This window comes from Gopherus flavomarginatus, chromosome 13 (assembly GCF_025201925.1).
Source record: "Gopherus flavomarginatus isolate rGopFla2 chromosome 13, rGopFla2.mat.asm, whole genome shotgun sequence".
Lineage (NCBI taxonomy): Eukaryota > Metazoa > Chordata > Testudines > Testudinidae > Gopherus > Gopherus flavomarginatus.
Window position 1 is genome coordinate 22,814,617 of NC_066629.1, and position 139,028 is coordinate 22,953,644.

The 139,028-nt window shown below is 54.9% G+C and overlaps 5 protein-coding genes across 13 annotated transcripts; 4 read left to right on the top strand and 1 right to left on the bottom strand.

The window, feature by feature from the left end:
- Positions 1–2,989: 2,989 nt before the first annotated feature.
- Positions 2,990–12,461, top strand: THY1 (Thy-1 cell surface antigen). Its single transcript, XM_050922072.1, has 4 exons — positions 2,990–3,089; positions 7,701–7,781; positions 8,666–9,001; positions 10,262–12,461. Exons 2-4 carry the CDS (start codon positions 7,745–7,747, stop codon positions 10,372–10,374), a joined length of 486 nt encoding a protein of 161 aa, XP_050778029.1. The 5' UTR covers positions 2,990–3,089; positions 7,701–7,744; the 3' UTR covers positions 10,375–12,461.
- A 4,780-nt stretch (positions 12,462–17,241) lies between these two features.
- On the top strand, positions 17,242–87,258 carry USP2 (ubiquitin specific peptidase 2). 4 transcript variants are annotated; one of them, XM_050922056.1, is made up of 13 exons: positions 17,242–17,325; positions 28,434–29,215; positions 48,753–48,803; positions 64,284–64,407; positions 79,151–79,262; positions 79,359–79,469; positions 79,825–79,889; positions 80,157–80,260; positions 80,349–80,429; positions 80,813–80,891; positions 81,165–81,272; positions 82,317–82,437; positions 86,795–87,258. In XM_050922056.1, exons 2-13 carry the CDS (start codon positions 28,475–28,477, stop codon positions 86,880–86,882), a joined length of 1,785 nt encoding a protein of 594 aa, XP_050778013.1. In that variant the 5' UTR covers positions 17,242–17,325; positions 28,434–28,474; the 3' UTR covers positions 86,883–87,258. The 4 variants fall into 4 exon arrangements, with proteins under 4 accessions (XP_050778013.1, XP_050778014.1, XP_050778012.1 ...); XM_050922057.1 differs by lacking the exon at positions 17,242–17,325 and adding an exon at positions 22,603–22,677; XM_050922055.1 differs by lacking the exon at positions 17,242–17,325 and adding an exon at positions 23,724–23,804.
- Positions 87,259–92,738: 5,480 nt separating this feature from the next.
- Positions 92,739–103,110, top strand: MFRP (membrane frizzled-related protein). Its single transcript, XM_050922073.1, has 13 exons — positions 92,739–93,074; positions 94,146–94,260; positions 94,808–94,948; positions 95,396–95,533; positions 96,007–96,241; positions 98,044–98,174; positions 98,616–98,741; positions 99,390–99,466; positions 100,604–100,752; positions 101,377–101,507; positions 101,746–101,880; positions 102,208–102,335; positions 102,571–103,110. Exons 1-13 carry the CDS (start codon positions 92,928–92,930, stop codon positions 102,793–102,795), a joined length of 1,878 nt encoding a protein of 625 aa, XP_050778030.1. The 5' UTR covers positions 92,739–92,927; the 3' UTR covers positions 102,796–103,110.
- On the bottom strand, positions 100,051–132,428 carry RNF26 (ring finger protein 26). 6 transcript variants are annotated; one of them, XR_007769227.1, is made up of 6 exons: positions 132,312–132,428; positions 129,840–131,833; positions 108,020–108,127; positions 106,985–107,328; positions 101,709–101,910; positions 100,051–100,401 (listed from the first exon to the last, which is right to left on the bottom strand). XR_007769227.1 is itself a non-coding variant. In XM_050922065.1 (2 exons), the coding sequence occupies exon 2, from the start codon at positions 131,782–131,784 to the stop codon at positions 130,279–130,281; it is 1,506 nt and encodes a 501-aa protein (XP_050778022.1). In that variant the 5' UTR covers positions 131,785–131,833; positions 132,312–132,428; the 3' UTR covers positions 126,459–130,278. The 6 variants fall into 6 exon arrangements, 1 of the variants encoding a protein (XP_050778022.1); XR_007769225.1 differs by having other exon boundaries at positions 101,709–101,851; positions 106,985–107,365; XR_007769224.1 differs by having other exon boundaries at positions 106,985–107,365.
- Positions 108,137–113,993, top strand: C1QTNF5 (C1q and TNF related 5). The gene is made up of 3 exons (XM_050922067.1): positions 108,137–108,416; positions 111,790–112,019; positions 112,385–113,993. Exons 2-3 carry the CDS (start codon positions 111,797–111,799, stop codon positions 112,900–112,902), a joined length of 741 nt encoding a protein of 246 aa, XP_050778024.1. The 5' UTR covers positions 108,137–108,416; positions 111,790–111,796; the 3' UTR covers positions 112,903–113,993.
- Positions 132,429–139,028: the final 6,600 nt, after the last annotated feature.

Sequence of the window (139,028 nt, forward strand, 5' to 3'; positions counted from 1 at the left end):
TTATTAGATGGGGAAATAACTCACTAATAAGTACAGGCTATAGATTGCACTTGTAACCTGGTATTTCCAAACCCTTACACTGGCTTGCATTTGAATCTTTATCTGACACACTGCAAAATAAACTTCAGTTTGGTTTTACCATAGACCTGTCTGAGTGCCTTGTGCTGAGGAGCACGTTGGACTGAGGTGAAACCAGTGAAGTGGGGGGCACTGCTTCCCTGGAGGCGGTAGCTCACTGTATCTGTGGGCATCCAGAAGATAAGGGTCAGGCCACTGGAGTGTAACGAAGTGGTGCGTAAATTGGTAGCTTGCCTTGGGAGAGAATGGGGCGGGTGGAGCCCAGGGCACAGCGCCAATGGTTTCCCCGGGTGGGCACAGACAGTGCCCCTCTTCCTGTGAGCAGGTTTTCCTGATTCACCCAGACCCTTTGGGTAACCCTGAAAAGTGTCACCGGGTGTTGTACAGAACCGTGTCTCTGTGTGGTATGTGCTGTGTTTGCCTTCTGATGTGTGTCTTTCACACAGCGCTGGGCCCTCAGCAAAGCCTTGGGTCAGCCGCTTCACCCAGCAGGAAGAGCTCTGGTTCTCCTCCGAGGTTTGCATTTCAGACTCCTTTCCAGAGACAGAGTGTCCAACAACATCTTGTGTTCCCTTTCCTGTTTCACAGCTGCGCTGTCGCCAGCAAGCTTTATGGGCCCCCGCCCCACCTTTAGGACACCGGGCTGCCTTGTGAGAGTGCAGCTGTGGGTAAGATTCTGTAGCTCTAGCAAAAATCCTGCTGCCTAGCCAGCTAGCAAAACCTCAGTGCTTGGATGGCACCAGGGGACGGGCCTTTGCTAGAGCAGAATGCGACTTCGGTATCAACTTTCACAGCACAGACCTGTTCAGCTGCTTGTTCAGGAGACCCTCTGGGGGCAGGGCAGATCTTCAGGCATTTGCGCTACGTAAGAATACAGTTGTGGCCCAGGCATAAGGCCAAGGTGCAATAGTCCCAGCAGCATCTGAACTCCTGGGGTCTGTGAGCTTGTTGGCCTTCGCTTCAGCTTTGCCAAGAACTTCAAGCATTTCACTAGTTTATGCTCAAGCCCAGGGCTGGGCCAGAGTTGAACTCAGTGCAAAGGTGTTGGGATCGTCACGTTAGAGCATGCTCCATTCGTGCAAACTACCGCTTGCCTGTGTACACTAGAGGCTGCACCAGTGCTGCTGAAAGCGTGGCTGAGTCAATGATGGCTGTGACGGAGGCAAAGGTTCACCTTAACGTCCTCCTTGCATCCCCAGCTCTGGGGCCATCCAACTACTCACCCAGCCCCTGTCAAGTAGAGCAGTCTCAGGGCTACTCTATTTTATTCCAGTCGCCACTGGCTAATGTCACAGAAGCCCTGTGTCACTTAAACACTCCTCAATGCAGGAGGGAGGTGTCAGCTAGCCAGGTCCGCAGGGGGTACAGCTGCTTTTGCACTTTGTGCAAACAGCCCAGCAGGGAGTCTGGGCCCAGAGCTGTCTGGGAATGAAAACAGGCCTCTCTCAAGGGAAAAGAGCAGCCTGCCTGTGGGAGTGAAGTGAGATGACACCCCATGCTGTTGACATTTTTGTGCCAGGGAAGAGCAGCATTCCCATGGAAACTGGGGAAACGTCACCCCTAAGGGAACCAACCATTTGCAAAAATGGGGCCAAACCTGAAATGGGAGGTGGGGCTTCACAGAAGTCTGTGTGTGTGGTCGTGGGTGTGGGTGTGGGTGTGTGTCTGGGGGGATTATGGGGGGGATGTGGCAAAATTATAAGAGGTGCTAGCTGTTGACCTGCCCGATCTGGGTCTGCAGCAAAAGCAGCCGGGTGCTGCATGGCCTATGCCTTAGAGTTTGTCCCCTCATTGCCATCTGTCAAACATCAGCCCCTCGGCCTCTCTACCCCCAGCCTTCACCTGCACGGAGGGTCTGAGGCTCCCTGTGCACAGCAGAAATTGACAACTCAAGGCACAAGGCAGCAGTGCTCCAGTCACGAGGGTCACTTTGCCCTCCCTTTCATGGGATTTCCGTGGCCCAGGTGTGGGCGCCGGGATGAAGCAGTCCATCTATCCGTCAGCACGTGCCTGGGCCAGAGGGCATGGGGCCGTCAGCCTCATCTCCGCAGTTAGCCGCTGCTGGCCTAAAAATTGTGTCCCGTAGGGTGGGGCCAGCTTAGGAGGTGGTTTGTGCCCTGGTTCCCCTGCCCTGTTCGCTTCTGCTTCCAGGCCTAGGGCGCAGGGTCTTCAACCCGTCCAGCCGGGATGGGCTTGGGCCCTGATCCTGAGTGCCCCACCTCCCACCCCCTGATGCCAGGAGCAGGCTGCTCGCACAAGAGAGACTCTGGCAGCAGGGGCCCTTGTTGCACAGGGGGAGGGAATGCAGGGAGCGCCAGGGGGTGCCCCAAGACCAGGCGTGGCATGCTGCGGGGGGTGCTCTGCTGGTTGCCGGGAGGGCGGCAGGCGGCTCCGGTGGACCTCCCGCAGGCGTCCCTGTGGAGGGTCCGCTGGTCCCGCGGCTCTGGTAGAGCAGCCGCAGGCACGCCTGCGGGAGGTCCACCGGAGCTGTGGGACTGGCGAGTGGCAGAGTGCCCCCCACAGCGTGCCGCTGTGCTTGGGGCAGCAAAATGGCTAGAGCGGGCCCTGCCCGAGACCTCCCCCCTGGAGGGTAGCAGCGTGGGCTGCCATGTCCGTCAACACACACCCCAGCACACAGAGATCACCCCTCTTGGCATCTCGTCATGCCAGGGCCACTGGGCAGATGGGCTCAAAGGCTGAGAGCCCCCTGGGGGAAGGGCTCTTTCCTCTGCATCTGTCCCCCAGCCCAGGCTGTGTGCCTGCCAGGCGCTGACAACAGGCCTGGGGAAGCAGCCAGACTGCAGAGGGCAGGGCCGTCTCCACTGCAGGGGCTTGCAGGGGGTGGGGCTGGGCTGGCAGCCCCGCTCCTGATTCGCGGGGGCGCCGGCACCTCCCTTCCCCAAACTGCAGGCGCAGCGCAGCGCGCCCCAGAGCAGAGCCGCGCAGGAGGAGACGCAGCAGCAGCAGCAGCAGCAGTCGGCGGGCGGAGACGGAGCGCAGCGCCCGGGCAGGTGAGGATGCGGGGGACGCAGCCTGGGGTGTGAGCTGGGGGAACGAGGAGCCGGACAGGGGGCGAGACAGTGCAGCAGCCCAGAGGTGCTGGCGGCTGGGGGCGGTGATGGAGAGCCGGGGCATTGGGACGGGGGGCTGGATGCTCTGCAGAGGCACAGCCCTGTCCGTCTGATTGTCCTGCCCTCCAGCTTTTGTCTGCCCTGCCCTGCCCTGCCCAGCCTCATCCTCTCTCCAGCCAGCTGGGGATGGAGATGGAGGGTGGGGGTGTATGGCCCAGAGCACCGGGTTCCTTCTCCTTTTTCCCCAGTTGCCGCAGGGAGCAGAGAGACTGGAGCCGGGGCAGCCTCGGGGCGGGGTTAATCATTGCAGCGATGCTCGCCACAGCTCGGCGGCAGCAGCCCGGCGAGCTCAGGCAGTGCTGCAGGGACCCCACCTGCCTCTGCAACGCTGCTGATGCTGCCAGAGCCCCCACTCCTGCAGTGCAAAGCCCAGCCGCCCTGCAGCCCCGGCGCTGCGGAATGGTGCAGTGGCTCCGGGGTCGCTGGTAGAAGCGGGAGCCGCCAGTAGAATGAGGGAGAAAGAGGGTGACCCAGCGAGGTGGGGTTGGGGGCAACGGGCAGCTGTGAGACTGGGCTGCGGGGGCGGGAGAGGGTGGATGGTCTGGCTGCAGATCCGCGCTTGGGAGCAGATTCTGGGAGGGGCTCGTGATGAGACGGGGAAGCCCTTCCTCGCCCCTCTGCCCCATGCCTGCCCGCCCATCTCAGCCCACCCCTGCTGCCTTCTTCCTCCCCATCCCTTCTTTCCTCTGCACCTCCTCCCCTCTGGTGACTCATCGCTGCTCCCACACCTGATGAGACCAGAGCAGACTGGATCCCAGGAAACAGCCTCGGGGGACGCTGAAAACCCTGGAACAGAAATTAAAATAAACCAGGCCCTGTAAATCAGCAGCACACTTATCCGGGGGTGGAGGCAGGAACCCCCGGGGAGCGGGACAACCATGGAGGGGACCGGAGGACACATTGCATTCGACTTGCAAGACACTTTTGCCCTCAAGGTCTCGGGGGTTCTGCTCAGCCAAGCCCGTGGCCATCCCTATACCCGCCCCATGGCAGATCCTCCGGGGCCAGCCTGTTTGAAGGCTCTCTCCATTGGGGTTCAGTTCAGGCTGCCACAGGGGTGATGTGGGGGCAATATTTGGGTGAGCAGAGGCCAGTTGCTAGGCAGGAGGTTGTCTAATAAGGCCAGTCCCCATGGAGAGATTTCACTGACACTGGAAGTTGATGCTCCGCGCTACAGCCCATGGGCTGTGAGCACCCAGCCCAGCCTGTCTCCCTGGGGAGTATGGGGGGCTCAGGATGTGTCAGGTGGGTGTGGGCCTGGCTGGAGTCAGCAGTTTCTATTATCATGCCCATCAGGGTGGTGGCTGAGGTTAGAGCGGGGGCAGTAGTGGCTAGAACTCCTGGTTCTCTTCCTGGCTCTGGGAGGGAATGGCTAGTGGTTAGGAGGGCACTGGGAGCCAGAACTCCTGGGTTCTTTTCCTGGCCTGGCTGCTGACTGGCCATGTAACCTTGGTGGTTACATCCCCTCTCTGTGTACTGGGGCAGGTGATACCTGTGCCCTGCAGTAGAACATCTTGAGAACCACTGATGACAGATGGAGATGCCGTAGGAGCATCTGTGGTCACCACGTCCTTCGCCATGGAGTCCCTAGGGCTGGGATCATTGGAGTGGGGGGATGTTTTCAGGGGAAGCAGGGGGACCTTGCTGCACATTCTCAGGATATGGCTGTTGGAGGAAGGGATAAGGAGTATTTTTATATTTAAACAATTTTTTTCTGTTTTAAATGAGAAGGAGTGGGGAGAGTTGTCTAGTTTCCTGAATAGGGGAGGGTATCTGTGAATGGACACTCCCACACACACAAACACACGCACAGATCTTTAGCTTGGGCCTTACTCAAACCAAAATGGGAAGCAGGAAAGAGCAGCCTGCACCAGACTCTGGGGAGCTGGGGCAGGACTGCTCCATTCCTACCCCACCCTCACTCCTCTGCAAGCACACACAGCCACACCCTTTGTACCCCCATCCTTTTTCTGTCACTCCCTCCCCCACCGGCAAAGAGCCCTCTTCTCCCCACTTCTGCCACACACACATTTCTAGGGTTGCCGGCCCCCACGACAGCCCAGACAGGCTCCCTTCACATCCCCCACTCCTCTCAGCCTCTTGGTCTCTTTGCAGCTCTTCCTGTGACACTGCTGCAGTGGAAAGCAGAGGGCTGGTGGAAGGGGTGGGGAGGTGTCCCCACTTGCTCTGGCTCAGGGCCCCACAAACCCCTAATCCGCCCCTGTGCAGAGGAGTCTGGAACAGATGGGTGAGGCTAGAGGCTTGTCTTCACTGCAGCGCTGACGCCAACGTTATCCACAGCTTGAGTCCTGTCGCCATGCAAGAGAGAGGCTGCTTCTAATTAGAGTTTGGCCGACGCATCAGCTGCTCACGCGGCTGCTCTGTGCAGCAAAGTGGCGGCTCTCTCTGGAGCTAGGCTAAGCAGAGAGATCGCTGCATTGAAGACAGTAGCCTAAGAGAGGAGCAGGGACTGCAAGAGCCCAAATGTGGCAGTCCAGGGCCAATCTGTGCCCCCCTTTAGGCGCTGATCCACCCCCACCCCTAGGATTCATTTGCGCTTGGGGAGGGAGTGGGATTTGGTGCCTAGGATGGGTCAGGAGACTCGAAGCAGAGTCAATCGTGTGTGTAGGGGCAGCAGAAAGTCAAAGGTGTCAGAAGGACTAATGTCCTGGGGGCCAAAGGAGACTCAAGTGGTCCCTGCCCTTTGGAAGCTGTACTTAGCATGCAGCCCTTTTCTGCAAAGGCTGCACAGACGGGACCGTTCTCTCTGGGTGGAAGAAAATTATATAGTTACACACTCAGGGTCAATCAATCCTTCCAGTATTGCCTCGCTGCTGCTCAGGGGCATGCATAGAAATTTAACATCTCTTTTGGGGGGCACATTGCCCTTCCCTCCCCTTCCCCACTCCAGCTCCTGCAGGAACTTGCTCTTGACCCTGAAGCCACAGGGTGGAAGGAGCTCCCAGGGCGGGAGGAGCTCTGTGCCCCCAATGGTTATTTGTGGGGGGGGGGGGCGGTGCTCCTGATTGCCCTTCCCCCCTTGTGCATGCCCCTGCTGCTGCTCTTGCAAAAAAGTATCCTCCTGCTGATGGGGATCTAGACCTGTCCAGACTCAGTGTCCCCTCAGCAGCACCCTCCTGCTCGTGTAGGCGCAGAATGTCTCTAACTCTGCCCCCAGACTCTACAGTGCTGCCCCTCAAATCCTGCTGCCCTAGGCGACCGCCTCGGGTCGCCTAGTGGAAGCGCCAGACCTGCTCTCAAAGTTTTAGGCTCTGAGGATTGTGCAAGCCAAAACGGCAGCTCCCACCCATTGCACACGCTGTGAGGAAGCCAGAGGGAAAGCCTGCCAGACCCAGGGAATTTTTCATTCCCAGTTGCTGCAGCCCTGCTCCCTTCCTGTGTTCTACCACCAGCTCCTGGCCCCGCATAGCCAAAGTGGGTCCAAAAAGCACTGGAATTCCCACAGGTAGAAGCTCCCTGTCTGGCTGCCTTCCCATCTCCCTCCTCAGCTGTGTTCTTGGCCCCTTTCTCACACTGCATGGCTATGAGTCATCCGCACTCACTCCCACCAACCCAGCCTGCTGCAAGGGGCCAGGCCGTGTGCCTGAGCTTGGGGGTGTGGAGAAGAGTCATGTCAAAGAGAGGAACTAAGCAGGCTTGAGCTACTTGGTGCTCCAGCTCAGCCCCCCTCCCTTTTAATCTGGGGACCATGTGGGAACTCGCAGGTGTGGTTAATGTGCCCCCAAAACAGAGCGTGCTAGTGCAAGGGCCATGGGCCAGGCATGAGAGCACTGGAGCTGGGCGTGCTGGGGAGGTGGTGGTGCGCACACACATCTGCAGACGCATGTGTGTGACCTGCTTTAATGCGTGTCACGGGGCTCAGATGCCATGGTAATGAGCACCATGGGTGGTGTTTCCCAAGGAGCCTAAGGGACTTAGGAGCTGAAATTTGATAGGAGTTGGGCATCTCACTCCCCTCCCACTCTTCTGAAGAATCACAGCGCATGTTTCTCCTTGGTGGGTGCACAGATACCATGGTGATGGGCCCAGTATAAATGAGATCCGAATGTGAGAGAGTATCTGTAAACAAACGTCAGGAGCTGTGCATGCAGCTCACTGAGGGGATGCGTCTGCCTCTCTCTGCTCGTGTGTTCACTAGCACATTGTGTACAAGCACACGCCCCCATCTCCGTGCTCAGGTGAGGGTGTGATCGTGGAAGACCTGAGCCAAAGCCCACGGGAGTCTTTCCACTCGCTGCAGTGGTTTCAGCTCCAGTCCCAAGTACCACTTGCTGCGTGTGTCCGTGTTGACATGCCTTGTGTGTGCATGTGCACAGATACCTGTCTGTGTGTGCTCATGTGTGCCCAGATGCCTGTGTGTGTGTTTATGGGCACACCCAGGTGTGGTCACGCACCTGCCTGTGGGTGTGCATGTAGGGTCGAACAGATCCTGGTCGGGTCACTAACCAGCATGTTCTCCTTCTGCTCAAGCCCCCCTCGCCGTTCTCCACCGCTGACAGCCCCAGCACCGAAAGATGAATCCCACCATCAGCATCGCTGTCATCCTGACAGGTAGGGGCCCAATGGTGTGATTATGCTGCCATCTAGTGGCCATGCTCCATAAGTGGTGCTGGGCTGGAGAGACCAGGCGTAAGCTGTAAATAAATGCTTCTCTCCAGAGAAAGCAAGGCCCACCGCATCTTCCCCGCAGGGGCCGGGGGCAGGCCTGCACAAAACGAGGAGGAGGAGAGCTAGATTGATGCAGCTAGCTACATAGGGACCAACAAGCAGGTGTTGTCTATGCCAAGTTGCACACAATGGGTAGTATGATTTCATAACACATGGGCTGCCGTGCTGTGTTTCTGCTGCAGCACAGCTGGGCCCCATTGAATGAATGTGCTTTGGAGTAAGGGACCTAAAATGCAGCCTTCCTCATAACAAAGGGCTCTATGAGGGCACAGCAGACACTGGTCTTGACCTGCCCCCGGTATCATGAACAAATTCTCCCTGTTCTCATTTCCTCTGTGCTGGATTGGCAGGCGATTTGCAGGCTGGGGTGTGGGGAGGATGTGACTGGATAGGCTGTGGGTCCAGGGACATTGTGGGGTGGGGGGATGTTATCACCTCTCCTGCTTCACAGTGACCCCACAGTGGAATGCACTGGTTTTGTGGGGCGAGAGATCACTCGCTAGCAGCACGACCACAATGGGTAAAAGCCAACCTGCTGCTGCAGGCGAACGGAGAGTCTCTGCTAGCGCAGTTGGCTGAGCCCTCGTTTTGCAAGCAGGAAGTCTTGGCTTCTCTAGCCCTGTGCGCGTGTGGTTTGGCCAGGAACTGTGACATGTCTCCATAGCATGTGGATTCACTGCTGCATGCATTGGAGCAAGGGGCAGCGGCAGGGGTGCTCCTGCCTTCGCCACCCCCATCCCTCGCCTGACCCTGTTGACCTGTCCCAGTGCTGCAGGTTACCCATTGCCAGAGGATCAAGGAGCTGAGCGCCTGCTTGCTGGGTCAGACCCTGCGCGTGGACTGCCGCTATGAAAACAAGACCTCCAACTTCCTGACCTACGATTTCAGCATGGTCAAGGAAAACAGAAGGCGGGTGATCCAGAGCAACCTGAACGTCCCCGAGAACAGCCTCAAGGGACGATCCAACATCACCCTGTCAAAGGACATGGTGTGCCTGCAGCTGTTCGACTTCACCACTGCAGATGAGGGCAGCTACTTCTGCGAGCTGAAGATCACCGGTGACTACACCGGCAACCAGATAAGGAACATCACCGTCATCAAAGGTGGGCAGGGGAGGGGACCCTAGCACCCCTGGGCTTCTTGCTGACCTATCACTGTGTGCCCCCTCTGCCCTCCAGGGCTCTATTACTGATGGCCCAAGGGACAGACCCACCTGATGCCCTCTGACCATTTAAGCCCTGTGCCCAATGCTCCTCTGAGAAAAATACTTTCCAACCTACTGCAGCCAGGGCAGGGCCAGCAATGGAGTCACCCCTCTTCTCACCCATATCCTTGCCTGGAGCCAAACCCCTCTCACCTGCCAGTGCCCTGTGCCTTTTGCAGGCATCTGTCAGAGGCATCCACCCACCCAGCTTCCCAGTGGGCCCTGCAAATCTTAGGGCCAGCCCTGCGCTGGGGAATGGTCCAGATCGGAGCTTTGTGCTTTCCGGCTGCCTGTTTAAACCTAGCCCAGATCTGTGGAACTGTCTCGGGCTGCTCAGCGGCCCACACATGGGCTGAGTTTAAGGAGTCTCAGTGGACAGTTGCTAATGTCACCCAAAAGAACCCATCATAGTTGGTATCTGTTGGCTCCTTTGTTACCCTGGCTCAGCAGAAACCAAGGACTGAAGGGGGCCCGCTCTCCTTGCTGGGGACCCAGAACAGATCAGACCTAGGAGAGATCAGCACGGTAGCATAAGGGGAAGAACCCAACCTCTGCCCACCCTATGACTGTTCGGTAGGGAAGGGACCCCAGCCTCCAAGGCCGTCCATCTGGAATATAGTGTCTGTAGGCTTTCCACTGGGGAGAGGCCTTTTCCCACCCCAGAGTGCCACAAAGCACCTTGCATACCACCTCTCAGGGCTTGGGGTCAGGAAGGTACTTCCCTATGGGCAGGATCTTGCCGAGTTGTCCCCTTGGGATTTCTTCCGCCCGCTTTTGAAGCAGCCAGTGCTGGCCATTGTCAGAGAGAGGACACAGGAGTGGATGGAGCCCTGACTCGATCGTTATCGTTTGTATTGCAGTAGGACCTAGAGGCCCCAGTCGAGATCAGAGCCCCCCATTGTGCGAGGCGTGGGGAAGACAGAGTGGGAAGTGCTCCCTTGCCCCAAAGAACTCACCGTCTCACTAGACCAGACACAGAGTGGGAGGGAAAATAGAGGCACATGGAGAGGAAGTGACTTGCCCCAGGTCACGCAGCTGGTCCGTGGCAGAGCCGGAAAGAGAACCCAGGTGTGCCGGCTCCCAGCGCCCCATCATTCCTCTTTCCCCAGGGATCTCATTTTTGCCTCTTCTCTCTTTTCCCCTCCCCCTGCCCTGGCAGACAACTTGGAGAAATGTGCTGGCATCAGCCTCTTGATTCAGAACACCTCCTGGGTGCTGCTTCTGCTCCTGTCCCTGCCACTTCTGCAAGCTGTGGACTTCGTGTCCCTGTGAAAGGAAGGAGCGACCGAGCCACCCAGCCGAACCCCACCACCCAAACGTGGCCCTTTGCAAGAGAAGACGATGAACGATTTGAAACCAAGGAAATCTCTTTCTGTGTATATCTCTCTATATATGTGTATATCTGCTGAGCCCGCCCGCCCTCACCACGCTGCCACACATCACATCACACCACACGTCCGAAACACGCTGGGGGCTGGGGTGGGTGTATTAAGCAGTATTAAAGGATCCGACGCATGGCGGCATTCCCTCGCGCTCTGCTAGATGGTGCAGCTTCTTCCATAGCACGTTTTGTTTTTGTTTCTTTGTCCCGGTGGCAGGGGGATCTATAGCCTCGAGGAAGCAGCTTGTCTTGGCCCATTTTTTTGTCTTTCAAGGAGAGAAAGCCAGCAGGGCCCCTAGACCTGACTCAGGTAAAAGAGAGACAGTCAAAGAGTTAGGGGAGCCGCTGGGGAGTCCTGGCTACCACCCGAGCCTGGAGAACAGATGCTTGCTCAGCAACATAGGCTTGCCCAGTGTAAAGACTTGGCCCGACCTAAGCAATGTCAGGCAAATGGGAAGCTTTGGGACAGAGTCGGATACACTAGCTTTTCACCTCTGGGGAGCTGGGTTTGAATCCTGCCTGGTGAGATGAATTTGGTGGGCTCTCAGCCTGTTCTTAGCAGCCATCACTTCCGTATTGCACAAAGCCGTGACCATTGGTATGACTGCTTCGTCTGCACAGGAAAGGACCAGCATTGAAACAGATCCATCTTGGGGGTGTGAGCAACAGGGACACTCAAATATAGAGACAGCAAGGGGTGATGAATGTCTCAAGTTGGGGGTGCAGGGATAGACAGCGGGGGCCACAGCACTGAAATAGCAAGGGGTGCGGAAGGTTTTAGGACAGAGGTGCAGCTGCAGCCCTGCATAAGAACACTTGCCCATCACTCATCCATGCTCTGCTGGGCTTAAGCCCTCACCGTAAGATCAGAGGATGGCAGTTGATTGTTGTTTGTTTTTAATTAATCGTGAACTAAGGAACTGAGGCAGCAGCCCTTGAAACTAGTCAGTGCGCCGAGGCCTAGAGCTCCTTGGGCATTGGCTAATCCTGCTCAGCAGAGACTAGGGGTTAGCTGTGAAGGGAGACCCCTTGCTGAGCTGGCGCCAGCACTGCTCACTGCATGATCTCCAGGCAGTGGTCCCCTGGGCGGAGACACAGATAGCACTTGCATCTTCCTTTCACCCCAGTGTGCGAAGGGTTTGTGTGTGTGTGTGTGTAAGGAAACACTCGGGGGGGATGGGGGGACAGCTTGCTCCCAGAGAAGAAGCCACTGTCCTTGGGGAGAGAGGAGATATAGGGATGGGGGCCTAGCCAGCTCCCACCTCCCACTCCTCCGGTACCAGTCAAAGCTGCTCTGTGACATCCCCCATTAACACACAGGGCTGTCTCCCGCTGGCGATCAGGGGAGATTGCAGGAGCTGGGGCTTCCCCCAAGCCACAAGCTCTCATCCCTGCATGCCACCCTTTGGGTTTGACTTCAGGCACTAGCGAGACCAGCCCACCTGGCTCTGCTCCTTGTCTGGACCGTGGTTTCCTCCTTCAGCCCAGTCCCACTCCTGAGTCATGCTAGTGGGGAGAAGGCTGCAGCCTTCATCCCTTGCAGGTTAACAGACTGCGGTGCAGGCCTGTTCCTTAGCACAGCTTTGCCTCTCATTAGGAGCCTAAAGGGTTGGTTAGCCATAGGGGGAGCTAATGCATCCCAAACCACAAAATGACCCCAAGCTTAGAGAGCATCCCTAGCTCCAGCCAGGGTCTGGACAAAGCCTACCCCCCAGCAAGCGGGGGATCAAATGCCCCAGGACTTAGCAGGGAAGAAACTCCTGAGCCCACCTACCGAGCAGGGGCAGGCTAGATAGCGGAGGGCATTACATAGCTCTCTCCTGAGCAGCAAAGGCATCTCCCCCAGGTGTGGGCTAAAACAGGGGAGCAGAGGTCCCACTCAGCCCGCTGCCACGCAAGGGAGGCAATGGGAAACCAAGATCACGTGCATCGGAACTGAGCAGGGCAAGACGGTGGAGCTAGAAGGGTTAATAGTGACGAGGAGGGGGACAGGCCCCAGCTAACTGTAATATGCCCCCCTCTCCGATTGTGTGTGCTGCGCTGGGGCCCACTGCAGGGTCAAGAGCCCGAGTGGCTGGCTAAGGGGAGCTGCTTTTTTCTGTGATGCCCTACCCCCCCCCCCCCCGATGTACTGCTCAGGTATCTCTCCGTGTACATCTCCCACCAGCCAGCCCAGACCTGCCGGTGAATACAATGGGGGGAGGGTCAGACCCTGCCAACCCACAGGGACGTGTCCCAGTCTTGTTTCGTGAACATTTGTAGTGTTTCCACAGCTTGGTGTAGAGAAATGCTGTTCAAGGGGGGAAAACAAGAACAACAAAAGAGCCTCTGTCTGCACAATAAATCCCTCGGTTGTGTGTTGGATTCGCAGCTGTCTGCCTCTTTATTTCAGCACAGGATTCAAGGGCTTTGAATTTGCTTTCCTAAGGGGCAGCCAGAAGAGCTGGCTGGGGGCAGCCTGCCCTCTAGTGGAGACAAGCTGAACCGCTTAGCTGTGTGTCCTAGCATCTATACTACTGCAAGATAATCCCCTCTAGCACCAGCTGGCTCTGTAAGCAGCCCGGCTCCCAGGGCTAGCCCTGCCAGCCCAACATGCTCTGAGTAGCAGGGGGGACAAAGGGGAGAGGTGCCCATCCTGCCTGGAAAGCAAGGAAGAGGCAGCAGGAGACAGCTTCGCTCCCAGCACCGTTTCTTCTCAAGCCGGGAAGCTCCAGAATTCGACCCCTTCCAGCTCCTGCTGCCAGCCCCACCTGGGCCCTAGAGCCAGAGGGTTCGGGTTGGTAGAACCACACAGGAGGTCCCCCAGAGTGATCCCCACACACACACATGCTGCAGGGGCTGGCACTAGCCCCTGCCTACAGGGGGATCCAGAGCAGCACCCAAGGGCTGGGATCTCCTTCCGTCCTATCTCCCCTAGCCTATAGGGGCAGCACCCAACAACTGGCATCCAGCCTCCCCGGGGCTAGAGTGACCAGATGTCCCGATTTTATAGGGACAGTCTCGATATTTGGGTTTTTTTATTATATAGGCTCCTGTTACCCCCTATCCCGTCCCGATGTTCACACTTGCTGTCTGGTCACCCTACCCCCCGCACCTCCACACCTTTCCCCCATCCCTGTGGGAGGACCAGAGCTCCAGGGGTTGGGATCGCCCCCCAGCCTCCAGGAAGCAGCACCCATGACCCATGGAGGGAGACCCGAGGCTGGACTCTACCCCCAGGGGCTGCCTGTCCCGCCGCGGGCCCCCGGGCCCGGCCCCACGTGCGCGCTGAGCGGGCCCAGGGACGCCGCCCGGCGGCAGCAGCCTCCGCGCCCCGCGTCAGCTGCGCCCGGATTGTGACATCAGGCTCGGCCGGGCCCCCACGTGCTCCGTGGACGCGGCCGGCTCCGGCTCATCCCCCCCGAGAGCCCGGTGAGTGTGGGGGGCGCGTCCGGCCAGCCCCCCCGGGGCTCCGGGTGTGCCGGCCCCACCTGGGGGGAATCTGGGGGTTGCCCGGCCCCCCCGGGCAGTGCCAGCCCCACCTGGGGGAACCTAGGGGGTGCCAGCCCCCCCGGGCAGTGCCAGTCCCACCTGGGGGAACCTAGGGGTGCCTGCCCCCCCTCGGGCAGTGCCGACCCCACCTGGGGAGTCCTAGGGGGTGCCAGCCCCACCTGGGGGAACCTAGGGGGTGCCAGCCCCCCCGGGCAGTGCCAGTCCCACCTGGGGGAACCTAGGGGTGCCAGCCCCCCCGGGCAGTGCCAGCCCCACCTGGGGAGTCCTAGGGGGTGCCAGCCCCCCAGGAGGGAATATAGGGGGTGCCTGGCCCCCCTAGGCAGTGCTGGCCCCACTTGGGGGGACCTAGGGGATGCCAGCCCCCCTAGGCAGTGCTGGCCCCACTTGGGGGAACCTAGGGGGTGCCAGCCCCCCCGGGCAGTGCCAGTCCCACCTGGGGGAACCTAGGGGTGCCTGCCCCCCCTCGGGCAGTGCCGACCCCACCTGGGGAGTCCTAGGGGGTGCCAGCCCCACCTGGGGGAACCTAGGGGATGCCAGCCCCCCTAGGCAGTGCCGGCCCCACCTGGAGGGAATCTAGGGGGTGCCTGCCCCACCTGGGGAGACCTAGGGGGTGTCTGCCTCCCCCAGGCAGTGCAGGCCCCACCTGGGGGGATTTAGGGGATGCCAGCCCCACCTGGGGGAACCTAGGGAGTGCCTGGCCCCCCTGGGCAGTGCTGGCCCCACCTGGGGGGATCTAGGGAGTGCCTGGCCCCCCTGGGCATTGCTGGCCCCACCTGGGGGGATCTAGGGAGTGCCCGGCCCCCCTGGGCATTGCTGGCCCCACCTGGGGGGATCTAGAGGGCGCCCGGCCCCCCTGGGCATTGCTGGACCCACCTGAGGGGAACCTAGAGGGCGTCCGGCCTCCCTAGGCAGTGCCGGCCCCACCTGGGGGAACCTAGGGGGTTCCTGGCCCCCCTGGGCAGTGCCGGCCCCACCTGGGGGTGGGATCTAGAGGCAATATGACCCCTGGGCAGAAGAAGGCTCTGTGTCTGTAGGAGTTCCCTGCCCCCCAGGAATGCCCACTACTTCCCACCAGTGTTCTGGCTGTGTGAATGACCGCCCCCGAAAACCACCTGGGCAGGCCTAGCACCTTGTGGGTGGGCCTATCACCTAACTGGGCTCTGTACAAGTGGAGGGGGTGGGTCTTGGGCCTAGCTGAGAATTTTCCCCCACTCACCCCGTGCCAGAGTCATCTCCGTGGTAGGAGTGTGTCCCATACCTGCCCCTCCTCCCACAGGCTTGGGTGGGAGTTGGGAGAATGTGCCAAGGCTGCCCCCACCCCAAAAAAAAAAAACCAATAAGGCAGTGCCTCTCTGGGCTGTGAGCATGTACCTGGTTTGCTTCATTCCTCCCGACCCGAGATCAGCACCACCTGTGATCTGTGTATGCCTGAGCCATGCCTGCATCCCCCCTGTGTGTGTGCACTTGTGCCTCGCCTTGTGTGTGTGCATGTGAGCACTTGTACTATGCCAGCATGCCCTGTGTGTGTGTGTACCATGCAAATGCTCCCTGTGGCCCCAGGAAGAGTGTTACTTTGAGGGCTGGGCCCAAATCCTCCAGCTTCCTACACCAGGCTGTGGGGGAGTGGGGCCATCCTGCTGGCTGCCGCAGGATTGCCAAGCTGGCTGGGTCCAGAGAGAGGAGGCTCTCTGAACACACTCGGAGGAGGAATACATTTTCTGTGCTCAGGGTGGAACTGCTTTGAAAATGGCCTCAACGGTAACCCGAAGATAGGGGAGATGGGGTCCGTCTCGAGGAGTGAGGCCTTCACGTACCCACCTCGCTCCAGGATTTCACAATGAAGGCTCTGGCTCTGCCACTGGCTGCTGCTGGAGGCTGGCTTAGGCTGGGATGAAGCGCTAGGTGTAGTAGCATCAAATAGATCCCTGGCATCATCCCCTTGACCTCCCTGAGATTACACCGGGGATAGAACTGGCCCAGGAGTTTTCCCACAGCCATGCCTGGGCTGTAACATACAGATGAGCAGGGAAGGGAGGGAATTGGTGGCTTAACTGCATCCTGTCTAGTTACTCACAAGAGGTGGGAACTGAGTCATTGCCTTCCAATGCTCTGGAGTAGACTCAGCTGGACCCACTTCACGCATGGAACTGACTTAGGGTGGAGTTACACCTGGGTGAATGTAATCCTGGATCTTTCTGCAGGGCACCTCCCCAGCTCTGTGTCTGTGGAGCCCCTGCATCCCTCACCCTGAAGAGCCCTCCAAGGGCAGAAGGGGTGAAAATGGCCTACCTTGCAAAAGGCTTCCTTGGCCCCATCTCCATCCCCACAGTGGGCTGTCCTGCCACTGCCAAGCAGAGCAAGTTGAGAGGGGCGGAGACAGCTCCCATCACTAATGGCCAGGGAGTGGAGCTCTCATAGCTGGTCAGAGAATCCTGGAGCCACCTGTAGGTGCCATGGAGACCCCCTGCCCCTTGAAGTCAGCATAGGACTGTGCAATGTCCAGGCTTCTCCTAACCGTCTCCACCAGGCATGTGCTCTGTGTCGGTTCCTGTACTACACTCAGCACCGTGGTATGAGAGTACCTGCCAGGCGTGCAGTAGGGACCGTAGCTGAGATCTATCCTGCCTGTGTCCTCTCCTCGCTCCGCAGGGAGAGAAATCCACTGCTTTCCTTGGGAGGATGCTGCTTCTCCTCCCGCCAGGTGCGGGCTGGGCTTTAGGGCAGCAAGCAGCATCTCTGGGGTGCCTCAGAGCCTTGTGGGCAGCTGCCTGACATTCCCTCTTCTCTCCAGGAATCCTCTCCCCACTCCCTTGGCTCCAGCCTCTCTCTCCCCATATAACAGCCCAGCCCCCTCTTCCCTTCTCCAAGGACCCCCTTCTGTGGTTCCCTCTCACACCTGACTCCCTCTTCCCTTCCCCCACTCCAGAACCCCTTTTCCCTTGAGACCCCTTACCACCATCTCTCTTCATCTCCCAAACCTCCCTTTTTCCTACCCTCAAAGCCTCTACTTCTCCTATTGCCCCAGAATGCCACCCTTTCCCCCTCCCTGTAGCACCCCTCTTCTGGCCGGGCCCTGCCACCACGACACATGAGAACCCCTCTGGCTGCGCTCTGCAGGCTTTGCCTTTAAGCCTCCCCGATACTGGAATGTGAGAGGAGGGCTCCAGCTCCCTGTGAGGTCAGATAAGACACTATATTTATCTTGCCGGTAACCTGAGCCGAGAATTTCTGCAGTGGATTACACAGCGCCAGCTCTTAGGCTCTGCCCCTCCGGCCATTTCACCCCCACCCCACCCCCCATGCCCACCGGAGAAGCCTGGCTCCCAGACAGCCTGGACAGCTGCTAACAGGTTAGTCGCCGCTGTTTATTTTCAATCCCTTTTTTCTTCTTTGCTTCTGTCGTAGGGCAAGTACCTCGCGGACACTGAGGTGACCCCATCCGAGCAGCCAAGGTGTCACCCCATGACATGCTGCTACCCTTCAGCCTTGCTGCCCTACACGCAGGTGCGTATGGAGCCGCTGGGAAAGCCGAGGACGGGCTTACAGGGTCCCGAAGGGAGGGTAAAATACAAGCTGAGAAACTTCAGGGAGGACTTAGCAAAGTGGTTCCGTTGTATGGAAGGTAAGACCTGGGGCTGGGATCAGTCTTTCTGGCCATGTTCTATTCACATCGCCAGTTTGGTCATTTTCCTGTAACTGCGCAAGCTGCAACTAAAGGCTTGATCTTTGTCATTCAACCAAGCATCCGGCCGGTGGTGATAATACCAAGCTCTTCCCCCGTAGATTTCGAAGCACGTGGTGGGCGAATAATTGACCCTGCTCATGTTCTTGTTTGCTCCCATCAGCTGTCCAGAGAGCTCTTCGCCAGCAGGCTTTTCTCTTCCGTCATTTCACCACTTTTAACCGAGGCCGCGCCAGGGGCTTCATCACTTGGATTTTACCGGGTTGCTGAGTGCTAGGGTGATGTTGCGGGGCAGGCAGGTCGTCAGCAGCTCAGATCCAGCTCAGGTCACCAGAGTTAGCACCAACTGCCAGCTGTTAGGTGGCACATGTGAAGCAAGTTGGTGGGTCTCTGCCTCATTCTCAGTGGGCAAGTCTCTGTGCTGACAGCCACCATTGCAATGGATGTTCATTAGCATCTACAACAGAGGAAGGGTGGTCAGTGGTTAGGGTTCTAGCCTAGCACTTGGGAGACCCAGATTCAGTTCCCTGCTCCGCCAATAGACTTCCTGGGTCACTCTGGACAAGTCACTTACTCAGCAGTGTTGCCTCATGGGTAGGGTAGTGCACTGGACTGGGACTCATCAGACCTGGGTCTAATCCCAGCTCTGCTGCTGGGTGACCTTGGGTAAATCACTTCACCTGCTGGTGCCTCAGTTTGCCTGTCAGTTAAATGGGGATAATGATACTGACTGCCTTTGTAAAGCACTTTGAGAGCTACAGTTGACGAGCTGGGCATTGTTGTTATCTGTACATTGGGGATAACAGCACTTCCCCCCCCACTAGGGATGTGGTGAGGATAAATGCAGTGAGGATTGTGAGTTGCTTAGACACTGCAGTGAGTGATAGGGGCCAGAGAGACAGGACAGAGCTTAGTGTTGTCAGATGCTACCACGTCGGGGTCACCAGTGTTGTCAGATGCTCCCAGTGTGGTGCTCTGCTCTGTTCAGTGTTGATATCAATCGGCTGCGTGCATGTGTTCCCTATGTGTGCTGTCCCAGCTCTGCACAGATCGCTGACACAGCAGATTCCGAAAACCCCCAGTGACCATAGACTCTAGTAAGGTACAAAGGCACTTTGGCCAGGTTTATTGTCAAACGAAGCACAATGGTAGTTCTCTCTAGACTTTACTCTACAGGACATACTACGAATATGTGCCCCTTGGCAATGGACTCAGCTCAGTCAGTGGCAGGACTTTCCACTGCCCCCTAGGAGTGACCAAGACACCGCCCAAGGGATGCATTCTTATACACAGGTGCAAATAAGTTACACATCACTCCTGAAGTATTGAGGTGCAACTCTTCTACGTAGCAAGGTACAACCCCTCTACGCAGTAAGGTGCCGCCTTCGAACAAAACAACTCTATCCATCATATTACCCTTTTGGCCCTGGCATTGGGATGGCTCAGCCTGTTCCTTGTTATCTGTGTGGAGTGTACAAGTATGCAAATGTTCTGATTTCTGATGTCCAGTACCTTTTAGGTATGTCTCTTTTTGCTGTATCAGCCCTTTCCTCGCCAGCTTCTCTGAGCAGGGCCTGGCTCACGGCTTCACTTTGCTTTGTGTTAGCAAAGTCTTGACCATTACTTTAGTTCAGGTCTTAGGCCTCATACCAGGCCTCTGATACCAAGATTTATATCTCAGGGAGTCTCTTACTACACATGGAACTGAGCTGGGCTCTTGAACCTATTTCTAGGGCAGGCCGGAGGGGCATAGGTAGGAAGCCTGCCGCATTGCTACCCACCTCATCCCCTGTTCTGTGTCTATCCAGAGTCCAGGGCTGTCACTTGCCCCACTACCAAAATCCCTGGCAGCCTCTTGGTGTCACTGCCATTCCCCCTGAAGCCCTGCGGGCAGAGGGCTGGGCTTGGGCTGTGGGCAGGGAGCACGGGAGGGTTTAAGTGTGTTCTCTTATCTGTTGACAAACTGCATCCCCTTGGTGACTCTCTCGCTGATCTTGGGAGGAGATTTCTGGGGCCACCCTTAGAATGGACAGATCAAACCAGTTGGAGAAATTGCTGGCATAACATGCCCCTGGCTCGGTCTAGGGGGCTCCCTGCTCCTTCCTGATTCCCTCCAGGCACTAAACAACTCACCTCAAAAGGAAAGCTGTCCTGCAGCGAGCTACTGATGCTCCTCAGCCTGCCTGGGGCCCCTCAGTCTCCAAGGCTTGTGCAGACATTTGGCCCAGGCGGTGCCCCTCTGGGGGCCTGCCCTGCGGCTCCTCTGGGATGAGCTACTGTGGATAATTGTTTTCCCTCTGGCTGCTGCATTCCAATGCTGCAGGTTTGCAAAGACTGCAGGGTCACCTCTGTGTCAGACCCAGCCGGCGGGATTTACTCCTGCCCTTGAATGCAGCTCTAAGGAGACGCCAGCATGTGGGTTCCCCATTCCTCTGCCCCAGAAAGTTGTCTCCAGGCCCCTAAAGAACAGGGGCTGGAGTCAAAGGACTCCCAGGGGGGGATCAGTCCACAGTCTGGGTGAAGGAACAGCCTGGGGCTGACCTGAGCTCTCCTGGACAGGGCTTAGGAAGGCTCCCTTGTGCTCTGATGTAATGACAATAGTATGAAGGGGCTTCGGCCACGGGACACAGGCAGACCCTGTGGTTCTCTCTGGCTCTCTCGCTCCCAGTCTGACTGACCCGGCCTCAGCTGGCTGGTGTCCAGACAGGGTCTCCCTGGCCTGGACAAAGTCCTCATGGAAGGGACTGTTCTCTGCATTGTGCATGATACCTAGAGAAGCTCTCCCGCTGCAGGGCAGGAGTTGCACAGCCCCCTCTCCCCCCGTCCCACGTGTCCTTGCCCCATGTGGAGACAATGGACGGTAAGGGGGAGAAGGGGGCAGTCTGAGGCGATGGAAGGAGGCAGTAGCTGCCTGTACTGAGTGGAGCTCTGCCCTGGCTCCCTAGTCTCTCCTCGCTTTAACATAGACCTGAGAGGGAGCAGGGTAGTGGAAGTGGTACATGTGCAGCCAGGACTCCTGGGTTCTTTGTCCCAGCCCTGCCACTGACTCACCCCATGAGCTTAGCCCAGACACTTCATCTTTCTGTGCCTTCCCTTCTTCAGCTGCGCAATGGGGCTAATGATGGGGTGTCTCTGCCTCGCAGGGGCGGTGCAAGGCTGAGTCACCGGTGTCTGCTGAGGACGATAGGTGCCGTGCGTGCGTGCAAAGGCAGCGCTGCCACTGGAGAGAGAGACAATCGGGCAGACAGTTTCTCGCACTTGGGTTCTCCTCTCCCAGCTCTCATGGTGTTCTCGGCTTGTCTCTTGCAGCCCTGGGCACCAGGATGGTGTGATGTGGCCCTGTGAATCCCACAGGGAAGGCAGTTCTTGTAGAGAGGGCAGTCCTAGATGGTAAGCAGCTGGGGGACCCTCCTGGAGTAGGGTGGGTAGAACAGGTCCTATGGAGCAGGACTTTTTTTTCCTGCACACAAAAAACTTTCCCATGAGGCGTAACCTTGGGGAGCTGGCCCCTCTGATCTTCTATGATCTTCTGGCACATTTGGCAAGCCTTGAGGTGTTAGCCTATGTCTTTGGAGAATAACCCATCCTGGCCCCCGCTAAATCCATCTCCGCACAGCCCCATACTCTCCCAGCCCCTACCCCCTTTCATTTCAAAGGCATACTGTGTTCTTTCTAAAAGCAGTTTCGCTGTTGTAGATCAGCTGCTGTGCTCTGCCTCAGATGTGGCTACTTTTTAAGGGCGAGGGAAGTGACCTCGGCATGCCAAAGGGATAAATCCTGCCCCTCGTTTATCCCTATGCACTTCCATTGGCTTGGGCAGAGGGGCACTGAGGTGGGAGCTTGGCATGGCCTCTGGCATGAAGGGTGCTTTCAAAGATGCGGAAATGGATGTCAGAGACATGGGCACAGCAGGGAAGAGCGAATGATGCAGGCAGTCACTGGAAGCTTAGGCCAGGGCCAGACTGATCTGTGCCAGCACCTGTAGCTGTGGTGCACTGAGGAGTCTGTTCCGGATTCAGCACTGCAGAATCTGAGACGGCTCCACGCTGGGCTCCCATGGCATGGCCAGGGAGCAGGGGGGTCTGTGCTAGGTTCTCACGGCATTTAGATGGTACCAAAGCCTTGTACCCTGTGTTGGTGGCCCTCTGTCAGGTGCAGGTGGTGTCTTTGTAGTCATGCTGTGTTCCTCGAAGCAAAATCTCTGTTATGCAGATGAAGGCTTCAGCTGGGAAGCCCAGCCCATCTGGCCTCCTGCTCATGGTGAAAAGGGCTGAGCTCTGGCAGGGAAGAGCCAGACGTCTCACTGGAGTATTTGCCTGCGGGGGGATTATTCACCTCGAAGCCTCCTTGCCCAGCAGGTTTGTGCACTTGGGCTTGCTGTTGCCCGTAAATTGTTTCCTGCTTACTCTGGGGTGACTACTGTGTGGAAAAAGCAGGACATCAAGAGAGCTGGCAGCCTTGCCAGAGGGCCAGTGCAGCTGGATGGGGCTTCACAGCTGACCAAAGGTTCTGGGTTAGAGCAGCTTGATCCCCCAGAGAATATACTATGGAGATGAGAATCTCAGGTAAATTCCTGGATCGGAGGTGAAGTGTTTCCACACATGGGGCTAGTTCTGGACTCGATCTGGAGCGGTTCCGTGTACCAGACTGGCCTGCCGCAGGTCTGCATGGAGGGGCTGACTATGAGGTGCTCCAGGTCTGTAAGGGTCTGTGTTCTGTGGTTGCGTGGGCTGAGGCTGGGAAACTCATCTCACTGGTGACTGGCAGCTCCCTGGGGCATTGCTGAGCCTGGGACCAGCCAAGCGCCAGAACAAGGTTAACCCAGCAGGTGAAATGGCTCATCTCCCTGTGGATCTGTAACTTTCCCTCCGGCTGACTCCAATTTCACCCCCGGCCCCGGCTCAGTTTCACTCGGCTGCCAGTGGAAAATCCGGAGTGCATATTATCAGCGGCGGCGGGGCTGAAGGGTGCAGCTCTGTTCGGCCGAGCCCCTGCCTTGGTGGGGGTGCAGTGGGGTAGGGTGAGTGTGCACTTGGAAATGGGATCTCCAGGGCTGAATCTCTCGCGGCCTGGGATGCAGGGTTAGGGACTTACTAGTGCTGATTCCTAGGCCGGGACCCAAATGCTGCAGAAGGGGTGAACCAGACACCCCAGAATCTAGAGCTGAATTTTGAAGCTTGAGACCCTCTCAGTGCCCAACAGGATGGCCCAGCCCCTTGGGACCAGGCCAGGTGAGAGAGACGGTGCTCTCCTGCACCGCTGGGTATAGGGACACGCAGTCATAAGGGCTGAGCTCGTTCAGGATGCCTTAAATGGAGCGTGGCTTCCCGAGGTCTCTCCACAGCACCTGCTTGGGGGATGACCTAGCCAGCTGAGCAGGCTTGGGAGGGACAGAGGCATCTGCTGGGCGGGGTTGGGGGTTTCGGTGCAGAAGGTTGGGTGAGTTTCTCCCTCACAAGTGGTTTGGCTAGAGAGACAAGGAGGTCTTTCATGTCGCTGTGTGTGGGAGGCAGTGGGGCCTGGTGGTTAGAGCAGAGGGCACAGAGCTGGGACTCCTGAGTACTGTTTCTGGTTCTGAGTGGGGGAGTGCTGTCTAGTGATGAGAGCGTGGAGTTGGGCTTCTGGACTCGTGGGTTCTACCCCTGCCTCTGAAAGGGAGTGTGCTGTAGTGGTTAGAGTCTTCTAAGCTCTAGTCTCTGCTTTGTCAGTGACTTGCTACGTGTCCCCAGGCCGGTGACCTCACTTCCCTGGGCCTCATTGGCTGCCTGCGCAAGGGGCGTGAGAGCAGCTTACTCCTTTCCTGGGCACAAGGGAGCGCCGCAAACGAATGACTCTGCAAAGTGCTTTGAGATCCCCGAGACAAGGTGCTGCACAAGCTTGGGGCTTACGAGGGTGTGGGCCACATCCCCCAGGCCGTGCCCTGTGGCCGAGCAGAAGGCAGCATGTCTGTGCTTGTCATCCTCCGCAAGCACGCCAGGTTGGAGCACATCCAGGTGTGTGGAGAGCTCGCCTTGAAAGGGCTTTGAATCAGGGTGGTTTCCCTGGTGACCAGAGACTCTCAGCCATGTGAGCCGCTGTCCTGCAAGTGAAGGAAAACAAGCAAAGAGAGGAGACGTCCCGGAGTTCCCTCTGCCCCCCAGTCACCAGGTAAATCCCTGGAGCTGGTTGGGGATCAGACAGAGCCCCATCTGGTGTAACGTCCTCCCCGGCCCTGTGCCAGCTGCTTTCTGACCCAATGGATCCATGCCAGAAGCAAAGTTTCCTCCCGGTTAGGGCCCGTTTTCGAGGCAACCTCAGCTTGTCTAGGGAGTGAAGCTGATCGGCTGAGCTAGGCAGGACTTTTACCCAAGTCATGAATGGTGTTTGTTGTGGGTGTCCCCTCTGGAGGTGCTTGAGTGCCACTGGTGGGCTTGTGAGGGGGTGTCTTGGGCTGGCCATACTCCAGCCCCGTCCTCGCCGGTAGTTGTAAGTTCTTTGGCTTCTAGGACTGGCTGTTCATGTCCTGCTGGGATCTGTTTATATCTCTGGGTAGCTGTTGGAGTGAACGTGGGCAAGCCCAGAGGGTGCCCTGGAGAGGGAGCCCCTGACGTGTGGCATTCACAGCCTGTTCCCATCTGACCATGGTGTATAGTGTGCTTTTGGGCACTGGAACTCAGGACTCCTGGGTTCTTTTCCCAACTCTGCCACTGACTTATTGGGTGGCCGTGGGCAAGCTGCTTCCCTGCATTTCGCCATGCATAGAATGGGACTAGTGTCTGTGCAGTGCTCGGGGAGCCATGGGAGGAGGGGGACCCAGTCCGTGTCCTTCCATGGGACCTTGCGCTGTCTAGGCCCAGTTCCCCTGGGCTAGCCCTGGGACGGCGTCTGCGCCAGGCATGCAGGCCCAGTGGAGGGCTGCTCAGGGCTGATCCGAGCTCCTCTTTGCTCTCTGCTGGCTTCTGGATGGAGCACCATGCTGGGGCCAGAGATGAACCTCGCTGGCCAGACCCTTGGGACAGGGCAGCCCTGGCTGGTGGTTGATGCCCCCTGGAGGTGCAGCCCCCCGCCATCCCCAGGAGGCCTGCACACTGAGCTTCCCATGGTGCTAATGCACAGTCCTAACTAGACCCTTGGCTCCCATGGTGGCAAAAACTTCCCGCACCTGAGAGCTGCCTAGTCCATGGAGCTGCTGCAGCAGCTGGGGCTTGGCCATCACCGCCTAGTTCTGAGCTCTCCAGCTGTCCCCCTAGCTCAGCACGCCTGTCCTACTGCTCTCCTGCAGGCCTCCAACCAGCTCAGCTGCATGTCACAGCTGCTGGAGAGTGGAGCTGGCAGCTGCTGAATAGCCCCGGGACTCTGCCTCTGGAATACCAATGCCCCGGGCAGGCCTGGCGGTGGTGGTGGGGTCTGAGCTGATGAAATCATCCTCCATACAAACCCGCTCAGGCTGGGCATCCCATTGGCTCACTCAGGCTGGTGCTGGGAGGCAGGGGGACTGGCTCCAGGTGCTGGCTCCAGCCTGGAGTTTGGACCTGGTGCTGAATTATTGATGGGAGCAGCTAGCTCTCAGCGGGGTCAGATGCAGCGGAGCAGAGAGCCTGGGCTGAGCAGCTCCAGTCCTCAAGTCCTCGCGCTGGGGAACGGGCTCGTCCTCCAGCCCCGAGCCTCCTGCACTTTCTTCTTCCTCCCTGCTCTTTTCTCTCTCCCTTATTCCTTTCCATTCATGCAGATCCCAGCCACAGCTGTCCTGCCCCTCCATGGGATGGGGAAGAGAGCGCACCCTTCCCTGCGGTCGCATTTCCCCTACACACACACTCTAGCTGTGAAAGCAGTGGGCACAGATGCCATGGAGAGGGAGGTGTCACGGAGTCCCCGGGCGATGCTCTGGAACTGCTCCCCACCAAGCCAGGCAGGACTTTGGGGAGCCTCCTCTCCCTTGGAGCAGACTTGTTCAGGGCAAGAAGCTCACACGGCTTCACCTCCTGGGTCTCTCCTTGGAGCATTCAGCATCCTCTGTCCCTCCGTGTGCTTCCCACAGCGAGCCTGCCTCAGTGGGGTCCTGGGGAAGCCACAGGGTCCTGCACCCCCACTTCGCAGTCAGACATGACTCTCAGCCAGCCAGTAAAACAGAGGTTTATTCGATGACAGGAACAGGGTCTAAAACAGAGCTTTAAATACAGCGAACCGGACCCCTCGGTCTGGTCCATTCTGGGGAGCAGTGAGCCAGACCCCATGTCTGCACTTCACTCCTTGACCCCAGCCAGCTCCAGACTAACAACCCCCTCCAGCCCCTCCTCTCTGCTCCGTTCCTTTCCCCAGCCATGAGGTCACCTGAGCTCTTTGTCTCCAACACCTTCAGCTGGCACCTTTGCAGAGGATGGGCCCAGGCCATCAGTTGCTAGGAGACAGAGTGTCAGGCATTTAGGTGCACTAGCCCTTTGCTCTGCCAGATACTTAAGAACTGCCTAGGGGACACTGAGACACCAACACAGTATTCAGAGAAAACATTAAGAACGTTCCTAGTTCATCACAGGAGGGTGGGCGGCATGGATTATGAGCTGCCCCTCCTCTCTGTGCCAGGCTGGCCGTAATAACTCAGGGCGGGTATATGACACCCTTTCATCTTCCCAGGGCTCCGGGAGCCTTGACGTAGGAGCCTTTGCACAGGGAGGAGCTCGCGGCCCGCCGCCCATCCATCAGATGACCGAGTCCCTGCCCTTCTGCGTGCCTCAGTTTCCCTATCTGTGGGAGGGTGAAACATTAGCAGTGTGCCTGATGCCCCAAACCTCCCTCAACTTTGGGAGAGATTCAGATCCAAGCATTGTGAGTTAGAAACATCTCTGAATAATCCCAGCTCGGTAAAGCAAGGCACTATTATTACTGTTACCCAGAAAACTTGGAGTTGTAGGGCTCAGAGGAGGTGCTGGGAAAATCTCTCCCAGCTCCCTAAACTTTCTAGGGAGAAGAGCACAGCGTGACCTCTCCTCCCTTGATCTCTGCTCACCGGAGGCCTCTGGGCAGAAGCAGACTTCTCTGTCTTGTGCAGTGCAGGGCGCTGGCTGCTGTGAACAAGCCTGCAGAGAATCCAGGGCTCTTGCTTTCCGTTTAGGCTCCTACTTTCTGCTGCCATCTGCCCCTGCTGCCCGCTCTGTCCCTGCCGCTCGCTCGCATCTCCGCAGCACCCCCTGTGGCAAGCGGTCACTGGCTTTCTGTCTAATTGAGAAGACAGAGCATCGCCAACATGTGTGAGATCCTTGCCCCCCTCCTCCCCCGTGTGGGTGATGGGGGGCAGGGTGAGTGCTCTGGGCTTGGGGTGGGGGTGCAGCCAAGCATCCCAGGAATTTCCTCACCATCTCTCCAGATATAGTGGGGTCTCGGTGACAGATTCTGGGGGGAACCTCAGAGCTAGGGATGGGCTGGGAATGAGGGGGGTTCATGACCCATTCAGTCCTTGCTTTCTCTGCTGAGTCCGCCCATGAAGGCTCAGTTAGCAGCATTTTTGGTGGTGCTCTATGTCCCCTGGGAGCTGGACTGGGACCTGACAAACTCATTTCCCATGTGGCCGCCGAATGGCTGTCAGCCGGGACCAGCTCTCAGTGACTACCCCGCCAGGCTGGATTTGAACCTGGTTGGGATCAGTGAATGTAGTGAGCTCTAAGCCTCCGGGATTACCAAGTCAAGTGTTGTGACTGTACTGGAGAGGGGAATGGGGGTGGTTGGACCATCCTGGGATAATGATAACAAGAGAAGCCATAAATCTGTCAGCCACTCTCATGCTCCAAGGCTTAAGTGGACTGTTGAATGGGGTCAGGAAGGAATTCCATACACCCAGTGACACGCAGACAGGTGTGTGCATGCACACATGTGCTCACTGACCTGCTGCAGCATTGCATAAAGGACGTGGGGCATTATTAAGTCACCTAGCTCATCATCCTCTGAATGAGCGACCCTGCCCTACACACTTGGTCTCCGTTGGCCTCAGCGCAAAGTGGGTCTAAAATACAGCCCCATAGAAAGGTGGTTCCTTCCTGGCTGTGGGGTCAGTGGGTTTCATGTTTGTGGGGATCGCGTGGCTCAATCTGCTCCACTTGCCCTCTGTGCTGAGTGCCTGCCCTGAACAGGAACTAGATCTGGGGAGCCTATGCCACACTAGCAGTGGGAACGAAGGAAGGAGGCTGGGTTTGGGTTGGATTGGTTGGGGTTCTCTTGGATCCCATCCCTCTATTGGCCCCTCTCTGCTGTCTGCCCCACACAAGTACATCCCCTTCCCATCCCACCCACCATAACCCCCTCTAGAACCCAGCTGTGCCACATCTGAGCCTACCCCATGCTCCTGCCCCTCCCAGCCATCAGGATACGTAGTGCCTGATGGACTTGGCTTCAAGCAGCCAGGTCCCACTGCCATGGAGTGCGCCCGCACTGCTGTGCGTGGGATTTGGCCATATCTGGCACAGGGCTCCATCCAGCTGTGGAGCCCTGCCCTCGCACATCCCAGCCCCTCCAGTGCCCGGCTTGGGGAGTTCTCTCCTGGGCAGTTGGAGAGGGATGTTTGTCTCTCCCCTCTGGAGATTCTTAGTCTCCCACAGCTACATTGGCCAAGTCATCTCCATGTTCCCATGGCAGAGGTCTCCTGCCCCACATGCTGGCTCGTAAAGGGGTCTCCAGCCTTTTCTCAATACAGGGGGGAGAGATCCAGCCCGCCAGCTTCCAAGCCTGGGGCAGGCTGTGTGCAGCGTATTGGAGTAGGTGCCCACTGGGGCAGGAACTCAAGGTGCTCACTGTGCTCTTGCTTTGCAGTCAATGCCACCGGCGGTGCCCCCGGAGCCCCAGTCTCCAGGATGTCCCAGCTCTCTTCCCCGCTGAAGCGCTATGGAGACACGTCCCGCTACCCCGCCGCCTCCTACAGTAAATCCCCCACCAGCTACGGCTCCTACTCCTCCTACGGCTCTAGCTTCGCCACCTCTTACCCAGACAAGGAGAGGATCAGCTTCAAGCCGAGCCCCCCCAGCAGCTACTTGGCCTCCGGCCAGCTGCGGACCTCGGGCGCCTCCCCGAGCAGTAGCTACGATGCGGGCCGGCTGGCGCTGCGCCCAGAGTCCAGCATCCGGCTGAGCCCGGGCTATGGCCACACACTAGCCAGGCCTCTGGGCATTGGGGGCCTGAGCGGGGGAGCGTGCTACCCCTTCACCGGTACGTCCATCAGCCCCACCAGCTACATGGCGACACCGTCCACGCTCAGCCGCAAGAAGTCCAGCAGCCACTCGGACCTGGCACAGGAGTTCGCCAGGCTGCACGCCTCCGAACCCTACCGCCTGGACTTACCCCCCCACACCCCACTCCTTGCCCGCAACCGCCAGGAGCTCTGCGCCCTGCAGAGCCTGTATCAGGCCGCCAGCCACTCCGAGTACGTCAAGGAGTACCTGGAGTCCTGCAGCAGGAAGGGCAGCCGCACCCCCGGCTGCCCCCGCAGTCCCACCCAAGAAGCGATCACCCCTATGTTCCGGCCCAGCAGCCGCTGCCCCAGCCAGCCGTGGGAGAGGAGTGAGAGCCGGACAGACTCCCCAGCGAGGGACCCCTCGGTAGGTGCTGCTGGCTCGGCGCGGGCGATCTCCTGTGTTTGGGGAGGGCGAGTAACCTCATGGGGCCGCTGATGGGGAGCAAGGACAGGGAGGAGAGTGGCTGCCCGTGGGGCACAGGTGGAAGAGCAGGTGAGGTGTTGGAAGGAAACCCAAGAATAGAGCAACTTGAATCAAATCCACCCCCGATCCAAGCGTCACAGCTGTTGTCCCCTCTCCCAAATCCTGAGCCCCACAGACACTGGGGAGAAGCCACACCTGGAGCCAAATGCTGTGCACACCCCACTCCCAGCTCAGCCCATAGCTATGGAGGTGGCAACTCGGGGTGATGCAGCCCCATCGTCATGCAGCAGAGTGGGCGTGAGCCAGGCTGGACTCGCTGATGGGGCTCAGGTGGGTGGTCTGGCTTGGTGGATAGAACACTGGGGCTCTGCCGCTGGCCTGCTGGGCTATCTTGGGCAAGTCACTCTAACCTCCCCGTGCCTTGGGAAGAATGATCCCGACCCCTGTGGTAAAGTGCATTGAGATCTGCGGATGAACATGCCAGAGCAGAGCTAGGTGATGTTACCAAACGGTGCAAGGACATTGCAAAAATCCCCCCCCCCCCGTGTGTGGTGAGGTCAGCAGCTCTGTCGAGTTCCCATCACTGAAACCACCTCACTGCTGGCACTGCCCGGCCCCCTTACTGGCAGTCGGGGCAGTGAGGCTAAGGACTGAGTGGGCAGTGCATAGAGACTGGGCTCCCCTGTCTATGCAGGGCAGGGTGGGGAATCCCTGATCCCAAGCTGCACCTCCCAGATTCACATTCCCTCGGGAGAGGGGTGGGCTGGATTTGTGGTACCTTTGGGCTTTAAACCACTTGATGCCCCTTTGTGTGTCTGGTCCCCTCCAGTAGTAAAGGGAATAGGCAGGATTGATTCATCCCAGTGAGGACTTGGGCTGGGGTCGGCTCACAGCATCTTTGGCTCACCCAAAGTAAGGAGGGGTTTGCACTGGGGGTTGGGGTGAAAACCGAGGCAGGGGGAAGGTGCCTTGGCAGCAATGCCCCCACCCCCTTCAATCCTTTGATCTGGTTCTCATCACCCAGGGGAAGGACTCAGCCTATGTCTGTGGGGTGGGACCTGAGGTCTGTGGGCTCTGTCCCAGGGCACAGAGCCTGCTCGGGGAAGCTGTGATCTGTGATAGGGCACCTGCTTCCTGCCTGAAACCTGTGTGCACGTCACACACGGCCCAGACCCTGGCCAGGATGGCTAGTTTCTGGCAGCCCATGGTGCCTTAGGGTCTGTTAACGGAATGGAGAGAATCCATCGGATCCTCCACTAAGCCCCAGATTCCCCGTGCCCTTCTGAGTGCTTGCGTTAGGCAGGTTTACATGCATGCATGTACACATGAATACGCACACACTCATGAACATACATGAATGCACATGCATGCACATGCTCACACCGACACACAAGGTCACGCAAGCAAGAGCACAAAACTGCGCATGCAAACATACATGCTCACACGTACATAAGCTTCTGCTGTCATGTGCACATACCCACACACACACTCCATGCCTGTCGCTCATGCTTAGCTTCACTTTCCCTTCCCGTGCACAGATCCCTGGGAAGAGGCAGGGCAGAGAGGGGACACTGGGTTCTTGCTGTGACTTATTCCCGAGACAGAGATTTCTAGGTGTGCCCTGAGCTGCTTCTCAGCTGCCTGTTGACATGCTGCGTGCATGCGTGCGTGTGTGTGTGTGCCAAAGCTGACATTAAACAATTATTATACTTGTTATGTAAGCTCTGGGGATTGGAGCCTGGGAGAGAACGCGAGATATACACAACAACCTAATTAGGGACAATCCAAGCCTCTCCCTCTGGCCTAGGCTGTGCAGGGCCGAGTTCTCCCAGGAGTCCTGTTCCAGGGACCCAGCGTAGCCAGACATCCTCGCCCTGTGGCTGCTCTGTGACAGCTGAGGGGTCAAACCCATCCCCTCCCGCTGCTGCCGGTGGAGGCATCAACTCCCCTGACGCTGCATCCTCGTGCCATCACAGCCACCCCTCAATGATCCCACCGGTAGCGGGTCTGTGCTGCCAGTTTCTGGGTGCATGGGATGCCTACACTGCCAGCTCTGGAGCGGTGGTCCCAGCAGGGTGGGAAGAGGGCAGGTCAGGCGGGAAGAGCATTGGCAAATCTGTGCATGGGATGCCAAGGGCTGGCGTGGCAGGGGATGCTGCCAGGCAGGACGGTATGTGAGACATTTGCACCACCCCTGCACCCGCCACCTCTGCCTCCTCCTCTCCCCCCCAGCACGATCCATTCTTTGCTGTCACGAATCACCCACATCAGCCCTGCTGGTGAAAGGTGCTCCGGTGACATAACCCGGACTGGGCAGCCCTTGCAGCTGGAGACGCCCATCTGGGGCGGCTGGTTCGGTGTGTGCCAGTTACTGTATCATATATAATGAGGACACGGTCCTGTTCCCAGAACCCAACCGCACCCCTCCCAGCTGAGCGATGTTGGAGCTCCCTGTGCCCTGCTTATCCCAGGGGCCTTGGGGCTGGGCACTTGGGCTGGACAACAGGTTCCCATGCAGGGCTGATGAGAGGGAGAACGGGTGGACAGGTGTATTGGGGCCCCAAGCTCTGAGGGGTCCCAGAACATCTGTAACACCCCTGTAAATTAAGTGTAATAGGACGCAAACACGATGTACCGGAGACCCAAAATTTCTCTCCATGGGCCTGTTCCCATGTGACCGTCACGGGGAACATCCAGTCCCTTTCCTCTCGTCTGGATACCCTGAGCTGTATGGGACAATGGATCTGTTCAGTGGCACCATTAGGCAAGGGGCTTTTTAACCAGGGAGGGTGCAGCAGCCTTCTGTGGCTTTTCTCTGGCTGCTGCTTTCTGGTGAACTGTGAAGTGGGCAGTGGAGCATTTCATACCCTGGGTACAGATCAGAGACATCGTGTCCCCAAAGCCCCAGCCCAGAGCTGAGCCTCCCACGCCCACAGCCCTTCGTGTGAGCGCATCTGACCAGGCTGGTAATTTTCCACTTGGATTTCATTCCAAGAGCTCGTCTCAGCCCCTTGGTCACTTTTTCTATCCCTCTCCGCCCTTCCTCCCCGACCAACCAGGAAGGAATTGGCTGCTGCATGGCCAAGGCAGGAGTCAGGCAAGCACAGGGCCCCACCAACCGACTGTGGGGCTGCAGAGCCAAGGGGGTCAGGTTTCAGAGTCGTGGGGGGTGAGTCTGCAGTCGGGTGGCTCAGTGCCTGCCTGGGATGTTCAGAGCCCTCCTGCTGCTGGGACGTCTGCTCGTTCCCCCACCCAAAGGCCCCGTCTTACACCAAGGGATGGGGCAGCCGTAGGTGTCAGATCATGGCTGAGTACGAGAGTGTCTGGGCTCTGGGGCTGATCCATGGGGGACAGGACTGGGGAAGCTGCCTGAAAATGCCCAGCTGTAGCCAGGAATTGTCTCCTCTGAGAGGCCTCCAGCTGCCCCCCAGTACATCCCTGGTCAGGCAGGCCATTGCCCTGCACAGATGCAAACCCAGGTCCGTACTGTCCTGTCCCCATGCTGGAGGCTTGGAAGTGGACGAGAGCAGTCAGGGGTCTGGGGGGACTCACCTTTTCTTGCTGGGCAGTCTACCCCTGAGCGGGAAGAGGAGGATTTTCAGGCTGTTGGTTTCTTTCATCCAGGCATTGCACCACGGGCACTGGCTGAGGCGCACGCATGAGCAACCACATGTGCAGCCCTGCCCCCCACACCGACACTAGCTCACATGCCAGTGCTCAGGGCTGCAGCTCGCCAGGGCCAGTCTCCCCTGCCGTGTGACCACAGGCACCGTGCTCAGCTGGGGTTGGCCCTTCCCCTGCCTCGGGCTGAGGCTAAGCTGCCTGCCCTGCTCTGTGCAGGTCCCTGGCATGCACAGAGAAAGGAGAGACCTCACCCCAGCTCCTTGCTTCTCCTTCCAGGCTGACCCCGTCTCGCCATGTGCAGGAGCCTGGCTCGGGGAGTGGAGTTGGGGCAGGTTCTCTCCAGCCCCCGCTGGCAGGTCCGTGCCATGCAGAACCTTACATAACAGGCTTAACCCCTCCTTAATCCGCCTGTCTCTGTCTGAGACTTTCCCACCGCTACTTTCTCTCTCGTTTCAGCTCTCGCCCTCTCTCTTGCTGCCCTTCAACCAGAGGGGACAGCTTCTCCCGCTTCCCTGGCACCACAGGGGCAAACCCTGGCAGGGCCAGCTTGGCCCTTCTCCTCCCCAGGAAATCACACAAAGCCCCCTCCCTGCGCATGACTCTGGGACCAGCATGTCAGAGCCCTGCTCCCTGCGTTAAATATGCCATGGTGCAGCTTGGTGAGAGAACCACAGGTTTGCCCTGTGATTCTTGAACAAAATCCTACACGCCCTCCCTCCATGCACCACCCCAGAGACAGCTGCACTCAGCAGTAAGTGAGGGATCCTTGCGTTTATCACCTGTGAGGCCCTTGGGAGCATAAAAGCCGATTATTTATCCTCTCCTGTACCATCTCCCCCACCCCCCTGTAGCTAGGAGCAGTTCAGAACTCCTGGCTCAGCCGTGGGGCAGGACTTGACCAGCTCTGGGAGGAGCCACTGGCCAATTTGCAGGGAAGACAAATCCTGACGCCAGGCTCTAGTCTCCTCCCTGCAGGCTCTAACATGTGGCCGCACACGGTGCGTCTGTCAGGGGGTGGGGAAGCGCGGCTTCTGCTAGGACTGGATGCTTTGCGGAGCACTTGAGTCTGGGTCTACCAGCTCCATGTAATCGCTGACACTGGTGCGTGGGGGCTTCAGTGCTGCCAAGGCAGGGTGGGTTTGTTCTAGACGTGCTCTGAACAGGTGTCAGTGACAAGACAAGGTAGCAGAGAGTCGGGAGCAGGGTCTGTCTGATCTGTCACCGCGTGCACCCAGCTCTCCCTCTCCCTCTCCCCTGGCAGCTCTGTAGCTCCCATTACACTCATGGCTGGTGGGGGGAGGAGTATTTGGTGTCATTTCCCCCTCGCCGCCACCACCACCATTCCAAACACAGCTCACGCACAGCAGCACTAGAGTGTCGACCCGACTGCAGCCACCCGCTCGGATGGCTAGAACAGAGGGGCAGGGGAGTCTGAACTCCTGGTTCAGTAGGCTGTGCTCGGTACCCGGTCTCTGGCAATGCCAGTACCTCTGCTTCCCCAGCAAAAATGCACAGGCTGCGTAGGGCTTTGGGTTCTCCTCCTAGTAAAGACGAGATTTGACTCCAAACCACAGATTACATGTGGCACTGACGTACCCGTCTCTATGGACCCTACCATCCCGATCTCATTAGCCATCAGGCCTCACGCCTGCCACCACCATCCATGCAGTGTGTGACACAGTCTGGCAGTCGTGGGGGCCTCTCCCCTCCCTGTGGGGGGATCATTTACTGGGGTGGGGGGTCAGAGGCCTGACTGGGTCCCCCGCAGGCCCCCTATCAGGTGTCTTCTGCAGGCAGTGTGATTCCCCATTCGTTGCATTCTGCAGGTAGGCCGTTCCCACCTCCTCCCTGGGGCCTGGAATGGGGTTACATTCTCTGCAGACAGCTCAGCTTTTTCATAGACACAGCATGGTGGGCAGGAGAAGTCTGTCTTCAGGCTTCTTCCTGTGCCCTAGGCCGCCCACAGATGCCTGTCACAATCCACCCTGATCCAGGGACTCCCGCCATACCCCAAGCTTGGCATTCCTCCCCTCTGCCACCCTGATCCTGAGCACTCTTTCTTTTCTCCCCCTCTGTGATCCCAATCGGCTTTTCCCAGGCAGTGCCTTAGTGTTTACTGTGTTATAACAAAACACGTAGTATGTTCTTAACAGTGACCTTAGCCCGGACCCCGGCCCACCTCCGGCGATGTGTCAGAGCCTCTCCTAACACAGCAGGGTTTCGGTCAGAACTGTATGAGCAATGGATTTTTCTGTTCGCTGGCGGGAAATCATTTCAAGTTGAATCGAAAATGAAATTTTCCGTGAATCAAAAAACATTTTTTTTGATGTTGGGCTTTATTTCCCCCCCACCCCGGCACCATTTTTAATATACTTAAAGAAAGGAAGGTTGTTTTGAATCGAAAGGTCAAAAGACTCTGGCTTTTTTGGAAATTTTTTTTCAATTTTTTTTTCTTTCATAGCAGCAACGTCCCGAAATCAACACAAAGTTGTGGACTGTTTAGGTCGACCCAAATCTGCATTTTTCACCCAAAAAACTTTTAATCAAAAGTTGTACCCGGCTTTAGGTTTGGGGGCATAGGCGTGATGGCAGTGGTGATGGTACTAATAGGGGTGGGGGGGATCAGGAGGTGCAGTGTCAGGGCAGCTGTCCTGGCCAGAGGTTATGGTGCTCATTGGCAGTTTAATGTTCTCTGCTGTTTTCCGGTCTTATTTTTTTTTTCCCGAGCCAAGAAGCAAAATCATAAAAAATAATTAAACCACAAACACAAAGCTCCGGAAGCAGCTTGTGGGGAAGGGTGGGAGAGGCTGCTGATCCAGGTCTCCGATCGGTTCTGCTCCATTAACCAGGAGGCGTGGGTCACGCTGGTTACTTGCGGTCACTTTGGAGGTGTTGTGTCTTTGAAGCTGTGCTCCCTTGGCTACCCAGTCCCCAAACCGTTTCCCCCTCAACCTCAGCCTGGGTCATTTAGGATGTTGGGTGATGGAAAGCAAAGATCACAGTTACTGGAGCAAGAATCTGGGAGTTCAGTTCCCAGTGATGGAAGGGGAGTAGTGTCTAATGGCAAGAGCAGGAGGAATGGGAGTCAGGGCTCCCAGATCTTGTTCTTGTTTCTGGAAAGGAACGTTGTCTAGTGGTAAAGAAGTCTGGACTCCAGAGTTCTAGTCTTGTTCTCTGCCCTTGACCATGTGATTGCAGTGCTCTGTGCCTCAGTTTACTTTGCCACTGGGGACAGCAGTCTGACCCCAGCTGTGAAGCTTCTTGAACAAATGTCCTTTCAGTGCCGAAAGGGCAAGGCAGTCAGTGAGCTCACCCAGAGGGGGTGGGTTGGCAGGGCACCCTTTGCTTCCCAGCTGTGTTGGTAGAGCTCCCGGACTTGTGCGGCCCCATTAACTGCCCAGAACGTGAGGTGAACTGAGTATCTGGTGGCTGCAGCCACCCATAAAATTGCCGCCAGCCACTCACGCTTCTGTCCCAACCAGCTCCTGGGACTGGCCTGCAGCCAGTGCCTGAACCCATTGGCCTTTTACTGCCAGCTGGCTCTTGGCATCCTCTGCTGGGAAGGTCACTGCTTGAGAGCTGCACCAAGCCTTGGGACAGTGGGGACGATGGTTTCAGGATGGTCCCCGCCCCGCTTTGTCTTCTGCAACAGCTCCTGGAGCTGTGGGTTCTGCTCCCCTCTGTGATCTCACAGAGCCCTGCTGCGTTCTGTCAATAACCCGGCTTCTAGGCAGCCTGTTGTTAGCTGACTCGCAGGGGCCTCTCTCCAGATTCCACCACAGCTGTGTGGTTATGGCCCTAGCTCATGTTACCCCACTGGCAGCAAGGGACATGGCAAGCCTTCATGTACCCTGTGGTGGGGATGGGCAGCATGAAACCGTAGGGTCCAGGGATGCAGCGGTTGCTCTGCTTGGCACAGGTTGTCCCTTGCAGTGAGTAACAACTTTCATCCACGACTGACCAGGGGCCAAACTGAAACCAGTGCCCTGGAGGGGAAAAATCCCGTGTCCCATGGCCCACCCGCCCAAGCCAGCCAGTCCTCCTCACCTGTAACCAGATTGGACTCGATGCCCGCTAGAGGGGAAAGAGCACATGCCCTGTTCCCTAGCTGCTGAGCCAGGTTTGTGGTGTCTCTTTACTGACTTGTTCTTTGCATTGCTGGGATGGGAGATGAGTCCATTCGGTCCTGGCTCTGGAGGAGAACCAGCCCCAAACTCTGGGGAAGGGGTTGGGTTTTGCCCCCTGGTTCTGGCCTTGGACTGTCCCTGCAGCTGATGGCTCATTGCAGAGCTGCCGGCAGAGTAGGAAGCTGCCTGGGAACGTGAGTTTGCACAGTGTGATTTGGGGCCAGGAGGGTAAAGGGTTCACCCCCAGGTGCTCCATCCCATAATGACCCCTGACATGCTGTAGGACCTGCTGAGCTGGAGCAGCCTGGCCCCTGGGCACCACCTGCCCAGAATGGTTCCCAGAGCTCCGTTGGGTGACTCTGGCCCGACTTGGGGTCAGTGCTGTCTGGGCCTGCGTAACACAACCGAGGCTAGAGCATCTAGAGCAAGAGACCTGAGCTGGCCAGAGGGGAGGGAGGGCTTGGTGCTACTTGGGAGAGCAGAGAAAACACTTGAGTGGCTGAGAACCAACTGGCTGACCTTCTAAGCATGGCCTAGAGGGCAAAGCTGGGGCACATGTGCCCCCTGCTTTCTGAGGCTGCTTGGAGAGTATCTGCTGTCCCTTCCTCACACACACATCCTGATGCCGTCATGGGGACATCACCAGGGAGTTTGAGGGTGAACCAGCTGCCTGGGGAGTGAATGGAGCTCCCTGCACGGGCCATCTCAGGGGGTCTGGGATTCATCCCCTGCTCTGTGCTCACCTGAGCAGGTGACAGGCTGCTCCGCCATGCAGCACCCCCAGCCATGCAGCACCCCCACCCCTCTCTTCAGATCTCACCCCTGGCTCATTGGCTGCACGATCGCTGTCCTCTGGCTTTGTGCTGTCTCCCGTTTTCCATGTCTAGTGCGCGATCTGCCAGTCTGTATTAGTGTGGGTCTGCTCCAGCTTCTCTGTCGCGCTGCATGGAGAGTCCTGCTAGGATGGACCCTCTGTGACAGGAATCCTTAGGAGCCTGGCTTCACGTTGCATGGTTGGGTTTGACCTGGTCTTTGCAGTTACTTGGTGTGCGTCTGTTTATACAGTGTGTGATTACGTGTGTGTAGAGTATACACTTTTGTTTGTGTGTGTCTTCCTGTGTAATCAGTTTGTGTGTATATAGTGTGTGTGTCTATATACTGTGCGTGTGAATGTGTGTACCCTGCATGTGTACATGTGAGGGTGTGTGTGTGTACACAGTATATTTAAGCTTGGAAGGATTAGATTTTTGTTGGTAAACACTGATTTCTCCACACACGCACAAACCGATGAAAATACATTTCAATCTATAGTATTTGAAATGGACAGATTTTTTGAAACCTAGCATCAACTGTCATACAATACTTATTGTTCCCATTCCCAAAACGTCCCGCAACTTTGACAGTGGAAACAGTTTTAAAAGTTTTAAAAGAAACTGACAGTACCACTGAAATGATGTAAAAAGAATTGAATTCTGCCAGGCCTACATCCGGGGGGGCAGAGTGCAGGCCATTGTGTGTGTGTGTGTGTGTGTGTACAGTGTAGGCTGTGAGTTGGGAGTGAGGGTAGGCATCTGCGTCCATGTTGCGTATGTGCCTGTGTACAGTATACTCTTGGTGTGTGTATATATATACACACGGTGTTAAATGAAATGACTGTCACACTTTGATGAGAAAATCTAAGTCCCCTGCAGATGAATGCGGCAAGGCACTGCCTTGGGTATTTTTAAAGCTGCCAGAAATAGTGTCCTCCTCTCACCCTCCAACCTATAGTTAGCTCCCCCAGAATGTGTCTGCAGAAGCCTCAATCTGGGGATGGAGGAGGCTACCTTGGTTGTGGAGCAATTAGCATTAAAATAACAACCACCCAGAGCCTCTCCTGTCCCCAACTCCCGGAGTGGGGTGATCGGAGCGGGGTGGCTTCTTTGCTTCACCTAATGTGGTTATTAGGAGAATGACCTGCGTGCTGGACCTGAGCCGCTCATGTGAACCGTGCTGCTTGGAGTGTTAGCTGGAGGCTTGGAAGCCAGTTTGTGTTGGGCAGAAGCTGTCAGTCTGTTTTTCCAAATACCCAGGAGGAAAACATGCTGCGGCTAATAATGGAAATTTACCCAGAGCAGACGGTAAAGACACCTGACACGTGGCGCTTTTGTGTCGATGCAGCCCCTTGTGCTCTCTATCAGTCCACCAGCCTGGCAGTCAGTCAGTTAACAGACTGACACAGAACTGTATTTCTGTGATTTGAGAGAGCTGTGTTGCCTGAACGTGCCCCCAGAGTCAGGACACCTGGGTTCTTTGCCCAGCTCTGCTGCTGCCTTCGCTGCAGAAACTCAGGCAAGTCACTGCACCACTCTGTGCCTCAGTTTCCCCAGATTTGAAATGGGGCGAATAATATTTACCTGCCTCACAGTCAGCTCTCATGGGATACCATCGTGATAGGTTCCTTATAGCAGATCAGATGAGAGCTTGCACCTCTTGTCTTTGCTTAGCCAGAGCTCTCATCAGGACCAGCAGGAGTTTTGCTTGAGTAACGGTTTCAGGATTGTGCCCAGTGTTGCCCAAGTGCTAAGTGTAGCAAATCAGTGGCCAGTTGGAAGAGCACAGTAGCAGCCAAGATGGAACCCAATTCCTCCCGCTAGCCCAGGCCCATCTTTCTGAGCCAAAGGAGAATCTCCATTCACTATAAGCAGTATCAGTCCTATGGCACACTGCTGTGCAGTTCTGATTTAATCCAGCAGAGGACAGCAGTACAGGGACATGCTGGAGGCAATATTACAGTTTTATTTCTGAATCACAGGTTCAGTGACCATTCAAAAGGGAATCAATAGCATGAGTCTTCAGGTTGAGGTTTGTTTCCTACTAGTGTGGGAAAAAAGAAATTAAAGTAGAAAATAATTTAAAAAAAAAATGTTGAGGCCAAAAATGTACTGAAAAATAGCAATTCAGTTCAATCCAATGATGAGCCTCTGTTGACACAACCAGCTGTCCGAGTGTTGCCAAGCCGTAAAGCAGAATACAGTTCCTCTCGGGTCTCCAGTAGAGGGTAGTATGATCCCCCAGGAGCAGAACTACACACCTTGTGAGCTTGTCTCCACACACAAGTTAATGCTGGTTTCACTTAAACTAGTTTGAAAATGAATACAGACCTCTGTGTGGACACTCATATCCATTCTGTCACTTTAACTTGCTCCTTGTAAGACTCCTCTACATGGAAAAGTTGCACCAAACTATCCTGAATCAGCATTTCAACCTGTCTTGTTAAACCAGTGCAAAAAGCTGGGTGTTCAATAGAGGAGGGACTTCTTTGGGGTTAACTTCAGCCCGTTCCTAACGGATGTAAGTTAAACTGCACTAAGCCTTGTTTAAATCCTAATAAGATCCACATGGCCCTTGGCACCACTTTAACTGAATGGTTTAAAGTCACACTTTAACATATATTGGTGCCACTTTCCCATGTCAGCAAACTCTGTATTTACTAAGGCTGGCGAAATTGACCTTACTCAGGAGTTAGTCTATTTAATTGTCAGAGTTGCCATCGTTTAAACCAGCGGTTCTCAACCAGGGGTGCCTGTACCCCTAAAGGTTCTCAGAGGTCTTCCAGTGGGTACATCAACTCATCTAGATATTTGCCTAGTTTTACAGCAGGCTACAGGAAAAGCTCTAGAAGAGTCAGTACAAACTAAGATTTCATACAGACAATAACTTGTTTATGCTGCTTTATATACTATATGTTAAAATGTAAGTACAGTATTTATATTCCAGTTGGTTTATTTTGTAATTACATAGTAAAAATGAAAACGTACACAGTTTTCCAGTACTAGTGTGCTGTGACACTTTTATATTTTCGTATCTAATTTTGTAAGCAAGTACTTTTCAAGTGAGGTGTAACTTGGGGGTACACAAGACAAATCAGGCTCCTGAAAGGGGTCCAGTAGTGTGGAAAGATTGGCAGCCACTGGTTTAAATCAGTTCATTGTGTCTTTATATGAAGGTAGCTCCTAGGCAGGGGAGGCTCTAGGTATTTTGCCGCCCCAAGCACGGCAGGCAGGCTGCCTTCGGCAGCTTGCCTGCGGGAGGTCCCCGGTCCCGCAGATTCGGTGGCAGCCTGCAGCAGGTCCACCGAAGCCGAGGGACCAGCAGACCCCCCACAGGCATGCCACCGAAGGCAACCTGCCTGCTGCCCTCGCGGTGACCGGCAGAGCGCCCGCCGTGGCTTGCCGCTGCAGGCACGCGCTTTGCGTGCTGGTGCCTGGAGCCGCCCCTGCTCCTAGGAGCGCCAGTTGTGGCCCCTTGTCCTCGGCGCTGTACAAGCAGGGAACGAAAAGCTAGTCCCTTGCCTGGAGAGCTTCTGATCAAAGGCTAAAACAGGCGAGAGGAGCTGGAGACAGACAGACAAGGAGCCACTATTGGTCAGCATGCAGGGCAGGGGTTTCTCAGCCTGCCGGCAGCCTAAAGTCCCGTTTTTTGCAGCCTGTCTCAGTTTCACAGCCCATCCCCGCTGGCGGGACAGGGCTGCAGCCCGGCATGCGTGGGCCCCAATCCCCCCAGCCAGGGTTGCTATGACGCTGTGCGTTGCCCTGCAGAGCCGCCCCACGCGTGCCCCCCTCGGCTACCCCTTCCCGTCCTGTGGCGGCGTGGGCCGCCGGAGCGAGCGCTATGCGCCTCCCCCGTCTTGATGTCAGAGCCCTCCAGGTGCCGTCAGCAGCTCGGTTTGCACGGAGCGGCAGGAGCCAGGCGGGGCCGGGCCGGAGAGCCAGGCAGGCAGCGGAGTTTGCAAGCGGCCGGCAGCAGGAGAGGAGAGCGCAGCGCAAGGGGCTGGGGTCGCAGCGCAGGTTCCTGGCCGTGCTGATCCGTGCCCAAGCCGGGCGGGCAGGGAGCGCCCCTGGCTGCAGCACAAACTTCCCACGCCCAGGACACCGGGGGAATCTCCCCGAAGCTGCAGCCCCCCACCCCTGCCCAATGCCCGGGCTCTGACTCTGGGAGCCGGGCAGTATGCGGAATTCCTACACCGTCACCATGCCCGAGGAGCCCCCCGCTTTCCCCGGCTTGCACAAGGAGCTGCGCCCCGGCAGGACCTCCATGCCGGGATCCCTGGTGGTCTCCACCTTCGTGGGGCTCCTTCTCAACAAGACCAAGGTAGAGAGAACTGTCCTGTGTTGCCCTGTTTTGGGGGGTGGGGGTGGCCTGCGTCCCACCCGGGCACTGCCCTGCACCTTAGCTTTGGCAGGGGGTGGGGGAGGCTCCCCAGCTCCTGGCAATGCCCCTGCTTGGCATGGTGTTAAATGCTGTTGAGGCCAGGGTACCCCCTCCTGCACTCATCCCCAGGTGGGGCGCTGGCAGTGCTGGGTCTGCCACCCAGAGCCTAGGCTCTGTTGGCTGCTTTTGCCAGGTCTGTTGTGCGGGTGAGAGGCAGGGTGGACTAGTAGTGAGATCAGCAAGCGTCTGCCAGAACTTCTTCCCGGCTCTGCCTCAGACTTGCTGTGCTCTGTCCCCCAGCCTGGGAGGAGAACCACTGTGCACCTGCAGCGGATCCCAAACGGCTCAGACTTTCCTCTAATGCGAATGCGCCTGTAACTGCCCTTGCCCTCCCCAGACCTGCCCCTGCTCAGGACTGACCCGGAGCGGGGTGCTGTCAGGGGGATGAGGATCTATTGCGCTGGGACATCAGTCCCGCTGTGGGTTTGTGACGGCTGCAGGCTAGCTAGTCAGTGGATCAGAAAAGGATTTTGTCAGTTTCCTCTGGCTTTTGTTGGGAGAGGAAGTATGTCTAATGGCTAGTGCGAGGAGGAACTGGGAGTCAGGACTCCTGGGTTCTGTCCCTGACTCTGGGATGGGAGCGGGGTCTAGTGGCCAGGGCAGCAAGGGAATGGGAGTCCAGACCCCTTGGTTCTTTTCCCAGCTCTGACTCACTGTGTGATCTTGACTAAGTCTCTTCCCCCTTCCCTGTGCCTCAGTGTCCCTTTTCGTATAAGCAGAATCCTGGGCCATATTGGCCCCAGGTGAAGTGTAAACAGGGCTGAGGTTGGCCTGTTTGTGTGAGGAGTCCCACTGGGCGCCCCGGGGGCCCCTACGGGCAAGAGCCGCAGCACCCGAGGCTCAGGGCAGGTTCATTCCTTTGTTAGGTGGGATGAATGGAGAGAGCAAAGGGGGTGTGAGGCTGCAGGAGTTTATGTAAGAGTCTCCAGCCCTCATGTGGCTCCATCTCTGTGACTCCCTGTGTGCTGCTGGTGCCGCTGCACCTCATGTTCTGCTCCAGCAGGGAGCTCGAGGGGCTAAAGAGACCAGGGTTGGGGGTGTGGGGAGCGTCGCGTCCCACAGCCAAGAGAGGGGAGCCAGTCCTGCCTGATCTCTCCAGTCCAGCGAACCCTGCGCGGGGACATCTTGTGTTCTGCCTGTGCTCCTCAGTTCAATTTCACCCATCCGGGCTGTGCCCATGTCCTAAATAAAGGCCAGGGCTGGGGAAGGGGATTAACCAGCATCAAATCATGGGGGAGGAGCACATGCTGTACAATAGCTCCCCAGCATTATCAGGCCTCTGCCCAAGGGGAACAGCTGATCTCCTTCCAGCAAGGTGCCCTCTCACAGCACACGGACATTAGCTGCTCCAGATCCAGCTGTGGTCTGTCTCCCAGTATAGAGTGGGCAGGAGCGTGGGCTGTGGGAGGAGTTCTCAGCTACTCCGCTCCTGGCCTTTCCCCAGCAGGAGGCACTCTGGGGAGGGAGGCCAGAGCGCTGGCTGTGGGAGAGGTTGCCGTCTACTCCTGTCCCAGTGCGAGTGCCGCTCGCCTTGGGCGAGCTCCCTGCCCGTGGCCGGGGAGCAGCACTCGCCTCCCAGGGCACTCTTGGTTTCCTAAGAGTCTGCACTAGAGGAGCAAGCTCCAGCCTGTGCAGCTGGGGAAGATCGTGGGGAGGCTCGGCGTATGTCAGGGCCCCAAAGGAGAGTTTGAGAACAGGAAGAGAACCAGCCGCATGCTACCCCAACCAGAGCTGCAGCCTGCTGCCCTTGCCCTGTCCTTCCAGTCTTCTCTGCTGGTCATTCCCTCCTTGTCCTCTGCATCTCGCCCTCCTCTGCTACCCACATCCCGCCTCACCAGCCCCTGTGCTGAGGGGCAGAGCCAGGGGAGAGGAAGCTGGCCAAAGCCAGCCCACATGATTTTGGGGAGACAAATTCCTGGGCAGCCCCCGGGGATGGTCTATAGTAGGAGCCAGGAAGGGCTTTATGGGGAATGTACCTTAATGGGGGGTAAGTGGGGCCTCAGGGGACTGTGGAGAGAGGCCCAACTAGGCAGGGGGCCCTTCCAGCAACTCACCCCCTCTAGCTGATAAATCAGCTCCGTCTGTGCTCCCCCCTGGCTGTCACTCCCTAAGAACCTCCCCAGTCCCTGCTGCTCCACCTACGGGCTTATATGGACCTGGTGGCTGTAGGATGGGAGATCCCCCATCCCTACCACTTGCATCAGTCCCTTTTGATAAGGGCACAGACTCAGCTGAATTCCTGCAGCGTTACAATGACCGGAGGCAGCCGGCATGCATGCCTCGCTGCCTTTGCTCATCCCCCTCACCTCTTCGCTGCCTCTCCCACTCCTCTCCCCTGTATGATAATCCAGGAGGCCACTTGTCAGTTTTTCCATAACCATCTGCCAGATCAGTCACTGCTTTCTGGGCTCTGCACAAGGTGCCCAGCTCTCACTGAGTCAGGGCACTGCTGAGGGGAAGCTCGCAGGGTTCGGAGGCTTCCTGTGCTGAGTAGCCAGGAGGCGGTGTACGGAAGTCAGGCCATGTCCTGGCCTGTCTCCTGCAGCTGATTCAGGTGCGAGTTAGATCGGCTCTGCCTATTTATCAGCATTTGGTTCTGAAGTACCAAGATGCGCCTGTTGATGCTTCCCTGCACGGTAGCCCCACAGCAGGCCTCTTGCAGGGCCATCGGAGGATCCTGCCCTGGGGCTTGTCCCCCTTTATCATGCTACCCAGGGGGCTGTTGACTCAACTTTGGCTCACTCACAGAGTGGGAGGGAGGGGTGAGCCCAGGCCTGGGGATTCCTCCCTTCCTCAGCTGTAGCCGTTTCTTCACTAGACAGCCCATCCCTGAGGCCTAATTACAAGGGGCTCCTTGGCTTTGCTGGGAGCTCCGGGGCCAGAGCAGGAGTCGTCCTAAAAGAGAGATGGTTAAAATGTCCAGAGAGGGTCGGAGCCAGGGTGAGGAGTGTCAGGGACCGGCAGGGCACTGCTGTGGGAAGGCTTACATCACTGCCTGCTAAGGAATCCCCTTAGCTGGCAGTGACAGGGCGCTGCTGTGGGGCAGCCAGGCCCAGCTCCCAGAGCCCTGCTGTTCTTGGGTCAGATTAGGGTCCACCGTCACCTGCCCAGTCGCCCTGGTTGTAAGCAGGGCAGGGACTGGGCATGGATGACCTGGCCCCGTTCCCCATGGGGACTCAGCCTGTGACGCCCACGCTGTCACTAAGCAGCATGTGTAATTGTAGCTGGGTTATTTTGGGCTGTTGCTGGGGCCTCCCACACACACACCAGCCGCTGCTATTTTGGAGCTGCTAGCACAGCGCCCTCCCCTTCCCCTTCCTCTTGCTGCTTCGGGGGGAGCGGTAACGTCACTGACATTAAGCCTCACATGGGGTGGAGGGTGAGAGTCTCTTTCTTAACCCCCTGAGCACTGCATGCTGCTGGCGTCTGGAGACCTACAGAGCCACAGCCCAGCCTTCCGACATCTCACACCCCTGGGCTCCCAGCACTCCTCCTCCTGCCCACAGAGGCAGGCTGGGCTAGTGGTGAGAGCACAGGGATGGGCATCCGGGCTCCTGATTCTAGCCTCTGCCCCAGGATGGACTGGTATCTAAGCACTTAGAGCGTAGTGCAGGAAATCAGGACTCCTGGGTTCTTTCCCCAGTTCTGCCACTGACTCTGTGGTCTTGGCCAAGTCTATTCCCCCCCATGTGTCTGTGTCATCTGTTCCATCCCATAGTTCTCTTCTCCCATGGGTTTGTGCTCCTGGTCCCAGCACTGCCCATTTCTCTGCCTGTCCCTGCTCTCTTTTTTCTGGTAACATGGCTAGGATGCATGTCAGTTTTAACTTGCCCAGTTGCTGGAGTCTGTCACTTGTCTCTGCGCTTTGCCTGAGATGCCTCCCGGCTCCAGCTGTCCTAGGCTGGCGTTGACAGGGTATTGTTGAAAGGGAGCTCTTGCCACTGGAGACCTACCACTTGGTGCAAGCTCACATTGCCTTTTCCTAGATGATAGAGTCAGGGCACTGCTGTGAGGCACATCACAGCGCTGTCACTCTGGCTGGCAGTGTCAGGGCACTGCTGTGAGGAAGCTCACAGGACTGTTGCTCTGGGCGGCAGGGAGATTGGCAGAGTCGGCTGCCATGCTGAACCAGGCTGGCCTGCAGTTCAGTGAGTGTACTTTAGCTAGACAGATGGAGTTTCAAAGGTCTGGTTGCCTGATGCTCTCCCAGATGGAGCGTTTCATGCTTAGTGGGGCTCTTCCAGCTGCCTGAACTGGGCACCCAGGTCAGGCTGGGTGGGTGAAACTAGTGACAGAAAGCTGCTTTCACATCCTAGTTCAATATTACAGGCAATGGGCATCCTCCCCAACCCCTGCCCAGGGTTCTCTGGGCATGGCTGCCCTCTGTCAGTGCCGGCTGCACTGCTTCTGGGCCGCACGATGAGTTTGTCTCCTATGCACTGTATGGTGTCAATCCCAGTGGGGTTATGGCTCAGCAACAGATTCCCAGGAGTCCTGGCTTCCCGTCCCCTGATCCGGCTACATTGCAGGGGCTCAGCAGGCTGGGACCCCAAACAACCCTCCCCCTGACGGCTGTTACTTTCCGCTCTCAGGTTGGAACAGGGGGCATGCTTCCCATTGGGTCTCATAGAGTGACAGAGCTGTTAACCAGTAAGAAAGGTGATGGCACAGGCTGGTTGCTATTTAAGTTCCTCCCTTTGGGCTTCTCTCAGTCCCACTGTACTTACTGGTCCTTCAGCAACAGCCTAGCAGGAGCAAGGAATCCCATTTAAACTCTCTCGCTCACTGCTGCAGTGTGGACACACCCAGACTGGGGGACCCACTCCCCACCGCAGCTGGGCACACCGAGCTGTGGGGGTTCCCTCCCGCCACAGCGCGGACACATCCCCAGGGACCTGCTCAAGGTCACACCAGGAGTCTGAGGCAGAGCTGGGAACCTGTGTTTCTAACCACTGGGCCACCCTTCCTTACTAGTGAGGGGATCTCTTTGGGCAGCAGTGTGTTGCAGCCACCCCCATCCTGGTCTCCAAGGATCTGCCCAATTGGAAATCCAGGGGCAGAGATCAGCTGTGTGGGGATTGCCTTCGCCTCTGGCATACAGAACTCTGCTCCCGGGAGCTCTTGGTGCTAAGGGGTGGGAGGAGACAGGCGAGAGACGAAAGACGGCAGAAGAAAGGCTGCCCAGGACTTTGAGCCCAGGGCCAGGCTTTGTGTCTGAAGGAATCTCTGGACTGTGCCCTTGCAGCAAGAGTTTGAGGAATCCTGAATTAATGAGCTCCAGGGAGAAAGCCCGAATTCCCCCGCCCCTCGCCAGCCTGCCCCCACCCCAGCCAAGTCAGCACCAGGCTGAGGGCAGGGCAGGATGGGCTCTGCAGGGCAGCACTGTTCCTCTCACAGGCCCCCTCCCCTCCCAGTTCCCAAGGGCTGGAGGAAGGACAAGGCTCTGAGTGCTCAGGAGAAGCTGCAGCTGAGCTCAGCTTGGCTGTGCTGCTCTGAGCAGCTGAGTCGGATCCCATTTAATCTGAGCCCTCAAGCCCAGAGTGGAGGTGGGGGAATGGTTCCAGTTCTGACCCATCTCTGCCAGCATAGCCGCAGCAGTCTACATGTGCATAGGGGTGAACAGTGGCACGGGCAGTGCTTTTAAGGGGAGGGCAGATACTCTACCTTCCATGGCTTACACCTCTCACCCCACTGCAGGCTGGAGTGTTTCTCCTGGGGTCACTGCTTGGCCATTGTGGCAGTCAGCATCCTCAGCTCTTCATGTAACAACCCCTCGCCCCTACTGTTAGCTGGGAATGAACGTAGGTCCAAAGACACAGGCCTCTGCCACTCAAGTTGAAGGAGTAACTCCACTTGCAGCTAGCAGTAGTAGGCTGTTACCCTGTATGTTCACCAACCACTAGAGGGGGACACTGCTCACTCAGCCAGGCTCCTATACCCTCATGGTCCCCCAGGGTGTTCTGGCACTTGGATCCCTAATGACCACTGGGAGGAAGGGCTCAGGTCCTACCTTGAGGGTGCCAGGAATGCTCCCCAGTCTCAGGAGGAGGTGGTCTTTGAAGTATTGTTTTAAATGGGAGGTGTACCCTGAACAAAGAACAAGTAGTCCAGATTCCTGGGTCTCCTTCCCAGTTCTGCCTGGCCATATGGCCTTGGCCAGGTGTCTGCTGCGCCTCATGCCTGTTTCCCCATCTGTAACATGGACATAGTAACACTGGCCTGTGCCCTGGAGAGGCTATGGAGATGCAGGAGTCAATGAGCATCTGTAGAAAGCTGCCTGTTGGCTGACTCCTAGCCTGGATCGTTACATGGATGCTCAGGCAGGCAGAGGGGGTTACAGAGGGGCAAGAGGGCATGGCCCCCCAGCTCTCCGGTCACTGCTCCCCACTGTGTCTGCCCCAGGCTTTAGACTGACTGCCTGAGAGCCGCCCAAGCCCTGCCATTGATCTGCCCCTGATGCTCTTTCTTTGCAGAACTCCAAGACGGTGCAGGGTCTGACCGGCCTCCGTAACCTTGGAAACACGGTGAGTCCCTTTCCCGCAGCATCTGTCTGCTGGGTTCCCTCCCAGGGCAGGGGTCCCCTCATGCCATGCCCCATCCCCACACGCTTGCTTGAGTCACCGTGGAGACATGGCCCCTGATGCGACTGCTGCACAGCTAGGGAGCCCTGACCGCTGGATTGGTTTGTCAGGCTCCTGTACCCAGTCACCGGCCCTTTCCCCCCCTCACACACCCCAAGCCACTGCCGCCCTTCCCCAACATGCATTACCCAAGGACCTGGTGCCCAGCCCCACCCACCACCCTGACTCATACACCTGATCCCCAGAGGGCCTTCTCAGTTCCTGCTCAGGAAAGACTGTGCTAATGCTAGGAACTCCCTTCCTGGCTCTGCCAGCGGTCCCCCACCCCGCCCCACCCACCGCACAGCTCTTCTGTAACCACTTCCGGCAGCAGCATTGCCAAGCAGCTCCCCCAGTGCTGGGCCAGCCCCTCACTTCCGCACCACACACCCATCGAAAGAGGAACCCCAAGCGACAGCAGGATGTCCCCCACCCACGAGCTGACAGCCTGGGGATCCCCAGTAGCCACCTCCAGGGGCTGAGAGCCCAGGGATCCCTACCACCCACCGCAATGGACTGGCAGCCCCAGGAGGCCGTGCACCCACCCCAAGGGACTGAGCACCCCAGTGCCTGCTTTCAGCGCTTTCCCTTCTCCTCGCTGGGGAGGCGTTAACCCCAGGGGAAAGGGCCTGTTTGGAAACTTCCTTCCCCTGTGGCTCATCAGCATGTGCCAGGAGCTGCATCGTTAATTTGGGCTGGGGCCGCCAATAACGGCACCCCATGCTGCTTGCCCAGCTGTGGCACTGGGTGTGGCTGGCTCTCAGCCCCATTTAATTGGCTTCAGAGATGGTGATGGGGCCCCACCTGTGTTAAAGGGCCCTGCCCCATTCCCCAGCCTCAGCAGTTGGTCATATTTTTCTTACAGAGAGCAAGCTCCCTGTAAGTTCTCCAGCTGTATAAGCAGCACTCACCCTGGGCAGATGGGCACCCTCACTTCCCACTTCCCACCCCTGAGTTGGGCCAGAGGTCTGTCACTTGCCTCTCTGATGCGCTGCAGTACCAGGGCAGCAGGGCCCTCTGCTGAGACTGCCAACAGGTGTAGGAAGGTGTTGGCAGGTGGACACCCTCCATTCACATGAAACTCCCCACAACAATCCCAGACCACCCAGCCGCTATCATATGAGGCAGTGGGGACAGAAAGCTGCTCCCAGTGTGGATTGGAGCCAGCCCTGGAGTGGTGCTGAGATGCCATGTACATAGAAACCACAGAAATGTAGAACTGGAAGGGATCATGAGAGGTCATCCTGTCCATTCCCCTGTGCTGAGGCAGAACTAAGTATTATCCCTACCAGGTGTATGTAACCTGCTCTTCAAAACCTCCAATGACAGATTCCAGAACCTCCCTAGGTAATTTGTTCCAGTGCTTAACTGCCCTGTCAGAAAACTTTTCCTAATGTCTAACCTAAATCTCTCTTCCTGCAATTTAAGCCCATTGCTTCTTGTCCTGTCCTTAGTGGGTAAGGAGAACAGGTTTTTTATGTACTTATCTCTCCCCTCAGTCTTCTTTTCTCCAGACTAAACAAACTCAGTTTTTTTTCCAGTCGTTCCTGTTAGGTCAACTTTTCTAGACTTTTTAATCATTTTTGTTCTTCTCCCCTGGACTTTCTCCAATTTTGTCTGCATCTTTCCTGAACTGTGGTACCTAGAACTGGACATAGTACTGCAGCTGAGACCTTAACGGTGCTGAGTAGAGTAGAAGAATTATTTCCCTGTGGCTTGCTTACAAACTCTCCTACTAATACATCTCAGAATCGTGTTTGCTTATTTTTGCAACAGTGTTACAACGTTCACTCATTATCTAGTTTGTGATCCACAATAATCCCTACATCCTTTTCTGCAGTACTCCTTTCCAGGCAGTCATTTGTATTGGTGCAATTGATTATACCAGGGTAGGCAACCTATGGCACATGTGCCGAAGGCAGCACACGAGCTGATTTTCAGTGGCCACCAGTCCAGAGGGCTCTGCATTTTAATTTAATTTTAAATGAAGCTTCTTAAACATTTAAAAAACCTTATTTACTTTACCAACAATAGTTTAGTGATATATTATAGACTTACAGAAAGAGATGTTCTAAAAACATTAAAATGTATTACTGGCACGTGAAACCTTTAATTAGAGTGAATAAATGAAGACTCAGCACAGCACTACTGAAAGATTGCCAACACCCGGATTGTGGCTTCCTCAATGTAATACTTTGCATTTGTCTTTACTGAATTTCATCCTATTTATTTCAGACCATTTCTCCAGATCGTTTTGAATTTAAATCCTGTCCTCCCAAGGGCTTGCAACCCCTCCCACCATAGTATCAACTGCAGACTAAGTGTACTTTCTATGCCATTTTCCAAATCATCTATGGAAATATTGTTTAGAACTGGACTCCACACTGATCCCTGCAGGGCCCTGCTCAGTATGCCCTTCTAGCTTGACTGTGACCCACTAAAAACTGGTCTCTGAGTATTGTTTACCAGCTGTTGTGCACCCACCTTATAGCAGGTTCATCTGGGCTATAGTTCCTTAGTTTGTTTAGGAGAAGCTCATCTGAGACAGTATCAAAAGCCTTACTGAAGTCAAGACTTATCACACCTGTTTCCCCACATCCACAATGTTAAAGAAGGACAGTAAAATGTGTCAAGAACAAGCCAACATGTTAACCATTACCTTCTCTTCTAGATAGGTACAAATTGATTCTTTAATTCTTTGCTCCATTATCTTTATAAGTAATGCCGAATTTAAAGATGAGTGGTGTGATGGGTTGGGTCACAGAAACACCCCTGGGAGCTGCCACCCGATGTGCAAAGACTACCCCTGCTCCTGTTTTCCCTGCCAGCTCAGGACTCCAGCACCCTGTCTTGCTGAGCCAGACACTCCCGTCTGCTCCAGCAGAGACAGATGGTTTGAATTACTTGCCCCAAAGCTGCAGGTTTACCTGAAAACAGCTCACAGAAGTGTGCTCGTCTTTCACACTCAGATGCCCAAATTTCAATGGCGTCTAAACCCAAATAAATCCATTTTACCTTGTATAAATGTTATACAGGGTAAACTCAAATTGTTTGCCCTCTATAACACTCAGAGATGCACAGTTGTTTGCTCCCCCAGGTATTAATACATACTGAGTTAATAGGTAAAAAGTGATTTTATTAAATACAGAAAGTAGGATTTAAGTGGTTCCAAGTAGTAACACACAGAACAAAGTAAGTTAAGCAAAATAAAATAAAATGTGCAAATGTCTATCTAATCAAACTAAACACAGATATGATCCTCACCAGTTCCAGAATGCTCCCTTTTACAGGCTAATCTCCTTTCAGCCTGGATCCAGCACTCACTCCTACTCCCTGTAGTTACTGTCCTTTGTTCCAGTTTCCTTCAAGGATCCTGGGGAGGCGCGAGGGGTGGAGAGGCTCCTCCTTTAGCCAGCTGAAGACACAGCAGAGGGGTCTCCCAAGGTTTAAATAGACCCCCCCATCACCCTGTGTAGAATCCAGGCACAAAAAATGGAGATTTGGAATCACATGGGCAAGTCACATGCCCATGCATGACTCAGGTCTTGCAAGTAGCAGCCATTACCCACATGCTACCTTGAACATCTTCAGGTAGAGTTCTTATGTGGCTTGGAGTCCTCCGAGCTCTTTTGTCTGTTAAGTGCTTCCTGATTGAGCATTTAACTTGCACATTCCTTTCCCAAGAAGTGACCAAATGTTCTAATTAAGGCCACTTAAAAGTCAAGCAATTAAACAGCCAATGTTCATAACTTTGAACACACAAATGGTACTTGCATACAACTAGGATGAACATAACCAGTAGATCATAACCTTTACATAGATGTGTTACGTGGCATATGTAGCAAAACCCTATTCCAGTTGTATCATACATCCTTTTGGGGGGTGCTCATAAATGTCTTATGGGGTACACTGTCACAAGTGGTCTATAATTCCCTGAGTTGTCCTTCCCCCCCACTTTTTAGATAGGTACTATATTTGTTTTCTTCCAGTCTTCTGGGATCTCTCCTGTCCTCCATGAGATCTCAAAGATAATTGCTAATGGCTCAGAGATCCCTTCAGCCAGTCCCTTAAGTATTCTAGGATGTATTCTACCTGGGGAAAAAAGAAAAAAAAAACCACAAACTTGTCTAAGGCCTTGGCTACACTCATACTTTACAGTGCTGCAACTGGGGTGTGAAAAAACACCCCCCTGAGCGCTGCAAGATACAGCGCTGTAAAGCGTCAATGTAATCAGGGCAGCAGTGCTGGGAGCGCGGCTCCCAGCGCTGCACGCTACACCTGTAAGGGATGTGGTTTATGTGCAGCGCTGGGAGAGCTCTCTCTCAGCGCTGCCACTCTGACTACACTCACACTTCAAAGCGCTGCCGCGGCAGCGCTCCCGCAGCGCTGCCGGGGCAGCACTTTGAAATTCCAAATGTAGCCATACCCTTAGGCCTTGGCTACACTCACACTTTACAGCGCTGCAACTGGGGTGTGAAAAAACACCCCCCTGGGCGCTGCAAGATACAGCGCTGTAAAGCGTCAGTGTAATCAGGGCAGCAGCGCTGGGAGCGCGGCTCCCAGCGCTGCACGCTACACCCGTAAGGGATGTGGTTTACATGCAGCGCTGGAGAGCTCTCTCCCAGCGCTGCTGCTCTGACTACACACTCACTTCAAAGCGCTGCCGCGGCAGCGCTCCCGCAGCGCTGCCGGGGCAGCGCTTTGAAATTCCAGATGTAGCCATACCCTTAGAGTATGGCTACACTTGCTTGGAAGTGTGAGTGTGGTCAGAGTGCCAGCACTGGGGGAGAGCTCTCCCAGCGCTGCACATAAACCACATCCTCTACGGGTGTAGCTTGCAGCGCTGGGAGCCGCGCTCCCAGCGCTGCGGCCCTGATTACACTGACGCTTTACAGCGCTGTATCTTGCAGCGCTCAGGGGGGTGTTTTTTCACACCCCTGAGCATGAAAGTTGCAGCGCTGTAAAGTGCCAGTGTAGCCAAAGCCTAAGGATATCCCTACACTTACAGTTGTACAGCGCCGGGAATTACAGCTGTCTTCGTACAGCTGTGTAGGGAAAGCGCTGCAATGTGGCCACACTGACAGCTACCAGCGCTGCAGTGTGGCCACATTTGCAGCACTGTTGGGAATGGTGCATTGTGGGCAGCTATCCCACAGAGCACCTTGTCCCATTTTGGCGCTGTGGGTTGTGGGAGTGGGACGGAAGGGTGCGGGTCATTCCGCTTCCTGTCCCAACACCCCGTGGTGCATCGCTTCACATCCCAGCAGTTTGGCGCCATTGTGAGTCTGCAGCACGATTTCTGTTAGAAATGGAGCCCGAGCTGCTGAGGACTTTGCTGATGAATGTCGCCAGCACATCACATTTGGCAGTTGAGCTATTCTTTCAGCTCCAAAGTGACAGTGAGGAGTCCAACGATGATATCGATTCGCCTGACGCGCGTGACAATAAATTGCTTGTGGCAGTAACGGACATGTTCAGCACCATGGAACGCCACCTTTGGGCTCGGGAAACAAGCACTGAGTGGTGGGATCACATGGTCCTGCAAGTCTGGGATGACGAGCAGTGGCTGCGGAACTTTTGGATGAGAAAAGCCACTTTCATGGGACTGTGTGTTGAGCTCACCCCTACCCTGCGGTGCAAGGACACGAGATTGAGAGCTGCCCTGTCAGTGGAGAAGCGGGTGGCTATTGCAATCTGGAAGATGGCAACTCCAGACAGCTACCGATCGGTCGTGAACCAGTTTGGAGTGGGAAAGTGGACCATTGGAATAGTGTTGATGCAAGTTTGCAGGGCCATTAATCGCATCCTTCTAAGAAGAACCGCCACTCTGGGGAACGTGCAGGACATTCTGGATAGCTTTGCACAAATGGGTTTCCCTAACTGTGGAGGGACGATAGATGGGACGCATATTCCTATTCTGGCACCACCCCACCTGGCATCCGAGTACATTAATCAGAAGGAGTATTTCTCTGTGGTTCTCCACGCACTTCTGGATCACCGTGGGCGTTTCATTGATACTAACACAGGCTGGCCTGGAAAGGTGCATGATGGACGCATCTTTCGGAACACTGGCCTGTTCAGGAAGCTGCAGGCAGGGACTTTTTTCCCAGACCGCAAGATCACAGTAGGGGACGTCGAAATGCCCATTGTGATCCTTGGAGACCCCGCTTACCCCTTAATGCCATGGCTCATGAAACCGTATACAGGGAAACTTGACAGGAGCAAGGACCGGTTCAACTACAGGCTGAGCCAGTGCAGAATGACTGTGGAGTGTGCTTTTGGCCGTTTAAAAGGGCGCTGGAGATGTCTTTACGGGAAGCTAGACTTGAGGGAAAGCAGCGTCCCTGTGGTTATATCCGTGTGCTGTACCCTCCATATTTGTGAAGGGAAGGGTGAAACATTCGGTGAGGAATGGACCTCCGAGGTTCAACACCTGGAGGCTGAATTTGCACAGCCAGAGAGCAGGGCTACTAGAGAGGCCCAGCACAGGGCTATAAGGATTAGGAATGCCTTAAGGGAGCAATTTGAGGTTGAAAGCCAACAGTAATGTTTGGTTCCTTGCATGGGAGTGAAGTGCAGTGGTTACAATGATTTGCAGTGCCTGTTTTTCCCCTTGGGGTACAGTATGTTTCACTTTCTGCAATAACTGTTTTAAAAGCCAAGAAATCATTTATTCAAAATACAGTACATAAAAGGGCAGGGGGGGTAGGGTGCTGAACTGTACAGCCAGAGATTTGAGTATGTCCTGCCTGGAGTGCTGTGCAATGCCTGCTGCACTTCAGGATTAATATGCTGCATGGTGACAGGAGTTGAGTGCATAGGGTAAGGGTCGTAGTTCTCAGGGCTGGTAGGTGAATGTACAGGTGTTGGGGGCAGCTGGTGGTGGTAAGAACCAGCATGCTGGAGAAGGGGGGTTTGAGCAAACTGGGGCACAAGGGAGAGAGCTTTGGGATGGGGGGGGTGGGGGTTGGCACAGTAGTGATCTGCCTGCATGGCTATGAGTGACTGCATACAGTCCGTTTGGCATGCCAGGAGGCTTATCAGCTGCTTTGTGCTTTTCTTGGTAGCCAATTCCTTTCTCCTGCTTTGTGTTTCCCTCCACTGATGCATTTTCTCTCTCCCATCCTGCAGCCTCTTATTCTTTCTGGCATACTGATTCATAACTGCTTTCACCAAATCTTCTTTGCTTTTTCTTGGTTTCCTCCTCAAGTTCTGTAGTCTTTCAGCAGGTTGTGATAGGGCCGGAGGATTCAAGGACACTTAAAAAAACAGAAATAGAAACATTTATTACAGAGGCTGCATTGTTGATAATCACAGTGAAGGAGTGGCTCTCCCTATAAACTTGCACAAGTGCATTACCCATGCTCTGGCTGAAACTTTTGAAGAGATTACAGAGGCCGATTACCGCGACGTGATAGACCAAATCAATGGGCTGTTCCACATCTAGGCATGCATGCAGGCAGCCATCACCCCAACCCTCCTCTCCCAAAACAGTTCCATCCTAAAAATAAAATCGGCTTACTGGGAACCGGCTCCTCTGCTGCTTCTTCACCAAGAAGTTCCAGCTGCTGTGACTGGCTAGCCTCCTCCTGGCTTGAGAAGAGCTCCTGGCTGCATGCCTCCTAGGACTCCGGGGTGTCCCCCTCCACCCCAGTAGCCTCACTCTCGGCTTCCTCTACACTCCCCCCTCCCCCGAAATGGCCATCATGGTCCTCGGATTGGCAGTGGGGTCACCCCCAAGTATCACATCCAGCTCTTTGTTAAGACAGCAGGTCATAGGGGTAGCACCTGAGCTGCTGTTTCCCTCACGGGCGTTGCAGTAGGCACTCCACAGCTCCTTTACTTTAACCCTGCACTGCACCGTGTCCTGTTCATGGCCCCTTTCCAGCATGGACTTTGATATCTGGCCATAGGTATCATAATTTTTACAGCTGGAGCACAGCTGTGACTGCACAGATTCTTCACCCCAAACATTGATGAAGTCCTGCAGCTTGCAAGTGTTCCATGGTGGGGCTCGTTTGGGGCTTGGAGGCATGGTCAGTGATTGATTGATTGCACTCCACACCTGGCTGAGCAAACAGGAAAGGCATTTTTAAAATTCCGGGGGCATTTAAAGGGCTGGTCACCTGAGCCCAGGGCAGTGGAGTGCAAAACAATGAGCAGAGTGGCTGAAAAGGTATGCTGGGATACCTCCTACTACCCTGGAGGCCAATAACAGCACTTTTGCTGACCACACTTGATGAGCAGTGGTGGAATCATTACACCCCAAGCAGACCAGGTGTACAGCCAGCACTGCAGCCAGGGCGTTGCAGTGCTGGCTGTGCTTTGCCAATGTGGACACAGAGTAAGTTGCAGTGCTGTAACCCCATCACCAGCGCTGCAACTCTCAAGTGTAGCCAAGCCTTAAGTAATTCTTAACTAGTCCATACCCTATTTTAGCTTCAGACCCTATTCCATGTACACTGATGTTCACTAAGTTAGGCGGCCAATCTAACCATTTTGATTAGAACTGGAACAAAAAGGGCATTTAACACTTCAGCCACTGCTTTTTTTTTTTTTAAAAACACTGTTACTGCCTTCCCTCCTCACTGAGTAATAGGCCTGCCCTTTCCTTGGTTTTCCTCGTGCTTGTACTGCAGTGGGTTTCAACTGAGGACCCCTAAAAAAATTTGAATGGAAGTGCAGATCACTTTGGATCTCAGTCTAAAACCACTGTTGTAATGTTTTGTTACCTTCTAGGCCCCTAACTAATTAACTCATTTTATGCCTTTGTTTTCTAATTTTGTCTCTACAGGCTTGTGTTTTTTATATTCAGCCTTCATAGTGTGACCTTGTTTGCACTTTCTGTATGATGCTTTGAGTTTCTGGTCATAAAAGATCTCTTGTTTAAGCCAGGGCAGGCTCTTGCCCTACTTCCTATCTTCCCTACACCTGGGGATAGTTTGCATGTGTGCCCTTAATAATGTCTCTTAAAAAACTGCCAACTCTGCTAAACTTCCCCCTTAGACTTGCTTCCCATGGGATCTTACCTACCAATTCTCTGGGTTTGCTAAAATCTGCCTTCCTGGAGTCAATTGTCATTATTCTGCTGTTTTCCCTTTCTACTGTTCCTTAGAACAGGTGTGGTTAAACTACAGCCTGTGGGCCAGATCCAGCCCCTCAGGGTTTTGGATCTACCGCACAGGATTGCCATGTTGTATAGACAAAACTACACAGGTTCTTTTCAGGGGGCAAGACAAAGATGCCACATTTATTATGATAATTTGATTTGTGATCAACTAATATTTTAATCCTTATACACACCCATCAGATGTTCTGCAGCTGCTGCATAGTTACCAGTCCTGGATATAGCTTGAGTTCATGGCTTGATTTTGCAGCTTGGGTTCATAGCATGTGGTGGCCAACTGGCCAGGAAAGCTGGGCACAAGGACAATCTGGGTCTCTGTTGGGCATGCACCGATGCTCTTCCATGTTGGCAGAAGAATGTTACCCTTCAAAGTCTTCAATCTCACCCATCCTTTTTGTAGGCTTTAGTTTGAATCCAGAGTCCATAGGTCTTGCTGTGTCAGGCTGCCTCTGGGTTTGGTGATTCATCACCTGTCAATTACAGGTGTGACTTTCAGCCTCAGACCTGGCTTTGATCTCTCTTCTATTGTACCTTTTCTTTCAGGGTGGACTTTTCTTGCTTGGTTAGGGCTCTTGTCTGCATCTTCACCTGGTGGTGTTTGACTTCTATTTCATCAGGACAGACTGGGGCTGGATATTGATTCTGTCATATATACATAACTCAGTCACATCTGAACTAAACTAATAAGATTACAGCAGGATTTGCAAAAAGGAAGGTTGGAGGAAGCTTTTACAAAATGGAGTGAGCATTTTAAAGTGGGGTTTGGATTACAATATGGTGAATGGAAGTTACAATATAGACAAATGTAGTGGATGGCAAACAGTGAACAGAAGTTATTAAAAACAAACAATTTCATTCATTAGTTTTACATTTTCCCCCTTCAATCTAGGGGTATTGAATGGGTCACACCTTTATGTAATTGTTTTAAGGCAGACCCAGCATAAGTTACTAATGGGACAATGATGGGATGAAATATTTAGAACTGCTGACCAGGTGGGCTGCTCCACCAATACTCTGCCCCTTGATTTATGATTACAGTAGTTGTCATTGTAGGGCACAGGTGATCTGTTGCAAACATACCAAACAATAACCAGGTGAATATAACTAAAACTATTACAATTGACTAAAAGCCAGATATAGCCTACACACAAATGCAAACAATTATAGTTATAATTGGGAATACAAGAAAACCCATCCCTATTAGTTATTGGGTACATTGACAAATAAAGAAGCCTCAAGTTTGGTCAGGACCTTCTTAAGCACGCACAACAAATAAGATTTTGTAGGATGACCACAGTTGTTATGCAAGGTTAAGCTGATTTGTACTTAACATTTAGTTGCTAAAATGTTGCAGAATTCCCTGTTTAACAGTTAAGAAGTTTTTGGGGACCTGAAAGATGGACCCTACAATTATGTGCCAAGGTCTTACAGGTTATGCCCCACCCCCAAGAACTACCCTTTAGGGCTTGGGAAAGTAGAACCAGGGAGTGTAGAGGAAAGTGTGGAATTAATACAAGCAAATGTAACAATACAAATGTTTTAACAAAGTTAACAAAATGACTTGTAGAGAACCTAACAAAAAATAAACCTGATGCACTGGGGACCAAAGTTTTTTTGGACACAAGTGGTGATTGGTAAGTTGGATGGACATGGGGGAAGTAGAGAGAAGCAAAGAGATTGCCCTTTCTAGTGTAGTATTGCTCTTTTTCTGGACCCAATGCTAGCACATGACACCACTAGAGACAGACACAGAACATGCAACAGACTTCGTTGTGACATTACAACCATGGCATTTCTGATGTTCTGGTTTAGAGCCTGAAAGATAAAAGCTTAGAAACAAATTAGCACAGGGCTCCCACATGTCTGAGCAGGGTCTGTCTCTGCCACAGTGTGTTCGGTACTTGGGGCTGCACAAATGCTAAGTAGTGCATTTCTTTGTTAGTTTAATTTTTCTTCATTTTAAAATCGCCAGCCACTTTGCCATGGCCTGGAGGTCTGAGGTAGAAGCAGGCACTGTTGCAATGGCATTTTGGCCCTGGGAGGAGTAATCTACCCAAATATCCCCCTTGCCAATCTCTGGAGAGGTCCCAAAAGTCTGCCCTTTCTGGAGTCTTAAATGTTTATTCTTCTGAAGTTACTGCTGCTGTAAGATTTGAGTGCTGTTTTAACTGTGTACCCAACCTTAATGGCATCTAACTGAGTTTGGTACTACGTACATTTTTCTCCCTGGGGGCAGAGGCTTGTAAATCTTGGTGCAGTTTTTCCCCCTTTTAGCCAATTGAAGGAATACTTTATTACACGTTTTCCACAGAAGCCAAACTACGCTGCTTCCTTTTTCATTGGAGTTGAGGGTTTATTACCAAGTAACTAGTTGATTTGTTGGCTTGGGTTTTTTAAAAGATCTTTAGACAGTGGTTTTTTAAACATTTTGCCCACCACCTCCCCACACACACCAGTTGTGAGCAACCAACTAACCACAACAAAACCAAGTTGTTAAATATCAAACACTATAACCCCTAATTCCTAAAAGGAATTTTCTTTCAGAAGTTGTATTTTACCTTTTTAACTCCTGGAAGAGCAAAACCCTCTCTGGGCCAGAAGGAGACACACTAAGCCTCCCTCTGTATCACTTGGCCTATTACCACTGAGGGTTCATACACCAATTATAAAAATCCTTCCCAGGATCAGAGCAACAAACACTAAGTTCTCCTCGTTAGCTCTGTCTTGCTACAGCTGAGGTGTATGCACCTAGGATTTTTCAGTTTGGATTGAGGATCTAAGTCCTCCTCCTGTTGCCCCTTACTACAACTGGGAGTATACCCACCTCCAATTATTTCCCCCCTGCAGTCCAGGGTGGAGAGAGGAATGCTCAACCTCTTCTTTTTCTCAGCCCTGCTATGACCAAGGGTGTCTATACCTTTTAATCATAAAGGTCTCAATGCATAGTATTTTACTATTTGAATGAGATTTAAACCTAAACTCCTATTTGCTTCAGAATTTGTGGTTAATTAACTGAAAGTTGACAATTTTTCCTGTAGTGCCAGGCTTATTAAAGCTGGCAGTGTGCACACCAATTTCCATAACTGGATTCTATGCTTGCTCCCCTTTGCATTCTTGACCAATAATGTTGTGCAGACAAGGCTACACAGGATCTTTTTAGGGGCAAGACAAAGATGCAACATTAGAACGACTTATTTTAAAACCTAAATACACCCCCACACATCCATCAGATGTTCTGCAGCTGCTGCATAGTTACTAGTCCTGGATATAGCTTGAGTTTGTGGCTTGATTTTGCCGTTTGGATTCATAGCTTGTGGCAGCTAAGTGGCCTGGAAGGCTGGGCACAAGGACAAGCTGGGTCTCTGTTGGGCCTGCACGGATGCCCTTCCATGTTGGCAGAAGAATGTTACCCTCCAAAGTCTTCCATCTCACCCATCCTTTTTTGTAGGCTTTAGTTTGAATCCAGTGTCTATAGGTCTTGCTGTGTCAGGCTGCCTCTGGGATTGGTGATTGATTATCCGTTAATTGCAGGGGTGACTTGCAGCCTCAGACCTGGCTTTCATCTCTCTTCCATTGTACCTTTTCTTTTAGGGTGGACTCTTCTTACTTTGTTAGGGCTTTTGTCTGCATCTTCACCTGGTGGTGTTTGACCTCTATTTCATCAGGACAGGCTGGGGCTGGAGGTTGATTCCATCATCTATACATACCTCAGTCACACAGCTAAACTAAGGCCTTGGCTACACTCACACTTTACAGTGCTGCAACTGGGGTGTGAAAAAACACCCCCCTGAGCGCTGCAAGATACAGTGCTGTAAAGCATCAGTGTAATCAGGGCAGCAGCACTGGGAGAGCGGCTCCCAGTGCTGCACGCTACATCCTTAAGGGATGTGGTTTACATGCAGCGCTGGGAGAGCTCTCTCCCAGCGCTGCCGCTCTGGCTACACCTCACACTTCAAAGCGCTGCCGCGGCAGCGCTCCTGCAGCAGCGCTTTGAAATTCCAAATGTAGCCATACCCTAGTAAGATTACAGCAGGAAATACAGAAATGAAGGTTGGAGGAAGCTTTCACAAAACAGAGTGAGCGTTTTAAATTGGGGTTTGAACTACAATATGGTGAACAGAAGTTTCAATATAGACAAATTTAGTAAATGGCAAACAGTGAACAGAAGTGATATTGATAAAGTTAACAATTAAGAACAATTTCATTCATCAGTTCTACAGCCACCCTGTGCCGCTCCTAGAAGCAGTCCACACCACATCCCTGCAGCCCCTGGGGAAGCAGGGACAGAGAGCACTGTGTGCTGCCCTTGCCTGTGGGTACCTCCCCAGAAGCTCCCATTGGCCAGGAACAGGAAACCTCAGCAATGGGAGCTTTGGAAAACATACCCACAGTCAAAGGCAGCACACAGTCTTCTAATTCTCTTCCCATTTCCCCCCCAGGGACATGGTGCCAGCTGCTTCCTGGAGCAGCACAGGGTCAGGGAGCTTGCCTTAGCCTCACTGAGTGCTGCTGCCACCCCAGAGCCCAAAACCCTCCTGCATCCCACACCTCAACCCCTTGAGCCCCCTGCCTGCACCCCAACCCCCTACTGCACACCCCCTTCACCCCAGCTCCCTGCCCTGAGAGCATCTCCTGCTGGCCAGTGTCCCTCCTGGACCCTAGTGCCCATTTCCCTTGGGGTGCTGCTCACAGCAGTGCCCCCACTCTCTGGATCTCCCTTCCGAGGGGAACCCCAATACCCACCTTGCCTCCATGTCTACTGCCAGTCATCAGCTAGCCCCCTCTCATCAGGGACAAACTGCAGTCTGTGATGGCCACTCATCATTGGCAAGGAGATTGGACCTGCAGCCGCAGTTCCTCCCTAGGCCTTTCTGTTAGGCCTCATCCTGGTAGGTTACCAAGCCTGAGCTCCCCAGCTCAGCCTGCCCCTTCACCGGCTCTGCTTTGTCCAAGGTATCCTTTGCTCCTTCAGGCAGCTAAGTCCACCTCTCTCCAAAGCTAGAGAGGGACTGACTGTTGTCAAGCCCTGCAGCTCTTTTATAGGGCACAGCCTGGCCCTGATTGGCTGCCTCTCAGCCTTTTCTTATTGATTCTCAGCCCTCCCCAGTGGCTGGCTTTTAACCCCTTCTAAACGGGAGCAGGGTGACTGCCCCACTACAAGCATCATCCTATGGTGGAAGAAGTTGAAGCCGAAGCCTTCCTGATGACACTATGATTGTGCAGCCATGTGTTCACCTCCAGGACATGTCTATCTCTGCCTGAGTCCCTACCCTTGACTGGAAGGATTGATGAGAACACCACCTGCACCCCCAACTCCTTCACCCTCACTGCCAGAGCCCTGTGATCACTGCTGATCTGCTTGCGGTCATGGCTTCTCTTCCTCCACCACCTTTGGGGGAGATTCCTCAACCCTCCTTACCAGGGCATCATACTGGTTTTTTATCTCTATGGACTGTGGGTTGGGAGCAGGGATGGAACACTGCCAGAACTAGCCAACAGCCAACTTCCCCACAATTCAGGAGCTGTTTCCTCCTCCTTCAGTGGTGCTATTGCAGTCCTCTGCAGCTGGATTGCTTCCTCTGCCTGCCGGGGTCTCTATGTGCATGTTTTCAGTGAATTCTTCCTGTTTCACCAATGCTCCTCAGCCTAGCCACCTCCTCCAGTAGCTCTCCCACCTGCTTCCTGAGAGATTTTACCAAGGGACAGCTCTCATGCAGGATGGTCCCCCGTGGCTTTCTATGACTGGGAAATGCAGGCCACAGTCTTTTCAAATCCACACCAGGACCTAGGTAGAAGCGTCCTGGGTCTGAGTCTCTGTCTGGACGCAGGTGACGGGGAGGAGCCAGGGGCAGTGTTGGTATAAGCTACGCGGCATTCCCAGACCATGCTGATTTTATTCTTTCTCTCTCCAACAAACTCCCCCCAAACTCCCCGGTTTGCATGGCACAGACAACCTGGGGGCTGCAGACAGGTCTGGCAGAGTTACAACCCCCCTCTTTGAGGCGGGATCCCCAGTTGTTTCTGTTCTAATGGGCATTCTCCCCCATCTGTAGAAGCCTGAGAGCCCCTACTCTAGAGACACAGATCAGATCAGATGATCCTTCTCTCCAGTGCCCTCCAGTGATGTGGCTGAAACACCAGGTTGAGGTGGGCTTTCCCAGCACCCCGGCACCGGTGCCCCTTTCCCAGGGATCTCCCCCACAGTTGGAATTGTCCTGTCTCCTGTTGCCATGGTCTCTCTTCTGCCTCCCCCACAGTGTTTCATGAACTCGATCCTGCAGTGTCTGAGCAACACAAAGGAGCTCCGGGACTACTGCTTGCAGAACCAGTACGTGCGGGACCTCAACAGCAACAGCCGTATGCACACCGCACTGATGGCAGGTAAGGAGAGCCAGGTGCCTGCAGCCAGGACTGGGAGATCCCAGGGCTCCACCTGGCCCGTCCCTTTGGCAGATTGTGGGTTGAGCCAGGACCTACAGCTTGGCCTTTCAGTGCAGCTCCCCGTCAGCGAGTGACCCTGTCTAAACGGGGTCCCAGCCTCTTGGCCCTCCGGCTTCGTGTCAAGAAGATTTTCCTGCAAAACTCTCCCTAGGATGCGAGAGTCAGTTGACTCTTTTCTTCTCACGTCTCCTGCCAGTCCCTGCCCTCCGTGACCCCTTTGCCACACCATCACTAGTCTACCTTCCCAGACCCATTTGGAGACACTAAGGGGTAAACACATCAACTAGAAAAAATTGGTTGCTACCACGTTAGTCACATATCTGGTGGTCATCAGCAGGATGTTCGTAGATGCTGGAAGTGGTATTGATGTTTAAAGGTTCCTAGGCATCCAATGTGGAAAAATCACAGAAACAGCCATAACGCGAAGAAACTGGCTAATTTTGTTCAAAATTGTCAGAAAACTTCTATGCGCTCAAATAACGCTGTTTTGGAACGTTTGGGACATATTTAGTCCCAGATGATATATTTTACACATTTCCCTGTTCTTGTTTGCCTGAGGTTAAAGCAAAAGGCTGTAGTCACGTGACAGTATGCGTTCGTACCAAGTAATACATCAAAATATTTGTCATTTTTTGTAGAATGAACTGACTGGGGAAACCTTTTTCTGTATGTTAGTTTTATAAATTACACAGATAACAACACCTCTAATCCCTCAATATAAAACACACATTTCTGATGGTGTCTGCTTAACTGGAGACATACATCTAAAGCACACAGGTACAACTATAGTTATCTTCTTACTATCTCTGAATACAATGACAATCCATGTGAATACCTTATAGAATCGTAATGACTCTTAGCAGAAGGGCTGTGGAATGTCTTGTCTGACTATATTGTGTGAATAACAAAATGTATTCACGTGCTTTCAATGTAACCTGTACCTCTAACGAATGGCTAATGCAGCACCCCTTTGAGCTATATTTACTCACATAGTCTCAATAGTAGGCAGATAGTTGAAACATTTCTGCTCCCTGCAGTCTCTGCCCTGTTAGATAATCTGCTGCTACACTCGTCCCTGTCACAGCTGCATGCATGGGAGCACAGGAAATCTCTGCGGTGATCACATCTTCTCATTCCACAGGCGCTCTCACAGCTACACTATGCAAAGGGAAAGGTGGCTTGTGGAGCAGGCAGCAGCACCACCATGGTAGGGATGAGCTGTCCCGTGCTGTCTGTCACCCATCCAGAGGTAACGGGGACACTTGAAGATACTGAACTTGTTTCATGATTCCATGGGAGCTGATAATTTGCAAGTTTCAGGTGCTGCCTGAAGGAGGCTACTGTTGGTGGCAGTTTCTCACTTGTTTTGTTCCTCTTAGCAAACAACCCCTTGCCCACATTACCAAGGGCTGCTTGCTTGTACTACAGCACAGTGAAGATACCAGTGAGACACCAGCTCCCGCCTCTGAAAAAATTAAATGACGTATATCTCAACTGAATGGTCTGAGTGCCTGGCTAGGAATTAGTGGGGGGTGGGGGTGTCTCCCTCCCTTTTCTGTGGAAGGTAGGCCACTTTCAGTAACCATTATGTGAGAATGTGGCCCTGTGGCTCCCGGGGTAGTCCTGTGGTGTAGCTCCTTGTCTCCAACTGGGTGAGTAGCTCGTTCAAACCCCCCCTTTCTGTTTGTTGGGAGGGGATGGCTCCTTGATCTTTTGCCTCATAAGCATTTCACTTTAATTATATATTAACCGGAGTAAAAGAAAGTTTTAAGTCCCTCTGTGGTACAGGGGTTAGGGTGCTCACTTGCATTGTGGGTGACCCTGGTTCAAAGCTGTTCTGTGAGATGGAATGGCAACTTAATCTCTTACCGCTCAAGCGTCCCACTTTAACTATATATTAACCGGAGCAAGGTAAGCTTTCAAGTCCCTCTATGGTGTGGGGGTTAGGGTGCTCGCTTGGATTGTGGGTGACCCTGGTTCAACTCCCTCCTCTGTGGGACAGGAGGACCTCTGGTGAGTGAGAAATGACCTGTCCTAGCTGAGCAAGAGGCCTGTCACAGGGCCTCTTGCTCTTTTAATTAAAGGGGCTTTTGCTGCTGAGCAGTAAAACCCCCTCTCTCTCTTGTCCACCATGATCAGGATACACGCCCAGGTTGTGGCAGACCCCAGGGCACTCCCCTGCTCTTTTGAGGGGTGTGAACTGGGGGCTGCCACCTCCTGGGGAGAGTCACTGGTGAGCGATCCCTGTCTGAATCCCCTCTCCGTCCCAAGAAGACAATGGCCTCTTGAGAAAGAGAGGGGATTCAGACAAGGATGGCCCACCGTAAAGGACGGTCGCCTAGGAGGCAGGAAATCCCTGTGCAAACCCCTGCTGAACAGGCAGCTGGGGGATTTGAACTAGGATCTCCTACAACCCGGGCGAGTATCCTAACCACTGGACTAGAGAGCGAGAGTTGCTGGGGGGCTGGCCCAGAGCACATTTAACTAAAGTGGAACAGCTTCAAGAGGCAAGAAGGAGGCAGACAACCCCCTCACTATCACAGCAAGATCAGCGGACGCACACTAGGCGAGATTCAAACCCCCATTTCCAGCACTCCAGGTACATAGCGTGACCATCAGCCTACAGAGGGTACTGGGAGAGTGGGAGGCCCAAATACCATTTAATTAAAGTGAAACAGCTTTGAAAGGCAAGAAAGCAGGCAACGCCAATGCTACCCCTGGAAGGAGAACACACACAGAGAAATTTGAACTCAACTCTCCCAGGCCCAGGCATTCAGTCTAAGCACCAGGCTACAGAGGGAGCTGTAGCCCAGCTTCTCGAGCAACCCTTTAATTAAAGTGGAGCAGCTTCCACAGGCAAGAGGGTAGCTGCCCCCGGCAGTATGCGAAAAAGCAGAGAACGCACACCAGGCCTGCCTTAGAGACTGATCTCAAGACCTTTTTAAGCATCAGCAACGGGATTTGAACCCACAGCACCCACTTTCTACATATATGGCCCAACCATTGGGCTAGGGAAGGAATGAGTGATAGGGCCTTCCCCCAACAATAGTTAATTCATGTAGAACACCTTCTACAGGCAAAAAACTCATCTACCCCAGCACTACAGGTGATCTTTTTTCAGATGCCCTTGCAACGGGATGATTTGAACCCACAGCGGCCGCAAACCAGCCCTGTAGCCTATGCCCTGGACTATGCAGGAAGGTGCTGCTTTGTTTCACCCAAATAATATTTCATTAAAGTTGAACAGCATCACAGGCAAGAGGAAAGGCTCACAAGACCCCCATCGCTAGAGCTGTGGAATCACAGAGCATAGACAGGCTGTAGAAGAGCCCTCTTCAAACTCCCCCAACCAACCAACCTACCTTCCAGCAGCCCGAAAGGGGATTTGAAAGAGCCATCCTTATAGTCCCTCTGTGAGGCCTAATCATGGGAACAAAGAGGGAGCCACAGCCTTTAACTGGGACCAAGAACCTGGCATTAAAGTGTAACAGCCTTAGCTGAGGGCATGCCCGTCGCTGTAGCCCAGGACCCACTGATTAGGGCACTCACCCGGGAGGTAGCTGAGCGCTTTGCAAATCCCTTGCGCTCATCAGGCAGAGGGGAGAGTTAAGAACGTGAACGGGCAGATTGCATCAGACCAGTGGCCCAGCTCGCCCACCGTCCTGTCTTCCCACAGCAGCCGACGCCGTCCACTTCAAAGGCAATGAACCGAAGAGGCCAATTATCAAGCGATCCGGCCCGTCGGCCCCTCCCAGCAGCTGGCAGGCAGCAGGCTAAGGACGCCCCGAGCGCGGGGCCGCATCCCTGACCGTCTCGGCTAACGGCCGTGGATGGACCCATTCACCCCGCACTTTCTCGTTCTTTTTTCGAACCCACTTCCGGTTTGGGACGGCCCCACATCAATTGGCGACGAGTTCCACACGCTGACTGTGCGTTGTGGGACGAAGTACAGGCGAGACTCGTCTTACGCCGGGGTTACGGTCCGCTGTCAGCAGCGCGTAAAGCAACAATCGCGTAGAGTCAAAATTACATTGAGCGTAATGGCAGGCGGAATCCCCCACACTACAACTACAGTATTTCAGTTGTTCTTGGTCTCTCTTTTTTTTTTTTTTTTTTTTTTTTTTTTTGGTTTTTGCCGACCGTGCAAAGCTGTAGTCGTGCATGTTTAATTATCGTAAGATGAGCCTTGCCTATCCTGCCTTTGGTTTGGGTTAAACCCGCTGCCTACTAATTCCAGCGGGTGACCCCTGGTTCTTGCGTTGCGTGAAGGGGTGAATAACACATCCTGAGTCACGTTCTACACCCATGTCATGATTGTCTAGACCACTATCAGATCCAGCCTTAACTGTCTCTTTTCCCAGCTGAACCTGAGGCAGCCCCCGACCCCCATCCCAGGCGAGGCCCCTAACCACTAGGTTAAAAGTGACAGGAGAGGCCTCTGCCTCCTTGGCTGTCTTCCGGGGCGTGGGGCGGGTCCCTAACCAGCTCACACTAAACAGGTTAGGCACCTGCGTCACCTGAGGGACTCTGGGCCGTGGCCAGCAAGCAGAGGTTGGGAGGGGAAGACGCTGGGACAATTTCCTACTCCCTGCCTGATGAGCAGAGAGTTGAAGAGGGCTCTGCAGTCTCTCAAGCGTGAGTCCCGATCCTGAAGGATAGGACAGCCTGAGGAGGCTTGCTCGTAGTAGTGTGTTGAGGCTGTGCCACTTTCATTCAGCAGTAACTGGCCAGAGCTCTAGCCCAAATCCATCTGTAGTCCAGTGGCTTGGGTACTTACCCAGCATGTGGATGATGCAGGTTCAACTCTTTCCTCAGTTTGCTGAAAAAGGACTGGAACAGCCATCTCCTTTCTCCAAGGTGAACATGCTGCTGCTGGGCTAAGAGGGGTTCTCATTAGGGCCTGGTGGCTGTGTCTGAATTTTTTTCTGCTACAGTTGGTCCACTTTCATTACATATTCATTCGGTCGCAACCTTGACTAACAGCCCTGGGTGGTGTAGTGGTTGAGGGATTGTGGCTGGTGTGTGGGAGGCTGGGGTTCAAATCTCCTTTATGCTGCCTGAGACAGGATTCAAACCTTGATCTCTTATCTGGCAAGTGAAGGGCCTAAGTGCTGGGCTAGGCACTATTCTGCCTTCAGGGCTCCCTTGCTGTTGTCTGTTGAAGCTGCTGCTGTTTCATTACATACTCATTGGGCCCAAGTGCAAATAAGCAGCCCTGTGTGGTCTAGTGGTTGGGGGCTGTAGCTGGCCTGTGGGAGGGTGGGGTTCCACTCCTCTTTATGCTACTCAAGACGGGATTCAAAGCTTGATCTCTTACCTGGCAGGTCAATGCTCTAAGTGCTGGTCTAGGAGGTAGTCCAATGGGCTGGCTCCCCCAGTGTTCCATATTGAAGGTGGGCCAATGTCATTAGGTAATTAAACAGTCACTGGGCCACTACTGCACTGTGAGTCCTTCTGTGGCCTGGTGGTTTGGCTGACCTTCTTTGGAAAGTGGCAGGTGCCAATTCAAATTGCCCTTACGTTGGCTGAGATGGGATCTCAACCCAATGGCCTAAGTGCCGTGGTGTTGTGGGGTCTCCCTCAGTCCTTTCTGTTGCAGGTAGGCCACATTCAGTAAATATGACATGAGAATTGGGCCAGGAGCGACATATGTTTCCCACTATAGTCCAGCGTTTTGGAGACATACCCCCCCCCACCCCCAGTAAAGCAGTGCAGGTTCAAATCCCTGCCCTGAAATGGGATGGGTGCCTCAATCTCTTACCGCTCAAGCATTCCACTTTAACTATATATTAACCGGAGCAAGCGAAGCTCTCAAGTCCCTCTGTGGTGCACGGGTTAGGGTGCTTGCTTGGATTGTGGGTGACCCTGGTTCAACTCCCTGCTGTGTGGGACAGGAGGGCCTCTGGTGGGTGAGAGAAGACCCATCCTAGCTGAGCAAGAGGCCTGTCACAGGGCCTCTTGCTCTTTTAATTAAAGGGGCTTTGCTGCTGAGCAGTAAAACCCCCTCTCTCTCTTGTCCACCATGATCAGGATACACGCCCAGGTTGTGGCAGACCCCAGGGCACTCCCCTGCTCTTTTGAGGGGTGTGAACTGGGGGCCGCCACCTCCTGGGGAGAGTCACTGGTGAGCGATCCCTGTCCGAATCCCCTCTCCGTCCCAAGAAGACAATGGCCTCTTGAGAAAGAGAGGGAGTTCGGACAAGGATGGCCCACCCTAAAGGACGGTCGCCTAGGAGGCAGGAAATCCCTGTGCAAACCCCTGCTGAACAGCAGCTGGGGGATTTGAACCAGGATCTCCTACAACCCAGGCGAGTATCCTAACCACTGGACTAGAGAGTGAGGGTTGCTGTCAGGCTGGCCCAGAGCACATTTAACTAAAGTGGAACACCTTCAACAGGCAAGAAGGAGGCAAGTAACCCTCTCCTTATTACAGAAAGGTCAGGGGACATACCCCAGCTCAGATTCAAACCCACAGTCCCAGTAACTGAGGCACATAACATGACCACCAGCTTACAGAGGATAAGTGTGGGTGAGGAAGGCCCAAATACCATTTAATTAAAGTGAAACAGCTTTGAAAGGAAAGAAGGCAGGCAGCCCTCACGCTACCCCAGCAAGACAAGCACACACGCACCAGGAGAGATTTGAACTCACATTTACCCCCTCTCCAGTCATGCAGTCTAACCATCAGACTACAGAAGGAACTGTAGTCAGTTGAGGCCCAAATACCATTTAATGAAAGTGGAACAGCTTCCGCTGGCAAGAAGGAAGCAGCCCCCATATTGCAGACCCAAAGACATACTAGGCCAGTGTTAAACACTCACCTCAAGGCCTTTCTCTGCATCAGCAGGCCTGGGGAATTGAACCCACAGCACCTACAACCCATACCCAGGGCCCAACTGCTGGACCACAGCAGGAATGATGCCCCCTGCTTTGCCGAAACAATAGTTCATTAACGTGGAACACCTATGGGCAAAAAAACCCAACAGTCTTTACCACCACAGAATCAGATGCAAGCCAGAACCACTGGGATAGCTTTCAAAGGTCTTTGTAACATACCAAGACAGGACTTGAACCCACAGCGCTTATAAAGCAAACCCACAGCCTAACTGCTGGACTGCAGAGGAAGGCACTGAAATGCTTCACCCAAATAATATTTCATTAAAGTTGAACAGCATCACAGGCAAGACAAAAGGCTCACAAGACCCCCATCGCTAGAGCTGTGGAATCACAGAGCATAGACAGGCTGTAGAAGACCCTTCTTCGAACCCCCCCCAACCAACCAACCAACCTTCCAGGCAGACCGAAAGGGGATTTGAACGAGCCATCCTTATAGTCCCTCTGTGAGGCCTAATCATGGGAACAGAGAGGGAGCCACAACCTTTAACTGGGGCCAGGAACCTGGCATTAAAGTGTAACAGCCTTAGCTGAGGGCATGCCTGTCGCTGTAGCCCAGGACCCACTGATTAGGGCACTCACCCGGGCAGTAGGTGAGCCCTTTGCAAATCCCTTGCACTCATCAGGCAGAGGAGAGAGTTAAGAACGTGAACGGGCAGATTGCATCAGACCAGTGGCCCAGCTAGCCCGCCGTCCGGTCTTCCCACAGCCAGCCACTTCAAAGGCAATGAACCAAAGAGGCCAATTATCAAGCAGTCCGGCCCATCGGCCCCTCCCAGCAGCTGGCAGGCAGCAGGCTGAGGACGCCCCGAGCGCGGGGCCGCATCCCTGACCCTGTCGTCTAACGGCCACGGATGGACCCATTCACCCCGCACTTTCTCATTCTTTTTTCGAACCCACTTCCGGTTTGGGCCAGCCCCACATCAATTGGCGACGAGTTCCGCACGCTGACTGTGCGTTGCAGGGCAAAGTACAGTACAGACGAGTCTCATCTTACGCTGGGGTTACGTTCTGCTGTCAGCGGCGCGTAAAGCGACAAGCGCGTAGAGTCAAAATTACATTGAGTGTAATGGCAGGCGGAATCCCCCGCACTACAGCTACAGTATTTCAATTGCTATTAGTCTCTTTTTTTTATTTTTTTTTGGTTTTTGCCGACCGCGCGAAGCTGAATTTGCGCATGTTAAATGCACGTAAGATGAGACTCGCCTATACTGCCTTTGGTTTGGGTTAAACCCGTTGCCTACTAATTCCAGCGGGTGACCCCTGGTTCTTGCGTTGCATGAAGGGGTGAACAACATGGCCTGAGTCATGTTCTACACCCAAGACATGAGTGGCTGGACCTCTGTCGGAGCCGGCCTTAACTGTCTCTTCATTGTCCCAGTCTCTTTTCCCAGCTGAACCTGAAGCAGCCCCCAACCCCCGTCCCAGGCGAGGCCCCTAACCACTAGGTTAAAAGTGACACGAGAGGCCTCTCCCTTGTTCCCCCTGGGCTGTCTTGCGGGGCATTGGGCGGGTCCCTAACCAGCTCACACTAAGCGGGTTAGGCACTTGTGTTACCTGGGGGACTCCGGGCCGTGGCCGGCAAGCAGGGGTTGGGAGGGGAAGACGCTGGGACAATTTCCTTCTCCCCACCTGATGAGCGGAGAGTTGAAGAGGGCTCTGCAGTCTCTCAAGCGTGAGCCCCGATCCTGAAGGATAGGACAGCCTGAGGAGGCTTGCTTGTAGTAGTGTGTTGAGGCTGTGCCACTTTCATTCAGCAGTAACTGGCCAGAGCCCTAGCCCAAATCCATCTGTAGTCCAGTGGCTTGTGTACTTCCCCAGCCTGCGGATGATGAGGGTTCAACTCTTTTCTTAGCTTGCTGTGAAGGGACTGGAACTGCCATCTCCTCTCTCTGAGATGAACATGCAGCTGTTGGGCTAAGAGGGCTTCTCATTGAGGTGTGGTGGTAGCAACCAGTTTTTCTGCTTCAGTTGTTCCACTTTCATTACATATTCATTGGGCGACAGGCTTGGCCAGCAGCCCAGTGTGGTCTAGTGGCTTGGGCTGGTGGCTGGCCTGTGGGAGGTTGGGGTTCAAATCCCCTTTATGCTGCCTGAGACGGGATTTGAATCTTGAGCTCCCTTACATGGCAAGTAAATGCTCTAAGTGCTGGGCTGAGAGATATGCCAATGGGCTGGCTCCCTCAGTGTTGCCTATTGAAGGTGGGCCAGTGTCGTGACATAATTAAACAGTCACTGGGCCACTGCAACACTGCAAATCCCTCTGTGGTCTGAGGGTTTGGCTGGCTTTGTCTCAAAAGCAGCAGGCGCTGGTTCAAATCCCCTTTATGCTGGCTGAGATGGGATTTGAAGGGTGATTGCATACCTCTCAACCCAATGGCCTAACTGCCTGGCTAGGAGGCAGTTGGCTGTGGGGTCTCCCGCGGTCCTTTCTGTTGAAAGTAGGACACATTCAGTAAATTTGACATGAGAATTGGGCGAGCAGTTATACCTGATTCCCATTATAGGCCAGTGGTTTGGGTACTTGCTCCAGCAGTAAAGCAGTGTGGGTTCAAATCCCTACCCTGAAATGGGGTGGGCCCCTCAACCTCTTACCGCTCAAGCGTTCCACTTTAACTATATATTAACCGGAGCAACAGAAGCCCCCTGTGGTGTGGGGGTTAGGGTGGTTGCTTGGATTGTGGGTGACCCTGGTTCAACTCCCTGCTGTGTGGGACAGGTGGGCCTCTGGTGGGCAAGAGGAGACCCCTCCTAGCTGAGCAAGAGGCCCTGTGACAGGCCTCTTGCTCTTTTAATTAAAGGGGCTTTTGCTGCTGAACAGTAAACCCCCCCTCCCTCTCTCTCCCCCCCTCCCCCATCAGGATACAAGATCTCCTACAACCCAGGCAAGTATCCTAACCACTGGACTAGAGAGTGAGGGTTGCTGTCAGGCTGGCCCAGAGCACATTTAACTAAAGTGGAACAGCTTCAACAGGCAAGAAGGAGGTAGATAACCCCTTCTTTACTACAGAAAGGTTAAGGAACATGCCCCAGACCAGATTCAAACCCACAATCCCAACACCACAGGCACATAGCATGACCATCAGCCTACAGGAGATAAGCGGGGGTGAGAAAGGCCCAAATACCATTTAATTAAAGTGAAACAGCTTTGAAAGGAAAGAAGGTAGTCAGCCCTTACGCTACCCCAGCAAGACAAGCACACATGCACCAGGAGAGATTTGAACTCACATTTACACCCACTCCACTCATGCAGTCTAACCACCAGCGTACAGAGGGAACTGTAGCTAGTTGAGGCCCAAATACCATTTAATGAAAGTGGAACAGCTTCCACCAGCAAGAAGGAAGCAGCCCCCATATTGCAGGATCCAAAGCCCAGGGACCACCCACCAGGCCTGCATTTGCCATTCGTCCAAATCTCTTCTTAGCACGGGCACGGGGGATTTGGAGCAGGGTCCCCCACAGCCCAATGAGGATCCTAACCTTTGCACTAAATGCTACACAGAAGGCCTGTGCCACCTTCTCCTTCTGATCATGTTTGTTTTGTGGGGTCTTAGGCAAGTACATATCAATCTCACACAAAATGGTTCATGCACCTAAGTCACCTTACTCCAAGAGGGGTTCCTGGCTACAGTCCGCAAGTGGATCTAGGTCTCAAACTGCTTAAAAGGGTCAGGGCTTAGCACCACCACTCTTCTCACCATCTCCCAGTGGCTAGCTTAGGCAGTTCTGTACCTGTCATTATTGTTTTTATGTATCCCATTCTTTGGTAGCTGTCTCTGCCCCTTCCTCCAAGACAGAGCCCAAGCACCTAACTCAGGCACTGGGAATCCCATTGTTGTTTGAATGATTTTCTAGGCATCTAGAAGCCAAGGCAATGGTGAGATTGACACATCAACACCCCTTTGTGGGTCTGGTCCACAGTGCTAGGATAGAGGGGAGCTGAGACAGGGTATACTTGGCCCGTATTACAGGCAGACAGCACAGTGACTGTAAGGGAGCTGAGAACAGGCATGCCATAGACATGTAGTTCTGAGACCAGTGGAGAAGAGGGATTGCTGACAGTGGGCATGCTCTGGAATTCATACAACAGACATCACTAAGACCGACGGAGGTGAAAATGGACATGCTTTGTGAATGCCACAAGCCCTGAGATCTGGATAAGCAATTCAGTATAGACACTGTGAGACCAGGTGCCAGCTTATGCCAAGGTCCCTAGGTCTCACCTGAACACTGACAAATACCTGTGTGTTAATATTGTTAAAACAGGCATTAGAAGTGTAAGAATGCATTTAGATTTTATAAAATGTTTGTAAATTGCTGCATGCATTAATCTCATTTATAATATCTGTACCCTATAGTACAAGGTAATATTTACGTGTTTGCATTGTAATCCTCGGTAGTTTTAAATCACCAAAGAGGTGAAAGACATCAGGTAGTGTGAAATGCTGGTGTGCAGAAGGTGCTATGTCCTGCCCAATGGAGAAGGCCCATCAACCGCAGATGAACTACTTTGGAACCTTAAAGGGGACAAAAGATCTCTTTGATTTCTCTTCTCTCTCCAGCTCAGCTGCTGTCGTCAGCCAGCTCCTTTTCCCATCCACTGACAGCATGAATGTTTGTCAACATAAGACACGTGTCCGTTCCCAGCTCCAAAGCCTCTCTCTGCATGGGAATGAATCTCTTCTTTGGGCCAACACCAGTTTTGAAATTACTCTCTTCTTGGGGTAGATGAATTCTATCTCTTGGACACACAGATGCACTGTCTGAGTTCAAGCTCCACATTAGCACTCTGTTTACTCCAAGTGTTTGCTTTGCTCAAGCAACGTGCAAGAACGTGCATGAATCTGCTTCCTCGTGATCTGCCCCGAGGTCTGGCATTGCAGGATGGTTGCCCGTCACTGCTCGTGCAATGTTGTGAAAGCCACCAGCAAGGTATACTTCACGGCCAGGCGACTAACTCTATTCACACTTCATGCTCCAGTCACTGAGGAGAAAGTTTGCAATGTTAGATTTATTCTTTGAATTCGATATCATCTCCAAGTGTTGCTTTGGGAATGGTGTTAACACAGTGGGGTTCCAAACTCCTTGCCTTTGGTCATTTCCCCAGTGGACTCTCTCACCAGATTTGACTGATTTTTCATTTTCACAACTGTCAGCAACAACAGCAGTGTATTGGCATTTTAGTGCAAGGATAATGTTTAGCAGCTGATCAGACAGCTCCCCAAAAGTTTTGCACTTGGCAAGATCAGTGCATACCATCTTCAGAAGCATCATGAGGTCAACCATAGCTAAAGTGACTCATCAGATGCTGGTAGCTCACCCACTGACAGATTTTTCTCCAGCTCTTGCGGTTGCTCTTTTTTGTGGGTTTCTTAGAGAACCATCCAAATTGAAGAGGGGAAATGGGACAGGTCCCAGTCATCAAACTCTGGATAGTAACATCTCTGAACTGGGCAATAACTGTCAGCTTGCTGAATATCTGATGGTCAGTAGTTATTACTTGTGCTGTCTGCTTCTTTTGACCAGTTGTTTTGTTGAGATTACCAAATGATTTGAGATTGTGACTTTTTATGGGATCGAAGATATCTCCCTCGCCCCTTTGCAGTCTCCTGGTTACAAACTGCTTCATTTCTTGGGTGCCATTCTCTGTGATCATACAAACTTTCTGCAATTTCAGGTGGAGCCACAGTAGACATTGGAATGTTCACAAGTGGCTGCCTATGATCTGGGCTTGTTCCAGGTTCAGTGCATAAAGGTTTTGTCATACTTTCGGTCACAAGTTTTATAATATCTTGGACAGCAGTTTCATCCCTAGCCATGCCCTTTGTGGTTGCTTCTTTGTAGAGATTCATTGCTGAAGGCTGCATTCCACACATCTGCCTTGTCATAGATGTTACAGCTGCCTTAAAAGGTGCGGAGAACAAGGTGGGTGAAATAATATCTTTGATTGAACAGAGCTTTCTCAGTGTTCGGAAGCTTGTCTCTTTTACCATGGTCCAATAAAAGATATTACCTCATCTGCCTTGTCTCTCAGATATTCTGGGAAAAACACAGCACTGCAAATAACTTGAAGGTCAGCACTTTATCTTTTGTGCAAAGATGCTGATGCTTCCCACAGTCCTTGCTGAGTGATTGCTCCGTGGCCATGTCATGTGGCAGTCTGGTATTCTGCACCCTATCAGCTGGTGCGAGACATATATCTGGTTTCTGCTACATTTACGTAACCCCATCTAGCAGAGTTCATATGACCACACTGGAAATCAAATGGAATAATCTCTGACAAAATCTCAAGATACAAGGATTTGTTATCATCTCTCTTTGCTGCTATGTAATCCCTCAGGAGTTGGGAGAAATCCATTACGTAGTTTTCCCATAGCAGAAATTTATCTCAATAGTTTTTTCCCTTTGGTAACGTAAGTGTCCTTGCGCTGGGGGAATTATTGGGTTCTCTTTATGAAGTCTGCCAGAGCATTCTGTGCTTCCATGCTTTTTTCTCTGTGTGCTTTGTCCACATCTTCAAATGCTTCGGTGCAAGGTCAAGCTTTCTCCAAGATGCGTCCCTTCTCATTTTCTGGGAGAACGACTGTTCATGGAACTGCTGAGTGCCATCCACTTCAAGCAATTCATTGCTTCATTCGTAAGGTTGTGGATTCTGAAGCCAGGGTTATGTGCTTTCACTCTTACAGCATGGCTGATGGCTGAAGCACCGTAGATGTTGGCTTCCATAAGAATGTCTTCAAACCCACTTTGCTGTATCACACTGCCTGTGTCACCCAGGAAATACACTGTACGATGCACGCCTCTCATCTCAAAGGGGTCACTGTCAAATTCAGTTTGATTCTTCCATTTAATCAACTGTGCTTTGCAGTAGATTGCTTCATCATACATGACATAAGTTCGTCTTGGCCCAGAGAGTGGAACATATCCTGAAAATATTTCATTATTGTGTACGGTGTATTAACATCAGTTGCTGGTGCAGAAATCATTGCGCAGCAGCCAATATTTATAAAATATAAAAGAGCTGACAGAAAGTCTTCTCCAATCAGTCCATTCTACAAATAATGACAGATGTTTTGATGTATTACATGGTACAAAAAAGCTCATCCTGTCGTGCGACTACAGACTTTTGCTTTAACCCAAGGCAGACAAGTACAGGAACATGCATAAAGTATATCACCAGGGGCTAAATATTCCCCAAACTTTCCCCAAGACCACTATTTTGAGTGCTGAGTTCGTAGGCAATTGCATTTAGAAGCTTTCTGCCAATTTTGGTAAAAAATAGACTGTGTTTCTCTGAGTTGTGGCCTTTTTGGTGATTTTATGATTTTTTCAGGTTGGATGCCCGTTAACATTTCAACATGACGTGATATAGAATAACTGCACCACTCCCACCAGCTACAAACACCCTGCTGATGACCACCACATGCATGCCTAACCTGTGTCAACGAAATGTTTCTAGCTGATGGGCCACCCTAACTCATTCATAAATCTGACTGGCTGACGATATCTCCTCCAGGGTTTGCCAGGTCTGCCGCCAATACCCGAGGTGTAGGTGTAGGTTCACAGGCAGACCAGACCAGGCTTCCTGCTGCTCCTCTGTTCAGCAGGTCTGGTCATGTATATGGGCTGGGAGCAGATTGGCGGAGTAAGAAGCTGCACAGTGCCCACTCGGAGAAGAGCCGCCTGTAGTCGGGGCTACAGTTCTGAACACATCCCGAGGGGTCTGGGGGATTGGGCCGGAGCGAGCGGCGAGCCTCGGGTAACCCTCGTTCACGCTGTCTCTCGGCAGAGTTCGCAAAGCTGATCCAGCTGCTCTGGACCTCGTCCCCCAACGAAGTGGTGAGCCCCTCAGAATTCAAGACCCAGATCCAGAGATACGCACCCCGCTTTGTCGGCTACAAGTAAGGCTCTGCCGCGGCCTCAGCTAGATGGGTTGGGGTAGGGACGGCTTGTGTTGCCCAGGGAGCGGTTTCTCACCCTTCCCTTGTCTACTCCAGCCAGCAGGACGCTCAGGAATTCCTGCGCTTCCTGCTTGATGGACTCCACAGCGAGGTGAACCGGGTGCTAGTGCGGCCCAGATCCAGCCTGGACAACCTGGACCACCTGCCGTAAGTAGGCAGCGGCACAGAGTGGTGCCTCTTGCATGGTTTCCTATGGAGCTGCCCCTGCAGAGCAGCATCCATCCATCATCACCAGGGGCCGACATTCCCTGCCGGCTGGCTCAAGCCCAGCCTGGAACCCTGGAAGGGTTCCCAGAGGTGTTTTTCACCAGCTAAACCCCACCCCAGGGCACCTGCATCAGTCCTGGACCAGCGACCGTAAAGGGGGCAGAGCATGCTCCCTGCAGCTCCCTCCTAATCAGCACGCTTCCGCCTGCAGACTGCAAAGCAGCTCAGGGCTTGGCGGGACACTGGCCCCAGCGGGCGTCTCTCATGTGCTCTGTCTCTTCTTTGTTTCCTGCAGCGATGATGAAAAAGGAAGGCAGATGTGGCGGAAATACCAAGAGAGGGAGGATAGCCGGATTGGGGGTGAGTGCCTGGATCCGGGGACGGGAGGACATGGGGGCAGGAGTGGATGGAAGGGTAGCAAGGCCCGGGGACTGAAATGGAGGCAGGTGGAGGAATTGCAGTGTCTGTGGAGGGGAGGGCAGGCAGCCAGCTCAGAGAGCGGGTCCAGGAGAACCCATACATCCAGCACACAAATGGATAGATCGGTAGAAGACACTGTTGGGCGAGGGCTGGGCCATGCAGCACCTTGGGCGTCTCTCACCCCCTCTCGTCCCCACCCCTCCCCAGATCTCTTCGTCGGGCAGCTGAAGAGCTCCCTGACCTGCAGCGAGTGCGGCTACTGCTCCACGGCCTTCGACCCCTTCTGGGATCTGTCCCTGCCCATCGCCAAGGTAACACCCATGCCCCCGCCTGCTGCTCAGCTTCCCCCCGCCCCGCCCGCCCGGGCGTGCACTAACCCCTGCTCTTTGCTCTCCGCAGAAGAGCTACAGCGAGGTGACCCTGTTGGACTGCATGCGGCTCTTCACCAAGGAGGACGTGCTGGATGGAGACGAGAAGCCGGTGAGGGAGGGCTGGGTAGGCAGTCGGTGGGAGAAAGGGATGGAGGGAGGGACAGACAGGCAGACTGCTGTTTAGGGACCAAGTACAGAGATCGTCACCCTATGGCTCTGGGCCATTTGCCCACATCACAGTTTTGCAGTAGCAGTTGGTCCTGCATCCCAACCCCATGGGAACGAGGCCGCCTGCCCTCAAGGTGGGCACCCATCTTGGCTCCGGGACAGGCTTGGACCTGCTTGAGCTGGGCCCCATTTCCACTAGAGGGTGGGCCTATTTGCTGAAGTTCCCCTGCGGGTGGCATCCTCGGGCCCGGCCCAGGGCTCCTGTGTTCAGCCCCCTGGTGACACTATCAGGATCCCCCTCTAACCCTGGTTTGTCTCCCCCAGACATGCTGCCGCTGCAAAACCAGGACGAGGTGCACAAAGAAGTTCAGCATCCAGAGGTTCCCAAAGATCCTGGTGCTTCGTATCCATCAGGCTCCCCGGAGCTCCCTGCAGCAGAGATCCCAGCACCTGGGCAGCATGTGGTGGGGGGGGATCTTTGGGCAAAGGGATATGGGTGGGAGTAACCCCCCCACCCCCAGGCACTAGCAGATCCAGCTTCTGCTGAGTGGGACATCCAGAAGGAGCCCGGGACCCATCCCCAAGAGGGCAAAGGGCTCGGTGCTCCTCTCCTCCCACTCTTCCCTCCCATCCATCCGTCTTGGCCCTGCTCTCTTTCCTTGACTCCGCCCTCCAGATCTGAAGCGCTTCTCCGAGGCCAGGATACGAACCAGCAAGCTCACCACCCTCATCAGCTTCCAGCTGAAGGACCTGGACCTGCGGGAGTTTGCCGCACAGAGCTGCAGTGAGTGCCCTGGGGCAAGGCGGGGGCTGGGTGCGCTGGCACAGGGAGACAACGTGCCCGTAGCTGACGGCGCAGAGCTGGGGCAACATCCCTCACGCCATCCCACTGGGGAGGGGTGGGGCGTGTCACAGGGCACCCCTGTCGCTAACCAGTGTGCCACACTGCCTGGCCTGTTCCTTGATCTGACACACAACCGGCCGTGACCCTTCCCCCCTGCACGGATTTATTCTTCACTTACTAAGGTCAAGCCTGCCAGCAAACCAGATTTCCCCACAGCCACCTCTCCTCCGCCCTCTGAGCTTCCCCCCTGTTTCCTCTCCCTCCCACTTAGATCCTCCCACTTACCCAGACAATTGCTTCATCAGCCAAGCTCAGTAATCCCCAACAGACTTCAGCCTGCATCCATCCCCGTGCTGCAGCCACCTTGAATCGGGCTCTGGCACAGGGAACTTGGTGGCTGATCAGCCACCCCAAGAGAGCTGCCCCCACTAGCTGGCTGTCCTTGGTTGCCAGTGCACTTATCCCACAGACAGGGCGTGGGTACGTTCTGTCTGCCCAGGACTGTGTCCTGCCCCAGCAGAGGCTGCATGGCATGCTCTGTGCCTTGCTGCATCCCTCTACCCCACACCCGCGAAGGAACCAGGCAGTGATGGATGAATTCCCCAGCCCCCGAGGGACTGGTCCGTATCATTAGCCTTGTATTTCAGGTGGGGAAACTGGGGCACGAGGCGAGGCAGTGACACACACAAAGCCACGCACTAAGCCAGTGGCAGAGCTAAGAATGGAACTGCGGAGTCCTGGCTCCCCCAATCACCGGGTCACTCAAGACTGCACTCCTTCCCCAAGCTGAGAATAGAACCCCAGAGTCCTGGCTCCCTCCCAGTCTCCTGCTCAGTCCTTGGGGTCTTGCTCTTTCTACCTTGCTAGTGGAAGCCCAAGGGCCCAGTACCTGCCCGGCAGGGGATTCCAGCAGCAGGGGTCCAGACAGGTGCGCTGGACCCTGCCCTCGCTAACTGCTGGGTTTGCTCTGCCCTACCCCTGCAGACCATGCCATTTACAACCTGTACGCCGTCTCAAATCACTCCGGGACCACCATCGGGGGGCACTACACAGCCTACTGCAAGAGCCCCGTGTCTGGCGAGTGGCACACTTTCAACGACTCCCGGTAAGGCTTGCACTTGGCATCCCAGGCACCCATCCCACTTCCCATGTAGCATGCGGTCTGTACGGGCATGAGAGGAGGTGGATGGGTACTGTGGGCTGATGTGGGGGGCAGCTCTGTGCATTGAGGTGACTGGGGACTGCACAGTCAATGGGTTTTCTGGGGGGAGTTCTGTAGATGGAGGGTGACGGGGGGCTGCACAGGCTCTGAGTATTGTGGGAGGAGATCTGTGGATTGAGGTGACTGGGGACTGTATGGGCTAGGGGGGTTGTGAGGGTATCTCTATAGATGTGGGATGACCGGGGCTGCACAGGCTCTGGGTGTTGTGAGGGTATCTCTGTAGATGGGGTGTGACTGGGGACTTCACAGGCTGTGGATGTTGTGTGGGTAGCTCTGTGGATGTGGGGTGACTGGGGACTTCACGGGCTGTGGATGTTGTGTGGGTAGCTCTGTGGATGTGGGGTGACTGGGGGCTGCACAAGCTCTGAGTGTTGTGGGGGAGAGCTGTAGATGTGGGGTGACTGGGGCTGCACAGGCTTGGAGAGTTGTGGGGGTAGCTATGTGGATGCAAGGTGACTGGGGGCTGCATAGGCTAGGAAAGTTGTGGGGGTAGCTCTGTAGATGTGGGGTGACTGGGGGCTGCACAGGCTCTGGGTGTTGTGGGGGGAGAGCTGTAGATGTGGGGTGACTGGCGGCTGCACAGGCTAGGGAAGTTGTGGGGGTAACTCTGTAGATGTGGGGTGACTGAGGGCTGCACAGGCTAGGAGAGTTGTGGGGGTAGCTATGTGGATGTGGGGTGACTGGGGGATACACAGGCTCTGGGTGTTGTGGGGGTAGCTCTGTAGATGTGGGGTGACTGGGGGCTGCACAGGCTAGGAGAGTTGTGGGGGTAGCTATGTGGATGTGGAGTGATGGGGTTGCACAGGCTAGGAGAGTTGTGGGGGTAGCTATGTGGATGTGGGGTGACTGGGGGCTACACAGGCTCTGGGTGTTGTGGGGGTAGCTCTGTAGATGTGGGGTGACTGGGGGCTGCACAGGCTAGGAGAGTTGTGGGGGTAGCTATGTGGATGTGGGGTGACTGGGGGATACACAGGCTCTGGGTGTTGTGGGGGTAGCTCTGTAGATGTGGGGTGACTGGGGGCTGCACAGGCTAGGAGAGTTGTGGGGGTAGCTATGTGGATGTGGAGTGATGGGGTTGCACAGGCTAGGAGAGTTCTGGGGGTAGCTCTGTGGATGTGGGGTGACTGGGGGCTACACAGGCTCTGGGTGTTGTGGGGGTAGCTCTGTAGATGTGGGGTGACTGGGGGCTGCACAGGCTAGGAGAGTTGTGGGGGTAGCTATGTGGATGTGGGGTGATGGGGCTGCACAGGCTAGGAGAGTTCTGGGTGTAGCTCTATGGATGTGGGGTGACTGGGGGCTGCATGGGCAATGAATGCTGTGGAGGGAGAGCTGTAGATTTGGGTGTCACGGATTCGGTCACAGGGACCCCCGTGGGACTGCCACCTGATGTGCTGAGACTACCTCTGACCCCGTTCTCCCAGTGTTCAGCCTTTCTGGGCAATTTGCAGCTTGTGCAGTTCTAGCTTCTTCGGATCTTCACTCTTATTTGTTTTGCTTCCTATTCTGTCTCTTTTTCCCTTACCCGAAATAAGCGAACAGAAAATAACAAACCGGTTACCACTTTGCCTGTTCTCCAGCCAGTACACTGAATCCTCACTTAAAATCACTACCAGCATTTCAAAGCAATCAACTGTGCACAGATCCTGCTCGACTACACCTCTGGGACAGGTTGGGTCACAGAAATCCCCTTGGGAGCTGCCACCTGATGTGCTGAGACTACCTCGGAGTCTGTTTTCCCTGCCAGCTTAGGACTTCAGTGCACTGTCTTGAGCCAGACATGCATGCCTGCTGCAAACACAGACCCAGGGCTGAACCACATCCCCCAAAAGCTGCAGACAACTGAAAACATCTTAAGGAGTGCTCCTGTCTCTAGCACCCAGATACCCAGTTCCCAATGGGATCCAAACCCCAGATAAATCCGTTTTATTCTGTATAAAGCTTATACAGGGTAAACTCATACTTTGTCCACCCTCTATAACACTGAGAGAGAGATATGCACAGCTGTTTGCTTCCCCAGGAATTAGTGGCTTACTCTGGGTTAATTAATAAACAAAAGTGATTTTATTAAGTATAACAAGGAGGATTTAAGTGGTTCCAAGTAATAACAGACAATAAAGTAAGTTACCAAGCAAAATAAAGCAAAACACGCAAGTCTAACCTAATACAGTAAGAAACTGATTACAGATGAAACGTCACTCCCAGAGATGTTCCAGTTAGCTTCTTTCACAGACTAGACCAGGGGTCGACAACCTTTCGGAAGTGCTGTGCCGAGTCTTCATTTATTCACTCTAATTTAAGGTTTCACGTGCCAGTAATACATTTTAACATTTTTAGAAGGTCTCTTTCTATAAGTCTATAATATATAACTAAACTATTGTTGTATGTAAAGTAAATAAGGTTTTAAAAATGTTTAAGAAGCTTCATTTAAAATGCAGAGCCCCCCGGACTGGTGGCCAGGCCCCGGGCAGTGTGAGTGCCACTGAAAATCAGCTCACGTGCCATCTTCAGAACACGTGCCATAGGTTGCCTACCCCTGGACTAGACTCTTTCCTAGTCTGGGCCCAATCCTTTCCCCTAACTAGGGCATTTCTCATGATTGCAGCCCCTTTGTTGTGGTTCCATCCCCTTATATAGCTTTGGCACAAGGTGGGAATCTTCTGTCTCTCTGGGTCCCCACCCCTCCTTCTAAATGGAAAAGCACCAGGTTTAAGATAGATTCCAGTACCAGGTGACATGGTCACATGTCCTGTGAGACCCCCAAGCCTTCATTCTCCCCGGTCTGACTCACAGGAAGCCTTGCAAGTAAACACAGCCATCTACAGTCAATTGTCCTAGTTCAGGGGTTCTCAGACTTCCATACTGGTGACTCCTTTCACACAGCAAGCCTCTGAGTGCGAGCCCCCTTATACGTTAAAAACACTTTTTTATATATTTAACACCATTATAAATGCTGGAGGCAAAATGGGGTTTGGGGTGGAGGCTGACAGCTTGTGACCCCCCATGTAATAACCTTGCAACCCCCCGAGGGGTCCCGACCCCCAGTTTAAGATCCCCTGTCCTAGCTGATGGGAGCCATCAAGATTCTAACCCACCATTAATGGCCCACACTTTGCGTAACTACAGTAGGACTTCTGAGTTATATTTTATAATCCTAGTTTCAGATACAAGAATGATACATTCGTACAAATAGGATGAACACACTCAGTAGATTATAAGCTTTGTAATGATACCTTACAAGAGATCTTTTGCATGGAGCATATTCCAGTTACATTATATTCACACTCATCAGCACATTTTCATAAAATCATATGGAGTGCAACGTCACAGTGGTGTAACGGGGGGGCCGCATCAGCAATAGTTGTTGGGGGAGATCTGTAGCTGTGGGGTGACTGGGGGCTGCATGGGCAATGGGTATTGTGGGGGTAGCTCTGTGGATGTGGGCTGACGGGGGGGCTGCATGGACAAAGTGTTGTCAGGGGAGATCTGTAGATGTGGGGTGACGGGGGGGCTGATTGGTCTGTAGGTGTTGTGGGGGGAGATCTGTGGATGTGGGCTGACGGGACTACACAGGCTCTGGGTGTTGTAGGGAGAGATCTGTAGATGTGGGGTGACTGGGGGCTGCACAGACTAGGGAAGTTGTGGGGGGAGATCTGTAGATGTGGGGTGACGGGGGGCTGCACAGACTAGGGAAGTTGTGGGGGGAGATCTGTGGATGTGGGGTGACGAGGGGCTGCAAGGACTCTGGGTGTTGGGGGGAGATCTGTGGATGTGGGGTGACGGGGGGCTGCACAGGCTCTGGGTGTTGTGGGGGGAGATCTGTGGATGTGGGGTGACGGGCTGCATGGGCAATGGGTGTTGGGGGAGATCTGTGGATATGGGGTGACGGGGGGGCTGCATGGGCAATGGGTGTTGTGGGGGGAGATCTGTGGATGTGGGGTGACTGGGGGCTGCACAGGCTCTGGGTGTTGTGAGGGGAGATCTGTGGATGTGGGGTGACAGGACTGCACAGGCTCTGGGTGTTAGGGGAGATCTGTGGATTGAGGTGACGGGGGGCTGCACAGGCTCTGGGTGTTGGGGGGAGATCTTTAGATGTGGGGTGGCTGGGGGCTGCAAAGGCTCTGGGTGTTGTGGGGGGAGATCTGTGGATGTGGGGTGTTAGGGGAGCTCCTCCTCTACACCCGCCCGGCTCCTGTGTCCACACTTCCCTTCCCATGCTGTGACCGTCACTCTCTCCCTGCAGCGTCACCCCGATGTCCTCAAGCCACGTGCACAGCAGCGACGCCTACCTGCTCTTCTACGAGCTGGCCAACCCGTCTTCCCGCATGTAGCTCCTGCCCCCCCGCTCGGCCCCCCAGGAGCCTGGCATGGCCACGCCGAGACGGGGAGACCCAGGACAGCCACGACTATGGCAGGGATTTCTATTAATCAGTTCGTTCTTTAAAAAACACAAGACGCAAGAGGAACCACCCCTAAAATGGGGCCGGCACCCTGGCCAGGGGATAGATTTCTCCTGCCCAGGAGCACATTGCGGCTGAGGCTGAAGACAAGTGGAGCCCGAGGCCAATCGGCAGCGCAGACAGCGGCGAGGATATTGGCACAGAGGGTCCTGGACAGCTCGGACGATTCCTGTTAGGGGCAGGGGTTGGATTCTTAGCTTGTTTTGTTCTTTTCTTTGGTGTGTAATAAATGCCATGGGGCACAGGAGCCTGCCTGTCCCGTTAACTCCAAGCAGCCACCCCCTCCCCACCCTGGGGCAGAGATGAGTGGGGTTTGGGGACCCAGGAGTGCCTACGTCTCGTCCTGGTGCAATCACACCATTTGGAGCCTGCTGCTTGGGAACCCTGCCTGGAATTGCACTATGGAAACACCGCGCCTGCTCTCTGGCCCGGCCCCACCCTGCTCCCTGCAGCCAGGGGCTGCTCCTCTGAACCAGACTAATAGCCACCGCCCTTCTCCAAGAGCCTGTGGCAGCTTGGCTGGCGGCTCTGCCCATGGAGCAGTCGTGGAAGTAAATGATTGATTTGAAACTCCCTGGCCAGGCTATGACCGGGTTTGCACGGATGACGCCCGGCGGTACACACAGATCCCAGGACAGGTCCCAGAGTGACTGTTCGATCGCTCAGCGCTTTGGGGGACAGTCTTGAGTTCATCTGTAATTGACTTTTCTCAGTCCGCAGTGACCACAGGGGCCTTCCTTGCTAGGAGCATGGGGGATGGGAGAGAGATTCGCTTTGGGTGGTTTACTGGCCAGCTGTACAACCGTGCCTTAAAACCTTTTGGGAGCAGTGAGCTGAACTAATGTTCCCATAACCCTCTGTGGCATGCCCAGCCTCTGTCATAGGGGGCCTGCAGCTTTCTGGGAACCAGCTTTTGTGGGGGGGATCTTTGAGCACCAGAGGATGGTGAGCAGCAGCCTCTCCCTCCCACAGAGGCATGAAGCCAGCCTCACTGGCCTTGCCAGGGAATCTCCATGGCCTTTTCAGTCTTCTCTCTAATTTATTCTTTTCCTCCTCTTCCCCTCAGCCACAGTCAGAGCATCTGGCTGCAAGGGGGGAAAACCCCACCAGACCCCATGGCCAAGCAGCCCCCAGGCACGCTCGGAGATACCCCAACCAGTACGTTGAATGGGGCCACTTGCCTGTTCTTGACAGCACCGTTGGGGTGTCCTGGCCACTTTGCCAAGGCCCCTGCTCCCCTCACCCCCACTTTGCACCCTGCCCCCAGAACAGCTCTAAGAGGACTGACACTAAGATTGAAAGGGACATTTTCCCACTGCTCATCCAGCGCCCCTTTCGACATGGCTGGGGCTGAGCGCCGCTGCTGCAGGGGAAGGGTCAGGATCTCCAGCTCTGGGAGCAGCCCAGCCTGCAGCTGGAGGGAGGCTGAGCAGAGCAGTATTGCTGTTTTACTTAGCGCTTGTTTACTGTGTAAGCAAGATGAGGGGGGAGCAGAAGACTAAAGTACAAGGGACACTTGTACAGGAATAAATTTGATCTTGATCACCACCCCGGGGCTTTGCCTTGCTATGCGCCCCCCAACTAACGCTGCAGGACAGGCTGCATTCATCCCACACCAAGGCTGCAGCTCCAGCGCATAAGCTGAGGAAAACTGCTGCAGGGCCAGGTTAGCCCAGCCAGCTAGGGGATTCCTGCTGCCACTGGCTACTCAGTGTTGGCACGGGGCTACATAGAGCCATGCTCTGTGCAGAGGCACAGCTTGGCCGCCCAGAGGGCTTGTGAAATTCCCCTTGTCCCCCAGAGCAGGGTCTACACCAAGCTGGGACCAATGTTTAAGCTGGGACCAATGCAGGCAGCGCATTTCTCCTGCAGCACCCCTGGAGCCTGCTTGGGCAGCATGAAACAGAATGGGAGCTAGGACACCCCTAGCCACTGCAAAAGGGACCCAGGGCTGGCTCGAGAAGCAGAGAGCCAGGCCCATGGCAAAGCCCTTCACTGTGAGCCCCCCTCCTCCTTGCCATCCGTTAACACGCCCTAGGCTTGGGACTCTCCCCCTTCAGCTCAGCTCTCCCCAAAGCTCCTAACAATGAGCCTTTTCTCCACTGCTTAGTAACTGAGAAACAGCTTCAGCTTGAGGGGCTGCAGGAATGTGACTGGCTGGGCCCTGGCACCAGGGAAATGCTGCGCCCAGCCCAGCCAACCGTAAACCCAGCCAGGGGAATTAGCTCACCCCACACCCAGCTCCAGCCCCCCTCCGTGCAGGCCTGTGTGACACTGGTGGCATCAGTAATGCCCTTCGTTCAGGGGCTGTGGTAGCTTTATAGAGAGTAACTGCCACCACAGCAAGCAGGTATAGGAGACAGGCCAGATGCCTGGACACAGAGCTCCCCTCACCCCTGGAGGGAGCAAAAGAATGTGCACCAGCAGCTTCCGACCCTGCAGCTGCTGTGAGGCTGGAGAACCAGGCTCCTCCCCCATGCCCAACATTCATCCCTAACAAACCCACTGAAGTGCAGTCCTGAAACCCCCGGCACAGTGACAGCCCTGCTGCCTCCAGGCCACAGGTGGGGTCGTTGCTAGGGACCTCATGGGTGCTCCACACTGAGCCTCTAAGAGGACCTCTGTCCAGGGGAGCAAATGAGCAGCTTAAGGGCCAGGATCAGGTCTTGGACCTGGGGCTCTCTCCCATGGTCTTGGGTCTCTCCCATCTCCATACTCAGGCACTCTGTCATAGGATGCCCTTGACCCTGCAGCTGGGTTCCAGGCAGCACCCATCACTGACAAGCATAAAAAGAGGCAGACTTAAATTCCCACCCACTAATGCCACTGCAACCGAGGAGGGCTAGGACCTGGAACTGGTGGGTTCTGCTTCTGGCTAGGACACCAACTGGCTGCATTACCTTGGGCAAAGCAGGGGCACAGATGCCCCAGTGATGGCTGCTAGGAAAATCACGTTCAAAAGCATGCAAGTGACTTAGGAGCAGATGTCCTGTTTTCAAAAGTGCCTTTGGAGGCACTAGTTTCCTAGGAGAGTGCTACTCCTAACTGCATCATCGTGGGGGGTGGGGAACCAACAAGAAAAATCTTGGTTTTTACAGGGGCTAACACGTTCTTGTATGCCTCAGTTTACCCTCTGCAATGCAGGGATAAAAGCACTGACCTACTGACAGCTCCATCTGTGCTCCACCCCCACTTTGGAACAGTCTCTAGGTGGAACCCCTTTGAGGTACAGACCCCCAAGGGGTCTCACTTATCCTGCAGAGCATAGGCCTTGCAGCCTCATCCCCTCCTTCAACTGACTGTCTGGTGCACCAGCACTCCTGTTCCACAGCAAGAGCACTGTTCATCCAGTCCAATTGAGAGATGCTCCTGGATTGACTTTGAGACCCCTCACTCTGCCTTTGCAATGACTCAAGTATCATCGTCAAAACAGTAGGTTTGTTAGTCATCTGGAACACAGCACAGAAAGTCCTTAGGTTAGCGCAGTCTCCAAGGTCCTTCAGGTTAGCCTAGAGCCCAGCCAAGCTGCAGTGAACCCCCTTTTTCAAGCACTGTCATCTCCTTCCTCAGATCCCTGGTGAGCACCCAGATGCCTTCCAACAGACTTTATTCCCCCTCCTTCACACCTTCCCACTCCTCGGTTCTTGAGCTCGGGGATTCTGCTCAGCTTCCCTGCAGAGAGGTGGGGAAATCATCTCCCTCTGGGGCATTGGTTGCAAGGTGTCCATGTCCTGGTGACAGGGTTTGCCACTGTCCTCTCAGATTCTCCATCGATAGGGGGTCAGCCTCTGCCAGTCCTTTAAGGACCCATTCAGGTTCTGACAGACATAAGCATGGTTGATGCCTAGCTCTTAACCTGCCCTGAGACACAGTCTCCCCCAACCCCAGTAATCATGCAAAATAAAGAGGAAACTGAGGCACACCTTGGCTAAATAAAATGACAGAAAATTCCATAGACACTGCTCTGTACATCTCAAGGATGGCAGAGGCTTCATAAAGCAATGTAAGCCAGGGGCTCAGAGATGCTCCTAAGGAAGGTACTACATAAGCCTACCTTACTGTCACATTCTGGGGTGCAGTCCAGACCAGTGAGGGATTGGGTCACCACTTGCCCTGTAACCCCGAGTGCCTCACAACTTTGCTGCTGTAGCTCCCAACAAGACTCCTAGTCACACCACAAGTGTCCTTTCATAGCTGCAGCCTGGTCCAGCCACACTGGCTTTCAGCAGCCTTGGTTACTACTCTCAGGGTGACCTCACTGCACTCCCAGTCCCAGCTTCTACCACTGCACTGCCCAGCCCTCTCCTGGCCAGTTAAGATCTTCACATTTATTGCCCCTATAAGAAGTCAACATTCAGTTTGTTGCTTTAATTGGCATTAAAGCCACAGCTGGGTTTACACACAGCACTGGATTGTTTTTGATTAAAAACCAAACAAAAAAGGTAGGATTACATGAATTCGAGTGCAAGAGGTCAAATTAGCTACAAGCAAAGAAGAGTGAACACACATCTGAAAGTCTAAGAGTCTAGCAAATTTTGGTTCAAAGCTTGTTTTGAGATGGTCTCACCCCCAGCCTTCCAGCAAGATGGAGACTGTCCCTCTCCTGTGTCAGGCTCCCTACCAGAGGCCCAAAGGTGCAGGTGCCTTGGTCTTAGGCAAAAGAGATGGCTTGGGGTTCTGTCCTTTTCTAGTCCAGGGAACCTTAGGAGTGGGTCCTGCTGAAGGTTACCCTCCAAGCAAAGTTTATGCAAGCTGTAAGGAAGGCAATATGGAGTCTGGTGGGAAAGAGGCTTCATGCTCCTTACAGTTCAGCCAACAAGGAGGGAAAAAATTGTTCTGTTTCCTGCCATCTCCTCCCCCTACTGTTTTGAGGACCCTGCTTCCTTCAATTTGCACACAAGTAAACATTCCCTTCTTCAGGACAGACCACTAACACCTTTGCCTAGGCAGGGCTGTCACATTTTGAACATGTCCCATTGTACAGGGGGATTTTGTAACTTTACAGTAAGTTATTAAAAGCAGCAAAGAATCCTGTGGCACCTTATAGACTAACAGACTTTTGGAGCATGAGCTTTTGTGGGTGAATACCCACTTTGTCAGATGCATTCACCCACAAAAGCTCATGCTCCAAAACGTCTGTTAGTCTATAAGGTGCCACAGGATTCTTTGCTGCTTTTACAGATCCAGACTAACATGGCTACCCTTTGATAATTAAGTTATTAGTTTTCAAAGGATCCCTCACAGGACCTATTTTGTGCAGTGGCATATAGGGTATGAAAAGGGGTGCATTCTACCACCACCACGTAGCCACTTCTGGAGTGGAACATGACTGCTATTTACCAACCCTCAGCACCACTACACAGTGCAGGGGAAGCAAGGCAGGTCATCTCACCCACTTGATGGGGGACCCCTCTGTGGATCCCAGATCTGGCTGCATGAGCCACTAGGGTCCTCAACTCCTGGGGAGCACCAATCCAACTGCATCATCTGAACAGTGCTGTCCCTTTAAGACTCCTGTTTGCCATGCCAGGGGACTTGACCTCAGCATCCTCAGCTGAGTTGGATTAAGGGGGAAGAGAGGTTGGTGCTTGGGCTGGTTTTTTAATGCTTTTAAAATTCTCACTCCCAAGCTGCTTTCCCAGCTCCCTCCCCCTGGAGCCCTGTACAGCCATTCCTTGGCTTCCAAAGTTTGGTACCAGCCAAAGCAACCAGCCTGGCCATTTACATTCCCCGCAGCAGGCAGACTGAGCTCACCCAGAGCTGAGTTTCCTTGGTTAGACTCCCAGCCCTCTGCCCAGTGCCCCAGGAGAGCCGTGTGGATGTTTCTGGTGAAGGATCAAACCCCGTCACAGCCCTTGGAAGCAGCTTTGGACTGTAGCAGTGATTAGGAGCCGACATGCCGATGGCAGAGGGGCCATGGGAGGGGGCCAGGGCCCACCAGATCCTGAGGGCAGGGAATGCACCGGGGGAGCAATTCTAGCCAGATCCTGCCAGGAATCATCCCCAGCGATGAAGGACTTCATTGAAATCACACTGTGCCCTGACAGGCTGGAGCAGAGTAAGGTACGGGCGGTGGCAGGTGCCGCTGGGGAGGGAGCTACATGGGGTCTGGCAGTTAACCCACCTGGCCCAGAGCTCCTGCTGCTGGTGCCACATCCTGCCCCTGGGGCCAGACAATCACCTTCCAAGCCTGGACCCCTCAGTGCCATGTGCTTCCCCAGCTCACCCTCAATACCAGGCACCCTCAGTCCCCTCCCCCAGTGCCTAGAACTGACCCCCCATCATGGGATTTACCTCACCATTGAGGCACCTACTTGGGGTCTCACTCCTTTCAGGTCTGATGCTCCCCCCTCTGACAGCTGCTCATGCTGCATTCCACCTGCTCTCCAGGGCTCCTGCTGCTTCCTCTGTGACTCAGCCCCTTGGCCAGGTCACTGTCCTGTCCTCCCTACCTGGATCCACTGTCCCAGTGCCCTTCTAGACAGTCCTTCTGCACCAAAGCCAGGCCCTATCCCACTTTCCCAACAGCAGGGAAGGGAGCCAGGCCTGCCCACTACCCCAGGCTCCAGCCCTGGAGCTCTACACCCAGCAGCCACTGTCTGCTTGCTCCCAGTCCCCAGCACTATTGCACTGGACTCCTTCCTAGGCACTCCTCAGCCTTGATTTACTGCCCACACTCCCCTCCCCCGGAGCAACTGCATCACCAGCAGCCCCTTCTGCTCTCAGCTTCTTCCCTTTAGACTCCCCCACCTGAAGATCATCTTCCACTCAGCTTTACTGAGCCCTGGCTCTGCTCCTGGGGCAGCCTATAGGTTAATTGACTTAATTTAACCTGCTTTGCCTTGTGTGGGGTGGAAACCCCCCACATCCCCCTCCCACCATACCTCCTGTGTCAGATCCCCAGCACTGACCCCTCCTGTCACCTGTGCCTGTTCCCAGCACTGGCCCCCTTGCACACACCCCAGCAGGGTACTGACTCCCATTAATGAACAGACCAGCATGCCCCATGTTCTCTCCCCCACCCCAGCCACCACAAAGCACCCTTCACCTCCCTGCAGCCCCATACTGCACTTCTGACCCATGTGCCCCCCACCACCACACCAACCCCTTGGCCACCTGCTCTGTGTCTTGCAGACGGAGTTTTACAATCCCATCTTCGAGAGTGAGGGGGCTGGCTGTGCACCCCCTACCCCTCACCAGACAGAGTGGGAGAACGGGACCAGCGCTGGATCCCCCTGGGATGGCCTCGGTACCAGCCCCCTGGGGGCCCTAGCACCAGTGGGCAGCCCATGAGGAAAGCAGGGAGGAGAGGCAGGGGAGCCCCCTCTGCCTGGGGGTGATGGGCCCAGCAGACCCTCAGGTCCTCCCCAAGGGGGTCATGTGCAGAGTATTGACTGGCAGGCTGGGGCACCCTGTACTCTCCGTACCCCAAGGAGCTGGTCCTCCGTCTGCCCTCCAGCTGCCCTTTGCTCACCCTCTGGTGCTCGTGGGTTTACAGTGACCCACAGGTCCACCCAACACAGCACCCACTGGCTGCCAGGTACAGGATATAGGGTATTCCAAGACACTAGAGGGAGGGAAGCATTGCTCCCTTGGCTGCAGGGGTCCTGTGCTCATACCCAGAGCCATGTGTACCCCACTGGATCCCCTCACCAGTTCTTCCAGCCTTGGGAGTCCTGTCCCCCTGTTCTTAGCACTGGCAGGGCTTGGTGCCCCATAGGCCTCTCCCCCAGGGTTCTGGGAAGGAGCCCCCCACCCCAACCATGCTCACCAGTGACCCCCCGCTGTGCACACAGCTCGCCTCTCAGGCCAGCAGCTCTGGAGCAGGGTGGGCAGGAAACACAGGCCCGACTGCACCTTCTCCTGGCTGTGCGTAGCACTGATGAGTTCCTTGCTCTTGCTGCTCCTCGCCTTGCTGCTGGGGATCATCATCTCCCGTGAGTACCTGGGCAGAGGGGGCAGATAGCAGCCGGGAACAGAGAGGGGGGAGGCAGCAAGACCCAGCTCCAGCCTTACACACCAGCAAAGCCCCAGGGTCTGGCAGTGACTGGGAGCACACATTGGGGGCTGGAGTAAGGGTTAGCTCCTGCTACCCCATCAAGACCCTGGCCCCACCTCCTCTGCCCTCCAGCTGGAATCACTGACAGCCTGAAATCCACTGAGGTTGGGGTGGTGAGACCCCCCAGCCCCCAAATGCCTAGCTCCGATTCCCCCACCCCACATGGATGGGTGCATTGGAAAGATTGGGGTGCCAAGCAGAGGGGACAGCTGCAGCCTGGGACTCCCCCCTAAGCATCTGATCCCTTCATGAGTGTCCCAGCTCCCTGTCCAGACACACCCATTCCACTACCTGATCATGCTCCTGGCTCTCCCTGTGGAAGCAGAGCTGCAGTCCTCACGCCCAGCTGGACCCTCCTCTGTGACTGCATCCACTCAGCACCACGCCGCCACCATCACGGCATCCACGAGTACAACCGAGCCCATGGCCACCGCACCACCCCCAGCCACTACACTGGAGCCCTGTGAGTACCTGGGGCCTAGCACAGAGCCTCTCCCCAGGCCAGGGGACCTACCCCCACCCTGCTGAGTGCAGGAGGGCATCAGACTCCGAACCAAGACCCCATTGTATGAGGAGAGCACAGGGAGCATTCACAGCCTCCTCACCTCCCTGACTAGCCCCATGTTAATCCCAGTAAGGCGGAGCAGTGGGGAGAGCAGCTAAGAGCAGAGGGGATCCCCATCCTTGACCAGGGTAAGCATTGAGCCCGATGGCTGGGGGCACAGAGAGGAGCTGCCCACCCCACAGCTTCCCCCACTCCTGGGCTGAGGGCATGAAGGGGGCCCCAGCCCACAGCTTCCCCCACTCCTGGGCTGAGGGCATGAAGGGGGCCCCAGCCCACAGCTTCCCCCACTCCTGGGTGATATGGGGAGACAACCCCTTCTTAAATCAGCCTATGTAACCATCCCTCTCCAATGTTCTTGTCTCCCTGTGCAGCCTGTGGGGGGACCCTGCAGGGCCCCGAAGGCTCTCTCAGCTCCCCCAGGTACCCTGCCCCCTACCCACCCAACACCCTGTGCATCTGGCGCATCCAGGTGGAGGACGGGCTGGCCATCCAACTGAAGATTGAGTCACTCAGCCTGGAGGGCACCAGGTGGTGCCTCTTCGACCGGGTGGAGCTGTACGAGGAGCTGGGGGCAGCTAGTGGCTCCCCTTGGGGAGGGACATCCAGGTAGGGACCCACTGCCAGGCTGGGTGAATCACAGCCCCTCACTATCTCCACCCATCTATGCTCAGATCAGCCACCAGATCCTCAGCTTTTGGGCCACAGGGGTGCCAATTGCAGAGGGCCCTGGATTCCCATCTGCCAGGGTGGGCAGCTTGCCAAAGCAAGCAGCAGCCTCTGCTCAGGCCAGGCCCTGGCCTAGCTGGGCCTGCAGAAGGTCCAGGGGAGGTGTGTTGGTAGAGCAGTAAGTAGGGGTGGGAGAAAAGAGACACTCACCCATCACCCCCAGGGCTGCCTGGCACTCAAGCAGGGCTGCAGCAGGCTGTCTCCCTCCCCAACATCCTTTTGTCAGTTACAATTCTGTCTTGGGGGGCAGGGAGCAGTCTCTTTTCTGTGGCTCATCCCCCCCACACACCCTCTCTGGGTCATACAAACCAAGCCACTTCTTCTAGGGGGGTCCCCAAAGAGACCAGTCACAGAAGTCTTCCAGCACCCACAGATTTCAGGGCTTCCCCCCTGGCTTCAGGGGCTTGGGCTCTGGGCTCCCCCAGTTGGATTCTCCCCTAAGGAGAAGGCTCCTGTGGGTGCCTTCTTTTGGAGTTGGTGGGGGACCCCAGGCCCACCCTTTTCCCCAGGCTCCCATACAGGGCCCTATGGTGGGCAGCCAGGCTCTGCACCTTGGGGTGCTTAGTAGCCACACTCCAGGTCACTTCCTACCCACAGTCTCTCTCCCCAGAGGAAGCTAAAGAACCACAAAGTTTCTGACCTGCTCACTGGGTCTCTCCAGTCTCTGATTTGCAGCCTTAGTCAAGGCTGCACTGGTAGCATTTCCCCAGCTCCAGACTCTGCCCATACCCCTCTGTCTCCCTTTTATACCTTGCCTCCAGCTGGGCAGGCTTTGCAGGTGCCTCCACCTAGGCCCAGAGCTTAACCCCTTCTTATCCAGTGCAGACTTTGTACATGCCATCACAGGATCCCAGTGCAGGAGGCTGTGGGTCAGGACTGAGGGGCACTGACAGAGCTGGGGGACCCAGGGTGTCCCAGGGCTGGTATGGCAGGGGGCCGTGGGTCTATGGGTCAGGACGGAGGGGTACTGGCAGAGCTGGGGGGCAGCACAGGGTGTCCCAGGGGTGGTATGGCAGAGGGCTGTGAATCAGGACTGGGGGCACTGACAGAGCTGGGGGACACAGGGTGCCCCAGGGGTGGTATGCAGGGGGCCGTGGGTCAGGATTGAGGAGCACTGGCAGAGGTGGGTAGGAGGCTGGGAGAGACAAGGTGTCCCATGGGTGGTATGGTGGAGGGTTCTGGGTCAGGACTGAGGGGCACTGGCAGAGCTGGGGGGCAAAGGATGTCCCAGGGCTGGAATGGCAGGGGGCTGTGAGTCAGGACTGAGGGGCACTATCAGAGGTGGGAGACGGAGGACAGGGTGTCCCAGGGCTGGCATGGCAGATGGTTCTGGGTTAGGACTGAGGGGCACTGACAGAGCTGTGAGAGAGAAACTTGTCCACCCTTCCTGCCTCCAGCCATGAGTCCGAAAGCGACCCTTGCCCTGGGGCTGCGGGTCCCTCCCCCTACAGCAGCGCAGCAGGAACAGAATGGAGGGAGCCCAATAGGGCTATTCTGTGCTCTGCTGCTGCCCCGAGGGCACCCTGGCAGATCCAGCCTCCCCACCACCATGGGATCCAGGCCGTCCCAGCCACATGGGCCCAAGGGAGTAATGGGCAGGTGCCTGCTTCTGCTCCCTGCCCCACTTGCCAGGATCTCTGGGGCAAGGGGCACCCGTTGCACCCACTTGCTGCTCTCTGCAGGTTTTGTGGGGACGTGGCGCCCCCGACAATCAACACCAACTCCAACCGGCTGCGCATCACCTTCGTCTCGGACAACAGTGTGGGTGCTCTGGGGTTCACCGCCCACTACCGTGCCATCCTGCCCAGCGACAGTGAGTGCAGCCCCACACAACCACTCCACCCCCTGGGGCTTCACCATCCCAGGGCAGCAAGGGCCCTCTGATGCAGGACCACCTCGAGCCCTGGGCACCTATCGGAGCTTCCAAGGGCAGCTTACCGAGTCTCTTACTCGGCTTGCACAAAATGAGGTGCAGATGGGCACAGGGTTTGGGGTGCTTGCCCTGGCCTGGGAAGGGGGTCCCACTTTGGATAGGGCCTCCCACCTTGGGTGTGGGGGCAGGAGGGGGGTCTGTTACACAGCTGATCAGGGCAGTCCCTTCTGGTCTTCAGAACTGTAAACCCACAGGAGATGGGGCACTGGCCCTGGGCAGGGAGCTGCTGACAAAGGGGCATTGCCAGGTTTATAGGCCCTCGCCCAGCCATGGGCTCCTGCTTTTAGCAGCCACGCCTCTTCATCTGTCTGTCTGTCCTAGAGAGCTGTGCCTGGGACGAGTTTTTCTGCGACCAGGGGCTCTGCATCCACCTGGGCCTTGTCTGTGACGGCTTCCATGACTGTACAGACAAGAGCGATGAAGCCAACTGCAGCTCGAGACACAAAGGTACAGGCAGCCGGGTGGCCTGTGGCACGGCTCGGCAACGCAGGGGCTGGGCCATGGGGGGCCAGGCCTGGGCCAGCAGGGCAGCGTGAAGGGCAGCAGCAGAGCTGGATGGGGCCCTGTACTGGAGTTGCAATGGAGTGTTGGGGATCGGGACTGAGGGACATTGGCAGAGCTGGCAGACAGGACAGATTTACAGGGCACCGGTGAAGTGTGGGAGCCCAGGCCTGGGACAGCAGGGGGATGGTGCCTGTAACAGTTGAGGGGCATTAGCAGAAGTGGATGGGGTCCAGGACTGGAAAAACAGGGGATGCTGTGGGTCAAGACTGAGGGGCATGGGCAGAGCCATGGGAGGAAAAGTCCATGTGTTGGGGGCTGAGTGGAGTGGGGGGAGCTTTAACAGACTATGTGGGGCCAGAGCAAATCCCTCAGCTGGGACAGGCTGAAATGTTCTTGCCTGGGTGCTGCAGGGTGCAGGGAGCCCTGGGAAGCCAGGACTGAATCAGACAGCAGTGGGAGGGGGGGCTGGTCCGGTCCGGGAGGGAATGGGGAGAGCCCATGGGTCACAGGACTGGAGGCAGAACAACCAGCATGCACCAGTCACAGCTGGGGAAGAGCAGAGATCCAGCCCCATGGTGTCTCTCATTCCAGAATGTGGTGGGTCGTTGACCAACTTGGAGGGGCAGTTCTCCACCCCAAGCCACCCCCAGCCGTACCCGCATCAGCAGGTGAGGGAGGAGCCAGGGGCTGGAGGCAGCAAGAGTGCTAAGCAATGGAGGCTACAGGGAGGAGTGTCATGTGGCCCAGCTGGCACAAGAGGACAAGGGCCAACATCCGCCATGCAGCTGTTGGCACCACAAAGGAGAACCAGGGCTATGGAGGGCAGGGGAGGTGGAGTGGGTCAGATTGGCCTGTGCTGTCCAAGCCCCAGAGGGATGGCCCCCCCATTGTGTCCAGAAACACCAGGGAGAGACAGAAATGCCCCAGTCTGGGCCACCCTGGCAGCTCCCCCATCCAGAGGTGGGCAGGGGTTTAATGCCCAGTGTCACGGATCAGGTCCGGTGCTTTTGTGTGGCTCTGGAACAGTCCCTGGGAGGAGCCCTCCAGTGTGCCAGCCCGCTTAAGGTCACACTCTTTCGCTAGGGCGAGCCACTTGGCTTCCCTGCCTTCAGGGACTGAACCTCAGAGCCTTCAGCACCCCTGCTTCCCACCGTGAGTTCCCTGCAGCGAGTCCGCCTGCGGGAGCCGTGTGCACCCAAAGGGATCCATGCATTCCCTCCCCTTCCTTAAACTGCAGTGACTCAGCCAGAACTGTGACAGCAACAGGGTTTAATAGATGTCTGGAACACAGGGTAGAGAGCCCTTGGTTAACACAGGGAACAGAAAGTTACAGCATACAGCATCCGCATCCAGCCCAGAGCCCTCTGACCCATTTTTAATCCCAGTCCAGGAACGTCTCCGCCACTTCCTGCAGCCCCCCACTTAGCAACCCCACCCGGCCCCTCCTCCGTCCTTTGTCCTTGTTCCCCTGCTGGCATCCATGGTCGTTAGTTGCTAGGTGCCCAATGTCCATCCAGTTGGAGTGGCTGTTGTCTTCTGGGACTCTCCATGGGCCCGGGGCCCCAGGCAGCGAGGTGTCAGACATATCCAGATCTTGGGATCTCTGCAAAGAGGAAACAACCTTTTCCCACCACCTATTTAACCATACACCAAATAGGGGAAACTGAGGCACACACACGCTTCATACAAAATATCATGAAATAATTCCCACGCCATCCCACCCAGTCTGTGCTTGGCTGGCAGTTCCCCATCCAGGCACTGACAGGGGTGTCTGGCACAGGCTCACTGGCATCGGTCTCTTCCAGCTGTGTCTCTGGCAGATCGCAGTGCCCGTGGGCCATGTGATTGATCTGCAATTCCACAACTTCAGCCTGGAGTGGCAGGAGGACTGCACCTTCGACTTTGTGGAGGTGCACGACAGTGCAGGCACAGATGCCTCCAGCCTCTTGGGCAGGTACAGGCACCTGCAGCTCAACAGTCTGCCGCTGGGTGCAGGAGATTGAGGGAATGGCCAGGGGGTGGGGGGCAGAACTCCCTGAGCAGGGCTGCCTTGCAGAGCCACCTGGCACCTCTCTCCTACCCAACTGAATTCCCCCCTCCCCAGCACTGGAGAGACCCAGGTCCTGCCCCTCCCAGACCCAGCACTAACTGCCTCTCATCAGCCATACATCTCCAGGCGCTCTACGAAGCAGGTCGGTCTTACCCTCTCCGTTTCACACAGCAGGGAAGTGACTTGCCCAAGGCAGGCTGGTGGCACAGCTGGGAAAGGGCACCCAGGACTCCTAAGTGCCAGTCCAGTGCTCTATCCACTAGGCAGCAATGCCCTCCCAAGGTGCTAGCCATTATTCTGCACACAGCAAGAAGATGGGCTGCACAGGGACAGGGCAAAGGTCTCCAGAGGCATTTGGCATGGCCACAACTTCCCACATACCATCCATCCCCCTCCCCATCTCTGCTCCTCTCTTCTTTTCCCTCTGTCTCACTCGCCCCTTTTTCTCCACCTCGCTCCTCCCCCTGCCCCGTCTCTCTTCCCCACTCCTCAGCTCCCTCGCTCCCATCACATTTCCTCTCTCAGCAGGTTCTGTGGCTCCCAGCTGCCGCCCATCCTGACCTCCTCACGACACGTCATGACTGTCCTGTTCATGGCAGATGAGGGCGTGGCGGAGGATGGGTTTTTTGCCACCTACCGTGCCCGGAACGCCACGGAAAGTAGGTCCCTGGGTGTGAAACACACCTGCTGCCATGGTTATATTGTAGTTACACTGGAGTGGGCACCCCTTCCCATTATAATAACAGTCGCTGACTGCTCGTGTGTCCCGGCTGGCTCTGCAAGTGCAGGGTCACCATGGTGACTATAGTTACGTGGCAGCCCATTGCATATAGGCCCCATTGCTGTACTCAGCCAAGTACCTGCTCATTCCGACATCTTTCTCGTTCATCCGCCAAGAAACGTGCAGCCCCTCGGAGTTCTCCTGCAGCAACGGGGAGTGCCAGGCGCGGGAGTTGGTGTGTGACGGCTGGCACGACTGCCCGGATGGGAGCGATGAATTCAACTGCACGAGTGTCTCACCCCCCTCCTTTGGTGAGTGAAACCCCTAGCTCAACCCAGCTCCTGCAATGACCAGCACTTGGCTTATGGGGTGGGGGAACCTTATCCGCCTGTTTCCCTCAGGCAGTTCAGGTCACAAGTGGAATGAGTTTGGTAGGTCTCAGTCCTGCACTCAGGGAACATCTGTCCATACACACTGATGTGACCGCCAACTCTGAGGCACCTGCCGGGCTGGGATCCAGATTTTGGAGCCCATGGACCCTGCAAGCATTCTTTGCAAGTCCTAGCCAGTGCATCCCTCCAGCTCAGATACAGCGGCCACCTGTATCACCTGCCCTCCTCCTGCCCTCCCCCCTGCAGAGTCCTCCTGCCAGCAGATCCAAGTGGAGATGTGCTTGGGCCTCAGCTACAACACCACCTCCTTCCCCAACATCTGGCTGACCATCCCAGACCAGCAGGGAGCGGCCACCATGCTCCGAGACTACAAGGTGAGCCCAGCACAGGAGGCCGTGGGGGAGACTGCTCTGCCCAGCCGGGGATTTGTCAGCTGGGTGGGAAGGAAACCCAGTGGGAAGCAAGCAGGCTGGGTGGAGAATTTGCTTTGGGTGGAAGGAGGGGGCATAGGGTATCCAGGGGAAATGCACCCATAAATGGGGAAGCCAGCCCCCCAAACATCGGTGCCCCAGGCCTTGTGGTGCTCACTGCCTCCCTGTCTCCCCGCAGGTCCTGATGGAGCTCCCCTGCTACCAGCACCTGCACCTGCTGATATGCAGCCTCTTCGTGCCCAAGTGCACGCCGGACGGGGGCGTCCTGCAGCCCTGCCGCTCCGTGTGCCTGACGGCGGAGCAGCGTTGCCAGCAGGCCCTCAGGCTCCTCAGCATCGTCTGGCCCATCAACTGCAATGTCCTCCCCGACTCCAACGACCCTGTGGAGTGCTTCAAGCCATGAGGGGGAGGTGGGGCCCAATAAGCAGAGGGGTGGGGCTGGCTCTCCCCCCAGCCAGGCCAGAGACATAACCTGTCTGACTTTGGGGCGAGTGCGGACTCGAATCCTTCTCAGACCTATGCCCTCCACTTCCTATGCATTTCCCTTCAGGGACCTGAGGATACAGGAAGAGCCTGTGGGGCCCAGGAGCCCCAAATAAAGGTGCTGGAGAAGAAACCACCCACCCTGAGACTGGGAGATTGCTGCCCCATAACAGTCCCCTAAGGGAACCGCCAGGGCTGGCCCTAAGGGCCTGGAATGCGAGTGACTGGCTGTGGGGGCCCCACACTGCATAGCCACAGCACTTCAGCAACACCTGGCCCCATCTCCCCAGTCCTGCAGTGGGGCTAAAGGGTCAGCCGGCTCATGCCTTCTTCTCACCCACCACATCCTCCGATACCCTGTCCAAGCAGAGGGGGAGGTGACTCTCTACTCCCCCCACCCCAGTCTGCTTCCTGCAGCAAGGTGACAGCTCCCTCCCAGCTGACCCAAGAATGGTACCTGCCATCTCCGACATAAGGAGCCCAGGGGGTGGCCCTCTTTGTCCTAATGTCCCCAGTCCCAGCAGAGCACACACCTGGGCCTCACTGAGCGGCCGTTGCCCGTCGCCCACCTCGTGCTCGGCACACGGCAAGCCCCAGCGCTGTGCTAATACACAGGCTGCCCAAGGGGAGAAGGCTGCTTTTGGACTAGGCATGGGACTGAGGAGGGCTGAGTTCAGTTCTCAGCTCTGCAACAGACTCCCTGCATGACTGGGGGAAAAGAAAAAATAAATCCTTCTGTGACTCAGTTTCCCCATCTGTAAAATGGAGACAATACAACCAGGGGGTGGTGAGGATAAAAGCATAGCTACCTGGGGCCCTGTTGTGATGGGAGGGGTATGGAAGTAGGGAGATGAATGACAAAAAACACCTCAAGAAATGGCACCTACCCCAACATCACACTTCATTCCACAGACCTTCCGGTGCCCACGCCTGTAATTTGACATCTCATCTGGGCAGCGGGGCTGGAGATCAGCTTCCCCAGTGCCACGGCAGCTTAAGGCATAGCACCCGCTGGCACGCTTCAGTTCCTTGGCCCCGTTCTAGCATCAGACGGCTGTCTTTCCACCTTACTCAAATGCCGCTTGTGCCCAGGGTGAAGAGTTAATGATCTCACCATACAGACACGTGGGCTAAGACAAGGCCTGGTGCACTGGGCTCCACTTGACTTGGCTGGTAGCTCCTGGGGAAGCCTGCACCTGGTGTGCTGGCCAGAGCAGCAGCGCAGGCTCCAAGGCCCTTGGCATGACTCTGTGTGTCTAATAAACAGCTGCAGCATTTTGCAACTACAACCTTTGAAATAATAATTTGGTCTCACCCCCACCCGGGGGGTCAGGTCAATATTACCCTAATGTCAGCGCTGGGGAAACTGAGGCACAGAGAGGGGTAATTATTTGCCTGCAGGTCAGGGGCAAGGCCAGGATCAGAAACCAGGAAGCCCATGTCTGAATCCCCAGCTCTAAGCACTGGAAGGGGTCACCGGGAACTGAGACCTAAGGGGTCCCTGGACAAGGAGTTGGGGAGTGAGAGCAGGAGCCCTCGTCTTTCTGAAGCAGACATGGCTCATAGCTAGGGCCCTACCAAATTCATGGTCCATTTTGGTCAATTTCCCAGGCATAGGATAAATTTCATGATTTTTCCAGCTATTTAAAACTGAAATTTCATGGTAATTGTAATTGTAGGGCTCTGACTCTTAAAGGAATTGCCTTCAGAGCTGGGCGGACAGAGAGCAGCGGCTGCTGGCCGGGAGCCCAGTGCTGAAGGCAGAGCCGCTGTCAGCAGCAGCACAGAAATAAGTATGGCATGGTAGGGTGTTGCGAACCTTACTTCTGTGCTGCAGCTGGCAGGGCACTACCTTCAGAGCTGGGTGCCCAGCCAACAGCTGCCGCTCTCCGGGCCACCCAGCTCTGAAGGCAGTGCAGAAGTAAGGGTGACAACACCGTGCAACTCCCTTTCGGGTCAGGACCCCCAATTTGAGAAATGCTGGTCTCCACCCTGAAATCTGTATGGTACAGGGTAAAAGCACATGAAAGACCAGATTTCCCGGTCTGTGATGTACTTTTCATGGCTGTGAATTTGGTAGGGCTCATAGCAGGGCTGGGATGGAGGAGGGCGGGGTTGTTTGGGAGGACCAAAACCCAAGGAGAAGATCTAGGCCCCTTTGTTATCTGAACCCCTCCCATTTCAGGGGCGTGAGGGGGAAGAGGTTCCTGGCTCTGCATTGGTCTGAGCTCATCTCACCCAGAGCAGCGCAGGGGTTCTCCCCCAGGTGTAAATACTGAACCCCTCCCCAAGCTGGAGAGGGTGGGAGGAACTGGGGAGAGGGTGGAAAAGGTTCCACTCCTGAGGAAGGGGAAGGTGGATTCTGCTTTGGAGCAGGGGAAGGGCCATAGCTGGAGCTGCCGGTTGGGTTAGGAATCCTGGCCTGACTCCTGACCACTCCACTAAGGCTGGCTGTGCCTTAAAGCCACAAACAAGCTTCTCCTGACCAAAGACAACATCCTGTTTTCCTATCCACTGGGAGTATCCACAGGCCAGTGTGGCTGGCTGAACACCACCCCTGTGATCCAGAACGCTGGCACTGCCACCCACCTCACCTGGGACCTCTGCTGGGAAGGGCACAGAGGGGCTCTCTCAGCATAGGCTCAGAGCAGGGCTTCCGTTCACTAGTGCACAGCTCCTGGGAACTCCTGGCGCTGAGACGTGACTGCACCCTTCCCCCTGCTAGTGCACAGCTCCCAAGAACCCCTGGCACCGAGACATGACTATGTCCCCTTTGCTAGTGCACATCTCCCAGGAACCCCCGGCACTGAGACGTGATCGCGCCCCCTGTGCTACATTACAGCTCACTACCTCCTGCTGCCTTTGCACACTGCAACAACACCATGTTGCCAAGTCTCCAGAGGAAAGGAAAGCAACCCTGCCTTTCCAAAAGAGCCCAGGCCGTTTCAGAGGGAGGACAGTGGGGGCTGTTTATACAAATTCCAATGTCTGTAGTTCTAGTTTTGTTGCATACAAGTTACACATGAAAACTATTAAAATAATACATGTGTGCGTACTTCCATTATTTAAAAGGGTCATTCTCGCTCTTTCCACCCTCCATGGTCTCTGTTGCCTCAGTGATACATTCCTGTGTTGAACCACTGGAGCACAGCCTGGTGTGGGACAAAAAATTGGAGCATAGGATGTGTCAAGGGGCGGGCCCCAAAGTTCATGAATTTGGGTGTGTTTTCTTAATTGAATGGGAGTGGGGACAGGAGGATTCTCAAATTCTAAGGAAGTGCATCACCCTGAGGCTGCTCAATCACCAACACCACTCCTACAACCATATTTAAACTAGAACGTTGTGTTGAAGTCACCTTTGCAAAAAAGCTCAAGTAAGCAACCTCCAAAAGGAACAAGCCCCAAACCTCTGCAATCCACAACTCGCAAAATATTTAAGCCGCTTTTTGTAAAAAAAACAAGCCCAGAGTAAAACCTGCTGCACATGTCAACAGGAGGGGGAGAGAGAATTCTTCACTGGATTTCCTTTGGGGGCAATGGAGGAATTGTTACTGCTGTCAGGAAATCAGGCAGATGGACTGTGTTTTCTCTACCTGGAGGGTCTGCCTCTAGCTCTGAGAGTGACCCATTCAGTTCTTAGCCTCTGGTACAACTGTCAAAAGGAGGCAGTGTGATCGAGCAGTTAGAGCAGGACTCAGGACTTCAGGGGTCTACTCCCAGCTTTGCTGCAGACTGTCTGCACAAGTCACGTGACTGTCCCTTGCCTCAGTTTCCCCATCTGTAAAATAAGGATGCCGAGGAGGGTTGGGAGGACCAGTGTATGGCTGAAAACACTAGACCAGGATAGATTATTGCCATTGTTAATTTCTGCCAGTGGTGAGCTGGGCTTTTCGGTGATGGGGACACCTCTCCCATGGGAAGCTCCACAAACTCATTGGGCACACAGGTCTTTGCCTGGCTATCAGCCCTCTGGCTGGCTGCTTCTCCAGGGAATTCTCCTTGGCCGGAGAACCTCTCCTCCCATCCCCATGCCAGGCAGAGCTGGGACGAGAGCCCCTTGGGCTTCACTCAGAGCTGAAATGAATTAAATAAGAGTTTCAAAGGCTCACCTCCGGCACCATGTCCCGTGCTCCAGCGACGAGGGAGAGAGCTCCCCTCACACCCGTACTGGCTGCCCCGGTCGTTTCCTCCATTGCGTTTCTGTATCCGCCAGCAAACTGGCCATGGCCTGTTCCCTGGGATTGCAGGCACTCATGGATCAGCTGCACCCAGTCCTGCTGACAAAGCCGCAGCTCCCAGAACTCAGCATACTCTGGAGCTGAGGAGCCCCAGGCCATGAGTAGCGGGGAGCAAGGGGGCTTTACAGCCAGCCTCCCGGCAGAAAACTCCAACCTGTGGAGGCGATCAGGGACCTTGCTGGGCTCTTCGCGATGCTGCTGTCCATTCGGCTCACCTGCTGTCCAAGGAGAAACCTGCAGTGACCTGGGGAGCTGAAAGAGAGAAATGTGAGCCCAGGCCAAGTCAAAGGTCTCACGTGGCTGGCTGGTGTTTCACATTAGTAGGGGAGAGTGTTTGTGTGTTGTGCCAGCGAGGGTGTGACACCTCCCCCGTGTGTGTTGTGCACCCCACGTTTGTGTGTTGTGCTGATGGATGTGTGGCCCCTGTGCTCAGCGTTAGTGAGTCTGTGTGTGTGGTCCATGGCTTTAGAGGTGTGTCCATGCCACGTGGGCTTTGCTGTGAGTGTGATGTGGACAGTAGCAATCAGCGCACTGAGCGCGTGCCGTCCATGGGTGTGTGGTTTAGTTCGTGTCTCATGATGCCCCTAAGCAGGACTGAATTGCAGGATTCCTCATGCTCTTTGCTCTTCACTCCCACCTGCCACACCTGCAGCCTCTCCTCCTGCAAGACCTTCCACAAAACACCCGCCTGGCCCAAACACCCCTGTGCTCCCCTTCAGGAGGCCAGTTTTCAGCTTGCCTCGCATTCCCCATCCTTCCCCAGCCCTGTCACTGGGCTCCACTCCATCCAGGGAAATCACCACAAAAATGAGCTAGCCCATCTCTGGCATGGCAGCACTCCTCACAGCACGAAGACTGGCCTGGTGCTTCCAGAATGGGAGAGCTGACACATTCATGGCTACTTACCTAATCTAGACGAGGATGTAAGCCACCTCCTTCACCCTCCTCTGTCCTTCCCAGTTCTGCCATTCCCCTCGCTCCTTTTCTTTCTCTGCCTCTTTCCCTTGGTGGCTCCTGTAGGGTGATGTGTTAAGTCAAGGGGTTTTTCGAGTCAGGTCTGTGGTTCTCTCTCCCGCCCTCCTCCCACTGGTTGCAGCATTTCCGACATTGGGATATTTTTCCCCTCCTCTTGTAGCTCTTGGCTCTGAAAGTCACTGATTTCCTTTGGAGTTTGGGAGGAGAGACACAAGGAGGGGAAGGGGGGGAGCAGAGAGACAGCCTTTCCTCGGAGCTGAAGTGGTCAGGAAGAGCTCACAGGACAAGGAGACGCAAAGCAGGCGCAGCAGGAGAGCCGGGATACACAGTAAGTAAAGCTAACCAGCTCCAGCTGCTCCTAACAAAGTTGACGGTGTAGCTATGGGGCCAGACGGGCCATGGGATTTCCCTTAGCAACTCGGCCAGGCCCGGGAGCTCGGCTCGGTCCCAGCTCCAGTCATGACACATTCCAGCGCCAGGCTCTGTTTTTCTTCTTTTCCTTTTATTTGTGGCCTGCGGGAGTCCGGAAGGAGAGAGACCTGCTCCCCTTCCACTCCCCAATGGATCCCTGCTTATCCGGGCGCTCTGAGCCAGGCTGGGGAGAGGCCTGCGTGGGGCAATGCAGGGAAGGCCAAGGCTGAAGTGAGTTGGATAGCAGCCCTGCTTGGGGGAGTGGGGGGAAATACGAGCCTTGCAGGCAGGGGAAGGGCTGGGTTCTGGCCCCACTGGGAAGGTGGTAATGCTGCACAAGCTGGGAGGGTGTCCCCACATTCCACAGCCTCGGGAGGCGGGGAGAGGTGCTACCCTGTCTCTGGGTGCAGTGCTGCAGCCCGTGGGTAACTTGCCATGGAGCTAGGAAGGGTCCACAGGTGCCAACTTTCACACGGTAAATAAGCACGCTGACTTTCACAATAAGCCAAAAATCAAGCCAATCCCATTTCAAAACAAGGCCAAACCAAGCCAATCCCTAAGAACCCCAACACTCTATGTGACTAGATCCCCCTGACATGCAGTGTGGGACTGCGATGGGTCTGCCGTGCACCCCGACTCTCTCCCCTCCTTGCCCCTGCTTGCCGGGAGCCCATTGAAAAAAAAAAAAGCTACAAGCTAAACAATCTGCAAGCCAAAAACTAGCCAACAAGCAACTCAGAAGCCAATTCAGCCAAAAACAAGCCTAATTTCTGCAGTTTTTTTCTATGGGTTTGGCATATCTGGAAGGGTCCTGGCCTCGTGCCCCGTGTGAAGGGAGAGTTCGGAGTGTGGGAGTCACCGTCAGCACAGCAGGAGCCCACTTGGGGAATGAGCACAGAGTGCGGGGCAAAGGGACCCCTAGTAGTTCTCAACCAGGAGTCCAGGGCCATGAGCAGGTTTCAGGGGGGCTGCCAAGCAGGGTCAGGGTTAGACTCACTGGAGCCTCGCTGCGCAGAGCTGGAACCCCGGCGCCCTGAGCGCTGACACCTGGGGCTGGAGTTGAAGCCTGAGCAACTTAGCTTTGCGGGGCCCCCTGTGGCATGGAGCTCCGGGCCACTGCCCTGCTTGCTACCCCCTAATGCTGGCCCGGGCTTTGTATGCAGAAAACCAGTTGTGGCGGCACAGCTGGGCGGTGGAGTTTTTATAGCATGTGGGGGTGAGGGGCTCAGAACGAAAAAGGTTGAGAACCCCTGGCCTAGAGGGCAGGAAAATAGAGACAGGATCCTTGACCACAGCCCACCACCACCCACACACCCCAGGCTCACAGTCCACCGCCACCCACACACCCCACAGCCCACCACCACCCACACACCCCACGCTCACAACCACAACCACCCACACACCCCACACACAGCCACCCCCACACTCACAACTCACAACCACCCACACACCCAGCGCTCACCACCACCACACACCCCACGCTCACAGCCCACAACCACCCACACACCCCACGCTCACAGCCACCCACACACCCCATGCTCACAATCCACAACCACCCACACACCCCACGCTCACAACCACCCACACACCCAACGCTCACCACCACCACACCCCACAGTCACAACCCACAACGACCCACACATCCCATGCTCACAACCACCCACACACCCCACGCTCACAGCCCACCACCACCCACACACCCCATCCTCACCACCACCCGCACACACACCCCATGATCACAACCCACAACCACCCACACACCCCACAACCCAGGACACACAGCTCACACCCACCCACACACCCCACAACCCAGGACACAGCCCACAACCACCCATACACCCCACAACCCATGACACCCACAGCCCACAAGCCCCCCCACACCCCACAGCTCACAACCCAGGACACACAGCCCACAACCACTCACCCACCCACAGCTCACAACTCATGACACCTACAGCCCACAATCCAGGACCCACAGCCCACAACCACCCACACACCCCACAGCTCACAACCCATGGCACAGAAAGCCCACAACCACCCACACACCCCACGCTCACAACCCAGGGGACACACAGCCCAAAACAATCCACGCTCACAACCCATGACACAGCCCACAACTACCCATACACCCCACACACACAGCCCACAACCCATGACACCCACAGCCCACAAGCCCCCACACACCCCACTGCTCACAACCCATGACATCCACAGCCCACAACCACCCACACACCCCATGCTTACAACCCAGGTCACACAGCCCACAACCACCCCCACACCCCACAGCTCACAACCCAGGACACACAGCCCACAACCACTCACCCACCCACAGCTCACAACTCATGACACCTACAGCCCACAACCACCCACACAGCCCACAATCCAGGACCCACAGCCCACAACCACCCACACACCCCACAGCTCACAACCCAGGGGACACACAGCCCAAAACAATCCACACACCCCATGCTCACAACCCATGACACAGCCCACAACTACCCATACACCCCACACACCCAGCCCACAACCACCCATACACCCCCCCCACACACACAACCACTCCTACAGCCCACAACCTATGACACACACAGCCCACAACCACCCACACACCCCACACTCACAACCCATGACACACACAGCCCACAATCACCCCTACATTCCCATGCTCACAATCCATGAGACACACAGCCCACAACCCCCCACAGTCCACAACCACCCCCACACCCCACAGCCCACAACCACCCACACACCCCACAGCCCACGACACACACAGCCCACAACCACCCACACACCCCACAGCTCACAACCAATAACACACAGAGCTCAGAACCACCCATGGCTCACAACCCATGATGCCCTCCATACAGCTCACAGCCCACAACTCACCGCATACACACCTCTCAATTCAGCTCACAACCAACCATGCACATACCCACCGCATAGCTCACAGCACACTATACACACAATTCACACACACACATCTGGCCCATCTAGCCCATTGTCCTCCCTCCTGTCGTGCCATGGTCCTCAAATACCCTGGTGAGGGGCAGATTGGACTGGACTGACCGGGCTCGTGGCCTACCCAGGCCAGTATCCCATACCTCCTACCCTTCTGGGCTGGACCGCTGGTCCATCAAGTCCAGTGTCCAGCATCTCTGGTACCCAACCTCAGTCGGAGCGTCACTGTAGAGTGAGGGGAACGTACAGCCCACACACCCTAATCACAGCTGTCAAACCAGGGCCTCCACCTCGCAGCATGCTAGAGACATAACGGTTCACTCTCCTCCCAGCCCCTCCATGGCAGCTGAGATGAAGCAGCTCCTCTTCCTCTTCCTCGGGCTGATCGCCAGTTCCATCCAGATCGAGGACAACAAGATCCCGAGCCTGTGCTCTGGGCAGCCCGGAATCCCAGGCACACCCGGCATCCATGGAAGCCAGGGTCTTCCAGGCAGAGATGGACGTGACGGCCGGGACGGAGCAGCCGGGATACAGGGAGAGAAGGGAGAGATCGGGCAACCTGGTAAGGAGACCTCCCTGCTGGAGAATGCACCAGGAACTGGAACCCAGCTCCCAGTGAGGGAGGAGCCAACGGCAGACCCATGGCTACCGCACTGGGCCAGTTGGGTTAACCAGCCAGCCAGATAGATTCAAAGGGTCTCCGTGTCCTGCCTTCAAGGGGAAATAAATTAGATACCATGTGAGGTGGGGAGTAGGTCCTATCTGCTCTGTTTGGGATCCATGACATGCAGCCAGGGGCACAGATCCCATGGGGATGGGTGTATCACGAATTAGATCCAGAGATGGATGGGCTGGCTGGTTATTAGTGGCTCCAGTGCACTGGGCATCTCTCCTGCCCCCTTTGATGTTCTCTCTCCTCCCCGTCAGGAGTCCCAGGTCCCCGCGGGGACAGCGGCAGCCCCGGCATGAACGGTCTGAACGGGGAGAAGGGGGCGCAAGGGGAGTGCGCGGTGGCTCCCCGCTCAGCCTTCACCGCCAAGCGCTCGGAGTCGCGCAGCCCGCCCCTGGCGGACCAGCCCATCCGCTTTGACGTTGTGCTGATCAACGAGCAGGGCCACTATGACGCGGACACGGGCAAGTTCACCTGCGAGATCCCCGGCGTCTACTACTTCGCCGTCCATGCCACGGTGTACCGCAGCAGCCTGCAGTTTGACATCATGAAGAACGGCCATTCGGTGGCCTCCTTCTTCCAGTTCTACGGCAACTGGCCCAAGCCCACCTCGCTGTCGGGCGGCGCCCTGGTGCGCCTGGAGCCTGAGGACGAAGTGTGGGTTCAAGTCGGTGTGGGCGACTACATCGGCTTCTACTCCAGCATCAAGACGGACAGCACCTTCACCGGCTTCCTGGTGTACACCTACTGGCAGAACTCAGCCGTCTTCGCCTGAGACCCCAGCTGCCGGGGGCAGGGGGAGCGACTGAGGAGTGCCGTCCCCTCGGCGCACAGCCCAAACCCCGTCACGTCCCCTGGGGAGGGACCCCCAAGAGGCATCCGGGTCCAGTGGCCTAAGCACGGTCCTGGGAGCCAGGACTCCTGGGTTCTTCGCCATTGACGCTTCCCACTACCACGTACAGTGGGGATAATGATGCTTCCCTACCCCAGAGTGGGACTCTGTGAGGAGTCATTAATTAGTACTGCATAAGAGCTAAGTATTCTTATTATCACTGGTGCATGAAGTCTGGGAGGTCTCAGCCCAGCTGGTCTCCTGGCTCCTTGGGGCACTCGCTGTCTGTGCAATGGAGACGCAAGAACGTGGTTATTGTACGTTACTTCCCATAGCCATGTAGGATTGATGCATATTCCCTGAAGTGCAAGTGCTGCATCCCAGCGAGACTGGGCAGTGCCCATCGCACAACCCCCCAGGTGTCTGTGGGGCTCACTCACCCCCTATCTCAGCAGAGAAGCCAAGGGCTGGGTGGGCCATGGGGACAGAACTCCTGGGATGTTGCTGGGGCTGTGCTAGGGAAGCCTGCCACGGTGCCCTCCCTGCTCTGAGCATAAACAGGGCTCTTCGGGGGCTTCCAATGCACAGCCCAGACCCCCCACTGCTGTAAATCACACAGCTCCTCTATGGAGCTTCAAGGCTGTACGCCAGCTGAGGATCTGGCCGGATCTTCTTCCCACTTACTCCCACGGTAATACAGCAAAATCCCATCGAACCCAATGTGGGGGCTCCAGGCGGACCCAGTTACAAAGGACTGGACCCTGCCCCCACTGTGTGCTGCCATTTGACAAGCAGACACCACATGTGGCCTGACTCCAGTACCTGCTGGACCTGCTCCGAGCACACCCTGCATAGGGCCGCGGCTGGGACGTGGAGCAGGAGCTTGGTTGACAGGCGGTGGCTTTGCCAGCTCAGCCACCCAACCTCATCTGTGTTAGGTGCAGGGACCACTCTGCTTTCATGCCACCTGGATGTCGCTCTCCCAGTGTATATGACCTCCCCGTGAACCCTCAATAAACAGGCTCTTAACTATTCGTCAGCCTGTTAGCATGTCTGCTCCGGAACACGTCAGGGCATGATCATACGTTTGGGTTCTTGTACATCCAAAGCTTGTTAGCATGTTGTATGCCTGTCAGGGCATGTTTGTGTGCATCATCTGTGTGCTCACCAGGGCATAGCTGTATTATCAGCCCACAAATGCAAGTCTGAGTGTTGTGTTTTCTCTTGTATGCGTGACTAGGTGCGTTAGGATCTTTTCTTGCATGCATGTCAGTGCATGTTAGCCTGCATTGGCTCCTGTACGCACATCAGGGCATTAGCATGTGTCAGCTTTTTTGTGTCTTTCCTTGTATGTGTATCAGGGCCTATTTATGTGTCTTCCCTTCTAGGTATGTTAAGGTGTTAGCATGTCAGTTCTTTTCTGCATGTCAGGACATGTTAGCATGTGTGTTCTCTTCTGTGTGTGTTAGGGCATGTTGGAGTGTGTCAGCTCCATGCAGCTACATAGCAGGGCCTGTTTGTGTGTCACATGGTACCATAGGGTGGAAGGAGACATCTTTACACTTCATAGCACTGTTCCCTTTCCCCTGGCTCTATAGTCCCGAGAGCAGCACCGGCTCCCTGCCTCCACTGGGTCAACCCAGGAGCTCCTGTTAGTGCTGCTTGGCAGTTCTTCTGTCACACACAGCAGTAAGCCAAGCTCTGCTCCCTCTCCCTAATAGCAGATACCTGGGACTAGCCCCCGGAGGACAGCTACAGAGTGCCTGTGCTTGGAAACAGAAGACCACCCTCAGTCACCCCTGGTTTTGCTGCTGGAGTCACCAGTGAGATGTATTTATAGCACTCCTGGACCCCAGCTCCTTGAGGGGGTAGGGTCACCTCTGAAACCCAGCATGCTTGGCTTGGGGGAGGCAGGGTACGAAGGCACACACTCAGCGTGCACACTGACAATATCCATCCCCTTCCCCCACCCCGGGCTGGCACCCCTGCATGCAGGGCCAAGGCATGGTCTTCTCGCTGCTTGCAGCTTTAATTACACTACACTGAAGGCTCCAGGCCCAGGCCTGTCTGGGATCTAGGAACAAAGCAGCAAGCCACACAGCCCACGCTGTCCCCCTGTTCTACATGCTGGGGGCTTGGGTATAGAAAAGAAACATGGACCCAGCCCAGAAGGCCCACGTATCTCTAACCAGCTACAGTCCCCATGCCCATCTACTAATAGGGCCACCTCTGTAGACAGAGAAGCCCTTCCCCCTGCCCCCCAAAGTAGGATGGTGCTGCCCATAGAAGGGGTCTCATTCTATCAACAGGCCTTTCTGCCACCTGGGATTGGATCCTTTCTCCACTGAGAAGCAGCCCCAGGCAGAGAAGTTGAGCTAAGGCGGGAGAAGAGCCGGGAAGTGCTAGAGGGAGTGTGCATGCTGTTCCAGCTGCCCGCTCTGCCCTGGGAAGCGGGAAGAAGCCAGCCTTTGGAGCTCTCCGGGAGGATGGCATTCTGGGTGTCCAGGTTCCCCTCTGGTACAAGGATGGGGAGAGGGGAAAAGTATCTCCCCCATGACAGGTCTCTGCTAGCAGGGACAGAGAGAGAAGCAGCCCATGGTCTGATCTCCTCGCCAGCAGCCTGAGCGCCAGCAGATGCCAGTCATCTTCAGTGACGTTTTACAGCAGGATACTGACGCACAGGGAGTGGAAGTGACTTGCCCAAGACTGCACAGTGAGTTAGTGCCAGAGCTAGGCACAGAACCCAGGAGTCTTGACTCGCCTCCCTCCCTGCTCTAACCACTAGACTGGCTGCCTCCCGGCCTTTGACAGAGGGACGCCTGCAGGAAGCCCCATTTACAGACACTTCTCTCAAGGCTGCCTGCTCCTGCTCTTGCAGGCAAGGGCTGTGCCTGCTTGCACCCAAGCTGGCAAGGCCATGCCCTTGTGCTTTGTTGACACCCCCCTCCCCGCCCCACACTGTGTAGTTTTGAGCCGATGCACAGAGCCCTCTCTCCCCTAGGGGGCACCAGCTCCCCACATTGTGAAGGTTCTTGTGCAAAGCATCAGTCCAGCAGAGCTGGGCAGATTAACCCACCACTACCTAGCTCCTGCTTCTGTTCAGTTCCAGCCCCGCTACCAGGGCACAACACTCCTCACAGTCTGCACAGCAACAGGGTGCATCAGCCAGCGCCTTGCGAGCCTCGTGGAGCAACCTGCAGGGTGTGGAAGTCGGGACTCCCGCTTCTAGTCCCGGCTCTGATATTGACTCATTTTGGCCATGTCATTTCCTCGGTTTCCCATCCGCCCAATAGGGCTCACCCTCTTCAGAGGATGAGGGTGAGGATTAGTGGAGTTGGGAGGTGTGCTGAGATCCAGAGCTGGAACAGTGCCCTCGCTCTCTGAACTCCAGAGCTCCCCTGGAGAGTGACGCCTGGCTCCCCTCACTGCCTCCCTGGGGACGGGGGTTGCTGAGACAGCACTTTCTCACTTCCCTTCCCTCTCTCCCCTTGCAGTTTTCCAGTGTGAATGTTGTGACCTGGCTCAGGAAAAGGTCCCTATTTTTAGCAAGGGAAGGAAGAGCCCTCTGCACTTCTGTCCAAGATAGCCTGGTGCTACTTTTCCAAACTCCACTGGATCGCGCCCAGCTGGGGACTGTTTCCCATTGTGAGAGCATGGAAGGGGGACAGCGAATGAGTCTGGGCCCTGTGAGCTCCCAGGGGGAGCAGGCGTCACAGATCTCCCCAAGAGGACAGCTGTGATCATCCAGCCTGAGCTCATGTGTGTTACAGGCCTGAGAATCTGGGCTGCCCAGACAGGGAGCAGAGCATGGGAGGAGGCAATGCATTTCATCCTCCTCTAGCCCGCCTGCCCTGCTCAGGTGGTGGGCTCATTAGATGATCTGCCGAGCTAAGCAGTGCCTGGGTGGGAGACCTTGAGAGCGCCAACATATGATGGTTATTAAAACACTGCAGGGGACAGCGCGCAGGTGCCAGACTGAATGCTTCATGCCCCCCGGCCTGTAAAAGCAGAGCTTGACTCTGTCATTTAAAATACCCTGCATCTGACGAAGTGGGTATTCACCCATGAAAGCTCATGCTCCAAAACGTCTGTTAGTCTATAAGGTGCCACAGGACTCTTTGCTGCTTTTACAGATCCAGACTAACACGGCTACCCCTCTGATATCTGTCATTTAAAAGACTCTCTCATGGAGCCAGTCGGGCTCAGGAACGAGCCAGGCCCACAGAACAGGGAGGGGAGCGGTGTTGGGGAACAGGAGAGAAATTGCTAATGTGGGGAGTTGACAGCGTGATCTGGGAAGGGGAACCTAGCAAGGGTGTGTGGCTAAGTGGATAGAATGAGTGAGAGACCAGACTCCTGGGTTCTATCCCCAACCATAGGAAGGAGTCAAAGGGCATCAGCAATTAGAGGCGGGGCACTGGGAAGCAGGACTCCTGGATTCGCTCCCAGCTCTGGGAGCTGAAGGTGGTTTGAGCAGGAGAAAGCTATTTTAGACTCCTGAATGCTGGTCCCAGCGCTGCTGCTGCTGCTATTGTGTAGAGTTCAGGTACATTGTGGGGATGGTTGAGGGGAGAGTTACAGAATAAGGACAAATTAGAGGAAACTCTAAAAACATCTTATTGGTGCATCTCCCATGCTACGCCCTGCTGCAGTCCGTGATAGCCTCAGAGCTCCACAAGAGGGCTCCCCTCTCCTCCCATGAGCGCATCCAGGAGCACTAGGTTTCCAGGTGGTCTGGGGACTAGGAGCAGGACCCCCTGGAGAAGCCCAGAAAGCTAAGGGGCGAGACAAGGAGCCAGTCTGCAGGGAAGAGGGCTGGGGTGGGGGGCTAACAGCAGATCTTGGAGTGGAAAGAAGGCAGCAGGGTGGTGGTACATGGCTGCCCAGGAGGGAAGGAGGTAGGGAGAACACAGGATACCCCAGGGGTCCAGCTCAGAGGCCCTGCTCTCAAGCCAGGGAGCAGCCCCAAACCTGACATGTTCCTCACTGCCTCCCTGCTGAGGGTAGACGCTGGGCCTGGTGGGTGCGGGTCAGCTGTGATGAGAAGCAGCTGCTCCACACCCAGCACTGGACAGGCAGGTCCTGAGGCTGTGAGCATAGACAGATGGCCCATGCCCTGCACCACCCCCTACGTCCCTGAGTTGCAGGCTCTGAAAGCAGCCTGGGAGCCTACACTGGGCCTGGGAAGGAGCACGGGCTAGTGCTTAGAGCAGTGACTGGGAGCCAGGACTGCTGGGTTCTATCTCCACCCCTAAGACTCCTATACCCCCCTGGTCCTTTCCCTAACCTCTTAACCAGAAAAGCTGTATGCTGTGCCCTGCCTGGTCTGTTCTGCAGCCCCCACTCCTGGCCAGGGTCCCCCATGGGGTCAGCCTTACCGTGTACTCCCTGGCCTCACCTCTTTAGCCTCCCAGAGTCCCTGGCTGCGATGAGCCAAGAAGCAGAACACACAAGAAAATATTAGCCCAGGGTGAATAACCCACCCCTGCCCTGGTTACCTGCCCAGGTGGGAGCTAGGCAGCAGGACAAAGATGTGGGGGCAAGGAGCCAGGGCTGCTGGCTGTGAGGCAAGGGGCTCAGATCATTATCCAGGGTAATGGGCTCCTCCCACCTCCCCACTGATCCTCCCCAAGGCCCCAGGCCAGCACACACCACCCCAAAGAGTTGGAGGGAACCCTGTGAGTGCTGGGGAGCTCCTAGCGCTGCACTCCCAGGCACCCCCAGCAGGAGGCACTGGAGGAAGTGGTGTTGGGGCATTGCTCATAGGGCGGCACTCTGCTGTTCCACCGCAGGAACCCCCAGCAGGAGGTGATGGAGGGAATGGTATCTCTCCCTTCTCCATCCCAGCTATGAATGCCAGGGGTCTGCGTCCCTCTGCTATGCTAGCTGGGAGGAGAGCTCTCTCGGGGGACCTGTCAGATGCCCCATAGTGGGGACTGCCATGGGCTGAACAGCCCCTTCCCACCACCCAGCTGAGTCCCAGAGGGGTTGGGCCCAGACTGCCAGGCTTGGCTGGGGAGCGGAGCATCCCCTGCTAGGTGACCAGAGGCCCCTTTGGAGCAGGCTTCTACCTCAACCCACAGCAAGAGGGAATAGGGCCACCTGCACCTGCCTGGGGGCTGTGTTAGGACTTGAGCGTCCCATGACAGGGCCCCTACCAACTTACCGCCAGAGCATCTCCTTCTGGCCACATCTGCAGATGAGCTCTGGCAGGGTCAAAAACCCCTTCCTGCAGGGGCGCTCCATCACTCCTCTGGGTCTGGCTCTCTCAGGACTTCACTGCTCCCATTTCATGGCTTGCCCCTTCCCAGGTCACTGTAGTTTCCCCTGCCAGGAGGGGCATGTTCTCAAAGTCTCTCAGGACCCACCATCCCAGGCAGTTTTCTCTTTCACTGACACATAACAGCACCACCACCCAGTAGCAGGCCGGGGAACCCAGGCCAGCCCTCTGCACTGGGTTCCAGCTAGGGCGACCAGATGTCTTGATTTTATAGGGACAGTCTCGATTTTGGGGTCTTTTTCTTGTATAGGCTTTATTCCCACCCCACCCCAATTTTTCACACTTGCTGTCTGGTCACACTAGTTCCAGCCCAGGGACTCTACAACAATCAGCCAGGGTCTGGACAGCTCTAAGCCACAGATAGCCAGCCCTTCCCTCACCTTGGGACGCTACAGCCCCTGGTGCAGGCAAGAGCCTGGGCTTTATACAGGCCCCTCCTGTTCCTGTCCAGCTGAGCTTCATTCCTAATTAATCCCTGCTCTGCTCCTTGGTGCAGCCTGGGCTGGTAACTGGCCCACATGGCCAGACCTTGTGTGGAGTGGATATCCCATCACAGGCCCGTGGGCTGCATAGGATCTTACAGCAATGGGTGTCACTCAGGGTCCCATTTGACTCGTGTCTATCCTGAGACCTAGAAACTGCTGCTTGTTAAAGTCCCTGCAGCCGACACCTGTGGGTAGAAGCTGGTGGGCTGTGTGGCAGGTCTTGGGGGTCCCACACTGGACCCCTGGGCTGTCGCTGACCAAAGCCCCCAGAAAGAGAATGCAGGACCAGAGCAGCTCTGCTGCTGTGGAGGCCTCAGCAATGGGTCCCTGGGAGCAGGAGCAAGGGCTCACTGCATTAGTGAGAGCAAGTCTGGCTTCAGCGGCTGCTCCCCACAAAAGGGCCTGGAGCCGCTCCGTCTGGCTGCTGGTGTGAAATGAGCCAGAGGCCAGGCCTGGCTGGGAGCCGTTCTCCTCCAAGTTCTCCCCTGTGGAATGAGCCTGCCAGGTCTCCGTCCAGTCCCTAGCAGCCGCAGAACCACAGGTGCTAACTGGGCCTGAGTCAGGAGGGGGCCCGGGGCTGAGCAGGCCAGGGAGACAGCCCTCCCCTCTCTCCCCAGAGGTGCGTCTCCTCCAGCTCTGGGCTGAGGCTGGCACGAACGAGCAGAGGGATTCCTTCCAATCAAGGCCTGTGCGAGGGGCTGGGAAGCTGTGGAAGCTCGGGAGCTAGGGATTGCAGCCCGTCTCCCAGGCCCATCCCAAAGGGGGGCCCAGAGACATGGCTGAAGAGATTCTAGCCCAATATTCCCCTCAGCGGGCACCAGTCCTACTAGCAGATAACCCCACCTCAGCATGGAGCACCCCTTCGGTCCCCTGGGAGAGGCCGCACCTGGGGCTGTCCTGGCTAGTTAGTCCCCTTGTGCGGCAGGCGCCTGTCAAAGTGGCCGCTGCCTCCAGATGGGGGCCCCGGCCGAGATGCCCTGGGCCTGATCTTGAGCGAGTGCTGGGCCCTGCAGCGCCCGCTGATATAATGGAGCCCAGCAGCTCTAGGCTCTTTTGGTGGGCACCCAAAATCAGTGACCATGCTTGAAAATCCAGGCTGGACCCCAGGACTAGCTCTCCAGTCCCAACTGCCCTCATAGGAGGGGGCCACGCACCAGCTGGGGAGATCTCTAACCAGAGACCCAAGAGTCCAGGGGCTATGAGACTTCACTGCTCCCCCCAGACTTGGGCTCACCTCCTTTGAGTTTCATGTACATTTAAGATGCTCCTGGTCCCCCAGAGCAAGGGTACCCTCCCTAACCCAGAGCTGTCAGTGCTCCCAAGGGCCATGGACCCCTCCCAGTGGATGTGTCTGACATAAGTCGTTGAGGGCAGTCTAGTAGTTAGTGCGGGTGGAGTGGACACTGGGAGGCCTGGCTCTGGCAGAGTGGGGTTTAGTGGTTAGAGCTAGAGATTAGGGTTCAGGATTCCTGGGATCTATTCCCCGTTCTTCCACTGACTCACCATGCGACCTTGGCCATAACCGCACCCTGCCTCAGTTTCCCCATGTGTAAAATGGGGATAATGCTCTGCAGGAGGAGGGAAGGGGCACTCTGCGACTCGCTGGATTAATGCACAGTGCTTTGAGAGCCTAGGGTGGTGGGTGCTACAGAAAAGTGAGTATGTAGCAGATGTGATGGGCAATGGGTGCTGCCCACAGCGGTGCCCCAGCATGGCTCTTCACAGCTCTCTCCCACTGGCCCTATGGCTGCAGCGCAGCAGTGGGTACTGAGGTGGGGGATGGTTGCAGAGTGATAGGAGGCTGCTGGGTGCTGACTGCAGAGCCCCTGGTCCCCTAGCAACTAGGCTGGGGCTGGTTAGCCAGAACCCCGCGTATCTGAATGCTCTGGCGGCAGCAGCTCCTTCCTGGAAACGGCCTGAGGACAGCAGTGGACTTACGACTGTTTCTGTAAGCGGAGCCGCCTGGGGGCTAAATGGATCCATGGATCGATGGCAGGAGATGCTTGCTCTTGGAGATGGACAAGCCTCTTTTGCAGCTGAGCTCAACTGCTGTATTGGGCTGCGGGGGGCTGCATAGGATGATGTAGGGGGAGGAAACCTCGCTTCCTGGGGAGGGGAGATGAGGGTGGGCAAACAGGAAGGGTGAGGAAGCCCCTGAAGCAGTGGTACTCAACCTTTTCCATGCTGGGACCCTCCAAACCTCCTTCCCTTCTCACTGGAAATCCCCTTTCCCCTTAGCAATACGGGGAGGAGAGGGGAGGGTGGCCGTGACCCCTTGACATCTGCCTGAGACCCCGAGGTTGGGACCCCTGTCCTAGAGTTTAGCTGTTCAGAGCTCTCCTCAAAACAGGCAACTTGCAGCCGCCCTGGGTCCCATCGCTGTGGAAACACAACAGCTCCCTTCACAGCCCTAAGCAGACAGGGGCCTTAGCTGCAGGTGCAGGATCCAGATTCTGGACACCCCAAAGATTGCATCTAAGGGTTTAGTTTTGCTATTTGCAGCAATGAGGCCATTTGCCAGACTCAGATGTAAGATCTGGATTCCCACATCCTGAGCTGAAGGAGGCTGGACCTGGGCTCACTGTTCTGACCCATCAACAGCTGAAGGAGCCTTGTCCAGAATGCCAGATGGTGCCATCCAAGAGCTTCCATGCACATGTCTACATTCCTGCTCTGCCTCATCCCCTATGCTCCAAGCCCACGACTGCAAGGTCCCCAGCGGTCCAGCTGCCATTTGTCATCTGCTGCCCATAGCATCATTAGCCAGCCTCCCCGCTGGGCACGAGACAACCTGCCTTGTGAGAAAGGCAGCAGGAGGGTGAGAGCAGGTGGATCTGTCTGTCTTCCCCACACTGCCGCTGTCTCTGGAGCATGGAAATCATCATCTCATTAAAGCTGGGCCCATGATTAAACCCCATGGCATCTTGCCCACACAAGGCAGCAGCTGCTAGAGAGAGGGGTTACTGCCCAGGGAATGGGAGCCAGAGGAGCTGCAGCTCGTCCAGGCGGAGTTTGCCTGTAATTACTATCCCCTCCTTGGGACCCGTGACCACAGCCCCGGTGGAAGAGGCTGCATGACCAGCCCAGTCACTCCTTGGCCCTTCTGAGACCGTTGGTGCCAGCAGTTGGCGGTTCTGTGATGTGCAAGCCAGAAGCTGGATTGACACCAGACAAACTCAGTCCGTGCACGGGGCCCTCACTAGGGCCAGGGATGGGCCAACGACCCAAGCCTGATCCCAAGGAGCAACCCAGTCCCCCGGTTAGTACCTCAATGCAGCCTCATCCAGGCTCATCTGAGGCGTCCAGCTCCCCAGCCTCAAACTTCCACGTGTTCCAGTCAGGAGTGCCTCTCCCCTCCCAGCTCATTTCCCGTCCTTCTGCTTCATCTTCCCGCTGAGCCACGGAGCCAGCACTGGCTGCTTGGGACCCCACAGCCTAGCAGGGCTGAAGCTGCCAGGCCAGAGGCGATAAGAGTCTCCAGGCTGCTCTGGATCCGCCTCCAGGTGCAGGAGTGTGCCAGAGGCTGGGAGAGATTAATGGTATCTTGCCTGCAAATCTGCCCCATTCGTCTTCAAGCTATGCATGCAGGGATCAACGCCCTGCTGAAATGCAACCGCCTCTGGGTTGCTCCATGGCCAGTGCATGTCAAAACAGTGCAGGGAGGGGTGGATTTTAGCCAAGGCTTCCAACTCCTACCATAAATGGACGTGTTGGTGAACGCCTGCACAGAGCCTCGATTTTTAAGGGTTCCACCCAAATGCTCCCCAGGGCTACCTGGAATTCAATTCCTCCTCCTCCACTGGACAAAGGACCCAGCTGTGTTGTTCCAGGGTGGGGACGGTGAAGCCTGCTGCTTAAACCACTAATCCATGCCCTGTCTGGAGTAGGATGGCAATCTGACCTGAGGGTGTAAACAGATCTCCCCCACGTGCCACCACACCAAGGCCTTCTCCAAGCAGGAGATTCCAGGCTCTTGTACACCTCCAGCAGGGAAACACTCAGTGCAGACAGACAAAGTCCGAATTTGCACCAGGGAGGCTCAGACATGTTTGGATCACAGTCTACAGCAGCTTTGCCTGCCCATACTAGGATTTGCAATGGTGGCTAGAACTGAGACACATCCCCCAGGCTAGCCTAGGTCTCACTGTCCCAAACGGGCACAGGAGAGCTGGCTGGGATATGCTCAAAGCAGGACAGTTGTTTCTGATGAGGGATCACAGTGCAGGGTCATTTTCCCACCCCACAGCTGGTCTGCGTTCCGGCTCTCGGCCCATGAATATTTCACTAGCCTTGTGCTAACACAAGGCCGGCTGGAAGGTACATTTTTAACAGCAGCTTGAACAGCGAGTCCAGGAGCTGCCACTTAATGGGTGAGTTATTAAAGGAAACCGCTAAGTGCAGGTATCAATAACCCTGCGATCTGCCTGGACTCGCTGGGAGCAGGGCGCCTAGGAATGTACAGTTGCATTTTTCTGTTAATTTCCTGCTGTAACAGCCAGGGAGTAAGTCAAACCACAGGTCTGATGGCTCCCAGTGGAAGAGCCAGCCTTCCGAACCCAGCTCTCTGCTGTGTGTAATAATGAGCCTTAATGCGCTACAGGAATATTAGCCAAAAAATAACTTCCTTCTGCTAGGCCAGCTGCAGCTGCAAGGGCAGGGGCTGAGTACTACCAGGTTCCAGCACGGGGCGTTTCCCTTTGACAAACCTTAGGCTGCCTCGGGAGGTCGGTACGAGTAGCATCTGCACAGATAACCAGATCCTCCGCAAAGCCGCTCTAATCCCTGCTCTGCTGTGCATTAGCCTTGTAGCCTTGGGCAAGCCCTTTAGGCTCAGTGTTTCATCAGCGGCCTCTAAATGTGGGGCTCTATTTTGGGGTGCCTAATTTGCAGAAGTACTGAGCACCCCCACCTCTTGCAGTTCTACCTGAATTCATTAGGCACTGCAGACACTGAGCATCTCTGGAAATCAGGTGTGCTGGACTAACGGTGGGCACCATGGAAAATGTGGGGCTTAACCTTGCAATGCCTCAGTTTCCCCAGCAAAGAAGGTAGGGGAGGAGTTAACTAATATTCAGAGTTAGGAAGTGCTGCGTAAGTGCCGAGAGGTAGGGGTGGGAGTTTGCCCACACAAGGGCTGCAGCCAGCTGAGGCGGCATTAGAGACAGCCATCTCCCAAAGGAACACAGACCTTTGGAGTGGCTAGAGCGGGCACTGAGAGCCAAGTCTCCTCGGTTCTAGTCCTGGCTTTGGGCGGGCAGTTTTCTATTGCCTAGAGGCGGGGAGGTTGAGCTTTAGGGCTCCCGGCCTATGTTGCTGACTCTGGGACTGGGGTTGTCAAGTGTTTAGATCAGGGAACTGGAAGCCAGAACTTCATGGCTCCAAACTGCATGCAAAAATAGTTCACCCACTAGTGAAATGCAGCCATCTCTCGGTTGAAAAGCAGCAGGTGCTTACCCGCGCATATCTGTCCAACAGCTCAGGACAGGACATGAAGGATAACATATCCAACAGCCACTGCACTTTCACAGACCTCAAAGCATAATTAATAGGAAGCCAGATAGTTGTGGCTTCCATATTGTTACAAGGAAATGTTACCTAGACACACAATAAGTGAAACATCCTCCTTTCTGGGTCTTCTCTTTCCCCACTTCTAGACATACCCTGGAGTGTCACATTTTGCAGACATGAATAAATTAGCCTCCCACCCACCCTTGGAGGATAGGTCTGGACCATCATCCCCATTTCACAGCTGGAGAAGCTGAGTCACTGAGAAGGGAAGCAACTTGCCCAAGGCCCCCCAGACTATCAGATAAGGTGGCGTGTGTGCCGAGCCACATGTTTCCGCATGCTCAGAAATTTCTGCAAAGCCTTCTGTGGGGGTTGAACTTTTCCATGCTGGGCTAAGCTCAAAGGGAGAATTTGCTTTGGAAAGCTAGAGCAAAATCTAGCCACTATTTTATTATACTATTAATTACTAGTAGTATAAGAGGGTGAGGGGAAAGCTTTTTCCTGCTAGGAAAAAAGTTAATTAATTTCAGATTATTTTTGTTCCCTTCTCCAAACCCAGCTGACCTGTAAATGCTGAAGCCTTCCTGTTTGCTGGGTTCTCCCTGCTGCCCAAGGCCTGATCTCTGTTTGCAAGAACATATATAGAAACAACAGATTCCAGTGAGTGAGGGAAGCCAGCTCTGAAAGAGGCTGGAGGGCAGGGATATTGACTGAGAACTCAGCCAGTTTGTATTACCTGCTCCTTTTGTTTCACACAACTGGGAAGCCAGGTGGGGAGGAAGGATGGTGCAGGGGGCACTAACGCAAACGACAGCAGTGGCTGCGTTTGTGCATGCTAATGGCTAAAGCTTCCCCGGTTGAACGTTAACTATGTGTTACACCCAAGCACACCCGACACACCATCCCCAGATCAGCCTAGGGCCTGAACACACCCCTGAAGTGTCCTCTCCTCACCCTCTCTGGCTGTGTGCAGGACCAGCACACTCTCCTCTCAGCCACCTCTCTGCCTACCCCCACCTGTTCTTCATCCTTGTCGGTTCTGCTCAGAACTCTCCTGCTAACGCTGCAGGTTCCCTGCTGATTAAAGCCTGGGATCTCTGGCTGCAGGGCTTTCCCCTGTTTCCAGTGGGCCAGAGATGAGCAGAAATGACAATCAACCCCAGTATCCCTCTGGGGAGGTGGCCCTCCCCCAGTCGGAGCACTCCTAAGAACGGGGCCGTGGGCAGTTTGGTTTTTGCAAAGGAGACTTTAATGTGCAGAGTGCAAAGAGTTAACCTTAAAACACACAGCTTTTCTGGACAGCAAAAAACAGCCCCTAAAAAGGCAAAGAGACTGACTTTTAAAACATCAAAAAAGGTTGGGTAGGAAGGGAAGCAGCAGTGAGCTCTGGGAAAAGAAGTCCCCCAGAAAGCCTGATACGAAACTCTCGCCCTCAGGGGACTGCATTAGAAAAGCAATTGCTCAAAATAACCCCCTGAAGCAGGGCAGCCAGAGAGCAGCAGTGAGGGAGCCAGCTTTTTACAAAGGCACAAACTGGGAGGGTCTGGCTAACTTTACAAAGGGGGGCCGGGTTCGCTGCGCACGCCTCTGGCTGACTCCAGCGTCCCAGGCGGATGGTTAGGAAGAAGCAGAATAGCCTCGGCTGTGCCGGAGCAGGTGGAAAGCGTTACTTAGTTATGGACCCTGCACCTCCTCGGCCAGATGCTCCTCAGGCTGAAATGGGCGTAGCTCTCTGCCCATTTACACCAGCTGCCCCATGCTATTGTATTAGATTGTACCTGTGCAACTTGCGGCATGAATAAAATAAACTTTGGCTTTTAGCAATGCAGCTACTTCCCCGCTCCAGCCAGTCAGCACTAAGGCACTGGAGCACTTTTGGAAGGGACAGAACACATATACCACTGGGAGAGAGCTTTGGCCCAGCCCCGCAGCCACCATTCGAGACACTATTGTGGTGGGGGTGGGGGGGAGGGGTTTGTACAAAGTCTACAAATCAATCAGATCATTTCCAGGGGAATTCACAGAAAATAAACAATTCTCCGTTCGGATTTCAACATCCCCCAGCAGTGTTTGCCAATGCAGGCGAAGCGGAAAGTGAAAGGGACAGGCCAGACGGAGAGGAAAGCAACATTTGAAAAACTACAGCGGGGGGAGAGGGAAACTTCTCTTTTAAAATAGCAAAGTAAAAGATTGTAAACACAAGGACTGCAAGCCTGGCTGTGGGTTGGATTGGACCTCTGGCTGCATGGGTTACAAGCGAGGGCAGAACTTGATTCGGTGACATCTTGCTTTTGCAAGATTTCAAGTGTAAGGTGCTCAGAAGGGACGGAGAAGGATATTTTTCATCCCCTTGCCAGTGGCATCACGCAGCAGCCATTCAAATGCTGGTCTGTGATTCTTTTTTGAATCGATCAGAATTTGAAAGCTGTGTCATTTTATGTCTCAGTGGCCCGCTAGCAGCACTGCTCCCTTGCAGCTTTCGAGGTTAGAAGCTTAACCTCGCAGGTTCTGCATCTCACCCTTCACGCTTGTCTGCCAGGTGACGCTCCCGCCCGAAACATGGCAACTCTCCACCAACGCCTGGATCAGCCTCCCCGAGACCGTCAAGCACACAAATATGGGTTGTCGCCTACAGGCTGTTGTGTGGCGTGCTGTGCCCTGCCTTTCGCAGAACTGTTTGGTTCTGGCCTCCATGCAGGGGCCGCCTCATAAGCTAATGCCTTAGAGAGACCGGGGTAAATCCTGCACCTAAAGAAGTCAATTTTCCCATTGTCATCAGTACAGCCAGCATTTCACCATGATGCTGTAACACCGTCCCACAAAGTGCTTGTAACTATTCAGTTACATTCACACTGACTAGCCTGCATCTCCTTATGACACAGAATTCTGCAGTGTAAACAACCTGATTTGATCCTCCCCAAGTGCTCTCTGGCCTTAATACAGGGCTTCATTTGGGGTCAGACCAACCATCAATTATTTATTAGCTTGAGAGAGCACAAAAACATCCCTCAGCCTCTTGTCTTGCGGTCCAGGGGCTCTTTCCAATTTAAGCACTGACAATCAAATTGATTCTGGCACTCTTATAACCCATCTCAAGCATCCGGGAACACGAGAGGGTTTTAGTTTAAATATCTAATTGTCGGCTCACTGATCTCTTGGAATTACGCTTACTGGCAAAATGTTGACAGGGCCTCCAGGCCTCCCAGTCCAGACACTACTACTAAGTGTCACTGCAGGGAGATGGTGCAAAAGCAAAGAAGAGCTCAGCATATGGTTCACATTTCAGGCCATCGGTAAAACACAACGCTATAGAATCCCACTCTCAATTACAACCCCTATATGTGCAATCAAAGCTTCATCGCACATCGAAAAGCACTTGCTCCCCAGAACCTGCACATCTCAGAGGTCCAGCATTGGGATTTGGAGCTTTCCTCCCTCGGAGACCTCTCCTTCAATTCCAACCCAGACTGGGAGACAGTGAAAGCTGTTACAACGGGTTGGCTCTAGAGCAGTCTCAGTAAAGGCCATGGGTTGAGTAGGCCACAGAGAATCAAGTCTCTTCTAAAGGGGACCCTCCGAGTGTGGAGGGAGGTACCAGTGAGATGTGGATGCTCACATTGCTGCTGCCCAAGCTGGACCTGTTCCGTGGATAAATGGAGGCCTTCAGTCTCCATGGCTGTTAAGATAGCACTACATTCATGAGAAGAAACAATCTTCAAAAGGAAAAAAAACCCATTCAAACCCTTCCCAAAAAAACGCTGTGCAAGGAGTCTGGAATGTGCTATCTTGCATAGGTGATCTGTGCTAATTTCATGCTAGTGTATCCAAGGAAGTGCTGACTTAACTCTACTGTAAATTAAACTGGTAAGAATTTGTGTTCTCCCCAGCAGCAACATTTCACTTCTAACTTGCATCTCTCGAGGAGGCGGGGCCCTGAGAGAAATGGGGAAAATGAGCTTGGAAAACCCCACAGCCTAGCAATTTTCCCCCTGCATTACCAGCATTTGAAGGGGAAAAAGGAAAAATAAAGACCCCAGATGGCACCAGGGTCCAAAATACTGTGACGGTTTCCGAAGGAATGATTAAAGATTGTACAGGGTGTGCTTCTGCAACCAAAAGCCAAATAGGCCTCTTGCTGTGGAGATCACTAGCCAGTCTTTGGCTCAGGCTTGAAAGATGCACTTGCCCACTCATTAGGGGCTGTAGCCGAGATACTCAACAGTATTTAAGTGCCCAACTCCCACTGAAATTGATAAGCATTTGAAACCTAAATATCTTTGAGAATCTGGGCCTGTAAGCCTGGGGCACCAGTGTGAAATTGACAAGACAGCACTGTGGTTTGCTGTGAAACTGACCAAGAACTTGTCAATTTCACTCTGCCACTGCAGGCTCTCAGCCACTCAACTCCCTTCCTGCCTCCCTACAAAAAAGCAGGAGGGTAAGTGGGCACAAGAGCTCCCTCTCCCTCTCCCCAGCTGAGAGAAGAGGAGAAATGCCAAGATTTCCAGGCAGTCACTAGACAAGCCTGCCACAAGAGCCCTCCCTTGCTCCTAATAGCAGGGTTGGAATCCCAGAGTCTGCCCTTTCCTAACAGCTGAGTTTCTTACCAGGGCACAGCCTCCATCTTTCATAGAAGACTTTGGCTAGGAAGTGTCTGGATCCTTTTTCAAGCTCTGCTTTGGATACTCTGTATGATGAGCCAACGGAAGAAGAGTCTGCATTCCGGGCAAAAGTCCTTGAAATACGAAAGTTTCAACTGCCAAAACCTTCCAGTCCATTACTGAGATCGGCTATTGTGCTTTCCAGCAGCAGCGACAAGAGAGTTACACCACAGTATTAGTGAAAAGAAGCTTCTAATGTTCTCTCTGTTTTGATGCCACTGTCGGTTCTTTGGAAATCTCTAGGTGGCATAGGAAGTGCTGAGCTGATGCTGGGTACCTGGTACAGAAAGTAACACCACCGTGAAGCTGGGGTCCCAGGATTCTCCTGTGCTGGCTGGCACTACGGGTAAGCCCGGTGGAATGTAGATTAAGCGACACCCCAAGCTCACAGGTACACGTCCAGAGTCTGCAGTATCATCTGCCGGCAGAGCGGGCAGTTGCGCTGGTAGATGGCCTGCTGCAGTAAGATTTCGGTGCATTGTTGGCAGAGGCACAAGTGCCTGCAGGGCAGTAGCAGGACCGTCTTGGTTTGGTCCTGGCAGATGACACATTTTTTACGTTCTTCTTGTTCTTTCAGGAGCATCCACGGGTCATTCTCCAGAGTGACATCTTCGCTGTCCTCCTCCAAAGCATTCAGCTGCTCTTTCCTCAGAGCTTTGGCTCGTGATGTGCTTGGCCCTGGAGGCTGGAGGCACTGCCCCGCTGTGGCGTTTCGACCAGAGGCTGGTTGCGCATTTGATCCTTGCTCAACGTTCGTGCCATGTTGGTCCCCATGTCCTCTAGCTGCCAGCTGCTGCACCTGACGGGCACCGGCTGCACCCTGCTGATTGGCTCCAGGCAGCCCTGGTCTTCCCTGATGAGCTCCTCCAGGAGCAACTGGCCTATGAATGGCTGCAGCTGCCCCTTGCCTGCCTTGGATGGGCTCTGCACCTTGTGGCGCTTGATTGACCTGTTGGTTTGTTGCTCTGCCTCCTCCATTCCAGTTGGCCATTTGGAGACTCCAGCCTGCTACCCTGCGCCAAGCGTGGGAGCTCACAACCATCCCCAGCGATAAGAGCACAATCTGATAGAGGCGCCAGATGTCCCTCCGTAGGCGGTGGTAAGAAGGCAAGGTATTCAGGTATCTCAACACATGGTTTGCCAGCGTCCTTGTCAGCTCAGGGCTGAGGACTAAGGTGCTGACTGTGACAATTAGGGCCAGCAACACTAGGCCATAAAGATTCAGGAAGACGACATTAACCAGGAGCTTGCTCATAGACTCTAGGAGTTCGAATGCCAGCTGGCAGGGTGACCACACGAGAATGGACATGGCAATGGCACTGCTAGACATTTGAGCAAGGAAGGCAGCGAGGAGGTCTGTGACTCTTAGGAAAGGGCTGATGATGGAGTCCCACAGAGCCAGCACCAGATTCTGGGTGCCAATCAGGCAGATGTTGATAATGCTGTTAACAAAATAGGCCAGGAGGCTCATGACAATGGTAAACACTTCACATACCTGCCTCAGGAGTGACTGGCCAGAGCCAACCACATTCCAGAGCCCTCGGTGCACAAGTTCCTTGCTTCTCAGGACCAGGTGCGAGAACAGGTTCCCAATCACTTTCAGACTCTCCAGGCTGGAGCAGAAGCCTCGGAATAGGCCGGTGACAGTTTGGACCGAGCTCAGGGCCAGGCAGCAAAGCACCTCCACCAGGTACACCAAGGAGAACAAAGTCCCATTCCAGCAGTGGATCACACTAGCCACCAGTGCATTGGGCAGGTTGTAGATGAACGTGATGAGCCAGACCAGCACTGAGACCAAGGTGGAGACCAGGAAGAAGTTCACATTGAGCAGGAGGCCCAGGAAATCCAAAGCCATCCCTATGCTGTTGATGACCAGGAACACTAGATCCATGGCTCGCGGCTTGACAAGGGTGGTCCCGGCGTGAACTAGAGCAGATGGGCTGGAGAAGAAGAGAAGGGTCAGGCTTGGACTGGAAAAGCTGGGGGATGGGGATGGTTCCCAAGGGATGGGGAGGGTCCTGCCATGCAGCTGGGGGAGAAGAGGATCCTCTGGCGGCTAAATGTGCCTGGGGAAATGAGGTGGGTGGGGTGGGGGGTCACTTCAGTGTTTCAAGGTCCTGGTGGAGGGGAGCAGGGTTCCCTTGCTACCAGACTTGGGGGGGGGGCTCTCAAACAGGAGTTTAAAATCACTCAGGATTGGGGGTCCTCAGCCTGGGGGGGGCGGGGGGGGTGGCTTCCAAACATGGGGGGTCTCTGGGTCGCAGGGGTCTGTTTCCCGGGGGAGGGGCTCTGTCTCCCATCTGGGGGTCCCCTGCGCTAAGAGTGGGGGAACCTCTGGGTTTGGGGGTTCCTGCCGCCCCGCACCCACCGCCTGTCTGCGGCGATTGCTGTCAGCGCCCCCGGGGGGCGGGGCCTCACCCCGCTCTCCCACGCGGGGATCCCGGCTCGCTTCCCCCTCCCCCCGCGGGGGGGTTAGCCTTATCCACGTCCCACGGCTCCCTCGGTTCGAATGGGCGCCACCATCTTGAGTGGGCGGGGCTGGACGCCGGCCAATGGGAGGCGAGATCCGCCCTCCTCGCGCTCTGATTGGGTTGTTTGAAGGACTCCGAGGGGGTGGGGTTTACGTTCCTACGTAAAGGGCGTGGCCTATGGGTTCCGAGGCTCCTTTGATTGGCTAATTCTGGCTCCGGAGGGGTGGGTGGGGGCGAAGACCACGCTGTGGGCTGAGGATTTAAAGGGACAGTGTCCTGCCCTGGGCAGAGGGGGTGGTGGGCTGGGCTGTGTCCCAGTGGCCTCGGGGAGCCCTGCCACCCCCAGGCAGCGTCTGGGCTCACGTCCCATGGGTGGTGTCGGGCAGCCCCTTCCCACTGCAATACTGGGTCAGCCAGGGCTGCAGCTAGATCAGGATCCGGTCTGCAGACAGTGGCTGAGGCCAGAGTAGGGTGTCCAGATATCCTGGTTTTATAGAGACAGTCCCAATTTTTGGGTCTTTTTCTTATATAGGCTCCTATTACCCCCCACCCCCTGTCCCGATTTTTCACACTTGCTGTCTGGTCATCCTAGGCCAGATGCTTCAGCTGCAGTGACCAGAACAGGGCAATTATCCAGTGATCCATCCCCTGTCAGCAGGGCTGGCTTTAGGCCTGTTCCCCCAATTCCCCCGAATCGGGCCACGCGCCCAGTGAGAATCCCTCCCCCGGCTAGAGGCGCCTTTTTCATTTTTACTCACCTGGAGGTGCTTCGGGTCTTCGGTGGCACTTCAACGGCGGGTCCTTCTCTTGCTCTGGGTCTTCGGCAGCAGTTCGGCAGCGGGTCCTTCAGTGCCACCAAAGACCTGAAGCGAGTGAAGGACCCACCTCCGACGTGCCACTGAAGACTCAGAGCACTGCCCAGTGAGTACAAGCCCCATGTGTTTTTTTTAACATGTTTTTGGTTTTTAGTCATCCCTGCTGGGGCCCCATCAAAACTGTTCGAATTGGGCCCCATGCTTCCTAAAGCCGGCCCTGCCTGTCGTCCACTCCCAGCTTCTGGCAGTCAGAGGCTTAGGGACACCCAGAGCATGGGGTTGCATCCCTGACCATCTTGGCTACTAGCCACTAAAGACCCTATCTTCCATGAAAGTACCTATTTCTTTTTTGAACCCAGCTGTACTTATGCCCATCACACATCCGCTGGCAATGAGTTCCACAGGCTGACTGTGCACTATGTGAAGTACTGCCTTCTGTTTGTTTGAACCTGGCTGCCTATTAATTTCATAGGGCGACCCCTGGTTTTTATGTTGTGTGAAGGGGTAAATTACATGTCCTTATTCACATTCTCTACACCATTCATGATTTCATAGTCGTCTGTTATACTCCCCCCTACCCCAATTGTCTCTTCCAAACTGGACTGTTTCTATCTTTTTAATCTCATTCGAGGTGAAGAGGTCCATTAAAACCTCTGCAGTCATAGAACAAAAAGAGGGGGTTAGTGGGTTACAGATGGTTGTAATAAGCCATAAATCCAGAGTCTATGTTCAGTCCATGATTTTTGTTGTCTAGCTGAATAATGAATTTAAGCTCCCAAGCTCATCTTTTGAAAGTATTGTGTAGGTTTCCTTTCAGGAAAAGGAATGGTCCTTGAATGATCCCTTACAATACGTGCCAACTACTTATGCTAAACAATCTGTTCCGCCTTGCATTTTGCTGTGACACTTAGCAGTTCCTTTCCCAGACCTGAAGAAAAGCTCTATGTAAGCTCGAAAGCTTGTCTCTCTCACAAGCAGAAATTGGTTCAATAAAAGATATTACCTCACCCACCTTGTCTCTCTAATATCCTGGGACCTACAGGGCTACTGTCTGTTTAGGCGTAAATTAAGTATTCTATGGTTCACAATAGGCTTCCATCTACAGTCTGCGGCAAATGCTAATGAAAGATTGTGAAATCTTCAAAAAAGAGGAAATGAACAGGAAGAGGTAAATAGCGGGTGTGTGGGATGGCCTGCTGTTCAGGTGAACATCAAAGGTCTGTTCTTGAGTATTTAGGAGACACCCTCTGGGATCCTTTGCCGTGTAACTAAACTGGTAGTGAATTGGTTTCGGAAAAAGTGGATCTCAGCTAAGCTTAGTTGAAGATATGGGAGAGAACTTCTGGGTAGACAGCTAACAAGTTTTCTCCCTGTCTAAAGAAGTTTAAATTTTAGATCAAGAATGAGTGAAATGATGTTGCTTTAAATGTAACCATGTATTGCCATTTCTCACACTGGTTTATATTTGAATCTCTGTTCTTTCTTAAATAAATTTCCTTTTTTGTTTCATCATTGAATTCAATTACTGGGTGTGATACAAACGGGGTGGGCTAAGGTAAAACTAGTAAATCGGGATACATTGTTCTTTGGGAACAAAGGCTCTGGGATTTCTGTAGGTATGCAGCGATCAGGGGCTGGAAACCATAGTGGGTCACTTTGAAAGGAGTCACGGGCTGGGGTATGTGGATTGTCAGCCTACAGGGCAAAGGCACAGCTGGTGTAGCCCAGAAGAGAGTTCTTGAACTAACATCCAGCTCGCACAGACAAGAACCCCACATGCTGGAGGCAGGTGGCAACCAGAAGACTGACAGCCCTGGCTGCCCTGAGAAGCATGTCAGTGCCCTTTGCCAGTTCCTGGGTCACAACTCCCAAAAGATAGGGAATGGTGCCTCCTTCCCAGTCCCCTGGGTCTCCTTTTATTCCCCTGGGGGAGTGAAGGCAGCCCTCCCATTTATTCCCATCCCCAGAGCCCCCCTTCACTTCCCCCAAGACAAGGGCAGCTACCTCTTCTGTTCCCCTCCCTGAGGAGAGGTGCCTTCCCACACTCTGCCCTGGGATCCTCAGCCACAGATCACGACAAGACATGTAATCGCCATAGTATGGCAGTGTCACAGAAGAGGTGCCCCTGATTGTACCAGACCGTGCTGCAGCAGGACCACAGGACTCTTACCTTGGCCATCCGGCACTGCTGCCTTATCACTGCAAGTGCACTACAAATCCTGATGGGACTGATTTCCCAATTCTCAGCCCACTGCCCCTATCGAGAACCCGTTCTGCCTCTTGTTAGGGGTGGTGGTTAAGCAACAAGCAACTGGGGAAAAAGCAAAGCAGACATTAAAATTGCTTTGCTTTTAATCATCTGAGCATAAGAAGGAATTATTATTTTTAACATATGCAGATTGATGCTGCCAAAGTTCCCTCAAATGACTGGGACTGGGGTCAGCCGCGGGTGGTCACCAACCAATCCAAACTACACAGGCAACCTCTCATGTCCTGCAAAATCTTGCTTGCTAAAAGCAACAACAAATCCAGGAATACAGCTTGGGGAGGTGGAGGCAGAATCCCTGTGTTGCAACATTTTGCATGGTCTCTCCACATTCTTCACCTCTCACCCCTGAATTCCTTGCCCCTCCCCTGTCCAAAATATGCGGTGGGGAGGGGAGGAAGCTTTGCAGGGGAAAACTAAGGGGTTAATTGCGATCCGATGTCATGTGCTAGAACAATTTCTCGGCTTCAGTTTTGTCCTGCAGTGCAAACTACCACCTCTAGCAGCTGCCCCTATCACTCCAACCCTGTGATTTTCACCCCTGTGTTGCTTGGGCTGTCCCATTGCATGGCTGAGGTTGGGTTTTTCCATGATGCGGAGATGTTTGTGTTCTGTTTACACAGGTGCCCTTTATCCAAAGCCCCGGCTCTCTGGGGGAAGCAATATTTTAATAGATTTAACAGAATTTATTAGGCCTGCTAAAACCAGATATCTCAATCTCAGGGCTGCTTGTTAGCGTGCTGTCCTGCATTTCCTCCCCTTGCCTTGAGCTCTGACAAGCCCATCTCCTGTAGCATTAGGGTTACCAGATAGCAACTGTGAAAAAATGGGACAGGGGTGGGGAGTAATAGGAGCCTATATAAGAAAAAGTCCCAAAAAACAGGACTGTCCCTTTAAAAACGGGACATCTGGTCATCCTATGTAGGATTCTCGGCTGAGGATTAGAGGGTATGCAAGATGCTGACGCGAAACAGCCAGAGGACAAAGCTTAGCCCCATGGCCAGGGACAACTGCCCCAGGGTAGCTTTCTCTGACCCCATTGCTGGTTCAGCTGAGCCTCCCTGGTCTTCAAAGCGCCATAGCTAATTAAAGGGCAGGAGTATAGTCAAGTGGTTATCACAGGTCTGGGAGACAGGACTCCTGGGTTCTATTCCCAGCTGTGCTGCTGACATGCTAATTGATCTTAGGGCAAGTGACATCCTCTTCTCATGCATCAATTTCCCCATCTGTACAATCTGGGGATGTTTGGATCTAGGATCATGGTTTAGGCTTGTTTCTAAAAATGAGGCTCGTAGTTGCTTTACATTGTGATTGAAAGGGGTGCTCATGAGGGCTTGGTGTGATGATTTGTTATTGTAGGGTCTGTTCAGGAGCTCTGCTGACATTGGCATCAGTTTAGAAAGCAGTTGTCTTGGGGGGAGAAATGGGGAGCTTTGCTGATGCACATAAAGAAAGGGAGAGGTGAGCTTTGAAGCTCTCATGCCAGTCTGAGCCACCCCCTGCAATCTGAGGGCAGCGGGCAACAGGACTGTTCTGTGGAGAATGACCTTGACCTGTGCCATGCAGTTAAAAAGTTCCTCCTTCTCAGAACACCAAAAAGTGGCACTGGCTCTGCCTTGCTGTGCGCAACCCTTCGATGGCCTGTGTGCCGCTCAGGCGAGTTTGCAGCTGCTGCTGTTCCCACTGTGCTTGGGAATATTTTCAGCCTCAGTAATGTCAGTCGGTGCAGGAGGATGTGTCTGGGGCTGAAGGGGAGCCAGGTGTTTTGCTACGGGGTCCCAAGTGTGATCTCCATGCAGGACTCCTTGTATTCAGTAACCGCTCAGGGGCAGGTTTGCAGAGTGATTAAACAAAGGAGGGAAAGCAGACGAGGTGGTGGGGAGCTGCAGCCGAGGCCTCTCTCATCTTCGATCAGTGTCTGAGAACCTGCTGGGTTTGGGGGGTGGAGGGGGAAGGAAGGACTCTGCAGCTTCTGGATCCATGTCTGTACGGCCAGTAAGTTAAGATAAAGCAGAATCGGAGGCTGCATTATCTGCTGGACTTCAGGCTGGTGGTGTTGATGGGGGACCCAACAGAACAGTGATCAGAGACCTGCAGGTGACTGATGGGAAAGCTGGATTTCCAGCCTAAAGGACTGGGGCAGAACCAGGGGGTAACCACCAGGGCTCGATGACCAGCTGGCATTCTGTTCTGTTCAGGTTCTCATCCCAAGCCCATCACCGTGGCATCTGAGCTCATGGGCACCAGTATTGTCATCCCACCAGTGTGCTGCAATCTCTGGATCTCCTCTGTGAGAGAGTGACGCTCAGCTAGCTGAAGGAGAAAGTGGGAGGGTGGCAGGCTTGGGGTGGTGCAAGGGATGTTAACTCACCAAGCACATGCCTCAGGCGAGCTGGCTTCGATGTATTGTTATGATCACCAGTAACATGAGCGTAGTGAGTTCTCATCCTAGTCACAGGAGAGGTTTGTGCTTGTCGCAGAATCCCTGCACTGTTGGGCACAACTGGCAGTGACTGATTAGAGAAGCAAGAATAGCAGGAGATTTGGGAGGCCAGGCCTGGACTACCAAGGAGGGCTTCAGGTCAGGATCGAGGTGCCCTGGCAGAGCTGTGTGGAGGACCCAGGACTGGAATAATAGCAGGTGGGGGTTGAGGTGTATTTACAGAGCAGGGGGAGGAGCAGGGGAGCTTGTACATTGCCTGCCTGCGGCATTGCCTGGCTCTAGCCAATGTTATCAGCTTCTCATCACAAGCATTACATTTATGGCCAGCTTCCAACTGCTCCTGCAGTCAGAAGAACCCACGGTCTCTGAGTCTGGCAGCAGAGGCTCAGCACTGGCTGCTGGGAAGGATATTTTTACTTTAATTCCCCAGTATCCAAAATAAGCCCCATGCCACCCTGGCTGTGCCAGAGGCTTACCCCAAGGGACTGTACTGACATTCCAGCCCCTGGTTCCCAACACAACGCTCCCCTGCCCCTCACTGCAGGTTCAGAGGTTGTACAGCAAACTGCAAATGGATCCTGAGCCTCCCCGGGAGACACATTCCAGGCCTGTGAGGCTCTGGAGCCAGTGAGGACAGGCTGTTAGCTCTGTGTGCGAGACCTGGAGCCCAAGGCTTTTTAAGGAAGGGGAAAGCAGTGAACTGGATGAGCCATGGGAAAGTTATTCAAGGAGCTGGCTGCTGCACTCCTGGCTATGAGCAATCAGGGGCCCACAGCTCTTCAGCCCTAGGAGCTGCTCTGCACTGCCACTCCCTAGAGTGGCCAAGAGATACCAGGCGTTAGGAGGCATTGCTGGTAATATTGACAGGGAGCGGAACGTACTCAAGCCCAGGACTGAGGGGTGGGACTCCTGGGTTCTCTCGCCTCTGGGAAGTGGTAGTGGTTACAGCTGGGGGCTGGAAGGCAGGACTCCTGGGTTCTATTTCTGGCTCTGCTGCTCGGTGACCTTGATGCAGGGCATGCCACCTCTTCCACTGCCTCTGTTTACCCAGCTGTGGAACGGGGATAGTGCCGAAACGTGCCCGAGCTGTTGAAGTGTTTTGCCATCCTAAAGGGGAAAGGGGCTTGTGACGGGCCGAGT

Bases quoted from the DNA above. Each gene is read 5' to 3' on its own strand.
- THY1 (XM_050922072.1), top strand. From the start codon at position 7,745: ATGAATCCCACCATCAGCATCGCTGTCATCCTGACAG. The intron at 7,782-8,665 runs GTAGGGGCCCAA...GACCTGTCCCAG, and splicing joins CATCGCTGTCATCCTGACAG to TGCTGCAGGTTACCCATTGC. The intron at 9,002-10,261 runs GTGGGCAGGGGA...CTGCCCTGGCAG, and splicing joins GAACATCACCGTCATCAAAG to ACAACTTGGAGAAATGTGCT.
- USP2 (XM_050922056.1), top strand. From the start codon at position 28,475: ATGTCCCAGCTCTCTTCCCCGCTGAAGCGCTATGGAGACACGTCCCGC. The intron at 79,470-79,824 runs GTAAGTAGGCAG...TGTTTCCTGCAG, and splicing joins GACAACCTGGACCACCTGCC to CGATGATGAAAAAGGAAGGC. The intron at 79,890-80,156 runs GTGAGTGCCTGG...ACCCCTCCCCAG, and splicing joins GGAGGATAGCCGGATTGGGG to ATCTCTTCGTCGGGCAGCTG.
- MFRP (XM_050922073.1), top strand. From the start codon at position 92,928: ATGGGAGGGGGCCAGGGCCCACCAGATCCTGAGGGCAGGGAATGCACC. The intron at 93,075-94,145 runs GTACGGGCGGTG...TGTGTCTTGCAG, and splicing joins ACAGGCTGGAGCAGAGTAAG to ACGGAGTTTTACAATCCCAT. The intron at 94,949-95,395 runs GTGAGTACCTGG...CTGTGGAAGCAG, and splicing joins GCTGGGGATCATCATCTCCC to AGCTGCAGTCCTCACGCCCA.
- C1QTNF5 (XM_050922067.1), top strand. From the start codon at position 111,797: ATGGCAGCTGAGATGAAGCAGCTCCTCTTCCTCTTCCTCGGGCTGATC. The intron at 112,020-112,384 runs GTAAGGAGACCT...CCTCCCCGTCAG, and splicing joins GGGAGAGATCGGGCAACCTG to GAGTCCCAGGTCCCCGCGGG.
- RNF26 (XM_050922065.1), bottom strand. From the start codon at position 131,784: ATGGATCTAGTGTTCCTGGTCATCAACAGCATAGGGATGGCTTTGGAT.